The 144179-nt window shown below is 39.1% G+C and overlaps 7 protein-coding genes across 12 annotated transcripts in view; 3 read left to right on the top strand and 4 right to left on the bottom strand.

Annotated features, from left to right (window-relative positions):
• Window positions 1–3264, top strand: part of s1pr1 (sphingosine-1-phosphate receptor 1) — a 3447-nt gene extending 183 nt beyond the window's left edge. Inside the window, exons 1-2 of the mRNA XM_058401184.1 lie at window positions 1–593; window positions 1242–3264. The exon at window positions 1–593 is cut by the window's left edge and continues 183 nt beyond it. Coding sequence (XP_058257167.1) covers window positions 1444–2541 — 1098 coding nt within the window. The 5' untranslated portion in view covers window positions 1–593; window positions 1242–1443 and the 3' untranslated portion in view covers window positions 2542–3264. The remainder of the gene's footprint in view (window positions 594–1241) is intronic.
• A 3927-nt stretch (window positions 3265–7191) lies between these two features.
• zbtb37 (zinc finger and BTB domain containing 37) lies at window positions 7192–19421 on the top strand. Of its 2 annotated transcripts, none has more exons than XM_058400841.1 (4): window positions 7192–7646; window positions 8460–9407; window positions 9753–9852; window positions 13783–19421. In XM_058400841.1, exons 2-4 carry the CDS (start codon window positions 8470–8472, stop codon window positions 14332–14334), a joined length of 1590 nt encoding a protein of 529 aa, XP_058256824.1. In that variant the 5' UTR covers window positions 7192–7646; window positions 8460–8469; the 3' UTR covers window positions 14335–19421. The 2 variants fall into 2 exon arrangements, with proteins under 2 accessions (XP_058256824.1, XP_058256825.1); XM_058400842.1 differs by having other exon boundaries at window positions 8465–9407.
• A 1390-nt stretch (window positions 19422–20811) lies between these two features.
• Window positions 20812–28592, bottom strand: serpinc1 (serpin peptidase inhibitor, clade C (antithrombin), member 1). The gene is made up of 8 exons (XM_058400843.1): window positions 28435–28592; window positions 26711–27082; window positions 23983–24198; window positions 23757–23894; window positions 22397–22615; window positions 22131–22305; window positions 21950–22014; window positions 20812–21089 (listed from the first exon to the last, which is right to left on the bottom strand). The coding sequence occupies exons 2-8, from the start codon at window positions 27080–27082 to the stop codon at window positions 20913–20915; spliced, it is 1362 nt and encodes a 453-aa protein (XP_058256826.1). The 5' UTR covers window positions 28435–28592; the 3' UTR covers window positions 20812–20912.
• A 7598-nt stretch (window positions 28593–36190) lies between these two features.
• rc3h1a (ring finger and CCCH-type domains 1a) lies at window positions 36191–54903 on the bottom strand. 3 transcript variants are annotated; one of them, XM_058400746.1, is made up of 20 exons: window positions 54829–54900; window positions 54299–54746; window positions 51887–52007; window positions 50910–51149; window positions 50277–50452; window positions 49448–49648; window positions 46608–46740; window positions 45887–46005; window positions 45614–45726; window positions 45236–45529; window positions 44701–44903; window positions 43866–44233; window positions 43342–43515; window positions 42555–42707; window positions 42076–42271; window positions 41768–41858; window positions 41571–41661; window positions 41282–41416; window positions 40794–40888; window positions 36191–40606 (listed from the first exon to the last, which is right to left on the bottom strand). In XM_058400746.1, exons 2-20 carry the CDS (start codon window positions 54527–54529, stop codon window positions 40444–40446), a joined length of 3297 nt encoding a protein of 1098 aa, XP_058256729.1. In that variant the 5' UTR covers window positions 54530–54746; window positions 54829–54900; the 3' UTR covers window positions 36191–40443. The 3 variants fall into 3 exon arrangements, with proteins under 3 accessions (XP_058256729.1, XP_058256730.1, XP_058256731.1); XM_058400747.1 differs by having other exon boundaries at window positions 42076–42268; window positions 54829–54899; XM_058400748.1 differs by lacking the exons at window positions 36191–40606; window positions 40794–40888 and having other exon boundaries at window positions 41324–41446; window positions 54829–54903.
• A 6424-nt stretch (window positions 54904–61327) lies between these two features.
• Window positions 61328–73501, bottom strand: stil (STIL centriolar assembly protein). The gene is made up of 17 exons (XM_058400165.1): window positions 73180–73501; window positions 72858–72950; window positions 72664–72771; window positions 71940–72055; window positions 70081–70262; window positions 68951–69210; window positions 68105–68188; window positions 67508–67594; window positions 66653–66797; window positions 65926–66035; window positions 65436–65553; window positions 63941–64891; window positions 63535–63676; window positions 63268–63448; window positions 62875–63010; window positions 62537–62793; window positions 61328–62316 (listed from the first exon to the last, which is right to left on the bottom strand). Exons 2-17 carry the CDS (start codon window positions 72941–72943, stop codon window positions 61599–61601), a joined length of 3681 nt encoding a protein of 1226 aa, XP_058256148.1. The 5' UTR covers window positions 72944–72950; window positions 73180–73501; the 3' UTR covers window positions 61328–61598.
• A 2118-nt stretch (window positions 73502–75619) lies between these two features.
• Window positions 75620–107265, top strand: eps15l1a (epidermal growth factor receptor pathway substrate 15-like 1a). Of its 3 annotated transcripts, none has more exons than XM_058401169.1 (25): window positions 75620–75718; window positions 79087–79128; window positions 80221–80310; window positions 80414–80461; window positions 80582–80677; window positions 81071–81133; window positions 82117–82242; window positions 82358–82417; window positions 83319–83561; window positions 83984–84141; window positions 84772–84922; window positions 85123–85185; window positions 86285–86370; window positions 88947–89019; window positions 89633–89794; window positions 89905–90102; window positions 90584–90748; window positions 90885–90990; window positions 91335–91385; window positions 92487–92623; window positions 95538–95598; window positions 96290–96372; window positions 96585–96678; window positions 99901–100106; window positions 103741–107265. In XM_058401169.1, exons 1-25 carry the CDS (start codon window positions 75692–75694, stop codon window positions 103885–103887), a joined length of 2736 nt encoding a protein of 911 aa, XP_058257152.1. In that variant the 5' UTR covers window positions 75620–75691; the 3' UTR covers window positions 103888–107265. The 3 variants fall into 3 exon arrangements, with proteins under 3 accessions (XP_058257152.1, XP_058257153.1, XP_058257154.1); XM_058401170.1 differs by having other exon boundaries at window positions 92487–92617; XM_058401171.1 differs by having other exon boundaries at window positions 99901–100059; window positions 103741–103883.
• A 5411-nt stretch (window positions 107266–112676) lies between these two features.
• klf2a (Kruppel like factor 2a) lies at window positions 112677–115318 on the bottom strand. The gene is made up of 3 exons (XM_058401240.1): window positions 115064–115318; window positions 113681–114584; window positions 112677–113566 (listed from the first exon to the last, which is right to left on the bottom strand). Exons 1-3 carry the CDS (start codon window positions 115133–115135, stop codon window positions 113391–113393), a joined length of 1152 nt encoding a protein of 383 aa, XP_058257223.1. The 5' UTR covers window positions 115136–115318; the 3' UTR covers window positions 112677–113390.
• Window positions 115319–144179: the final 28861 nt, after the last annotated feature.

Genomic DNA, 144179 nt, shown 5'->3' on the forward strand with positions numbered 1-144179 from the left:
ACACACACACACACATCAGATTGGCTAGCGTTGCTGTGACTGACAGGGAAGAGACAGTGTTCTCCATCCAATTCAATTTAGTCTCCAACTATTCAAGTTTGTTTCCTAAAACCCCTGACAATGGATAGCTGTGGCATTGCTGGCATTCGAACTAGTGATTTCCCCATAAGGCAAAAGTTATTATGCTGTAATACAATTTTTTTCTGTTAGAAAATGGTGCATATAACCATACTGATCATCACCACCAACAACAACAACAATGATGAAGGGGTTTGTGGTTGTTGTTGTTTTAGTGATGCTGTTGATAATAATTGTATTCTTGTTTATTTTACTGTTACTGTTATTTAGTGTTATGTATGTATGTTATGTATTTATTCCTACAAGAAATTTAAAGCTATTTTTTATTTCTATTTTCCTGATTTTATTCCCAGACCTCAAATTGTTTCAGTCTCAAAAAGTGTGTGTGTGTGAGTGAGTGAATGTGTACTTAAGGGGCGGAGGGGGAAAGGGGCGGAGCTTCTTTCACATCCAGCTCGCGCTCAGTTGAGAGGTTTTCATCGCAAGAGACGGACTTGGTTTCACGCGCAGTGCAGGTACGTGTTCATTTCTTCTGCATTAAAACCAAACGGAAAAGTTTCAGAGATATAATTACACTTTAAATGTTTTAACAAAATGACTGTATTTTATATCACTTTAACTTTCTAAAGTTTCATTTAAAGAGAAAACTTGGCTTTCACTGTAGTTCACCTGCACATGATGAATTTCTGTTCAGGATTTTAATTAAAGAATGAAATCATATTTGTTCAGTCCAATAACTGTTCATCAGTCTGCAGTGCAGATGTTATCTATAGCAATTCTTAGACAGAATGTTTAAAGTTACCCCAAAAAAAGGGAAAATTAATGAATAAAGAAACTAAAAGAAAGGCTTAAATAAATAGTGAAACAGAAAATAGTGTAACAACTTGACAAAAAACATCTAGTAGATATTTCTTTAATCAGGGCTTTCTGTTGGATGAACTGTACTTTTCCCATATCTCCTTTCTTATTGCTGTTTTTTTCCCCACAAGAATTGAATAGCTGTTTTCTTAATTTTATTTATTAAGTTTTTATTTGTACTGTTTTTTCCCCCAAAGCAAAATCTTTTATCACAGTAATCGCAGAACTCGAACCTGCTTTTTTAAATGTAGTAAATCTACTGAGTTGTCATTCACTGTATTTATTTATTTGTTTACTCCTTTCAGCCTTTTCATCATGCCGTTCTTGGATTTGCGTACTCCATTCCCAGTATTCCATGCTAAGGATTTTTACCTGACTTAATGGAAGCTTCATGACATTACATCATAAGAAATTTGGTTACTGATTTACACTGGTACTCCAGAGCCCCTTAGTGGACTAAAGGGTGGATTACACGGGTGGTAAACAGTCCAGCCAGAGACCAGGACCATGGCTGACGTGGGCCTCATAGAAAAGCACTACAACTACACTGGGAAATTCCGTAATTCAGAAAAGGATTCCGGACTCAAGGCCGATTCTGTTGTGTTTATTATTGTGTGCTGCTTCATCATTCTAGAAAATGTGCTGGTTCTTCTCACCATTTGGCGGACCAAAAAGTTCCACAAGCCAATGTACTATTTTATAGGAAATTTGGCTCTTTCGGACTTGCTGGCTGGAGTGGCATACACAGCCAACATCCTGCTCTCAGGAGCTAATACATTTAAACTGAGTCCCACGCAGTGGTTCTTCCGTGAGGGCAGCATGTTTGTAGCACTGGCTGCTTCAGTCTTCAGCCTCTTGGCTATTGCAATTGAGCGGCACCTTACTATGCTCAAAATGAAGCTCCACAACAGTGGAAACACGTGCCGCGTCTTCATGCTGATCAGCACAGTGTGGTTCATTGCTGCTATCCTGGGTGGCTTGCCCGTCATGGGCTGGAACTGCATCTACAGCATGAAGAACTGCTCAACAGTACTGCCACTCTACCACAAGACCTACATCCTTTTCTGCACCACTGTGTTCAGCGTGATCCTCATGGCCATCGTGGTGCTATACGCCCGGATCTACGCACTGGTTCGCACACGCAGCCGCAAACTCGTCTTCCGCAAGGTCTCGAATGGCCGTGGGAGCGGGAACAAGAGCTCGGAGAAGTCCATGGCCCTGCTGAAGACAGTCATCATTGTCCTGAGCTGCTTTATTGTTTGCTGGGCGCCGCTCTTCATCCTGCTACTTCTGGACGTAGCCTGTGAAATCCGCAGCTGTGACATCCTCTACAATGCTGAGTGGTTTCTTGCTCTGGCTGTGCTGAACTCAGCAATGAACCCTCTCATCTACACGCTCACCAGCAACGAGATGCGCAGGGCCTTCCTGAAGATGCTGCTGTGCAATGTGTGCACTCAGCCATCTGGCAAGTTCTCCAGACCCATCATTGGGGCAGAGTTCAGCCGAAGCAAATCGGACAATTCATCACATCCCAATAAGGAAGAGCCTGAGTACTCACCCAGGGAAACGGTCGTGTCCTCAGGAAACATCGCATCATCATCGTAAAAGGGACTGTGGACATTTTCTTGCTCTTTCTTATTTAGTGAATGTATGTGTTTGTGTGGAGATCCTGCTGGACACCTAAGCCAGAGAGTTTGTCCAATCCACACCACTCTCAGTAAGTGAGAATAAAGCTTCGTTTTTATCTAACTAACACCTACATCTACAACAGTGTTAACGGATCATGGAGACAGACAGTTGAAGAGCTAAAGACGGACCAGGACACTGTGGACACTGAACAAACAACACGTTTGGGGTCATTCTCAGCTGGTTCTTCATCCACATGCTGTGCAATCATAAGATTGTGCTAAAGATTTTCATTTTAATTATGTTTCTCAACATGTACAAAGTTTGAGTGTCCATGAGTGGATCTGAGTGGACAGAGTCTTTACGCACGTGTCTGATCCACATGTCTTCTGGAGCTGGTGTGGATTAAATTGGGAAAAAATGGATTCATACAAACCGGATAACTAAAAAAACACGATCTAGAACAGCTTTTATGTGTAAATTGGCCTGGTTTATAGTGTACAGTGTGTTTGAATGGTTTTGTTAACATTACAACATTTACAAGCCAATGTTTCTTAACCGGTATGAAGGGCTTAACTGGGAGAACAGACTGAAACCTTTTTTTTACTCTGAATTGCAAAAATATTAAATAAGTGCAAGACTCTTGAAGGTCACAGCAGCACTGAAACGTCTTCCTCTGATCGCAAAATGCACTTACCAACCTGAGCTCTGTAAAGCTGATTAATCAGTATTACCCACTGTTTTTATTTATCACGTGGAAACGTTCTATTACGAGGAACGTTTAGAATAGCACTTGTTGTAAAAGTGCTCTTTGAGAGCCATCTTAGGCCTTTTACTGACTCATTATAATGTACTAGAATATTGGGCTTGTTTTTGTACCATTTCCTGCCCTTACAGGGAAAAAGTGTGATTTCTACCCATTCTATTTTGCACATATCACATGAACCTATATAAACATGTAAAGAAACATAACATGAAGTGGGAAAATTCACACGTTCCTATCACTTGTTAAAGTTCTAAAGAAAAGAAAATCCAGAACTTTTTTTCTGTAAGGGCAAAAATCTTATTAAAGAAATACAGTAAAAAGAAAGGTACTTGTGTTTCTTTGACTTAACACCATGCTTTTAGTGAGATTTCTACTACCCTGAATGAGAATGTATTTTATTTTCATAAATATAATCTCACCTTTCATCCAACAGCTGTAGAAATTCAGTTAGCGTGTACAGTAGGTCAGCGGTATTAATTTATCTTGAATCTACCCCTAACCTAAATGAGGGTTGAATTATAATGTGGTATTAATGCATCATGAATTGAAAGGTAATTTTTATACCACTTTTATAGATTTTAGGCTTTATTGTGTTGTTGCTAGTTAATGCATGTGCACAAACTGCTTTGCATTTGCAGTCTAGCGTCATTCAAAATGCGTGGAAATCAGAAACGAGGGTCTAGCATTACAAATGGATCATGCATTACAGACAGACGCTGGGAATGTGAATCTGATCGGATCCATAACCATCATCACCTTAGTCATCTTCCTACCTGTTACAACATCTGTACTGAAAAACTGCACAATATAAACATGGTTCAAAATGCATCACTTAGCAATATGGATCAGAGAAAAAGGTTAATAACCAGCTGGTTTTCTTCCTGTGGTTTTTTTTTTGTTGTTGTTTTTGTTGTTGTTGTTGTTTTTTTTGCACTTTGTAACACCTGTGTCTGTGTTTTGTTAGCTTGTCAATAAATATTTGCTGTAAAAAATAAAACAAAAATGGTTTGGGAGTTTATAATTTGAACATTTCCTGGATTAAAGGATTGCATGCACTGCATCAGATTTTTGTTACAAGCTTAAATCCAGTCACTTTCACACTATAGGAAAAGGGTGTGATGACAGAACAATATTTTTATGATTTATCAGAGGCACAATATCAATTATTTTTGATATTTTCTAGTGAGAATGTGAAGTGCACTGAGCACTAGAAGTATGAAGAAGCTGAAGCATGGATAACTGAACGTAGGCTCAGTAGCAATATTTATCACATTTATCACATGCAGTACAGTGTTTCTGTTAATATCACTAGTTATATACTTATAGGTGTGGTCAGCTATAACATCCCAGTTTATTAAGTTTATGAAAGATATAAGTACATTGCTGCTGATTATTTTATCATTAGGCAAAGACGTTGTAGAAGTTGTGCAGCAGATAAAGCATTTTCTTTGCTAAAGCATATACGTAAGCAGGCACAGCATGACAAACAAATACGTCTATTCACATGGCTAGTAGCTGATTTGCTCAGGTCTTTGAGCTTCATCCTTCTGCCAAGACGTTTTTCAGGAAGGAAATCGTTTTTCAAGTAACTTGTGTTCTTTTGTGTTTCGTTAAACAGACTGTTAAATAAACCCTGACTCCAACACTGTCAGCCATTTTGAGCCCTCATGTCAGCTTAGCATTGCCAACAATCAATAAAGCTACATGACAGTGGACTACTCAGTAATCAAACTTCGTTTATTTTGGTTCTTTTTGCCTCCAAAGTAGAGATATAATTCAAAATGGTCTCTTTAGGTGAGGATTGTCAAAACAGGAATATCATGCAGGAAGAAATAAGTTGAGCTAGCTATCTCAGCAGAGAATCTTACCACACTGACCACATCTTCTATATTAATCATATTTGTGATTTGGATGCATTACATTGGAATTTTTTAGTAGGTCATATTATTAGCTAACAATATTGAATTCATAATGCTGTCATACTTTATAAAATATGATGTGGCTTGTTTGTAGCTTGCTCAATGACAAAAAAAAAGTCTTGTGCTTTTTAATTCCAATGTGGATCGTATTCAGGAAGTACAAAGTAGCCACATTATGTTTATTATGCGTAATTACTCTGGATGAGGATTAGTATCTCACTGCACCACAGTTTACCACTGTAACAAATCTGCCGATTACACAGTGATACTGTTAAAACTGACTAAAAAGTGAAGGAAAATGCATTGCACACACACACACACACAAATAAAAACTTCACTGAAAGTATGTCCTTTTAGGTCACAGAAGAATGTAAAATTTACACATGGGTTCACATTTCTGCTGAGAGAACGCCATCTAGAGGATAAAATCTGAAAACACACATCACACACGTCACAGTTATGCTCAGTGGAACATTTGTTCTCATTTAGTGTAAACACAATTCCTTACACACACACACACACACACACACACACACACATTAGGTATGTGTCACACTACGTGCAACACTAAATTGCATATAATATTAATGTAGGATGTTTTACCAATCTTTTTTTTTTTTTATTAAGCGGCTATTGATACAAAATATCAATACATTGTAGTAATATATATTGATTTGATTTTCACACAAATATTGATTATTATTTATTTATATATCTAAATATTGATATTTTTAAATCTATCATGTAATTACTGTACCAATAAGTGACATTAATTACTTCACATTTCCATGGTTTCGGGTAAAATAATGCATTGTTAGTTTAATCATCATTATTTAATCAGCACTGATCTAGCTATGAACAACATTTTAACAATGTAAATTATTTAATTTATTTACATTTTTATGTAGTCTCATTATTTATGTTTTCAGCACTGATTGTGCTATGTGATGGCTTTTAACTGAATATTTACTCTTGTTTTTTTAACTTGTTAAATTGCACACGATGTCTCAAAATACTTGTGTTTAAAACGAAAACATTGATATTGTGATTTTAATTAAGGTTAAGGTACTTTTTTCTTGTTCCAGGGAAATAAGTGTTATTTCCTCATTCTTTGTAACCCAAATAAAGACAAAAAACCCATCTTAGCCATGAAAGTTTGGTTTTCATTTTGGGAATTTTTTTTTTTTTTTTTTCAGTAAAATGGGCTAATTTTGAGGTTTTCGTTCTCTTAAAAGCCCAAACTCAAACTTCAAGGGGCTTAATGGATTTTTTTTTAATCATTTTCCATCAAGAGTAATTGGAAAATGTCATTCACTACCCAGGAACAAAAATCATGTTATAGTGTAAAAACTGTGACATAGCTGTCTGTAATACTTAGTTCACTGTTAATGAAATTTTTTTAAACCTTCATTTTGTAATAGAAATTAAAATAAAACAATCTTAAAGTGAACTTCATGTCAGGCTTTACCAGCTTAATTACAACAAAGCTAGACTAAAGTTATTTAAGAAAGCTTAGCAGATAAAATAATACTTTAAGAATCATTTTGAACTATAAGAATAATGTAAAATTAATGCCATTTTCTTCAGCCCAACTCTCTCAGGAGTACATAATTGTCCAAAGACATATTTTAGTATTTTGATCACTACATTGTTATCACGTTTTCAACCGGTTCAGTATTCAGTATTTTAGTTTATTGTTTTCATAATTTTTTTATTTTCTGTCCAAATATTCTGAAAATTTTAATATAGTGCAGTCATTTTTGGTCATTTCCTTAGTCAGGGGCAAAAAAGGGCTAGTCCTCGAAATGCAACCAAACTACACCTCCCTTCCTTTAACTGTGCCATAACCGCAAAGCGTCATGGGAAACCGAGTCCTCCGTTACTTTTCCGCACTGTACTGAAGCTGGGTATTGAACGCCATTTCCCAGAATTCCGCGTAGTTTCTGCACTCATTTTCATACATGGGGAATATGAGAGCGGCGAAGAGATGGGAAAGAGCAGCAACGTGGGGGGCATTAAATAAAAAAAATAAGCGGTTAGGAGGCAATAGGAGGACGCTAATGTAATCCTGTAAGTGTTATCCGTGTTAGGGACGAGAAAACTTGCTTAGTCGTGTCGGTTTTTTGGTGTTATTTGGCGTTGAGAAAGGCAAGGCGCCTCCCTGTAGCTGTTTTTTTTCGGTTTGGCTTCAGCTGCAGTGACCGAGCTGCACCGAAATGGCCCAAAGCAAAGCAGTAGCCACACACCGCTCATTATTCACACTCATCTATGCAAGCGAAAATGTTTTGTTCACTAATAACAAATAATCTCGGAACCGTGTCTCTGACGGACTGCCGACTGTAGCCATAAAAACGTCCAAGTGCCGAAAAATTAGGATTTGTGCTTGATATTAGAAAAAGGTAAGTGTTTCTAATATTTTGTAGTGTCATTATTTACTTCATATTTTTTATAGATTGTGTCAATAATATCTTGAATGCTGGTGTAGAATGGATTTGACTAGCTTTCGTAATGACGGGTGCATCGATACGACTTTTCCCCCATTTTCATTGCGATACAGAGTTTTGAGTATCGGACGATAACAGATACAACTCTCTAACAGATGTGTAAGCCCACTGGACGCTGTCTTTGACAAGAAATGACAGCAGTCTGGACATGTTTTGCATATCAGTGGTGGTCGAAGCAAAACAGACTTCAAAATGTCATTGTGAAAATATCAAGAGAAGTAACCTGATAAAACTCAGAAGATGAGGTTCCTTATTATCAGGAAACACTAGATACGTGAGGAAAACTAAGAGACAACGCAAACAACCGTTCTGAGTTCAAATGACAGCTTATTATGAAGTGCTGTAAGATCATTCACTATTGTCATTGACGCAAGAGCTTTAGAAAATATACAGTATGACAAAAAGTACTTTACTTGCTGCTGTACTGACGCACATTTCCAAAGTGAAACAAAACTAGCAAAGCTAGCTAAAGCACTTCATTTAAAATCAGGCCAACGTTATAATGCCATAGTGTTAACACGTGGCGGAATTGAAGATGTACTTGTGCTCGTTCTGAAAAAGATGGTGTCGGTGCAACCCTGGTCATTTCCATGATCTGTGTCGTGTTGGTCATGTTGGTATTAGACACATCCACATCAGAAAATCTGTCTGTTCAGATATCTGTACACATCTGCTATATTTTTCCATCTCATTGCCGTTTTTTTTAAGTTCAGGTCACATGGAGCGAGCAGGAAGCATTCAGCTGGACATCCCTGACTTCAGCAACTCTGTCTTGTCCCACCTGAACCAGTTGCGCATGCAGGGCCGGCTATGCGACATCGTCGTGAATGTGCAGGGCCAGAGCTTCCGCGCCCACAAAGTGGTCCTGGCTGCCAGTTCACCATATTTCAGGGACCACATGGCTCTGAGTGAGATGAGCACTGTGTCCCTGTCAGTGATCCGCAACCCGTCTGTGTTTGAGCAGCTTCTCTCCTTCTGCTATACAGGCCGTCTGTGCTTGCAGTTGGCCGATATCATCAGCTACCTGACAGCAGCCAGTTTCCTGCAGATGCAGCACATCATTGACCGCTGCACGCAGATATTGGAGGGCATCCACTTCAAGATCAGCCTGGCTGATGTGGAGGAGGAACTGCGTGGCCGTCGGAGTACCGGACGAACCATTGAGGCTGAGAGAGGTGTCTCACGCTCACTCAGCCCCAGGCATGGTGGTTCAAGAGTTTTGGCTACACATGGAGTTGCTACTGGGGTCATGGAAGTGAGCGAGATCAGGGAGGTCAGTCCACCCGGAGAATCCATGAGCCCACAGATCGTCGAGCATAGCGGGCTCGGGCCTGAAGCCGTGGCTGCCGTGAATGAGCCCATATTGCGCATTAACCGGGCGGGGCAGTGGTATGTTGAGGCGGGGCCTGACATGGAGAGGAGCAGGGATGAAACCATGCATGTTGTGGAAGGCCTGCGTATCAAGACCGAACGCATGGAGGAGTGGATGGGAGCAGAGACGCAAGCCTCAGCGGAGGAAGGAAGTGGGACAGAGGAGGGGCCTACTGTGATGATTGACACCTCGGGACGCAGCACACTGGTGCAGGAGGGATTCATTACTGGTGCATCCAGGGCCAAAAGTTCTCAGCCATCCAGCAGCTTCAGCGAGTCTGAGAGGTGTGTGTAAATGAACATTTTAAAGTTTCGACAACGTCAATTCTGAATCTAGGCAGAAAAAAGCACTCCTGTAAAAGGCATGTGACTTGGTAGTTCTTAAGTATGGAATCTCATTAAGACAGGGGAAAAATCACAGCTATTAAATCATTTAACTGCTAATAGATTTTTCAATAGTATTGGTATTTAGACCTGGGTCCTCATATAAACCATTATAGACCTGTGAAGGGCCAGATTTATCACTTGTATGATTTACTTGAACTGTTGTGCTGAATAGACAGCCTTCTCTTCACCAATTCTCTCTGTTCCAATTAAAAAATATTCACTTCAGCTCTTCTTGTGTATCAGGTTTAGCCCAACAGGCAGCGTGGTGGTGATGGCTGAAAGACCGAGGGCCAAAAGTGAGTCTCCAGGAAGAGTGGACGATCAGAGGCATCCTAGCTCTCAGGTACACTGGAGAATCAGGACACATGGATAGGGTTTAGATCATATTAACAAGCTTAACAAGCTTGTCATATTATTTAAATTATAGTACATGTATTTATATATTTATATATATATATATATATATATATATATATATATATATATATATATATATATATATGCTTAACATCAAACAGTTCTGTGCTGCACATGAAAAAAATAGAACAAAATCGATTGCCGTGTTAAATCAAGGATGGTTGTAAATTAGACTAAGTTATGCATTTAAATTTATTGTTAAATACACATCTGTGCAGTGGGGATGTGAACGGATTTTGGTTGGTGATGTCACTGAGCTGATATGCAGCATCGATGTCACCGAGGCTGATAGAAACGGAAAATTCTGAATCGTTTTTGTAGGGAAAAGGATTTGATCTAATTCTGAAATAAAATCCAGCTTACAAAATCAGAGAATTTTTGTGGTGTAATGTATTGCAACAGGAGTAGGTTATAATAACAACCAGAAGTCACCAAAGTAACTGTAACAGCAGTGAGTAAGCGAGTTATTACACTGGAATTGCAGTTCTTTTTCTTTAAATTGTCTAATTTTGCACATATTTGTTTGACTCTAGTTGAATAAGGAAGGCTGTGGTTTTATGAGTCATGTTGATGGCTAGTGACTTTAAAAATATTAGCCTCAAGGTTTCTGTTTCATTTTGGTATGAAAAAAAAGAATACGTGGTAATTTTGCCGACCACCTCATGAAGTGTGCAGAAACAATTTGTTCATCAGAGTTCTCAGGTTTTCATTTCATTCAACACGGAACACATCTGATTCTACTTCTGTAATCAACTGATCATTTCTGTTAAATGACTGTTAGCTCCTATTTGCCTGGAATGTATACCTGCAGAGACTATTCCTTCTTGAAAAAGACCTCTGGCTTTGTGTGGTCTGACTCTCCTAAAGGCATTCAGTCAAAAACACCTTAAAACCCGGCAAATGTATTCTTTTGCAAGATTAGTAATGTCTATAGGCTTGGAGGCTCCTTTTAATAACACAGGGGAAGCTGAAATCTGCTTACTAAGTGGCCAGCAAAGTGGCATTATAAAGCTGGGAGCCAAAAATGGTTGGATGGAATCGTTTTATTTATGCTTTTTCTAAAAAATTCATGGTTGGAGTCCAAGGCAGGGTTAGAACACATGCAGACATAATAATCATAGGCAATGGCATACTCTGAAGAAAGAGGAGTTTGCAGTTTGGCAAGTTCCTATGCAGTGACTCAGACAGAAGAAGCTTTGTCAGATGAAAAACATCTTTTATACTGTACTATAGGGGTTAGAGAAGTTTCAGATTTCATCTGTATTCAATAGCTTCTGGCAGGAGGGAGTTCTGTTAGTCCTTGGCAAGTAATAGGGTGAAGGGTCTTTGGGTTCAAATTCTAGGACTGCTGGATTCTTGGTTCTGCAGGCACATCCTCTGTCCTTCCCACATGCATAGCGTGGGCCAATAAATTTGGTCATCATGAGTTCATTGCAGGCCTCATTAGATGCTCTTGTCTTTGGTATGTTTGGGTTGGAGAGTTTCCAGTCCGGTTACAATTTCTGGATTTTGTTAGATGTCTTTCCAAATTCTTTTTCACTAGTCAAATAGTCTCTGGTAGTCTCAGACATTTGCTGCTGGTCCCTGAGCTCCTTTGGGGGTCCCATATGGTAACTGGTTGTCCCAGAGGACAGCTGCTGGTACCAGACATCTGCATCTCCATTGCTGGTACAAGCGGCCCCATGCCATGCGCAGTTTCACAGCTTTGGCTTATTATAGCTTTTATATTTGCTGTGCAGTTTCTCAATGTCTTTTTAAATCAGCAGAAGGGATGCATTTTTTTTTTTTGGACTGCATCTACTGCTTGCTCAAACTTGCATGACAGTTCCTGAATGTGGTTATAAATCAGCTTTATTCCAAAGGAAGTGGGGTTGCATCCACCAGGCAATGGGGTATCCCATCTGGTTTCTCAGTCTGCTTGGCCAGGACTGCCCATTGATTGTTTATCCGGCACACTGGTGTTCAGTAATACATTGGGAATACTTAATTCATGTAATTTTATACTGGCCTCTTTGAAGTCCCCCAATAAGATTAAAGAATCTTTGAGAGTCCCCATCATTTACACTGGGTGAAACAATTCCCAGTGCGCTTTAATGCTGGCTATATGACATCTTGAACAAATAAGTAACAGCCCAGTGCTTGTCCACGCATACTTCCATCTGGCCCCCATACCCACATGGAATGACTGCAATGAAGTCATCAGGATCAGGCTGCCAGGACACTGTTGCAACTCCACATCGATGAGAGCGTATCTTATCATTGATAAAACATTCGCTAAAACGTTGTGAAACGTGTCACACCAAGCATTGCTAATTGTTAAATTACATTTAATCCATAACTGGCCCTGGAGTTAATGAAATTTTACTGTCATTGGCCTGGAATCACTCCAGCATTCAGCGATGGAGTTCCTTTTTTGTTAGAGATTTTTCTGCTTTTCATCTGCATTGCAACAAATCATGCAGAGTTATTTCCCTTTGTCAGTAAGGTGCATACAGCAGCTTCTTTTTATCCATACTGTATCATTATTTCAAAACTGTGCACAGGCATCTTGGTCTGAATCAAGTTGCCATGACGTGTGTCTCAGCTGTTTGATTTTGCCAGCATATAAGTATTCTCAGCGTAAGGCTAGGTTGAGCAACAATAATAAGGAAGACTGATATACCAGAGATGAGCTTCTTCAGCTTGGCGCTGGTCCATAGCTGTGGGTGGAGGCACACTTCAGGTGTCTCCTCCGCATTATTCAGACAATTTCTTATTTTTGTACTGGTCTCTCTACTAGAGTTTATATGAATTTTACCTGGATCTTTCTTAGACTAATTATGTGAACTTATAAGTAGGACCAGGAGGTTTTGTTTTCATCCCACTACTAGTGCTGGCCCACTTTTACAATTTGGTTATTGTGAATTAATGTTTCAAAGTCATTTTCTCTTCTAATCAAGATTATATGGAAGTAGTAATATATTGTTCGGAAGTATGTCATTTTCTGCATTTTCAGAACCTCGGCATGTTCAACAGATGGATGTCTACATGTTCGCAGTTTCTTTGCAACAAGCTAGGTAGCTAACTTGGATGACTAATGTGTATTTCCTAGTAAGTGGTAACAGTGGCATCTGTAGTAGATAGTGCAACCAATGTAATTGTACTATATATTATTGGTTCTTTATTTAATACAACAAATTGAGAATTCATAAATTGGGGAGGTATTTATTTATTTATTTTACTTTTGAGCGGTGGTACCTCCCAGCCCTTCCTGTTACTATTCTGTAACCAGTGGCTAGTGTTGATCTTTGGTATCTTATGGGAAAAGGCTCAGATTTCCATTAGGGTTCCACTTTTTCCATTTATCATAGCTCTGAGTATTCACCTTTGCTAGCTCTCTAGCCTCCTAATTAACTTATTTCTTTAACAGATATTCTGTTCTAGCTTCCAGCGCCTCTATCCTCAGTATTAGCTGAACAGTTGTGTCTCTGCTGGTTGTTTAACTTGGACCATTTTGAATAATCTCAGGTTTTCAGTATATGTTTTTCCTGCTGGCTGGTAAATTTCCAGTTGGTGCTCTTCTGCTAATCAGGTAATTGTGCTAAGGGATTGTGTGTTCTGCTGTGTGTTGTGGTAGATGCAGGTGTGCAGAGTTAATTAGATGTACATTCTTTATTTACTCTGTGTTCCTTGAAAGGGTCCTGTCACTATTCTTCCTTTATTTTCCTCCGCCAGTGTTGTGGTTAAAATGTATTTCACTGAATACAGTGCATTAATGGCACCTCTTTTTATGTTATTCAAACACAAAGTGCAGTAAACAAGAAAATATGGGGTGTTAGAATGTGCTTTTCAGCATGTTTGATTTTGTGCTCTGCAGGGAGAGGAAGCAGCTGTGTTTGATGTGGGAGGGTACGAGGAGTATCTGCGTGAGCAGGTGGGTGATCGCTGGTTCCGCTATAACCCACGCCTCACCTGTATCTACTGCTGCAAGTCCTTTAACCAGAAGGGCAGCCTCGATCGTCACATGCGGCTTCACATGGGCATCACACCATTTGTGTGCCGCATGTGTGGAAAGAAGTACACGCGCAAGGACCAGCTGGAGTACCACATCCGCAAGCACACAGGAAACAAGCCCTTCCACTGCCATGTCTGTGGCAAGAGCTTCCCCTTCCAGGCGATCCTCAACCAGCATTTCCGCAAGAACCATCCAGGCTGCACGCCACACGAGGGCTCGCATAGCGCCTCTCCTGAAACCACCACCAACAACAACAATAACGTCAACAACACGAACGCCAACGCTGCCACGCCCCGCCGCACTCAGCATGACGATGACGACGAGTCTGAGGGAACTGGCGCAGGAGCCAGAGGAGGAGCTTCATCTTTTGGAGAGGGGATACAACCATCAGTCTCCACCACCGGGCCCGATTGAAGGGATTGGGCTTGATACACAATGCATGGAGGTTGAGGAGATTAAAAACATTTGGGGCTTTGCAAAAAAGAAGAAAAACAAAGGAAAAAAAACCCCAAGAACTTTCCTACAAGCCAGTCAACCACGAGCATGCAGGAGCTGATGCAGCACGGGATAACCGGCTGCTCGAAAAGCTGCTGTCAGTCTGATGTTAAAAAAAAAAAATATATGAGGAGGATGAGTTGGTGGTATTTTATCTTCGTTTCTCAGACGTTCTTTCAACTGTAAGTAAACAAACAAACATGAGACAACAAAACAAATGCTAAGACAGTTTGCTATAAAACTAAACTATAATAATAGTAATTAGGTATTTATAAATAAAAAATTAAAAAAAAATAACATGCGCTTTAAACCGCATCTACCTTCAGTTGCACAAACTGAACCGTTACTTCAACAAATGAAGACAAGCCACACTCCAACAACCTCACACCACTGGATGCAGTTATTTCTGTTGGGGTTTTTCCTTTTAATTTGCCTTTCCTGTCTTTTATATGTGTTACAGGTGTTGTTGGGGTTTTTTTTTTCTCTTTCAAAAGCTTCAGGATTCAGGACAAAGAGATGATGTGTTATGATTTGGTCAAATTGTGTTCAAATAATTGCCAAACTTCTCTGTGCCAGATGGTGATTATAAAATAGAGGATGTTTCAGTCCTCAGTTACCTTTGCCTTGAGACAATCTTAACATATTGATCTGGGGTTCGACGCTGCTGCTCCCCAGCTATAGCTAGGCTAGAAAAACGGGTTCTGTTTTTCTTCGTTAGGGCCCCTCAGGTCTGATCTAATGCTCTAATGCCAGATTCCTAATTTGTTTAGTTTGTTTCTAAGTGCCAACCTGGCTTTGTTTTAAATTCTTCTGTTTGTCAATAGGCCTAGAAAAAAACAGCTAATGGACTTTTAATTAGTTGTTGCTTTACGCAGCATGTTCTAAAAGCAGTGATAAGACTGATATTGGTATTTGGGGGGAAATAATAGCAATTGATACTGAATTCAGTTCTTTTTTTTTTTTCATTCCCATACTCCAAATCCAGCTGCTGACTATAATTAATACAGTACTATAGAAAACAGGAAAGTGTTCAACCTCAGATAAGCTACAGTACCACTCAGTTACCTCTCCCTCATCACTACGCAATACAGATCTGTTACACACAGATTGGTGGATGCACTCAACTCAGTTTCACCTTAAAAGGTTTCTTTCTCCATGTTTCTATATTTTACTGTTTTGGGTTTTTTTTTTTCTTTCTTTCTTCTTGTTGTAATAAGTGAACAATAAGAGGTTTGTATTTTGTAGATTTTGTTTGGGTATCGCTCTGACAGTGATAGAGCATGTTAGAGTTGGTGGGAAGCGATTTGTAGAACTTTTTCATGGCAAACGTCCAACGAAAAACAGGAGTCAGGAATGGAACCAAATCCAGGACACGTGTACGTCTCTGTTAACGGGAAATTTGTGTTTAATTTTTTTTTTTTTTTGAAATGCCACGGAATGACTGTGAGATTTCAGAGGAGAGCACTTTAAATGTGGAGTCAAATTTTTTGTTTGTTTGTTTGTTTGTTTCTGAGCAGATGGTGCTATGATTCGACTTCAAGTGACAGAAGCTCTCGGGAACCAAAGGAACAGAAACGTATCGTAGATGTTATACCTCTGAAACTCAGTGTGCAAGACCGAGGAATCTATTGTTAAAAACAAACAAGTAAAAGAGAGAGATTACATCCGGCACTTAAAGATAAGATTGTTTAATGGGGGATGGGGGGAGGGGGGGTTCTTCTTTTAAAATATCTGATTATATATCACTTATGCATATAGAGACAACTTTTTGTATGTGTAAAAATGCGCAAGGAAAGAAAAGCTTTGGTGAAAGGCCATTTGTTGGATGGATGGCTGGATGGATGGATGGACAGATGGATGGATGATGGGGATTTTATTTCTTTAAGGCTGTGAATCACACGTGGTTGTGACCATATTTTTTTCCACCTTCCCTGATAACTGGGAAGAACCTAGAAGAGAAACAGCTACTGATTATTTTCAATGGAATGCACCTCTTATCCTCTTAAAAAAAAAAAAAAAAACCATTCAGGACTCCTCAAGACTTTTCTACCGTTTTCTGTGGCTTCCGTGAATGCAGGTCAACACCTCTTTAGAAAGATATCAGGAACTCTGTCCATTTGTTTGGATGTTTACTCTCCTTTCCACACTAAATGCCGTTTATTTTGACTTTCTTGGACCTCACGTTACTTTCAACTTCACAAGTGCAGCAGAAACGCACGTCGCCAACGCCAGTGACGACGTGCAAACATCTCCGTAGTTAAGGCCTCAGAAGCAGTAGCAACACGAAAACGTTATGAAACTGTGTGTACGTGCGGTGCAGTGTGCGTCAGTCAGGTTAATGAAGAACGCGCCGATGTTGCGGGTCTCTTTTTTACTCCAGCGCAACCTCATGAGAACAGCCGATGTAGATTACAACTTTATATGTTCATAACCTCATAACCTAGTGTGACACGATATAAGCATTTTGTTTGTTTGTTTGTTTGTTTGTTTGTTTTTCCCTTCATATTTCAAGATTGTTTGATTATTAGCCAGTCCCGTAATGGCAGGGTGGCGGTTATAGTGACAGTGATGGACATATCTCAGTATCTGATGTGTGATCTTATGTTTGTTTCTCTTCAGTACAATGCAAAGGATTTGTTTGTATGATCGATCATTCCAAGTTGCAGAATGTTTTCAGAAGTGTAAAACGTTAGGGCTAATACTAATGTGCAGTATCTCTTCATATCTATCCATGTCAAAAAACAAACAAACCCTCACTTCAGTCCAGCATCAACTCTTTTTTTGAGAAGCCTTCTTGGTTCAGTTACCTGTTTTTCCTCTGACCTTCTTGTTTTGATTTTTATCGTTTGCTTTCGAAGCTTTAATCACGTAGGAGAAACACATTATCACAATGTAAATACTAGTGCTATTTAAAATTTCTAATAATCAGCACAGCTACTGCAGATGCAGACTGCATTGACTGAACAAGTCTTCTGTATTAAACGCACACTCCAGTGTTACACGTCTTCACGTCGGACTTTACAGGAAAACTGAGCTGTCGCAAAAAATTTCAGTGCTCTATCCAACCAGCGTGTGTGTGTGTGTGTACACCCGGAGTGTATTCTGATAAGGTTTTATCCACGTGTTTGTATGGCAGGCTAGGAAAATCTTTCACTTGGTTGAAATGTTTAGCTTTTTTGCATGTAGGTCAACTCGATTTAATGGTGTAGCAATTTTGAAATCCTTAGAATGCAAAAACAATCAGGTTTCATTCTGCAGGAGCAACGCAGACTTCTTCGACACTCGGCATCTGATCCGAAACTGATTCAGCTTCGCTATGACACAGTGATATCCAGGAACATGCTCACAGTGTAATGTTGACTATGTGACAAAATCACACTTAGACATCTTTAAGTAATTTAAGACCCATTATATAAAAATCTCTAATGGTCAGTCTCATGCAGCAGACGTCTAGCTTTTACTGGTGAGAGCAAGAATACTAAACTTGCACAAGACCAATCACATTTCCATCTCTCTAATGACGGTGTTAATATCTCGCCCTGAAATTTGTCAGTGTTTAAATATTTCCATCAAACCCTTGTGCAGATACACTGAAATGTGAAGGCCTAGTCAGATTCAAGATTGTGATCTTGTGGCCAGAAAAGTGTACTCTGTATGGAGCATCAGAGTCTCAGACTCTACAGAAAAAGTTGTGTTGAGGCTCTGTAATGCACATAATATGGACAAAACGCAACAAAATGGAAGTAAAGCAATCGCGTAATAGCTAGAAATTGATCTGTGGAAATTTTTTTGCGATCCTGTACGTTAGCTCTGTTTATTGTTGCACGCGGCTGTGTTTGGATAATGCACTGAAATGTTTTTTTGCAGCTCTTCATTCAGCAACTCCACTTACCTCAGATTCTCAATTTTCTACCAGTAAGCTTGTGAAGTTTCAGTTGCATGTCTCTACTACGTACTCATTCTATTAAAAAAATAAAAAAATAAACCTGGGAACACTGAACGACAGTGCTGAGCCATATCGGACAGATTTGTTCAGTCTTGTCTCGTCCCTCCGAATATTTTGTACAGGGAACATATTAGACGAGTCGAATGCAAAGTTTTTCTAGCGGAACGACAGCACTGTTGATTTGTGAGGCTGCGACTGAGACGCTTTTTTTCCTTCTCGTTGTTGTTTTTGCAGCCTCACGCTCTGTCTTTGAGAGGGAGGGGGATGAAGAACAGACTCGAAATGTTACTCGTTAATTTGCATGTCTTTGTCATTTGTGATGGCCAAACATTAGTCTGTTTATAAGAATGTTTCCAGTCATCTAAACATATTGCACCAGTATATGCCAAAATAATGACTTTTTTTTTTTCTCTCCTCATTTTGTCTTGCTATATTGTTTATGTCCCGAAAGCAATATAGTCTCTAAAGATATTTCTACATCTGTCTTGATCATGTTACTCTTAATCATATTTTATTTTACATTAACATGAATTAAGCATATTTTTTAAACTAAGGTATTTTACTCTGGATTCTTTTAAGTTAAAATGATTAGTAGTGTATTAGACATCAATTACAACATATATTTAAATTTTAGACATTTATTGTAATAACCAGAATATTGTTAATAATAACTCTGAAAGTAATATAATGTAAGAAAATGAATTATTGCAAATCTGACTCTTGCTCTCCCTTTGGAAAAGGTACAGAGATACATGTGATTATTAGTGATCTATAATGTGAATGCTTCTTTTCACAACCACTGTTTCTTTCTTCCTCACTAGCAGATTTTAAATCCATTCTCCTAAAAGGAAATAAAGCACTTTAAGTGTTTAACTGTGAAGGATTTATTACAATATTCTATAAATGCCTGATTATACGAAGCCCACATTGTGTGATCTGTTAAAGCCAACATTTCTAACATGGAAAAAATAAACTTGTTTTAATCCAAGCTCTAGTGCAGTATGTATGTATGTATTTATTTATTTGTTTGTGCTTTAATTAAACTGTAGTTAATATTATTTATTATTTTGTTTCAATGCATAGTTTTTTCCTTGGAGAATTACATCATAAAATATAAGAGCCAATCATGTTCCAGTATGCAAATGCAGCCCATGTAACAAGGACATATGGGTGGAGTATGTCCAGTTTGTGTAATATAATGAAGTTCTGTTCTGCATCTTTTCCTGTTGTTTATTTATATTTTGTGACAGTGCTTTGTCAAGGTTTTTCAATATAGAAAAAAAGTTTTTTTGTTTGTTCTGTTTTTTTGATTGACAGATACAATACTATATTGGGAAGTTTTCTTATTTTTTATAATTTTATAATTCATCGCTTCCAGTAAAGTGATCTTTTTCTCGTATCTGTGCAAAACGTCACGCATGCTGGTCCAATGAAGCTCTCTAAAATTATATTATCCCCATATTGGTATACACTGACCAGGCATAACATTGACCACCTGCCCAATATTGTGTTGGTCCTACCAAAACAGCCCTGACCCGTCATGCACTGTGTATTCTGACACCTTTCTATCAGAACCAGCATTAACTTCCTCAGCAGTTTGAGCAACAGTAGCTCGTCTGTTGGATCGGATCGCACGGGCCAGCCTTCACTTCCCACGTGCATCAATGAGCGCCCATGACCCTGTCTCCGGTTCACCACTGTTCCTTCCTTGGACCACTGCAGACCGGGAACACCCCACAAGAGCTGCAGTTTTGGAGATGCTCTGATCCAGTAGTCTAGCCATCACAATTTGGCCCTTGTCAAACTCACTCAAATCCTTGCCCATTTTTCCTGCTTCTAACACATCAACTTTGAGGACAAAATGTTCACTTGCTGCCTAATATATCCCACCCACTAACAGGTGCCATGATGAGATAATCAGTGTTATTCACTTCACCTCTCAATGGTCATAATGTTATGACTGATATCCCTCTTCTGGATGTGTCTTGTTCTACAGTAGCAGCTCAGTAGCAGTAAACATGGTTTGTTGGTGTGTTTTGGCTGCATTCACATTGTTTCCTTTTCTAACCAAAAAAGAAAATGGTTGACGTTTATTCATTTGTGTGGAGTTAAACAAGGTTCAGGGCTGGTTCATGTTGCTACGTCAGTCTAATGGAGACTTTGTTTTTATACGCCATGGCTTCTCTAACAGTAAGAGAAAGTGAAACTCAGCAGTGTTCCTCATATTTAGCGAGATCAGTGAAGTGTTCTCAGGGTACTTTCAGTTTGGTGGTGGTGGTGGTGTGGTGTAAGTGACTTCCTGTCTCTTTATATACATATGAACCTCTCAAAAACCGATTCATGGGAAGACTTGATGTCTCAATCATTTAGTAAAACAGTATAACAGTTTGTATTTTTTTTTTGTTTTATTTATAATTAACAATGACCTGGAACACCATCATACCACCTGATGGATGAGAATAATAACACTGTCATCAAACTCTTCATCATCATCATCCTCTCTCTTCTCCTCACTCACACTCCATGAGTAAAGGAGTGCATCTTGATCTCCTTATCTGTCACACGGATTTGCCACACGGCCTGCAAAGATCAGAGTGTTGATGGTGGTTTCTCGGATAAAGAGCAGGAAAGGCCGATTAGCAACAAACACCTCGCGGTTCAGGTTGAGGGAGCGACCAGTGAACTGGACAGTAGTAGCTGCTGCAGCCACGCTGCCCTCTTCATTCACCTGGAAGAAAGGCAGATATTATTATTATTATTATTATTATTATTATTATTATTATTGTTGTTTTGTCATCGACTTATTCTCTTGCAGCTTGAACGTTATGTAGGGATTCAGCCTAGAGGTCTAAGAAATAGTTTATACATATTTTTTTAATGACACTGATTGGTCAATAGTGTGTGTAGTAGAATAATATCATTCCAGAGAAACCTATAAATGTTATTTAATACCAGTCTGCATCCTGTCAAAACATTGAGCAGGGAATTATATTTGTATTTGTATTATATTTATATTTTGCAGCTTTGTGTTTTTTGCTGCACAGCATTAGAAGTTTGAGGTGTATGTACCCACCCACACCTATCACCAAGCGGATTCACGGCACGGCTGATTTACGTTTAGCGACAGCCACAAAATTCCATAAAAACGAAAGCTCGCAGCGAGCTGGTAACCTCAACATTTGGAAGAACACCGAACTGCCTAAAGGTCTGTGTTTATAAAGGTAATAATATAACTAATATCGTGCTTGTCATTTGTAATAGCTGGCTGCTCCATTACTCACTTAATAGTCAAAGCAGAATCGTGAATGTTGGTTTACTTTTTGCGAAAAATGACTACATATTAAAATCTGTGGGGTTTTTATGTTGCTCTTGATGTCAACTGAGGTTTGGTTATAGAAGTGGGTGAGGACCACAAGATTGTTATTTAGACCCTGATGAAGCTGAGCAAGGGTATACTTTCTTTTTCCCCCCGACTGTAAATTTATTCTTATACAGCGTGAGACATGAGACCCACTGACTGAACTGAAACTGTGTAAACAATGCTGGAACAGACTTCATTTTCCTAATTAGTTTGAAAGACATACTTACTTCAAGGAAAGCTTTTTGGAAGGCATCGCTGACGTAAAGGTCATTTTCATTGCTTGCTACCATGCCTGAAAGCAGATTCCAGAGAGAGAAAAATGTTCTTAGACTGGATTATGTTATGCTTTATGTACTCTTTTGTGAAATAGATAACCAGAATAGATTGCAGTAACCAGAGCAGCTTTACCTGGTAGACTGGCATGCTCTGCGCTGAAGATATCGTTGAGGCCCATAGCTTGAAGTTTTTCTTTCAGGCTAAAGCTGTCCTCTATGCGGAAACGTGGGAATTGCACTGCCACTTGTTTATTTTTCATGTTGTTCAACCAGCTATTGAGTTTCTTAAGGGTTAAAGTTTCCTCCACCTTTATTACAGAGGTGTAGAAACAGTGTAGAATGTGAGGCAATGCTAAAATCAGATGCTTGATTGAAAATAAGAGAACTGAAAAATTGTACCTCAGACAGCTTTTTTTTTTCGTCCGGTAATACGATCACCATTGAAATGCCTTCTCCGTTGTAGAACATCTCGAGCACCCTTACATTGTCTTCTGGGAATTTTCCATAGTTATATGTGTGCTCCTGGTACATCATCTGCACCTCACAGCTGTCTGTCTCGCTGACGTAGAATTTAGCCTTCAAGCTATGTTGTCTGTTAAACTTGCTCTTCCATTGGCCCTGGATAATGTGCATCAAATGAAACTTAGCAAGAAAGGTATGTGTGAAGTAAAAGAATTTCAGGCATTCAGGTCCCTGTGAAATAGTAATGTTAAGTAAATATTATGTGCCATGTATGAGTTTCATGACGTCATGATGCCACAAGCTGAGGAAAAATGCCTTAAAGAGATCCAGGTGGTTACCTCTACTGGACATTGTAAGTAAAATGACCTTTCTTTCATTCTCTACACTCTTAGCCTGTGTTCACGCTGGCGGCAATTTGTCAACCTTCAGTAAGTTTGTGTCTAATGGACGTTGGCGAGTTTATGCCAGTTATGGCTGGTGTCACTATTATTGCATGTACACTTCAGTACACATACAATTTGACACAACCCTTTCAGACCACAAACCAGATGCCTTCCGGCTAATTCTGGAGAAAGATTGATGTAATAAGTAAGACTCTCAACAAAAATTCAGCTAGTTCAGCATGCAAGTAAAACCTCCAGTCTGCTGCCCAGTGCCATGTTTTATAAAACATAAATACTGCAAACTAACAATGTAATAACAGGCAACCAGCTATTTAACTCACATTAACAGAGACTAGCTGATTATTTATCCTTGTTGAGAGTTTCCAGTGTAGATAATATCGCTTGTGTCCTTAAAGTCGTTGGTGAACATTACCACAATGAACTGTAGCATTATTTCCTGACATTGTACGTAAAAGATCTTTGAGTCTGGACAGCATCTTTACTTTTTCAGCTTTGTACTTGATTTTATTTTGTTCCGTTCTCTTACTATTTCCACAAACCAGCATTGATGTGCATCACATAATCATGAACGAGCAAGAACGAGCATCTGATATGCAATAATCATGACTGTTCCACAGTAGAGCTGAATAAACCGTCACTCATTCCTGGAAGTCACAACCATTTTTTTTAATAACTATGCTAATCATTTTTCCTTTCTCAAGCCCCGCCCACTTTTATATTACCTCCAGCTCATATTCAGACTGAAAATACAGCTTTATTTGCTTCACCCAAATCTTTCCGTTTCTAGGATCTAGTTTCTTGCAAAGATTCAAAGAAGAACCGTTTAAAAAAAAAAAACCCAGAACCATGAACCGTTCTGAGAAGCGCTGAGGAAAGCATACAGCTCTGCCTACCTTAAAGTAGATGGTATTGACCAGCACCAGAATGGTATTTACGTCTATTGAGCCCTCAGGCAAAGTGTTGTTTATTCTTTGGTTTGTCTTCTCAGAAATCCACTCATTGATCCTCTGCCTCGAAAGTTCAGGTTTCTCCTGCAGGAAGGAACCACAACTGATCAACACTGATAAAGGACAACGTATTTAATGTTTAGTTACTGATGTTTTGTTAAATATTAAAGACCTTAAAATTCAGCGGCAGCAGCTTGGCCCCGTAGACCATCTCACTGATGTTTTGATAGTTCTCATTGAACTTGAATGTTTTCTCTCCAAACAGACGGTTGGCCGAGACCAGTTCCACAGAGTTGTATGTTTTGCGATAGAGGCGGCAGTTCAGCTTGGCAAAGAAAAAGTGAACCTGGTCCGACGTCTTCTCCTTTATTGTGTCAAACTCGAACACCTGCGATTGAGGCATATGGCTGGAAGGTCAGCTTCAACAAACATCATTCAAGCAAAGGTCAGCCTGACAAACATCATCCCTAAACTTTGTCTTATTAAGTAATGAATAAAATCTTTCTGGATATGTTATAGGAGAATAATCAGCAACAAGGTAGTGTGATGAAGCAGAGTTACCACAACAATGAAGAAGGCAAGATCTTATTTTTTATCCATTTAAAGATGTACAGTGAGGGGAAAAAAATATTTGATCCCCTGCTGATTTTGTACGTTTGCCCACTGACAAAGAAATGATCAGTCTGTAATTTTAATGGTAGGTTTATCTGAACAGTGAGAGACAGAATAACAACAAAATAATCCAGAAAAACACATTTCAAAAAAGTTCTACATTGATTTGCATTTTATTGAGTGAAATAAGTATTTGACCCCTTTGCAAAACATGACTTAGTACTTGGTGGCAAACCCTTGTTGGCAATCACAGACGTCAGACATTTCTTGTAGTTGGCCACCAGGTTTGCACACATCTCACATCTCAAGGAATTTGGGCCCACTCCTCTTTGCAGATCCTCTCCAAGTCATTAAGGTTTTGTGGCTGACCCTTCAGCTCCCTCCACAGATTTTCTATGGGATTAAGGTCTGGAGACTGGCTAGGCCACTACAGGACCTTAATGTGCTTCTTTTTGAACCACTCCTTTGTTGCCTTGGCCGTGTGTTTTGGGTCATTGTCAGGCTGGAATATCCATCCACGACCCATTTTCAATGCCCTGGCTGAGGGAAGGAGGTTCTCATCCAAGATTTAACGGTACATGGCCCCGTCCATCATCCCTTTGATGCGGTACAGTTGTCCTCTCACCTGGGGATGGTGTACTTGGGGTCATAGGCAGCATTCCTCCTCCTCTAAACACAGCGAGTTGAGTTGATCCCAAAGAGCTGGATTTTGGTCTCATTTGACCCCAACACTTTCACCCAGTTGTCCTCTGAATCATTCAGATGTTCACTGGCAAACTTCAGATGGGCCTGTACATGTGCTTTCTTGGATTTCAGTCTTTCACGGCGTAGTGTGTTACCAATTGTTTTCTTGGTGACTATGGTCCCAGCTGCCTTGAGATCATTGACAAAATCCTCCAGTGTAATTCTGGGTTGATTCCTCTCCGTTCTCATGATCATTGAAACTCCATGAGGTGAGATCTTGCATGGAGCCCCAGACCGAGGAAGATTGACAGTCCTTTTGTGTTTCTTCCATTTGGGAATAATCGCACCAACTGTTGTCACCTTCTCACCAAGCTGCTTGGCGATGGTCTTGTAGCTCATTCCAGCCTTGTGTAGGTCTACAATCTTGTCCCTGACATCCATGGACAGCTCTTTGGTCTTGGCCATGATGGAGAGTTTGGAATCTGATTGATTGGTTCCTTCTGTGGACAGGTGTCTTTCATACAGTTAACCAGCTGAGATTAAGAGTACTCTCCGAGAGTGCTCCTACTGTAATCTCAGCTCCTTACCTGTATAAAAGACACCTGGGAGCCAGAAATCGTTCTGATTGATAGGGATCAAATACTTATTTCACTCATTAAAATGCAAATCAATGTAGAACTTTTTTGAAATGTGTTTTTCTGGATTTTTTATGTTGTTATTCTGCCTCTCACTGTTCAAATACACCTGCCATTAAAATTACAGACTGATCATTTCTTTGTCAGTGGGCAAACGTACAAAATCAGCAGGGGATCAAATCATTTTTTCCCTTACTGTATTTGACGATTTGACGAATGTCTATGAATCAGGTTCCTGTATTTGCTAATGTCCTATCAGCAATAAACAGTCATTCCCTCACCAGCCTTTCATTAGTTTCTCTCTCATGAAGGTACTCGGAGGAAAAATTCATCATGTTACAAAGAACCTATAAACTATCCTTGCAGCTTTATCTCTGACTGTTGGAGACTCCTTCCATAAATGTTTAATAAATGTCTCCTTACAGAAAACGTCACCATTGTAATAACGTTTTTTTTTTTTATCCCTTTAAGTCCCTTTGAATTAGCTGTAATTATACATGAAGCTGCACTATTGTCAGAGCTGTTGTTACAGAAATTTAATCAACACCTTTTGACCAATCAGAATTGAGAATTTTAATAGTACTTTAACAGTCATGATTTCAGGGCCAGCTTAGGAAATAAACTGATGAGCAATCTTGCCACACTATTGATCTGGCTGTTTTCTGTTTATTTACCTGTGGCCTTAAAATGAGCTCCACCCCCAAGCCTGTGCAGTGCTGCATAGCTCCACCCCTTTTCCTTAAAGGAAATGGACAAACCATATGTAGGGTGGAGAGCAGTTGTCAGTGTTTACACTGTGCTTTTGATTAGTCCCACAGCCAGCAGAGGGTGCTAGAAAAATTATTTTCAATCTGCCACATTGTCACTTCCAGGACATAATGGCCTGCAAATTTATAAAACAGACTTATGTACTGGTAACTCTGACCTGAATGTAAAGGGTATGTGTTACCTATGATCTCACTGCCTTACTTGCATGATCTGCTCCAGCGTACTGTTGCAAGCTCCCAGTTTCGTCATGGCGAAGGCTGTCGAAATGCTGAGCGGGGTCATGAAGATATTTTCATCTTCAGACTTGCCTTTAGAGAGCTGCTTGAAGAGAGCCAGTGCAAAGCGCCCGTTGGCTTTGGACAGCTCCCACACGCGAGGGTTGGTGGACCCAGGGACTGTCTCGGGTATCTCTGGTATCTCGGTTCCTGCTACTTCCTCATCTGGGACGTTCGGGTTGCGGTATATACATACTGGCTCCAGGGGCAAATCTTTGGGCTTCAGGCTGCATATGTCAGCAAGGGAGGTGGAGAAGATCCAGAAAACTCCTACACACACCACCCACTTCATTCTCATCTAGAAAGATACGAGGACGTGTGAAGATGCTTAGACATTCAATACAAATGTGTTAGTGTGGAGGTATTATGGATTAAATTGATTAATTAAATCAATACAAGTGCCTGAAACTGAAAAACTTTATTATTATGTGGTCCATGGTGTTTGTACTGGTAAGTTCATCTGATATTAATTATTTATTATATTTATTTTTCTGTTACAGTTAGAATCCGATAGATTCAACTGGATTTAAGCCATTACTGAATAAAACTTTTTTTTTATTTTTCATTTTGTACAGTTTCCTGCATCTACACAGGTGAATAGGACCATATTTTAGCGAATGAATCCCAGATGCCCATTTTAATAAGAACACCTGTATGCCTGATCATTAATATTCAGTTATCTAATCAGCCAATCATGTGTCAGCAGCACAATGCATAAAATCATGCAGATCCAGGTCTCTGTGACTTGTTTGGCATGTTTGTTGGTGACAAAATGGGCTGCTTTAAATATTTCAGAATAACACTGAATGGGATTTTTTTTTTGCACCATTCTGTGTAAAGGCATGAAAATCTGTGGAAATCAGCAGTTTCAGAAATACTCAAACCCGCCTGCCTTGTATCTCTAATCTCTTTGTATGCACTAATTTATTGTGGTGCTGCTACATGATTGGTTCATTTCACATCCTCTGATTTCACTTCAGTTTGATTATAGGCTTAAAGAGCATACAGACATTTAAAAGGTTGAGTTTAAGACATTCAAGCCTTTAACCTTTCACCCTGCACAAGCTAGGACATAAAGAACAGATGACATGAATCAGATTCAGCAAAGGCAAGCAAATGGAGTGGTCATGTAAAATATCTCTGGGGTCTAGCACCACACCAGGACCCACTTTAGATGCCTCCTAAATCTTTGCCAACATTGTTTGCTTCTGTGAGGAACCTCCGAAACATTATTATGACAATGATTTGTCACTCCATATCAAAATAAGTCTCCCAGAAATAATTAAACAGTGAGACAAATAAACAAATTATAATTAAAAGAATTAAATAATCAGATTGGTGGAGAGAGATGATTCGCTGTGGCGACCCCTGAAGGGAAAAGCCGAAAGAAGAAGAAGAAGAAATAATCAGATTTTTTTCCCAAAGAACCATCATTAAGTGCTATAACACAGGCATTGTATAAAAATGCAATTTTATTTTATTTATGACATAAAATAGTAAAAGGTTTTTATTTGACTCCTGGATATCAGTTACTGAAATGAAAAAATAATAAACCTCCAGGGTATATTTTGTAAGATAGTATTACATGTTACACCATGCTTCCTAAGTATTATTGCGCATTATAATCATTACTGCTGAATTTTGCCTTACCTGTTAGGATCTTTAATCCTTTCTAAGAGAGGGGATTTTCAGTCGACGCTGATCAGCAGTACAGCATAGAATGTAACACAGCCGAGCGGGTCAGTGTCCCACAGAGCACTACAGCACTGACAGTTTACTCAGTGCAACCTTTGAGCTATCGATCAGCTCATCTCTTCTCCTGACGTGAGGATAAACAGCCTTCTGTAGTTTTTTCTTTAAACAATTCAATGCAATGCAATACTGTTGTCTTTGACATTTTACTCAACATTTTACCTCTGTAAAGTTAATGCCTGCAAAAAAGTAAAAACTAAGTGACGTCTCACAAAAACAAAAACACAAGAGTAACCTCATTAGTGTCATTCACTGGAGCTGCTTTATTCTGTGTTTGTGCAGTACAAATCAACCAATATGAAATGAGAGACTAATTTTATTGAGGTGTTTTACTTTACTGTAGCATTTTTAAAGTGACATGACATTAATGCTTTTATAGTGAGTGTTGCTACTATAGTAATAACAGTATTTGCATTGAAATGTCAGTGCTATAGTAATAATGTTGTTAGAATTATAGTATTTAGTATTGAAATTGTGTTACAATATAGTATAGTAATGTAGTAATAGATTTCCTGATAGAGTAATAATGTTACCGGTATAGTAGCAGTGTTGTTGGTGCAGTGATTGATTGGGTCACTAACAATATTGGTCAGAGTGATTGGGTCACTGGTATAGTAATGGTGTTTGTACAGTGATTGGGTCACTGGTATAGTAATGGTGCTGGTACAGTTATTGGGTCACTGGTATAGTAATGGTGTTGCTACAGTGATTGGGTCACTGGCATAGTAATGGTGCTGATAGAGTGATTGGGTCACTGGTATAGTAATGGTGCTGATAGAGTGATTGGGTCACTGGTATAGTAATGGTGTTTGTACAGTGATTGGGTCACTGGTATAGTAATGGTGCTGATAGAGTGATTGGGTCACTGGTATAGTAATGGTGTTTGTACAGTGATTGGGTCACTGGTATAGTAATGGTGCTGGTACAGTGATTGGGTCACTGGTATAGTAATGGTGTTGGTACAGTGATTGGGTCACTGGTATAGTAATGGTGCTGATAGAGTGATTGGGTCACTGGTATAGTAATGGTGTTGGTACAGTGATTGGGTCACTGGTATAGTAATGGTGCTGATAGAGTGATTGGGTCACTGGTATAGTAATGGTGTTGGTACAGTGATTGGGTCACTGGTATAGTAATGGTGTTTGTACAGTGATTGGGTCACTGGTATAGTAATGGTGTTGGTACAGTGATTGGGTCACTGGTATAGTAATGGTGCTGGTAGAGTGATTGGGTCACTGGTATAGTAATGGTGTTTGTACAGTGATTGGGTCACTGGTATAGTAATGGTGCTGATAGAGTGATTGGGTCACTGGTATAGTAATGGTGCTGATAGAGTGATTGGGTCACTGGTATAGTAATGGTGCTGATAGAGTGATTGGGTCACTGGTATAGTAATGGTGTTTGTACAGTGATTGGGTCACTGGTATAGTAATGGTGTTGGTACAGTGATTGGGTCACTGGTATAGTAATGGTGCTGATAGAGTGATTGGGTCACTGGTATAGTAATGGTGCTGGTACAGTGATTGGGTCACTGGTATAGTAATGGTGTTTGTACAGTGATTGGGTCACTGGTATAGTAATGGTGCTGATAGAGTGATTGGGTCACTGGTATAGTAATGGTGTTTGTACAGTGATTGGGTCACTGGTATAGTAATGGTGCTGATAGAGTGATTGGGTCACTGGTATAGTAATGGTGTTTGTACAGTGATTGGGTCACTGGTATAGTAATGGTGCTGGTACAGTGATTGGGTCACTGGTATAGTAATGGTGCTGGTACAGTGATTGGGTCACTGGTATAGTAATGGTGTTTGTACAGTGATTGGGTCACTGGTATAGTAATGGTGCTGGTACAGTGATTGGGTCACTGGTATAGTAATGGTGCTGGTACAGTGATTGGGTCACTGGTATAGTAATGGTGCTGGTACAGTGATTGGGTCACTGGTATAGTAATGGTGTTGGTACAGTGATTGGGTCACTGGTATAGTAATGGTGCTGATAGAGTGATTGGGTCACTGGTATAGTAATGGTGCTGGTACAGTGATTGGGTCACTGGTATAGTAATGGTGCTGATAGAGTGATTGGGTCACTGGTATAGTAATGGTGTTGGTACAGTGATTGGGTCACTGGTATAGTAATGGTGTTTGTACAGTGATTGGGTCACTGGTATAGTAATGGTGCTGATAGAGTGATTGGGTCACTGGTATAGTAATGGTGTTGCTACAGTGATTGGGTCACTGGTATAGTAATGGTGCTGATAGAGTGATTGGGTCACTGGTATAGTAATGGTGTTGGTACAGTGATTGGGTCACTGGTATAGTAATGGTGTTGGTACAGTGATTGGGTCACTGGTATAGTAATGGTGCTGATAGAGTGATTGGGTCACTGGTATAGTAATGGTGCTGGTACAGTGATTGGGTCACTGGTATAGTAATGGTGTTTGTACAGTGATTGGGTCACTGGTATAGTAATGGTGTTTGTACAGTGATTGGGTCACTGGTATAGTAATGGTGTTTGTACAGTGATTGGGTCACTGGTATAGTAATGGTGCTGATAGAGTGATTGGGTCACTGGTATAGTAATGGTGTTGGTACAGTGATTGGGTCACTGGTATAGTAATGGTGTTTGTACAGTGATTGGGTCACTGGTATAGTAATGGTGCTGATAGAGTGATTGGGTCACTGGTATAGTAATGGTGCTGGTACAGTGATTGGGTCACTGGTATAGTAATGGTGTTGGTACAGTGATTGGGTCACTGGTATAGTAATGGTGTTTGTACAGTGATTGGGTCACTGGTATAGTAATGGTGTTTGTACAGTGATTGGGTCACTGGTATAGTAATGGTGTTTGTACAGTGATTGGGTCACTGGTATAGTAATGGTGTTTGTACAGTGATTGGGTCACTGGTATAGTAATGGTGTTGGTACAGTGATTGGGTCACTGGTATAGTAATGGTGTTTGTACAGTGATTGGGTCACTGGTATAGTAATGGTGTTTGTACAGTGATTGGGTCACTGGTATAGTAATGGTGTTTGTACAGTGATTGGGTCACTGGTATAGTAATGGTGCTGATAGAGTGATTGGGTCACTGGTATAGTAATGGTGTTGGTACAGTGATTGGGTCACTGGTATAGTAATGGTGCTGATAGAGTGATTGGGTCACTGGTATAGTAATGGTGCTGGTACAGTGATTGGGTCACTGGTATAGTAATGGTGTTGGTACAGTGATTGGGTCACTGGTATAGTAATGGTGTTGGTACAGTGATTGGGTCACTGGTATAGTAATGGTGCTGATAGAGTGATTGGGTCACTGGTATAGTAATGGTGTTGGTACAGTGATTGGGTCACTGGTATAGTAATGGTGTTGCTACAGTGATTGGGTCACTGGTATAGTAATGGTGCTGATAGAGTGATTGGGTCACTGGTATAGTAATGGTGTTGGTACAGTGATTGGGTCACTGGTATAGTAATGGTGTTGCTACAGTGATTGGGTCACTGGTATAGTAATGGTGCTGATAGAGTGATTGGGTCACTGGTATAGTAATGGTGTTGCTACAGTGATTGGGTCACTGGTATAGTAATGGTGCTGATAGAGTGATTGGGTCACTGGTATAGTAATGGTGTTGGTACAGTGATTGGGTCACTGGTATAGTAATGGTGTTGCTACAGTGATTGGGTCACTGGTATAGTAATGGTGCTGATAGAGTGATTGGGTCACTGGTATAGTAATGGTGTTGCTACAGTGATTGGGTCACTGGTATAGTAATGGTGCTGATAGAGTGATTGGGTCACTGGTATAGTAATGGTGTTGGTACAGTGATTGGGTCACTGGTATAGTAATGGTGTTTGTACAGTGATTGGGTCACTGGTATAGTAATGGTGTTGGTACAGTGATTGTGTCACTGGTATAGTAATGGTGTTGGTACAGTGATTGGGTCACTGGTATAGTAATGGTGTTGGTACAGTGATTGGGTCACTGGTATAGTAATGGTGTTTGTACAGTGATTGGGTCACTGGTATAGTAATGGTGTTTGTACAGTGATTGGGTCACTGGTATAGTAATGGTGCTGGTACAGTGATTGGGTCACTGGTATAGTAATGGTGTTTGTACAGTGATTGGGTCACTGGTATAGTAATGGTGCTGGTAGAGTGATTGGGTCACTGGTATAGTAATGGTGCTGGTACAGTGATTGGGTCACTGGTATAGTAATGGTGCTGGTACAGTGATTGGGTCACTGGTATAGTAATGGTGCTGGTACAGTGATTGGGTCACTGGTATAGTAATGGTGTTTGTACAGTGATTGGGTCACTGGTATAGTAATGGTGCTGGTAGAGTGATTGGGTCACTGGTATAGTAATGGTGTTTGTACAGTGATTGGGTCACTGGTATAGTAATGGTGCTGGTACAGTGATTGGGTCACTGGTATAGTAATGGTGTTGGTACAGTGATTGGGTCACTGGTATAGTAATGGTGTTGCTACAGTGATTGGGTCACTGGTATAGTAATGGTGCTGATAGAGTGATTGGGTCACTGGTATAGTAATGGTGTTGCTACAGTGATTGGGTCACTGGTATAGTAATGGTGCTGGTACAGTGATTGGGTCACTGGTATAGTAATGGTGCTGGTACAGTGATTGGGTCACTGGTATAGTAATGGTGCTGGTACAGTGATTGGGTCACTGGTATAGTAATGGTGTTTGTACAGTGATTGGGTCACTGGTATAGTAATGGTGTTTGTACAGTGATTGGGTCACTGGTATAGTAATGGTGCTGGTACAGTGATTGGGTCACTGGTATAGTAATGGTGTTTGTACAGTGATTGGGTCACTGGTATAGTAATGGTGCTGGTACAGTGATTGGGTCACTGGTATAGTAATGGTGCTGGTACAGTGATTGGGTCACTGGTATAGTAATGGTGCTGGTAGAGTGATTGGGTCACTGGTATAGTAATGGTGTTTGTACAGTGATTGGGTCACTGGTATAGTAATGGTGCTGGTACAGTGATTGGGTCACTGGTATAGTAATGGTGTTGGTACAGTGATTGGGTCACTGGTATAGTAATGGTGTTGCTACAGTGATTGGGTCACTGGTATAGTAATGGTGTTGCTACAGTGATTGGGTCACTGGTATAGTAATGGTGTTTGTACAGTGATTGGGTCACTGGTATAGTAATGGTGTTGCTACAGTGATTGGGTCACTGGTATAGTAATGGTGTTTGTACAGTGATTGGGTCACTGGTATAGTAATGGTGCTGATAGAGTGATTGGGTCACTGGTATAGTAATGGTGTTGGTACAGTGATTGGGTCACTGGTATAGTAATGGTGTTTGTACAGTGATTGGGTCACTGGTATAGTAATGGTGTTGGTACAGTGATTGGGTCACTGGTATAGTAATGGTGTTGGTACAGTGATTGGGTCACTGGTATAGTAATGGTGTTGGTACAGTGATTGGGTCACTGGTATAGTAATGGTGTTTGTACAGTGATTGGGTCACTGGTATAGTAATGGTGCTGATAGAGTGATTGGGTCACTGGTATAGTAATGGTGCTGATAGAGTGATTGGGTCACTGGTATAGTAATGGTGCTGGTACAGTGATTGGGTCACTGGTGTAGTAATTAGTGTAGTATTATTGCTACAGTAATGATATTGCTACTGGAATAATTTACTAGTAATCTTGTTACTGATTTGAGAGTGGACCTGATAGTAATTATGTTCATGTAATAACAGCGTTGTTAGAGCAGTGTTACACTCATGTTCTGTGTGTAGTAACAGTGTGGATGGTGTTGAATCAGTGCTGCTTGTGAGAGGAGTGGAAATGTGGACAGAAATATGTTAAGATTATTAGTATTTTTTTCCTGGAGAGAGATGATCTCTTGTGAATGTCTGAATCATTAGAGAAAAAAGCAGACAAGAAATGCTGTTTACAATATCATTTAATCACAATCCCTGCCAGTACAGAATTATTGTTGCACATTAAGTTACACTTTTAAATAATTTCATGTTTTATCTAATTCAGCCTTCCAGTCAGTTCCCCCTCCCTTCCCCATTCCATGAAGAAAAGCAATTGTATTATACAAAAATGCAATCCAAAATTTCACACAGTGAATTTTTAACAAAGAAAAAAAAAAGGTTAACAGCTAAATCCACATTGGAGAAATAGTTTCTAAACATTCCTTAATGGAGTATAATATATATATATTTATATATATTAAAAAAAACCCTTAAATTCTTACTCATGTTGCAGCTGGTTTATGTACCTTAATTTAAGCAATCTTATGAGCTAACCTGAGAGTAATCATCAAAAGCAATTACATTTTCCCAAGGTTAGGATTTAAAAATTAATAATAATAAAAAAAGAAAAGAAAAACAATAATATGCATAAATGCAAGAACAGCTAGATGTTTTGGAAAAAAACAAACAAAAACAGGTGACTGCAAGCAGTGAGCATGTTCAGCGTGAACAAAAAAAAAGAGAGAAAAAGACAAAACCGACACTCCCATCGGGACTCATACATGATCATAGATTTTGAAACGTCCTATGTCTATGAGCTGAACACTTAACACCTGTGTTAATGTGTGTGTGTGTGTGTGGTGTGTCAGTGAGGAGTCTTTCCTGAGCTTCTCTGAGCATGTGTGCCTGACACTCAACTTCCTGTTTAACACTCACTCATTGGTCCACATGGAAGCCCCTCCCACTCCATCAGTCTGAGACAGAGTGTAAAAAAACCTGTACATCAGCTTGCTTTACTCTACATGAGCATGAAACAAATTACTATCACAAATCTAATAATAAAAAAAAAGTTCTGAATGAAAACTACACAAAAAATGTGATAGACATTTACATTTCTCTACAGAAAACGAGAGACATTTTACTGGTTACTGATTAGATATAAGACATGACACTTTGAGTCAATGGGTAAACATGGTCGCTCTTTTTTTATTTTATTTTTTATTTTTTTTACACTTAAGGTGTTTCTCCCACTGTCTGATGGGAGGCTGTATGTGGATGTTGCTTTGCAACAATAGTTAACCGGCTGAGCAGTTCTTAAAAGACTGATCAATTCCTTCAGCAGGTCAGTAACTGAAGCCCTTCTGAGTGAAAGAGACTAGTTTATCACTGCGTTTCATGTAAGGAAACAAATTTTAACCAGTCTCAAATTTAAATCTTGCACAACAAAGAAAATAGTACACACACACACACACACACACACACACACAATAGTACACACACACAGCAGAATGAATCATAAATGAACCAGAGAGTGATGGCTTATTGTACTGGACTTTTGGAAAAATTGACTTGATCAATGCTGGATATGACACAAAATGTATACACGGTATTTATATAATGATCTAATCATTCATTAAGAACAGACTCCATGTTATCTATGCTTTTGTGATCTTTACATGCTCTAGGTGAAGGTTTGTTTTTTTTTTCCCCCCATCACTGTATATCTGACCAAAGAATAGATTTTAGAAGACATTGTACAGCCCTCTACACACCACACTTTTTCCTTTTTGGTTCATTTAATTCTATGCACTATGAAACAAAAGTCTCTCTCATTTAGATATTATCTAACTTATCGTCATGAAACTGCTTTAAAAACATCTTTCTGAAAAGCAGATTTAATCAGAAGACCAACCAAACTGGCTGATGATGCAACATAAAAAGTGCAAGGCACTGCGGTTTTCCTCTCAAGCTCGGAACAAAAGCGCCTCCTCCCCCCCCCCCAACATGGCAACATGCTGATTTGTTGAAAGCGTGCAAAAGTGGTTCCGCATAATACCTCACAAAACCTGTACAGTATGGTCTAATGCTCACTTCCACTGCATTCATGTACTTAAACAAAAGATGTCATAAGCTCTTGCACAAGCAATAACAGCAATTAAAGAAAATTTGACACCCAATAGGTGTGTAAAATGATGCAGCACAGAATGGCAATTAAACAGCCATTCAGAATGTATAAACACACAAACGCACAAAAAATGTGTTAAATCTATCTAATATTAGACCAATAATGTGAAAGTGGTTGTAATGAAGTAATGTGTGCACACTAACAGTGCGTGGTGGTTGTGAGTGACACTACATGACATCCACAGTCTCAGGAATTCAATGCTCTGGTGATGTTGACTACATAATACCAACTACTAAAAAAAATAAAAAATAAACCACTGAATTATTGCTGGATGATGGAAAATGAGCTAATTGCATACAGGAGTGGACAAATCTGTTTCCAGGGCCTGGAACCAGCATAGTACATACTAGGTTTTTTGCGTAGTTGCCTTGGGACAAGCAGGGTCAACAATCAGAAATATAAAAATTTTCAGTTGGTGTGTATTTCATCTTAAAGCTCAAGGTGTCATCTGCTTGATAGTAGAATGATTTTTATTCATAGAATTAATTTGCAGGCATAGATCTTTTCAAAATCAGTGAGGCTTAAGGAAACACTGACAAAACTGAGCAAAAAAGTCCAGCACAAGGCAGACACGTTTATCACACACAGTCATCTCTAATTAAACATAATTAAGAGAAAATAATAATGTTAATGAGACTGTATAATGGGAGGACTTAACGCTACAATCGCACAAAGAAAGTGTTCACCACCAAACACAATGTGCTACATTAGAGACTTCGTATGAGGATAATGCACTTAACAAGCTAACTGGCTTGCAATATGCTGTTACGTGACATTAGCTACCACTCTTTAGCCTCATGGTACGAGGCAGAACACTGGACATGTGACTTGATAACTGATTTGTCCACCCCTGGAGTAAGGATGCAAACAGTTTCAGGGTTTCAGAATTCAGTAGTTCAGTTTCTGCGCACTTACTTTGTCCAAATGCATTCAGAATCTAGTTCACAGCTGGGTGATATGATGTTACACCAATAATCTTACTACCGCAGGCGTCAATACTTTTAACACTGAACAACTCTTTCCTGCTAATTTCATAGTGACTTTTTAAAATTTACCTCTTTTTTTTTCATAGACTTGATGACCATCACAGCCATGATTTCACTGGCACTTTGTTAAAATAACCATGTATTTTTGCCACATTAAACCTATTTTTTTCTTCTAGTTATTATTACTACATTTACTGTGAATACTGCATGTTGAAAAATGCTATTCATTTTTTTTTCCTTCGGTCATAAAAGGCTCCAAAATCCACTTGAAGTTGTTTGCATCTTAAATAGTATCGGTCACCTTATCATATTAGTTGTTTAATCTATAAACAAGCCACAGCGGTACAAGCTATTATTCATGGTTATCACCTGAGCCTTTTCAGTAAATTCTGGAAATACGAAGTTCATACAGTGAATAAAAGATGAGCTTCACATTTGGCAGTGATTCTCAGTTTGTTTTAGGTTCACATAGGATTGGAACTGAAGATTCAGAGAGAGTGAGAGAGAGCGAGAGAGAGAGAGAGAGAGAGAGAGAGAGAGAGGGAGAGAGAACTAGAGAGAGAGGGTACAAGGTGCATCAGCTCTGAACCCCTCGCCGTGGCCTCCTGGAGAAATCATTAACATGCCAATGACAAAATCAACTTCACAGAAGTTAAAAACAACAAAAAATGGTTCAAATAAACACTGCTTTAGGTCCAATCAGAGGTGATCAGAACAGCATCTCATCTGAAAATGTCTAGAACACGAACGTCCTAAATGGGCCAGTGTGTGTAAAAATACAAACTACAAAAAAACAAAACAAAAACAAAACATTAACACACACCACAGCAGCACCCTGACCATAAGGCTTTAGTCATTTTTTTTTAATTACTTTCCTAGTTATGAAGATCTGTATGCAGATCAAAGTTTTCCCTGAAACATAATATATAGATAAACATTCATAAAACAGAATGTCTCCTTTCAGTTTGTCTCTTAGGCTTTTTTCCATCCGCAGGATGAAACATGTAAATATCCCTGGTTAAAAACACATTAAAGCTGAGAGGTATGTTAGTACGTGATCTATAAGAAAAAAAAAAGAAAAAAAAAAAAGAAGTTGTTATAAAACAAAATATATAAATAAAAAAACAAGTGCAATTGGCTACAATTGAGTGGCTTTCTGGCCCTGTCCACATGCTTTAGCTATTTCTGATCACCTCTGAAGAAGCAAAGCAAATTTTTGGAAGCTCAGCTTCTGGGAAATAAAAGAAATCTATATATAGCCAAATAAAACAGTAAGAATTTGGCCATTTTTCTCCAGGAAGGCAAACAGATTTTGGAGGTCGGTCCAAGAACACAGTCTCAATTTCAGCATTGAAGAATGATGTCACAAACCTCAAACTGAGCTAGCATGGAGTGAATTTGTGAAATAACACATGAAACCTGCACTGTCCATCCAATCAAGTTCAGAAGCGTGCCCAACTATTTGGCAGAAATTACACAGGAAACAAGACCGAGGCTCCGTTCATACGTATACAGATATTTTTGTCTGTTTTAAATATCTCCGTTTGGATCCTGTATTTAAATTCAGTTTAGTTGTAAAATAATAACATGCTGCATACGAAGTAGTAGAGGAGGCAATGTGTGGGGGAAAAATACCGCCATGGCCAAAATTTCAACAATAAAGAAAAACTCAAAACATGAGGGCTCATATGCATGGGCTGACAGAAATGAAAGTACTGCTTATTGTTTCACTAAAACACAAAGCATTTGCCAAAATCTTATGAAAAACCTCACAGGATGTTCACAGTATGGAACTGTAGCCCTGCAGCTGTGTATTCAGAAGCTGTACCGCAGTGATCATATTCTCCTTTGCATGAGGGTGTATTCCCCCATCCTCCCCCCCGTTTTTAAAGCTAAATTAAGTTTTGAAGACAACATTATATAAGAAACTGCAGCACTCAAATGAACAACCTGGTCAGCAGACATTTTAAAAACACTCCTACATTCATTACATGCTAAACTATAACAAGCGTACCCAGGGAAAGTTTTCCCATTCAAACAAGAGTTAAAAATTCCTCTAGCCTGGAGAGCATTTTCAATAAGGTTCATTTTCATGTAGACACATGTACATCTGTATACGTGTGGACGGGCCCCCCCCCCAGAGTTTTACAGTGAAAAGATACTGAGCAAAGCCACATTGCCTGAACACTGATCGATCTGACCAATCTATATGAAGTTGAAGGCCAACAATACTAGCTTCAACTCAAGATAACAGTCTGGTTTTGACTACAAAAAAGTTGGTTTGAACAGGCAATGTTTATCATATCCATCAGATTCTAATATGTAAAATATGCAGCACGAGAAGAGGCTCCTACAGAAACTGTAAGAAGATTCACAAGAGTACTGTGCAGAATGTAAACTTCAAACGCAAATAGTCAGCATCATGAAAGATAACGTAACTACTAAGAATGTAGTCTGAGTCTACTACGTGTGAGTATTACTTTTCGTTATTGAAATAATATTACTGCTTTGACTTGCAAATAAACGTATTCATAAAATGTTTTTTTTGAATGCTCTAGTTTTAAGGCAATGAAAGAATTTATCAGAAAAAAAAGAAAGAAATATTCACAGAAGGGGAAAAGGCAGATACTGCTTATTCCTATTCCTGTAAAATCCTGTAGGTGTTTTCATCATTTCTGGATTATTTGTACAATCAGTGGTAACAAATGCAGCTGAATGCATTGAATATATGGAACGCTCAACATCCCAATACTGCGGTGGCAAAAAAACAGAATAAGTGACCCAATATGAGTGGAGTATGTTAAATAGTTAAAGTAATGAAGGGGTGGTGGAATATTGCAGCCTCTGCAAATTGTAGGTGAACTAGAGATACAACTTTCTTCTCAGAGTGTAGAGACTGTGTGTTTGTGTGTGTATGTGTGTGAGAGATAGAGAAAGAGACAGAGGGAGATAGAGAAAGAGAGAGAGAGAGAGACCAGCTCATAAGGTAGTATCTAGCTGAAGACAAACTATTTGCACGCGTGAGCCACGCCATTCTTGGTCAAATCTGGACTGCTGCCCACCAGTTCAGATGACAGGCTGAGTGAGGATGTCTTGTTGGTCAAGGTGGGCATGCTGGTGCTGCCCAAACCACATTCTTGCACCACAGAACTGGAACCATTTGATCCCTCACTGCAAACACATCAGAAATGAAATACATCTGTGTGAAAATATGGTAGCAGAGTGGCAAGAAGCTACAACATAAAACATTTCATGAGTCTCTTTAAAAGAAAAACCAGTACCTTTCCCACATTCATGCAAATATTCTATGAGTCAATCATGTCACTGCAGCAAATGTTTCAGCACGTCAGTATCTTACCTCAGGGCTAGGTGGTGATCGTCCCGCTGTAAACTGTGCTCACTCTGTCCATTCTCACTACCTGCTACCAGCTTGTACTTCATGCCAGCCGCCTCCTGCAACACAAATACCACAAATATAAAGCTCAGATGTAAAGCTTTATAAGCTCTTTTAGGTTTAAGCACTGATCAGCACTGGTGTATTGGTCACATCTTCCACAAATCTGGGTTCCTAGCTATCTTCAAACACTTAAGACTCTTCACTAAGCACTTACCATGAGCACTAAATGTGATCTTTAGGTTTTGCCCATACTAGGGATAATTATATAGGCAGCAAAGCCTTTCTAAAGTTGCTTTGTGTAACAGTATATGGTTCAATATATTTTGGACAATTTATAGCCATTAAAGCAGTAAAATAAAATCCTTGTGGGCCATCACTCTGCAAATTATCAAAGGCATTAAGAACATTTCTTTGCTGCTTAGAAAAACTTCATGTATAATCTTGTTTACCATAGCCATCTCACGTGTCCTCATGCCGATCTCTCTCTCCACCTGGTGCAACTCTAGGCTCAGCTGCTCGCTGGAAACGCTAGCTGTTGACCACTCCACTGGAGCAGCTTGGCCAGCTGCTGAACCTGGTTCCCTCTACAAAACAACCAAAGCCTTTAAAGAAGCCTTGATTCGACCAAGCAACATTAGCTATATCAATAAATCTAATCTAGTATTGCCTGTGCTTTCTACTGCCTAACAATAAATGTTTTTGTTTAATACAATTGAGGCTAATTTTCAAAGAGTTTACCTCCATATAGCGAGTCTGTTGCGTAATCTGTTGGTTAACCTGCTGGAGCTCCATTTTCAGCTGTTCCCTGTCTTGAGCAGCAGGGGGCAGACTGGACACACAAGAACTGACATTTATGAACAGTAAAAACATAGAAGGTATAGCTTATAAAACTATGACTTTAGTTAAAGTTGCTATGACAACAACAGGGCCCTTACCTCTCATTGAAGTGTCCCTGAGATGGCATGGTTTGGTGCTGGGTGTAAGGGGCTTCACCCCATCCTCTGTGATTCCCATAGCTGTAATCAACTGAGAGACAGAAACATATCATGAAAATCATGAAACAGGCAGCAAACACACTGGGAAATTATTATAGATACATACGAATAAAATGATAGAGTGCATGTGTGTGTGTGATTATTTGCATGTTTGTGTGTTTGGTTAAATGTGCCATGTCACACACCAGCAACAAATAGACAGATTACTCTAGTCTGTCTGTACAGAGAGCAGCTCTGTTACAGGATACCTGCGTTTGCAGAGTGTTTGGCTGGGGGGCCTGGAACAAGGCCAGCAGGCTGATATCCTGACTTGGATGTGCGAGATATGGCTCCAAAACGAGAGACAGTAGGCAGTGAGCCAAATGGGATGATCGGGTCATCATCTTTAACCTCTGCTGCTCGACGCTGTAGCTCCAGTGCTGGATCTCTCTTTTCTATAGTCTGCTTAAGAAGGGAATAAACATTAAAGAAGATATAAGAAAACAAAATTCAGTTTTACTATATTTAGTCAAGAAGGCTACAGATATATCATGGCTCCTGATTTTTTATGGCCTTTGGCCCATCAGTGTGTTCTTAGGCAGCAAACTCAACAGAATAAACAATAATAACCTTTTGCTTCAATACTCCCACATACAGAACCGTGTAAATACGTTCATACCAAGCAGTTCTCATTTTGAGACATTTAAAGCCTCTTTATAACCTCAGCAGGAATGGAGATCCAGCTTACCATCTCCATGTAGCCTGTGGCAGGGCAATCTTTGGACTTCATATCCTTGGTGCCAATGTAGGGGACAAAAGTGTCACATGACCACGGCGAGTATGAAGCTGCATATTCAGGTTCTCGGACATTTTGGAACACTGGAGTGTTCTCTCCCATATACTGTTGACCAAAAACACAGTTTAGCTCATGTAAAATATCCAAAGATCTACAACACAAATATATACATTTGCTTAATGTTTCACCAAAACACAAGACTTTATTAATCCTACATTTTCAGCTGAGTGGACTTTTTACCACCAGCTGATTATAGCAGGTTTTTGTGCAAGTAAAACTTATTATTTTCTATTAAAGTAAACGGAAAAAAGCAAGGAACAGAAAATAGGGATAAAATATATCCTGAAATATATCATGGAGTCTGCTTGTCCTGGGAGCCTACAGGACCCAGTGTTCAACAGCAGACTGTGATGCAGGAAAAAATCATGATTCATGGAGACTTTACTTTAATAAGTGCTGCACTGTCTGAAAAGAGGACAAGTTACTACAAGCTGTTTAAATGAAACTATGGCTTGGCCATGTGTGTGGTTAAAAACCTTTATTTAATACTGTATAACTGTTCAAGTAATAACAAAACTGAAAGTTCTCTACAACCACAAAAACACTGTCAGTTTGGGTCACTCAGTACATGGTTTCCTGTAAACGGTCAACTATTGGCTGATATTACCTGCTCAATGCTTAAATCTCATTGTGATTGGTTTAAATAGGTGACCCTTTAACAAAAGACAAATGAACTTACATGGTTTTGCCCCCTGACATCTTGCGGATAACTGGGGTCATAAGAATGGGGCAGGTTTGGAGAAGAGGCAAAGGGAGGAGGAGAGACAACTTTCCGCTCCTCTAGCTGGGCCATAATTTCCTTCCTCCGACGGTGCAGGTAGTCCAGGCTGGGCTGTGACCGGGCATAGGCATTCTGTGTATAGAAACAAAAAGCCAGAATTTTTTGTTTAGCAATAGAAAGTACACAGGGTGTGTAGGAAGGTTGTGTAAAGATGTATCGTTTTTTTTTTTGTATTGTCATTAGAGGATTGAAAATGTTAGTACATCAAGAGGGAGTGACATTTAGTTAAAATTAATGAGGAAACTGTGCTGCATACTTTATCCGGTTGACATATAAAAAGAAAGATCATTTACAGTGCCATTTGCAATATAATCAATACAGCTTAGAATTAATGCAGAATTTCCTCGAAACCCAGAAGTATACTTTATATCCAGTAATATGATGACATAAATATTATAAGATAACAATAGCTGACGTCTCACCCTGCCACTGTAAGGGCTGTTGTGGCCGGAGTGGTTATAACTGTCAGGGCCGTATCGGTCCCGTGATTCTGATAGGTAGGAGGACGAGGCCCCTGCTGTTGGAGCTTGTGGTGGTGGGGGCATCTCCAAAGGGACAGGGCTCCTGTGGCCCAGCTCATCTCGAGTGTATGATGGGAGTGAAGGGTGGCCTCCATAAGGCGCATGGCGGCGGCTGTCGTGATAGTTGTAGCGAGGGTCAGATGGAGGACCATGGTACTGGCGTTCAGGGGCATAGGAGACAGGATAGGGGTCTGGGTAAGGTGCCAAGCCAGGCTCAACTGGTGGGCGAGTGTAGCGAGGCTGCAAGTGCTGATATGCATAGGAGTTACCTACAGAAAGACAAAGCAAAGTTTTAAAAATCATTCTTGTGACATAAAGGCAAACAATTTTAATTACCTGAATTAGTGAAACATTTTCCCACCCAAAATGTGTTTGGTTTTGTGTATAAAACTATATACTATAGGTATAGTAGGTACATAAATATAACACATTATATTAGTTTTCTCCCATGTATTTATTCTTATGCCGTTAAACTGCGTTTTCTTATTTGCAGATGTCTAGATGTAGTGTTCTCTTTTTTCTTCTGACGAAAATCTGAAAGTTTCTTTCCTCTTCTGTATATAAAATGTCATTTTGTATATTGCTAAAAAAAAGTCCTTAGTGTGCTTCAAAATGTGATACTAGCAGATTTAATTGAAAAATAAAGAAAAGTTTGCCAAAACAGAACCCGTTATATTTTACATCATGTCTAAAAAAAATAATGATGCAGTAAGTTATTAAAATTATAATGGATTACCAGTGGGATACTGAGAGGACTCGTATTGGGAAGTAGGTGGTGGTACTCTGGCTTCTGAGTAATAGGGATCAGACTGATGTGGAGGGTACTGTGACATCTGGGGAACTCTGGAGACTGCAGGAAGTGCGTGTCCAGCAAGACTCTCTCTCTGGACTCTTGCATGAGATGCTGAAGACATCACCACTTTAGGAATGGAGTCCAGACTGCAGAAAACAAAGATGGGATTAAACTTTATCCACTGACATACACTCTGTATGTGTGATATTTGGAGATGTGTTAACTGTAGGTTCTACATATTCCATATGAAAAATTCCTGTGAAATAGTCTAGATTGAGTGTGCACTTAAATAAATTTCTACTTTATATATAAATGATTGTAAATAAAATCACAAAAAACACTCAATGCTGATTTTGATTAAAGTAAAAATGAGCCTATTCTGGAGATATTAATGTATGCTTTGACCCCTCATTTTTTCTGTATCTGTATGCGTCCAAATCTAGAGAGCAAGCTATGCTAATAACCATTTCTAACTTACGAATCTGGCGGTGATTCAGGAGCACTGAGACTGCCTGTGTCTGGTTTTCCAAGCTTTCGAGCAGTGTCATAGGGTGCCGCTGATCCACGGGAGACCAGATGTGTGAGCTCTGATCCAGGTGGCACTGGGAGAATGCCATTAGTGACCAGGGTAGGTTTGTGGGACAGACCCTCCACAACCAATCCTTCATCAGACAGAAGGCCTGGGCTGCAAGCTACGTCCATGTCATTAAGCTGGGTTAGCGACTGGCTGAGGGGCTTCCTCAAAGGCAGACGCTTGTTCATCTTGCGGAACCTGAGGTTAAGATGAATGAATCTGAAACCAAACTGCACTAAAGACTAATGTAATGTAGACACTAAGCAAAAAGGAGACACTCACTTTTCCAGTTCTTCCTGGGAATGGGCAAAGGTGCAGCTGGCTCCTCTGGGACACCCACCCTTCTGCTTCATGTCTCTACACATATATGTCTTGTACTTGCTGTGCTGAGGAGCCTAGGAACACATGAGCCATTGTTAGAGAACTTTCAAAGGTGTTGAGAATGTCAGAGTATAATGTGTGCCAGATTAGCAGACAGACAGACAGACATACATACATACATACATACATACTCAACCAGTAACGTGCGAGCTGTGTGCCAATGGATTTACGCACCTGCTGTGGGTCTCCTGCCTTCTTGCTGTGGTTCTGGATGAAGTCCACAAGCCCATGCACTACTGTTTTTACAGCCACCAGCCCATTGTCCAGCTGCTCCCATGTAGGGGCAGGGGCATCTATTTGAGAAAGATAACAAATTCATTTAATGTGATATAATGGCCTCTAAAACAACCAGAACACAAATTAAGCTTAGAATACAGTATGTACTAGGAAGGTACTCTACAATAGACAGGTTTCTATTAATTAGCTTGTTCTAATACACCATTGTTTCTATAGCATCTCATTCAAAGAGACTATAGGGGACGCACCACATAAATGGATTCAACAAATAAATAAATAAATAAATAAATAAATAAATAAATAAAAAACACCCAGTATCTGCACTGTCTGAGAGAAAGTTGCAATGATACCAGAAAGTCCCTGGCACAGAGTGGTTGACATTTTGTGGTCTTCTCAAGCCTTGTCTTATTAAATAGAGGATGTTGAAGAAACAACCGTTTGTAGTTGCTGTAAGTGAAAAAATGAACATTTGACAGCAGCTTGTTGGACCTGGGACTCAAACCCACAACCTTCAGATCAGTAGTCCAACAGCTTAACAACTGAGCTACCACTTCTCTGCATCATACCAGCATGTTTTGGATTATTTACCTATACTACAACTGCTATACTATTTACCTATATAATAGTAATAGTTCCAGTAAGGTTTGTGAGCACAGACCTGGGCTCGGGTCAATGTCTGCCAGCAGCTCTAAATGTGGTCTGAGGCGGTTGAGGTTGGCCGGGTCTCCTGTTCTCTGCAGGGCAATGGTGAGCTCCTGTACACTCTGAGCAAAAGAGGCTGGAGTCTGCAACTAAAGAGGGGGAAAAAAAAAATCTTCTTTTAGCATCAGTGACACATTATTATCATACAATACTATTACAAATACATCCTGTATAACACACACAAATATGATGTCTTAAAACTCATTTATGTTAATAATCACAATCATGTGACACCACTTCCCTATTGTAATTTAAGGTCTAATCTTATAAATAGATATTAATGAAACAAATAGTTCCAGTTTTAAATTAATTAAATTTGTAAAAGGTTCCAATTGTAGAGCTGCGCGATTAATCGTTATTATCGATTAATTTGAATTTATGGTTTATGTCGATGTTAAAAAATGAAAATCGATTTTACAATTTCACTTTGGTTTGGCAGAGCGAGCTTCCGTAGTTCTGCGATGCAAAGAGCTTGTTTCCAAGAGAGGCGCGGTTTCTTCAGTTGGATTGAAGAACGCGCTGAAAGACGGGGAGGAGCCGAAAGTCTGCCGCCATTTTCATATGAAATTTAAAGGGGACTGAGACATCATGAATTTGTGCAGAGTTTATTGGAGAATCGTAGAATTTTAGGAGGGCTGAGTAGAAATGTTAAAAATGGCCTTGCGACGAAAACGGCGGCAGACTTCGGCTCCTCCCCGTCTTTCAGCGCGTTTTTCAATCCGCAGACCGCGGCGTCGCAGAGCGAGGATCAGAGGACAAGTGTGTGTGTGTGAGAGAGATCAGGAAGACTCGTATTTGGCTTGTTCAGTACTCAAATGTTATAAAACACATCTATGCAATACAGTGGAATGCTGCAATAAGTTTACCATCCTACCCTGTTAGTCAAACCTTTATTTTATTTATTTATTTATTTGTTTGTTTGTTTTACTATTATACCCTCACGAGGGGCGGAGTCCCCCTTAAATGAAAATCCTAGACTCGTCCCTGATTGTGCCCATATACACAGTTGTAAAATGATCTCTGGCTCCTGTTTGATTTTATTGATCGTGTTAGTTGAATGTTGAACTGCTTTACAAAATTGTTTTTTAGGGATTTTTTTTTCAGATGACAACTATTTATTTTATAAAAAGTGATTTAAGTCTGCAGTTTGCACTTTACAAATCCCTCATATTTTGTTATATTACTTTTTTTTGGCTAGAATAATTAGTTATAAACTATAATTTAACTTATAACGACTGGTGAAAGCTTGCACTTTATTAATCCCAAAAAAAGGTTTTTATGTTGATTATTGATTTTCTAAAATAACAAAAAAAAAAAAACTTGTTAGCGAAAGTAAGTAAGCTTGCAGTTCATGTGTGTGGTTATATTGTTTTTGCTCAAATTAAAAAAAAAATCTATCATCATATAGTCTCGTGTTTTATTAATTTTTTTAAAAGAAAAATAAGTTTTAAAATCGAAAATCGAATTTTGTTTAAAAAAAAAAAAAAACGAGATTCAATTCATAGGACATATCGCCCAGCTCTATCCAATTGTAGTGATAATTCTCCATCTAAACATTTATTTCTGTACACATGAAAGTCTGATGAAAAGTCCCATTTCAGTTTAAACTAAACTGTGCATTTTACTTTTTGCTTCACTCTTATTACCTAAAAACCTGCATGCTGCAAAAATGATTTAATCTCTGCATGTGAACATACATATCTTGAATATAATGAAACTTGAACTATATGCCAAAAGAATGTGGACACCTGACTATCAAACGTATGTATGCTTGTTGGATAACGAAGGTCATTAACACAGCAGAACTGTCTCTGTAATTACCTGACCCTTCACTGGAACTGAGGGGTCAACTGTAAAACAGAAAAACAAACTGAAAAACAGCCCCAAATCTCCCACAAGCCTCCATCAAATTTACTTTGTCACTACATATTCCAGTCGGTAGAGTTCCCCTGGCATCTGTCAAACCATGATTTGTCCATCATGCTGCCTGAGTCAAGTGTGATTTATCACTCCAGAGAATGTTTCCACTGCTCCAGTGTCCAGTTCCTGATGTGTAGTTTGAATTGATGTTGCTTCCTAAAGCAATATCGGAGTTCTATAGCAAGTGATGTAACATAGAATTGGTGTTTATTGTCCTCAGTGCTCTGTGAGTTTGTGTGGTCTACCTTTATGTGGACTTTTTTTTTTTTGGGTTTCTTATGTTCTGTAAAGCTGCTTGGAGACAATGTCCATTGTTAAAGCGCTATACAAAGAAAACTGAATTGAATTCTAGATGCTTCCCTTCAACAGTAATAGAACTTGCATTTGACTGGGCCAGAAATTTCACAACCTGACTTCATTACTGGAATTATGACCCATCCTACTACTGTTTAAGAGCCAAATTTAACGCTACAATATGTAAAAACATCTAAAACCATCCGAATTATCATATATGAAGTTTTATAGGAATACTTTCACTTGCTAAACATTTTCCCCTGCAGTTACTTCCTGAATTCTTGCTTAGATACAAGCAAGAAAGACAGTGACAGTCACTCTGAGAAGGAAGAAACATTCAGTTATTTTTCCTTCTCATTATGCAAAACAAAAAAAAAAAAACTCACTGAACCGTGACTAAACAAAAACTGCCTTCTTCCTTCACGTGAATGATGAGCTTCGTTTCCCTCAGCTAATTGTGCACGTGAAACTCATGACATGTGGGTTCAGTCAAAAACAGATCTGGTATCATTTGGATTTCTTTTGATTTGTTCTTAATAAAATGCAGCAGAAATGGCACACTTTAATGCTTACTCCTCCTACCTTATCAATGATGGACTGCATGTGGGACTTGTGGGACTGATCCCCATAGAGAAGGGAGGACCACTGGTCAGGGGCAATACGCAGGCCTCCCTCCATGGCAATCTGGACGATCTGGGAGTCATGTTCTCTCCGCAGAGCCTCATATGTCCTGAACTCTTCCTTTAACTGCATCAGAGAAGAGTCCTCGTCTCGCTTAGTCACCTGGAGAAAAAAAAAACGAACAAGTAATTTTATAGTATGGCGCAGCATGCCATTCCCTTGCATTTGAGTTTACATGAAACACTGGCTATGTTTGAAAGATCGTTGGAAGAGTAAACGAAAGAGTAACAGTTCTCATATTAAAGTTTAGTGCACAATTAAGTGTTTTATTCCTAGTATAGTACACTGATTTTTCAAGAATGACACTCCTTTACTTATTAAAGAATGACAAGTTCTTATTGCCGTCCATTACAGCCACACTTAATGTCATAGAATATCTGTCAAACAAGTTAGTTCCTGTTCTCACTTTTAACAGTTAAGTTCACAAAAAAATAGAAAGATTCACTAGATCTTTAAAAAAGAAAAAAAAGAAAAAAAAAGAAAAAGCAAGCATTTTTTAGGATTTTATTATGTGGCGTGTCTACCATACAAATCCATGAGCTGAACCAAACAATAATGAACAAGAACTAGTGCATTAATAACAAACCTGTAATGTGCAGCTGCCCTACCATCAATGCTCCTGTTATAGATAATTAATCAACATTTTCTGACCAATCAGTAGTGAGAACTGTGGCATACAGTAAGCTATTAATATCCATCACTTTGTACTTTACATGTAAAATGGATTTACCTTAAAACATGAGGCTCTGTACAGAAGCTGTACAACATGCCCAATACTTGTTTTAGAGGCCTGGGGGAAGCGTGGCTCCAGCCTCTGGACCACGAAGAGAACCAAAACCTTGCGGGAAAGAGGAGAGCCGTCCTCCAACGCCAACAACACCAACTTTAAAGCCTCCTCCTGCATAGCTGTAATAATCAGAGAATGCATCATGATGTACAAAAAGGTTCAGAGATATCTATAGGTTATTGTTATTTTAGATGTGTACTACAGGTTACAGAAACTGAAATTAAATAATGAACATGAGCTCAAATAGCAGAATTTGTGATATCAGTAAATTTACACCCAAATCAGGTTAACAATAAAGAAAACAAAAGAAACTAATCTCTCTGACAGAGGGGTTGATGTTGGTGCCTGGTGGGCTGGTATGATTATTTCTCAAACTAATGATCTCCTATGAATTTTCTCACACACACACACACACAGAATGAAGTAAAAAATAAAAACATGTAGAGGTCTGCATCTTGTTGAGGAGAGAGATCAGAGTGGAATGACCAGACCAGACCAAGTAAATAATACTCATTCACTCAAGTAAACAATTACTCTATACAACAGTGGTGAGCAGTAAAGTATCTCAGACGTTACCAGGGCCGAGGAATTGGCAGCCTCGTGCTCGAACAGCGGCCCAGAGGTTGGAAGAGAGCTGCTGTGGGTTCTGGTGTTGCAGGATAAGCTCGGTGACTGTGCGTTCACCCAGAGAGCGGGCTGCACGCATGGCCCGGATACGACCCTCCTCCTCCACCAGCTGGCAGTGCACCAGGGTCACCAGCTTCCTCTGCATGGGTCTGCTGAGGAGACTCTGACTCGCAGTGCCCAGCCCTACACCTGCAAACATACACAGTGTGAGTAAAGCCATTAACCTTTCATTAAATCCTGAAAGCTTTGAATAACTTTACTTGTGCTGAGGACAGTTGTAAGCCTTTCCTGGATATTATCTTAACTGCATGTGTTCTTTGCATGGTGTTTGAGAGCATATACACTGCATCACCTGCATTTATTTAACCCACATTATAATCCATACAGCATGACACAGTTTACGTAAGCGGGCTGAGTTTAAGATTTTTTCCTTACGACTGTACAAAGAGAGTTAAAGTAGGACTTCATATCACATACCAGTGAATTTCCCCAAAATTACACATGGTTTATTTTTTACCTACACTGCAACACTGGAATATTGGTGATGAAATATTTTTTTGTCATAAATCTCCTCCTAAGCTCATAAATATAATGCAGTCAGCAGAGGTTTTCAGTGACCACTTCCTTTTCTAAATGTGCTCTTGTGGTTAAAATAAATTTTCCTGTATACTTCCATGTTGGAGAATTCTAATGTATGTTAATGAAATTAAACTAAATACAAACAGTATTTAACAAACTGTAAGATATAGGCAGTTTATAATTTCAGAGGATGTTTTTTTGATGGTGTAAAAGAGGACATGCTGTTGCTTTTAAATCCGGTAGTGACTTTTTTTTTAATTATTCTATTATTATTCTATGAATAAACTCATTTGTGTGCACATAAAAGCTCATGGGACACTGGAATGGTATAAAAAGGTTGGCGAGACCTCGGGTGTTGCTGAGGGGTTTGAGGTAGAGAGCCAGCTCCTCCACACATGTGCGTGCCTCATCATAATGCTTGATATCCTCTGCTCCTTTCACTAAGGTGACCGGCTGAGACTTGGGTACCTGCAGAGAGGGAGAAGGACAATATTTTAATAATTATTTAATTATAATAATCTTCTCTTATATTACTACTGCAACAAAACATTCTTGTGTATTCAAACACAATATGTAGTCCGTGCTTGGCATGTGAAACTAAGTGAAAAGATGTGTAGGCCAGCGTTAAGCAATCCCAAAGTTGAACTGTTGCACTATTCCTGTTACTGGCATAGTGAAAAGTTCAAATGCTGTGCAAATATCTGAAGTATGTATTTTGAGCAGTGTTTGAAACCTGCTTGTCTATTTCTATTGTACATATGAAATTTACTAGTTTTTATATTCTTAAGTAAAACAGCCAAGTGACAACTCCTACACAAAATGGTAAAGGTTGGCAGGTCTGCATGTTTTCCTGTTTTGCATCAAACCTGATCCAAACCTTATACAGTATTTCTGACACTCAAAATATTTTCAGTAAAATTAATAACAGATTATTCAGTAAAACTAACAGGAGAACTATGTAGTTATGCAGGTCTGGACTCAGTGATGTGTCCTGTTAGTTTAAAAGGAGACTATTGTTTCACAATAATACTGTCTCAGCTCTTTTAAAAGCCATATTCCCATTTCCAAGGAAGGGACTCAACCTGAAAAGGAAGTGGAATATGGGCTGTATAAACCAGTATGACCCTGGTGACTAAGCAGGTTACGATGCACGCAAGCACACACACACACACACACCTTACAGTCCAACCAGACCAGAACAACCACAACTAATTCTTGTGAAATGTGACGCACCGGTAAGCAGATGAATAACAAACCCACGTTCACTTGCTATCATCACAATTTCTTATTCATTACCTGCACTTCAGCATTACACGCATCCTTCTTAAAATAGGTTCAAACTAAATCCAGCAAGCTATCTGGGTGCAGCCAAAACAAACACTCATGGTTAATAACTTTCCTTGTTTTAGTCCATGTAAGGAAGTGGCAGCAGCAACATAATGAAGACTTAAAACCAGGAAACGACAGACAAAAACAAGTTAGGTTAAATAATCCTCCTTGCTGAACATTAATTCTGCATTTCACTTCTGGTTAGGAATTACTATAAATATCAGTATTTACTTTTCTACATCCTGGAAGGCACAAAAACAAAAGGGAATTACAAAAAAATGGCAATATTATGGTGTGGTGTTATGTAAGGAATAAAATATTTGTTTTTTTGTTTTTTTTTGTTACAGAAAAATAACGATAACTTACTGTCCCCACTCCAAAGCTAACTGTTTTGCAGCATGTTGTTCCACAAAAATAAAAATTTTAATAAATACATTTTTAATTAATCTACAGTGACATTTATAAATGTTCATCATTTATGGCTACATTTATTGCCTTGGAACGACTGTGAGACAGGTTAGTTCCTGTTATGATCTGATATGAGCGCCAGTACAAACCAGCTCATCTGGTACCATCAACAACAAGAGTTCTTCATCTCTATCCTCATTATTTTAGGCACTGTCTCACTGCCACATGATTTACTGCATAAATGAGCAGTTGTACAGGCAATAGAATAGATGGTAAGTATCTATTACTAAGCATGCCTGTGTTCTGTGTTGAACAGTAGCAGAGATGCTTTGTGAACTCTTGATAAATAACAACTCATTTTCTATATTCAAGACCCCCACTCATGTTTCAAGAGTAGAAACATTCACATCTCTATCGGTTGAACAGCATGGACACAGGAAGCTATTAAGTATCAGAGAAAGATGTTCTATTGTTCTGCTCTGAAACCAGAAGACAGAAAATGAAACTCATTATGAGACAAAACAGAACTTTGTTTTCCGACAGACATTTAAAACATCCAGCCTGATAGCCATCACAACTGATAAAATCTATCGCTAAATCCCGACACATCCCGAGCCCACACACTCTCGACTGTGTCTCACGCGGTCTTGATGAACAGAAAAAATGAGTGATGCTGAGAGGAAGCAGTGTAATGAGGCAAAAAGGGATCTAACTAGCACAACAGTCTGCAGCACTGCATGGCAAAAAAAAAAAAAACACACAGAAAGTTGTTTGGTTTCCTTCTTAACTGTAGAAAGCCAATTTGTCAAATATATAGAAAAATGACACGCATTACTGCTGCATAAAAACTAAACAAAAACTATAAATGCCTTTAAATATTTACAAATGCAAGGACAATGTAAATAATTAATTTGTAATGATAAAATCAAAACTAGCATTAACATTTGGTAATTTCTCATGATTCTATAGGTTTTAACTTGGTTTGTAAACACTGTCAAAGCAATGAGCAGCAAGTGACTGACCTGAGGGCAAACGAGCTGCAGCAGGGCCGTGTTGACGGGCAGCAGCTCGATGTCCGTGCTGATGGTGGTCTGGTCAAAAGGGCAGGCTTTGCGGTGCAGCTTGTTCAGGCACATCTTGCAGACGGTGTGACCGCAGCCCAGGCTGATGGGCTTGCGCACACTCTCCTCGAACGTCTGCGTGCAGATGGGACACAACAGAAACTCGGTCCATTGCGGGGCTTGTACGGGCATTGTTGACGGAAAAAGGCGTCTCCGACACAACCCTCAGATATCCAGACTCACGGACGTTGGTAGGTTTTGTTAAAAACAAAACGAAACGAACAAAAAAAAAAAAACGAGAGGCCAAATGATGTATAGATTCCACAGGAATCAAAAACACTCTTTGAACAGTGGTTTTAAAGATCTTCAGGCATCGTGGACTTGTAGCACACAGTGCTGAATACATAACCTGCAAGAAAAAAGAAATTTGAGTACACTCACTCAAACAGCTGAAGAAAAGCAGTTAAACAGTCAATGTAAATCTAGAGTACTTTTCAGACATGACAGTGAGAAGAGCTCTTTCAGACACAGCCATAACATCTCAATGATCCCTTCAAGCTACAAGTCTTATAATGATCAATACAGAGACTGGCTTTCCAATTGAAAGAGTGTAAAAGTTACCCGTGTTTAAATGGAAATAAAAAGCAGGGGATTTTAGGTGACTAATCAAAGTGCTGCCTGCTCTGGCCTGTTACACAAGGAAATACTAAGCAGAAGAGGTTAAATGAGAAAACATTAAAGGCTTCACGTTCTGATTCATCCGTCAATCATCGACAGGAACTGTAGTGCCGTAATTAGCAACTCGTGAGACAAAAACAAGAGTTATACAAGACAGAATGTTTTCAGAAAGTGACGCAAGATTAAAAACACTACCTCAGAACAGAAAATGACGAATCGGCTCAAAAAACAAAAAGTTCACCTTCAGAGAAACGCTTTCAGCTCATTGTGCTGTACATACTTCGTCTCAGCCAGCACACTGCAGGCACTTTTTTTTTTTTTTTTTTAATAACAACACCTCTTCAAGGAAATGCCATTTGCTAAAAGCATACATCTGCAGTCTAAATGGCTGCATGCAGTTTATTCAAATAAGTTCTGGTAATCTCGTCATGCCTCTATGGGCCCCACAGACGCTGACCTGAGAAACTTCCTCTTTCCTTTCTTTTGTTGGCTGCGGCAATGCTCAGACACGCCTTATTCTCACCTGTCCCAGTACAAGTTTCGCTCTGGAGGAGTTCCCTTATGACTAAAATTAGATACTGTGAGAGTAGTGGGAGGCTGTCATACTGTGGGGTTTTTTTTTTTTTTTTTTACAATTTATAACAGTCCGGGACCTTTGGAAAGTACTGATAAGACGTGCATGATGGCAGAAACATCACTACAAAGTTATCCTCATTTTGTGGACAGGCAGGCAGGTCCATGCACACACACACACACACACACACAGAGACAGAAAGTTGAGCTAATGTGTAAACAAGATCAGTTCCCATTGTATGCAGGATAAGTGTGTGTACATACATTAGAGCTGAAAGTGCGTTGTAATGATGAGCGGGAAATAAAGTCCTCATAAGCAAACGCGGTCCACTGGGAATGCCATGACTCACAATCACATCACACAAGCACGTGGCTTTCCACACGTTTCTATTTTTCTGTTTTTAGCATTTCATTTCCCACGCCCGTTTTGAAAACAAGACTGAAAGAGGGGGAAGTACATTTAGTCATTTAAACACACTACAGAATTAAAACTAAACTGGATTTAAAGGCAAGATTTGCTGTGTTATGGTTTAAATGGGTTTTTTTTCTTTGTAATAATCTACTCAAAAGAGATCACAGTATTAATCAATAATTTCAAATCATAACCAAAAACGCACAAATATGCACAAGCCGGATGTGAAAATGAAAAGGAAACAATCCACGTTTACAGCAGGAACAGTGTAAAATACAGTCGATGGCACAGTTATGTCCCGGCACTGACAAACAGAAGTGCTGTTGTGTGATTTAGAGTGAGTCCAGATGGACGGAGGTGAGAACTGTTTGTCCACTCACAGCTCAACACAGAAGTGATGAGGACCACTAGAGAAAGGAAAGTGATCAGGTGGGGGAATAAAATGCACGAGCAGACAGGAACAGACAAACACATTTTAATCTGTACTTTGAAACAGTCGACGGTGATGTAACCGTGTGATCACGCTGTTACAAAACTAATTTAGAAAAATTTAGATCACAGAAAGGGATCCTATCCTCATTCAGGAATTCTCTTGACAACTCTTAAATTATTTTACTGCCTCCACTCTAAATGGTGGGAACTGAACTAAAAGCTGCTCTCACTTCTGATCATGTTCCATAAATATAAAACCTCTCTGTTGTCAAACAGGCTAAAAGAGGAACACTTCACAACAGAGCAGCACTAACCTCCTATAGGCATGACGAGTCAGGAAAATGATAAAAACAGGATTTGTTCTGTAATGCAATACTGGCACTTTAAGTCAGTCGTGAAATTTATGCCTATGATAATCTTGTTAGGCAATCTTGCTAGGGATGGGAATTCCAGATGCTCCAGTGTTAGCTGACTCAAACAATCTGTAACAGATAAGATGACTCGTTTGACTACCTAAAAAAGATTTTTTTTATTTATTTATATAAATCTGTGTGCGATATTATAACATCTGATAATTTTTATTTGCCTAAATCTCACTCTACATTCTAATTAACAAAAATATTTGGTTTTTAGTCACGGCACTACAATGTGCACTAACAAATACAGTAAGCTAGGAGTCATGATAGACTGCTACTGATTGTGTTTTATTAACATTTTTCCTACTACTATATTACATTTACGGCATTTGGCAGATGCCCTTATCCAGAGTGACTTACATTCCTTATTTTTTACACATCTGAGCAATTGAGGATTAAGGGCCTTGCTTAGGGGCCCAACAGAATCAGTTTGGTGAACCTTGGTGTAGTACTACACTATGTTTACTTCTCCGTTTGCTTCTGAATTCATCACAGGTAGGAACTAAAAATAAAAAAATCTGACTGCAGAATTTAGTCTGAGGAAGCATTTAAGCCGTTCGTTTGGATCATTTTACAGCGCTATTCTAAATTTGTACTAAGAAAATCTCAATTCGAATGTAACCGAAATAATGTCTAGTGGATCATCTCGCTGATTCACACATACCTGAGTCTCACTCATACTTCACAATAATGAACATATATATAGATGCATATAAGCTTCCCAACCATGGTCGTAAAAAACTCTACACCATTTAACATGTTTTCTCTGTTCTAACACAGCTGATTCAACTGGTCAGCTGATTCAACTGGTCAGCTAATTAACACGATTAACATTGTGTAAGCAGTAAAGCTATAACATACAGGACAGTTTATTGTCCAGCTGTGATCCATAGAACCCACTCATATAGAGGAGTCGATTCTGAACTTTCGCTGGGGGGAAAAAAAAAAAAAGGAAAAAAAAAAAAAAAAAAAAAAAAAAAAAGAGTCGACTCATTTCCAAACGGCTCATCCCTGAGCTGTATTTTCCAGTCATGCTCCCGAAACTCGCTTTATTGTTTTTGGAAATTTCCCAATTCCAGACTGATTAAAATGTTTGTTAATAGCCAGGTGGGTGGAGTCGGGTGTGTCAGAAACAACAACGTGATCACTAAATCACTCGTGTGTGTAATGTAGGTGGCATCCAGGTCAGAAAAAACACCTAGCTCATGTGGCTAAGCTAACCCACCCTAGACAAAGCCTGGGTTTGGGAGACAGTCTGACTGGAAAAAACACACACACGTTCGTCTCGTGCATTTTACGTACATTAAAAAGTTTGTGCTGTTGATTATTAAGTCAACTAATATGTTTGGGCTCCAAAAACTGAGCGATTAAATAAATCCAAACAGAAGCTTTGTAAAGCAAAGGAACAAAATAAGATAAGCAAGATACTTAAGATAAGATACTTCATTCGCCACATCTGGATAACTCAATCCTGAGTGCCAAAAAGAAAGAAAGAAGCACTTACTTAGATTGCTTTCTATCGACACCAGACGATTATACTCGTTAATTAACGCCCACTATATTAACCAACACCTGGCGCGTCTACTACATAACAAAATAGCTCTTGTTGATCCAACGATTTCTTCAAAAGCTAAATGATTTCCTTATTTACAGTGTACCTGTCCTACCAGTGTGCTGCCTGCTCGTTTTTTTTAATAGACAAACACGGATCTCTTTCATAGTCTGTTGTTTTTTCCCCCTATTTGGCTAGCCAGATGTTTGAGAGTTATTTAAGGTTGTTTGTTAGTAATTTCATTCCACCCCGCTAAAAAAAACAGTACATCGAGCCACCATCATCCTTTCTTCCCCTAACTCACGTGCTAAACATCAATATTTCAGCATAAACGATTGATTTGTGCTCTACTCTTGCAGATGCGCTGAAAAGCCATTTTGAAAAAAGGCTAAGGTGCTTGCGACTTAGCCCACTAGCACTGCAAACAAACTTAATGCTCGCAACCACAAGAGAACCCCGAAAACAGGAAAGCATAGAACCACGTAATCCGATTTAGAAACAAAAAACATAACGCTGAGATCTATTACACTGAGATTAAAAGAAAGTGTAGTATACATATAAAGACATTACGCCTATTGGGCTAACCTAGCTAGCTTATCGAATCTTAGCGTCACATATCTTTCATAGCGTCATCTATCTGTACTGGTTTTCAGAAATAAAATGCGTTTAATAGTGTATCTTGTGGTTATGGTGTAGAATGTTTGTTCATCGAGCACAATATTACCGAAAAGCTATTCTAAACCAATACCAGCAAAGTTAGCTAGTGAGATAACTGTATTACGCGGCTAATAAGCAAGCTAGCTACCTAGCAACATTACGCACCCGCTAGCAAGTAAGTGAACCTGCTAGTTGTTAGCAAGCTTAGCTAGCTTAAGACTTAGAGACTTAAACTTGAAAAGAACAGCACGCAGGCAGGGAAAAAAGAAGTAAGAATGTATATACTCACAACATGTGTTTAAGCCGTGCCATTTTTAGCGGTCTATAGAGAAATAAAACGATTTCATTTCAGTCACCATCTCGACGGGGATGTGTGTGCGCGCGCTACAGCAAAGCAGCATCAGCTCGGCTAAAACTACAGACAAGGAACCGAACTGCGCATGCGCACGGCTAATTTCCATCGTCCATAGAAGCACGCATGTATGCATATATATGCATCAGTATTTGTTGTGACTACCAGCATTGCACACTTGCACAATATCAGGAGTTTTGTAGGATCCGAGTCAGGTGTATGATTAACCAGTTACAGCAAGCAGGTGCTAATGATAGCCAATTTTATATGTAGGTTGAAACACAGTCATTAACTGAAGCAGATACAGTTGTGTAGGAGCTTAAATCTGGGTCACTAGCCAAAGTCTGCTACTAAGGTGAGGTTGCGGAAGACAATTTTATGTCACAGGTCGTACCCATGACATGACTGAGCACAGCAACAAGACACATGGTATTTATACAGCATCAGCAAGGTCTTTCCTGGGCAAAAATGTCAAAGCAGACTGGGGTTTCAGAATGTGCTATTTTGAAGAAGCACAAAGAAACAGGCAATGTTGAGGACCATAGACGCAGGGGTCAGCCAGGGAAACTTAATGCAGCAGATGAACACCACATCATGCTTACTTCCCTTTGGCATTGGAAGGTGTCCAGCAGTGCCATCAGCAAAGAACTGACGGAAACCAGTATGACCCAGGTACACCCATCTATTGTCCAAAGAAGTCTGGCCAGAGTACTCTTAATGGAAGTATTGCAGGCTAAAAGCCATATCTCTGATATGGAAATAAGGCTGAGCTACTCAATGGAAATATAGGAACTGGGGTGCAAAAAATGCCAGCAGGTGCTCTGGACTGATATGACAAGATTAGAAATATTTGACTGTAGAAGGCAAAGGCAAGTTGTTCACTGATGGGCCGGGGAGTGGTACAGTAATAAGTGTCTACAGGTAACAGTGAAGCATGATGGAGGTTCCATGCAAGTTTGGGGCTACATTTTTGCAAAGGTATTTGGTCAGGATTAATGGTGAACTTAATACTGAGAAACACAAGGATACATGATACTTATCCTTCATGCAGTGCCATCAGGGAGGATTCTGGTTGGCCCCAAATTTATTCTGAAAGAATAAGAACTATCTTCAGCATAGACAAGAACAAGCAGTCCTGGAAGTGATGATTTGGCCTCCACAGAGCCCTGATCTCATCATTATCTAGTCGCTCCGAGATTACATGAAGAGACAGAAGGATTTGAGGTAGCCTACACCTACAGATCTCTGGTTAGTTCTCCAAGAAGTTTGGAACAAGCTACCTGCTGAATTCCTTCAAAAACTGTGTGCAAGTGTACCTAGAAGAATTGATGCTGTTTTACAGGCAAAGGGTGGACACCAAATATCAATATGATTTTTCTTCCATTCATTTACTTTCCATTTTGCTAATTGATAAATATAAACTATTAAACAACATACTTGATCTTGTTTTTACAATACAGGCCACATGCTCCCCAACTAACTTTTAGAGAATTAGCCAAATTTACTTCATGCTTTGCTTATGCAACAATGAGATTTTGAAAGAAATTGTTATAGTCATACACACAATAAAGCATGCTTTTTGCCTTTTTGGAAACTCTGGGATGTGTTTTCATGTGGTAAGGTGATACATTGACAACACACACTAGAAAAGATGGCTATTTGAGCTAGTGAGATTTGGATGAAATCTATTCTATTACAATTACCAAACAGGCTAAACACTAATAAATTAGAAATTAACCATGAGATTAAATCGAGTATGAACTTCTACTCTTTTACATCACACTTCAGTAAAACTGTAAATAAATAAATAAACTCTCTTTCTCTGTATGTGTGTGTATATTTATATACATACACAAATACACAGACATAATTTATTATGCATACATTTAAAGACAAAGACCAAAACTTAATAGGGATAAAAGGTTCTTTAATTCATAAAACGACTGGCATCACTTTCTACAAACACAAGACAATACAACCATAAACATAATAAAAGAACAAAAAAAGGTAAAGTATTCCACACTGTACAAGAGGGAACATGTGCAAACACACATTTAAAACAAGAGAGTATCTCCATAATAATAGTATAAAATATACAAGCATAGTGATAAATGTACATTCTTAAGTATATGCACGATTAAAAGATAAAAACAAGTCCCGGTCATGTTTTAATGAAGGAAAAAAAAAAATTAAAAGAGTTTAGGGAGCTGTCGTAACCTGCTGAGGTCTAGAAAATTCCCGACAGAGCCTTGATTTTCCGGCACTGAAGCAAGTCTCTGGTTGTCCGATAAAGAGGATCGGCGCTGAGGTCGAGCTTGACAAATGACGCCTTTTGGGTTGTTCTCCTTCTCTGGGCTTGTTTTTGTGTGAGCAAGAAGCTGCATTTTAGGCCTCAGGTCTCGTATTAACTTGCTTTGAGAGTCTTCAGTGGAAAAAGGGGGCTCAGGCTTCTTGTTACTTACATTTTTTAGAATAAAACCAGTTTCTCTCTCTCGTCCCATGCTTTCTGATGTGTCAAGTTGGACAGAGCAGCCAAGTGCAGAGTCGGTCTGTGCTCTCATGCCGTAGTCCTCCTCTTCCTCTTCACCTTCCATCAGTCCGTACTTCTTCATGTACTTGCAGGTGGCTAGTGACATGTTGCTGGGAGAAAGGATGCTCAGTCCGGTGCTGCTCTTATCCAGCGGAGTTCTTCCAAAAAGCAGTGTGCTGGGGTTGGACTGTGCTCCAGGAGACTGGCCTCCTAGTGACAGGCGGGACAGCTGAGAGTCGCTGAGGTACTTTAGAGCGATGGCATTGGCTTCTAAACTCAGATCCACGCCGCCGCTCAGTCCCCAGATGCTGGTGCCCACTGGCTCAGAAAGTGCCAGCCTCGGGATGACTGCCTCAGGGTTTATGCAAGCCAGTGTGCTAAAAGCATACAGAGTGGATTAATATTCAAGGCTAAGGTTTATAAAGACTTGATACTTTTTAACTCCTAGCAGTATACAAATGCATGGTTTTCACAGGTTTGTTTAGGCATGATGTGCAGCCTGTGACCAGGGCCGAGCGATTTGAGCTACAGTGTGAGCATAGGATAAGAAACTGGACTGGATATAATACAGATCACATCAAAGGATGTTTCAAGTACCTGGCACTCTCCACAGTGTTGCGGATGGACTTTCCTGTATCGATCTCCACGCTGACGCCAAGGCTCTGCAGCTGTTTTAGTGTGGCGCTGAACACCCGGTCTTCCTCTGAACCCTTAGCATGCTGCTCTCTGAGTGCAGGTTTGCTTGGAGGAGAATTCTTAGGTGACAGACTGTGTCTGGGACGAGGGCTATGCAAATTTTGCTCCATTTTTTCTTCTTCAGTTACACAATCTTGGAGACGGCTTTTTACTTGACCCTACAGAAAAACCAAACTTGTCTAAAAACCATGTCACAAGATAAAGTTCCAGACACATTAAGAGAGAGAGAGAGTTCTTACTAGTAATTCTTGATAAAATCTTTGATCAGGTATTTCTCCATTTTGAGAGTCCTCTGTGTTTTGAGACTGGTTATAATACATGCTTGCACTCTCTCCTAGCACAGGACTCTGAAAAGAACCTGCTACATCTGATGTGCTATGGAAAAAAAAAGAGAGAGAAACATTGTTAAAAGCAAGAAATGTAATATAAATACAAATATAAATAAGCCACAAATCTTATTTTCCTTTTGTTCTAACCATTTTCCTTCCCAGATAAATGATTGTCATAGAATTTTTGTTTGTTTGTTATGTGATGATGATGTAAATGGGACTTAATTCATTATGAAAGCTAATCACACATACAGTGTAGTTTGAAGAGAGTTAATGTGTATTAACATGCAGGTGATGTCTTACTTGTGTTGTGGTGATGATGTGGAGTGTCGAGGTGTCACAGGGCTCTGTTCTTCTCTGCTATGGTGGACCTTCTCTGAGCTGAGTGTGGAGGACGCTGTGCTGTTAGCCTCAGGACGACACTCGATAAACTGACCTTCATGTACAGAGCTTTGATCGGGAGCGCTCCAGAACAAACTGGCTCCTGTGTGAACATTTTTAAACATGTTGAGCTGATGGAATTGCCAAGGCTGAAAAAGGCTGTTGGAATCCTGAGGTTTTTCTGTGTACCTGTTCCTACTGCGATGCTCACACTCGTCTTCTTTAGTGGCTCAGAAAGTGCAGAGGTCTGAATGGCCTGTTCCTGCTGCTCTTCTGGAGGTGCTGGCAGTGGCTCTGGTACCTTACTCTGGGCATCAAGAAGTTTCTGGATCTAAGAGATGCAAAACAAAACAAGGGTCATAAACAGGTTGACCACAGTTTGGTGGATTTCACAGGACCTAATCAATTTCACAGCAATTAATCAATTAATGAGTCTATAGCCCTTAAATTATATTCATAACAGAATGGTCATGGTGTTATCAGAAAACAATCAACTGTATGCATACTAATACTATTAGGTCAACTAATTTTGTCGTCACTGAATTTTGTTAACCAGTGTTTTTCTTGACGTTTTATGCTTTCATACACAACAAACCTGAGCCTGCAGTTGCTTTAGTTGCCGGTCCTGCTCCATTAGCATTCTGTAAGCATCAGCAGGAAGAAGGCCCATGCCTACATCTGGCGCAGTGACTGCCGCTGGACCAGGCTGGTGGTGGCAGCACTGGGCCTGGCACACAGGCACTGTCTGGTCCAGAACTCCACCACAAGGGTTGCTGTTGGGAACGTGTGGCCCGTGTGGTGGAGTGTAGTGCAGGGGAATACCAGCATGGCACACAGGGCTCTTAGTAGGCGATATGCGGCACCCGAGAGATAATGCAGGCCTGGTAGGGGAAAGACCGCATTCCTGAGGTGGACTACTATCAGGAGGACAATGCACAGGGTTCTGCACTAGTGGAGTCCCTTGCCAGGTGTTGCCCTGGTAAATGGGCATGTGGGCATGGTGGGTAGGGCAGCAGCTGCAAGTGGGTTTGAAAGCTGGGGTGCTATGGAGCACCATATGCTGAGAAGGGGGCAGAAGTGGTGTCCGATCTGAGATGACAGACACCTTTTTGCTCTTTTGGTTTTGGTGACCAGATCTCGGTGTGTGCTCGTGAAAAGAGCCATTTGGGGATGAACCAGTCTTGGGTGAAGAAGATGAAGAAGAAGACGATGACACAGAGAAGCCGTTGCTCGATCTTCGGCCAACAGACGGAACAGATTTCCTGCATGTGGAGGATTGGTGCCCAGTGGTAGACTGTGTTCTATGGAGCTTTGGCTGGGACAAAACTGGGGTCAGAGGTCTCCTGATGGGTGGAGGACCACTCTGAGCAGGTGGTCGTGGTGCAGGGTGCGAGGGTAGAGCACTGCTGCTACAGCTCCTAAGCTGAGGATTTGATTGGGCAGGATGCGTGAGGGTGTGCTCATGGGATTCCACGACCTTCCCATCAAGAAAACTGCCCTCCAAAACCATGGAGAGTTCCGGGACAGAGGGCTGGACTTGTCTCGTCTGAAAAAAAAAAAAAAAGTATGGACATTGTGTAAGTTAAACTACAAACAAACAAATAATAAATATGCATGCTATATTTATTTACATGAATAAATCTTTCTGTAATACTCTGCATATCTGATGAGATTGGATACAAGCCATAAACTTAAAGCAGGATGAATTAATTTGATTGAGAAGTACTGACAAAATCTCAGTTTTATGTACAACTATTAAAATGATTTTGTAGACTTCAGGAAGACTTCAGGTTAGTCGTATATTTATTACAATTTTATTAGATTTGAAATGGAAATGAACCATTCCTAAAAAGAAAGATTCATCTGGTCGAGATCTTCTGTAGATCTGAAGTTTCGCACAGGAAACTTGGAACAAAAAGTGTGTGGTGCATCTGAGTGAATTTCACTCACATTAACGTCATTTCAACATCATGTGTGACGGAACCTTAATGTATATCCTTGTTGCTGAGTATAAGAAAAGTTATTTTGTTATTTATTTGATCCTATTAAAATTTAACTATGTTTACAATGCAGGTTTCCTGCGTGTATACCTGTTGACTGATGGGGTGAGGGTTAGGAGATGGCCGAGGAGAGAGATCCTCATCTTCCACTCCTGAGTCATGGTCACTGATGGACAGTTTGTTCTGGACTGCAGCTGAAGATGAAGCCCTGATGGCAAGAAAAAGATATATTTATGGTTTGTTTTCCCCTAATAGCATGCCCTGGCATGTTTCATTCCTCTTAAAGTGGAGGATATTTATTACGTGTTGATCCATGAGACAAATTAGTTCCAGTTCTCATTCATGATATAGCAGCTATAAAGAGCTGTCATGCTGCCAAGAAACCACAAAGTGTAATCTCCCAAAATCTTTACCATATCAAGGATTATACCCAGTTTCTATCATTACATGGGATCTTACTATAGAAACATTAACATATTAGAATACACATGGTAATATAAACATGCAGCCACACTACTGTCAGAGCTTACAGAAAATTCAACACCTTCTGACCAATCAGAACACAGAAAGGTCACTGTACCTTGGTAATGCTGAACGAGACAGTGCCTCTTTAAAGAGCTCAGCCTCCTGATTGTGATTCTCGGCGCCGAGTTCAAAGTGCAGCGAACGTCCCTCTGCTGGCTCCACATTCTACACACACACACACAGTATCACACTAAATTAACCTCATGCTCTAGAGTAATTTATGTGTATAAGGATGAAATATTGTACACATTTAATTCTGATTATGTATACACTCAAAATGTAGAACACAGACAATATAAATGAGACATTGACATTACGGGAACACACACCTTTACAGTAACACTGGCCAGAAACTGGTCATTTGTGCTGCTTACAGTTTGTCTCTTGGCCTGTCCAGTATTTTCTTTTTAACTCCACTGAGTAAAAGAAGCAGTCAGAATGTACTTCCTAGACCCCACTGTACAATTTATACATTCGTTCTACTTACATTGCCAGATTAGCAAAGCAAGCCATGTACACTCACCAGAGGCACGAATGATCTCCACTACAACCCTCCAAACATTATTTTTCTTAATAATGTCTTATATACATCTATTAAGAGGTCATATACAGGTTTTCCATTTTTGTTTAAACAGTAAAATGGGAACATACTGAAGGTAGAAAATAAAAGTAGAGGGGGAAATTGAAGAAATTTCGGACAATGCATGCCACAGGACCTAAGTCTAAGAAATCACTAGACACACTAGTTTGGAAGTGAAGTTCTGTACTTTTAGTGAACAGACCTTATAAAGTGTGAGTGACTCTGTGCTGCTGAGAAGCTGAAAGTTCATATCTTTCGGCCCACGCAGCTTGCACTGGTAAAACTCAGGATCCCGGTGAGTGAGCGAGTACAGGACCACCAGGAACGCATCGTCCTCCGACATCACTCTGGAAAAGACATGAAAATGACACCCTAATTATTTTATTCTATATTATTATATAAAAATGTCAATGTAAATAGGAGAAGCTACTTACAAACCATGAAGTTTATAAAAACAGTTTCAATAAAAGACTCAAAGCCTGCCTGTTTCCTTTAGAATAGGTTATCAAGTTATAATGGTATAGCACCTTCACACGAGCCTTCTCCATAGCCCACATAGGAAAAAAAATGAAGCTGCAATTTGCTTTTAGGCACCAAAAAACCTAACAATCAATTGATTTAAAAAAAAATATAAATAAATAAATAAGCTAAAAATGTTTGTTCACTAGGTTTTATTGCTTGCCTTACTTTTACATCACATTTATATTAATCTTATTAGAATTTGATTTTATTTGTATGTTTTAATACTGCTATTACTTTCTTTCATTACCAACATAAATTACATATGACAATAAATTATAATTAAATAATTTGGAAATGAAAAATATAAAATATTATCAGAAAACTTTAAATATAATTACATTAAAAGGTACTGAAAACATGCAAGATATATTTTTTTTAAAAAAAGGGGATTTTTTTTAATTATATTTTTTATAAAATGTCAGCCAGAGCAACACAGCACATTTTGTGGTTATCTGCTAGTAAATAATACATTTATGTGATCCATCTCTAAGAACTAACAGCAGTGTCGAGATGAACAGATGGATGAAGCACTCACCTGTCGTGGAGGGAGGAGCTGTACAGGTACCTCAGACACCACGCCCACACCGCTGGGTTGTGGATGTGGGTAACACCACTTAACCATCTGTCACATGAGACGAGAGGGGGGGGAAAAAACTTCATCTACCTTCACTATGCAACTACACAACAGTTACAAACCTCCCATGAGGCTTTAGGTCAGGCTGTGATTAGTGCAGATTAAATGACCAAAGCTTAAGGATTAAAAGGTGAGAAGACACTACACATATCGAATTATATATAATTGCACACACTGTCACATCCACACTTTATTCAACAGTCATACTCTTCACCCATCTGCATTCATTATTTATTTATTTTTATATATATATATATATATATATATATATATATATATATATATATATATATATATATATATATATATATATATATATATATATATATATATATATATATACACACACACACACACACACACACACACACACACACACACATTATATATATAATTTCTTCCCTTTCCCAACTGCATTATTAATTCTATTTTTACTATAATTTTATATTCTAGTGTGTGAAACTGATACAAAACCTGTAAAAAACTAAGCATACTTACATTCCAACAAGAGGAAGCGTGTAGACCTTCGGATCCGACTCCAGGATGAGGAGCAGTTTGCGGGTTTGGTCCATGGTCAGGAATCTAAAAAGGCGGACAAATAAAATCAGACCTAAATGCAATCATGTAATAAAAATATAAAGGCATGTATTGTAATAAATAATTAGAAAAGCAAAGGTTAATTTTTGATGAAATTATATTAGGTAGTATAATAAAAATATAACATAATAAAACAAAAGATCTGATATTGGAGAGAAGTAAAGGCAGTTGATCTAACTCCGTCAAATAGAAAAGACTAGATTTGGAAAAAAAAATCATTTTGAAAAGCTTAGTAGTTTTTACAGAAAAAAAAAAAATATATATATATATTTTGGCTTCTACTCAATGTTTCAGAGTAGAAAAAAGTGTCTATGCTGTCTCTCCTGGGGGACATGGGGTGATATGTGGACATTCCATGGTGTGGATGGTGAAAATTGGAGGAATTCTGGGACACCATGCACTGGAGGAATGGATTAATGAATTGTCTGTATGTACACTTTGCATGTATTTGCTGCATGTTTGTTAAGAGCTATGCTTTCCATATTATAGAGGCATTTTCATTTGTATGGACTTCCTCAGATGGTTTGGCCTGGGACCTGGGAGAAGGGTTGATGTGTATAATATGTATTTTTTCATAGAAGGCTACAAAGATAGACTGTAACTTGGAGATATAAATAGAAGCAATAAAAAAAGAAAATAAAATAAAAAAAAAGTGGAGCTCTCTACTTTTTGCTTAACTACATTTTATTATTACATATTTTAACACACATTTTTATATACAATGCATGTGTGTGCGAGTTGACTCACCCTCGTTTCCTTGTGTTAGTGGGGGAGTGGAGAGGTTGTGCCATGCTGGCTAGGCTGCTCAGGTTCCTGGCCAGTGCAGTAGGGATGATGGGCAGCACTCGCACTGGGACGGCCTCTAGTGAGCTTGCCAGTGTCACGCCTGCCCAGTGCACACTGAAACTCAGCCGGTCCATGTTCTCCACGCAGCTGAGACGCACACGCAAACTTATCAGCTTACACAGCTCCATCGTCTCTCTGCTGCTGCATGAATGCTCCAACATCTGACCGAGAGGAGAGCAGGACATACAGAGGAAGAGAGGATACATCATCACCATCACATGACAAGAGAAAGCCTGGTGGAGATTCAGCAACATCAAGATCTACAGATCCATCATTCAAGTGATGTAAACGGTGCTGTAACTATCCTAAATCTATTCACTTCAACACAATTCAAGTTTAATGGACATTGTCACAATGCAGCTTTACACAAATAAATAAATTCAGGATAAAAATGATAAATTTTCAATTTAAATAAATATCCTAGCAATCAGCTTATTCATTTTTCATTCATTTTTTCTTTTGCATTTTTTTCAACCGTAAAAAAAAGGCCAGTGATCAGATTATAGAAATAATCAATGGTGCGAAACAGCTTAATTACTGTTAAAATCAGATGCTTGTACTTTTGTGCACAGAGAACAAATTTTCTCAAAATAAAACTGCAAAAAAAACAACAACAAAAAAAAAAAAACATGTACACGGTCCTCTTTGCTTTAATTATAATAATGCACACCCAGGATATAATAAGAATCAGGAATGATAATTGCTTCTAAAAATAAATACTTAATTAGCAAAAGGATTGCTTGTGCAAATGCCATCCGTGTCACATACACACTAAACCAGTTATAGAAAAAAGGTGCCTGCACTCATACACACACACAACCACAGGTAGTAATTGCCTGTCCCTGAGGTGCAGCTGGTACAGACAGGTTGGAGTAACTGCCAGATAAAGCACTCATTACTGCTGTAACACACCATGACATAAGTGTCTGGAGAGCTTCTCCAACAGCTGCTCCATCTTCACCACATGTCACTAACTCATAACCGACAAACAAGGATACACACACACACACAAATCCATTATGATCGGCTACCTTAAAAGTGATGTCCAGGTCATGTGCAGAGTACACAGTGCTGTCGGGAACACGCTGAGTGTCGAACAGGCATGGCACCAGGACGTCGCCGGGGAGGAGGGCAGTTGGAGATTTTGTGGAGCCATCAGGCTGCTCTCTGCCAGGATCGAACCGATCCAATGTGATCCAGACGCCTTCCTCATCTACACGGCAGAAATACACAGGGAACTTAAACGTACACAGGAAAACTTCACCATGAAACACATTCATTAAAATTGTGTGTTTATTGATTCTAGCATTGATGTGGTTAATGCAGGATTTTTTTTAATCCTATTTATTTATAAACATTAGTAGTTGTGTTTCACTCTGTTGTCAAAAAGTCAATGACGTCAAAAAGATTTCATTGTTAGCTCACAAAACCCAAAAGCTTCGTTCCATACTTTCAAGTTTCCAGTGATGATAAATTCAGTGTCATTTGGAATCCAAAGCAGAATTCAGTGGCGATCTCATAACCCCAGAATTCAATCCTGCTATACATTGCAATTCAAACTCTATATATAATCTGCGAGATGAAGAGATGTGTGATGGTGTTTATGTTAAAGCTGGCAGTGTTGAAGCTGATCAGTTTGAGCAGAGTGTACAGATGAGGAGGAGAGAAAGCTGGACAGACTGCAATGTGAAAGCACGGCTCTCTTTAGATTGAAAGGAGATGAAGTGAGGGCAAAAACTGCCACTGTACTACTAGCAGTCAAATGGCATTGCTGGTAATGCATGAATGTAAAAAAAATTAAATAAAATCACCAAATGACCGTGAAAGATGTCTAAACTAAAATGGGCAACTTTTTTTTAAATAAAAGAAATCCTGAAAATTATTAATGCTAATACTCAGCATTGTTATGAGTACAGACAATATCTCAGTAAAGTGGACTGTTCCTTCTGATGCTGTGGATGGTTCCACATGGAAGCAAGTTTATGTGCCATGTCTCATATTTCCTGCTTCTCACCTGGATACTCTAGCTTAGTACACAAGAGCTGCTGCTGTAATCATAAGTACCTTCTTCACAATCTGCTCACATCCGGTGAACACACTATTCTTCTACACCAGTATATCGTAACAATTTCTACTGCCACTCTCCAGCCTCACTTAGAAGACATTTCCTTTTGAATCTGGGTTTCTCAAGGTTTCTTCCTCATGTCCTTTCTTGGAGGTTTCCTCACTGTTGTCACCTCTGTATTTTTCATTAAAAGGTCTAAATTCCTACAAATCATCTTTGTGATAAAGTCTGTTGTTAAATGTGCTCTACAAATAAACAGCTTTGAAATGTTGTGACATAATTTATCACTGTATCAATATACACCGATCAGGCATAACATTATGAGCACTGAGAGGTGACGTGAATAACACTGATTATCTTATCATGGCACCTGTTATTGGGTGGGATATTTTAGGCAGCAAGTGAACATTTTATCCTCAAAGTTGATGTTAGAAGCAGGAAAAATGGGCAAGTGTAAGGATTTGAGCGAGTTTGACAAGGGCCAAATTGTGGTGGCTAGACGACTGGATCAGAGCATCTCCAAATCTCAAAAGTGGTCTAAGGAAGGAACAGTGGTGAACCGGCGACAGGGTCATGGGCGGCCAAGGCTCATTAATGCACGTGGGGAGCGAAGGCTGGCCCGAGTAATCCGATCCAACAGACGAGCTACTGTTGCTCAAATTACTGAAGAAGTTAATGCTGGTTTTGATAGAAAGGTGTAAGAATACACAGTGCATGATGGTTCAGAGCTGTTTTGGCAGCAAAAGGGGGACTGACACAATATTAGGCAGGTGGTTATAATGTTATGCCTGGTCGGTGTATATCTCTGATGAGTAGTGTACTCACCGCTCTCCACAGCTAGCGTCCCAATGAGGAAGCAGAAAAACTGTGGCTTCTTGCTCTGTCGTGCATGACGATGAGCCAAACGCAGCGCTTTCTCCATGAGTAGTAGCCTAGGCTTTCTGAAACAGGCAAATCCAAACAAGTCATGAGGAGGCAACAACAGAAGTGAAAGGAAACAAAAACAACATACGACATTCAATGTCATTGAATCATGTTATATAAAAACAGAAGCTCTGACAGCAGGGCAAGTTTATATTAATGTGTTTGCTGTCATTGTACGTTATTCATATTTTCTCTAGTATAGTATAGGTCCATAATGGGGTCTTATATGGTGAATGCTCCACATAAACAGATATCAAAAAGTATAATCGCTGTCACAGTGAAATCTTCTGTATGGATATATTTATTGTACATCTATGCAAGAAGGCTTTTTAATGCCAGTGCATTATAACAACGGTAAAAACTGTAACTTTTCCAACATCTTCCTTTTTTTTACTGATTTTTTTACTGATTAAATTCAAGAGGAAAAAAATATGTTCAAGAGGATGGTGAAGGAACAATGATTTAAATACAGTATTCATCAACAGAGTGCTGTTGCATACAAAGAATAAAAATTGGGATATGCTGTATAGGAAATTAATCATAATGCTTTATCCAACCATCTGATTGTTGATTATTTTCCAATAACAACATAGCACAATGTTTCATTCCTTTAAATCAGACTCACCTATAGCAGGTAAGATGAAGACTGACAAGATCTCCATTAGGAGTCGGATCCCAAAGGTGCATTTTAGATTTAGGAAATGTCAAAGGGCTGATGATGTTTTCTGGTAACCTTTAACAAAATAATAGAATTATTGAGGTTGGTTTTGATGTTAGATGACTTATATTGAGATAGAAAGTTTAAGAGCGTGCTATTACCTGGTGTTTTGCGCTGTATCTGGTCTGCACACTGCTTCCAAGACATGGGAAGGCAAACCTCGCAGATTCACCTGAATGCGATTCATGTTTCTGCTGTAAATTTAATCGTTATTAGAGATTTTATTTTGGGGGGGGGGGAATAAATAATACTGAAGCTATATGTCTATGAACTGCCTTCGTGGCGCTTTAACAGCATGGTTGGTCGTGAAGCTAGCATATAAAGCTAGTAAGCTATCAGGACGCGGCGTCGAAATTACGCAACCTTTTAACTAACTAGACAATATTATTAATTGTGAAAAGTTTTTGTGATATTTTCTCTTACCTATTCTCAGCTTTGTAAGGGATTTCAGTCAGCGCATTTCCTCAGCTCCCAGTAACGTTAGTCTATCTGCTCCACCCAGGGCGGCTAGCTGGCTAAGCTAACTGCAGCGCCCGTACTATTTCCTCCGCTAAAGGGACAAAAATGTCTCGAATAACAAGAGCCGTTTAACTTCCAACATCCTCCGCGGTATCACACGCGGCAAAAAAGGAAAAATCCGGTTTGACGAATGAGTTAATGGTTTACTTCACTCGGTAGGTTAGCAACAGTGTGTGATGTGCATGTCAGCTAAAAACAAAACAGACGCCTCCATTAAGAACTAGCCGAAGTCAAAAGTAAATTGTGGCGCTGTTTCCAAGCGCCAATGGCGGGACAGGACGATTAGCCAATAGCAGCGCAGCAGAGAAGCGCTCGACCAATCACATCGTGCCTTCTTGTCTCCGCCCATAAAGAAACCTCTATTTGTATAGCAGTTTAATGCTGCACAATACACAGAACAGGCATAACATTATGACCACCTGCCTAATATTGTGTCGGTCCCCCTTTTGCTGCCAAAACAGCCCTGACTTGTCATTCACTGTGCATTCTGACACGTTTCTATCAGAACCAGCATTAACTTCTTCAGCAGTTTGAGCAACAGTAGCTCATCTGTTGGTCTGGGCCAGCCTTCACTCCCCACGTGAATCAATGAGCCTTGGGCACCCATGACCCTGTCGCTAGTTCACCACTGTTCCTTCCTTGGACCACTTTTGATAGATACTGACCACTGCAGACCGGGAACACCCCACAAGAGCTGCAGGTTTGGAGATGCTCTGATCCAGTCGTCTAGCCATCACAAATTGGCCCTTGTCAAACTCGCTCAAATCCTTACGCTTGCCCATTTTTCCTGCTTCTAACACATCAACTTTGAGGACAAAATGTTCACTTGCTGCCTAATATATAACCTGCCAGTGCTCGTAATGTTATGACTGATCGGTGTATATTGATACAGCGATAAATTACGTCGCAACATTTCAAAGCTGGCCAGTCGCCTAGCCATCACAATTTGGCCCTTGTCAAATTCGCTCAAATCCTTACACTTGTCTATTTGTCCTGCTTCTAACACACATCACCTTCGAGGACAGAATGTAATGAAAGAAAACTGAAAAAGTCTACAAGATTGTACTAAAAAAAAACAAATTTAAAAACATGCATAAATGAGCTGAAACAGCGAAATACTAAAAACTTTTCTTCTTCGCTTCCTTTTTACTACTAGCAGTACTACACATACTACTAATGATAATACTTCCATTAGCATTTGCTAAAAGTGTTTTAAAAAATAATAATTTATTCTTAGTCTTATTGTTCGTTACACCTGTGACCTTATTTACTCAATCACTGTTGATGATGTGTGTAAAAACCTTTAGCCCAAATGGAGATCAAGTCTAGAGTGTCAACTGTGCATAATCACTTGGCACCTCTGTGATGGAAAGGCTGCACTGATCTACAGTCTGGGCTAGAAAGAAATCAGCTCCAGCCTTGTGTTTATTGCTTCTTTATATCATTCTGTGAGTTTTTTAAATGACCATTGGCAGTGCTTTTACATTTAGTTCTACAAAAGTCTAAAATAATCCACTTTAAGGCAACTAATCTGATGTGAATGACAAAAATGACACTTTGTTTTTACATTTGATTTATAGGGAGCTTTGCAAACATAACCAGACAATGCAGATGTGGTGTACATATGCAGACATTACCATCTGCTTAGATGAGAGTTACACTGTCTATAATTCAGTGGCTGTCAGTGGGTATGTTGAGCCAATATCAGTCTGCTAACTTCCAGGTCTACTTTAACAGGACTGAGTATATATATTTTTTCTTTTTATTTTAATTACCTAATATTTGAACTGAACTAAATTTGGTTCTGCTTTTTGGGTTGTATTTAGGTTGCATTTTTCCAGAAACTGGTCTTGTACAATCTCAGAAATTATGTTAACTACACAGTATTTAAAGGTACACAATAATCATATGTCCAAGTGAAAGATCTATATTAAAGTAATAAACAATAAGTAACAAACAATGGTACCGTTTCTTCGCGAATGTTTACTTTATTCCTAAACTCATGTTATCTGCAACCCTATTCAAATTAGAAAGACAGGACAAGTAGGACAAATCTCTGATAACCTTGTCCTCATAGTGGAACAACATAATACTGCATTATACTGAAGGTAAAAATGTACATGAAACAGCGCCATGTCCGCCGTGGGGCGCACCAACTAATCTGAACCATATGAGAAAGTAGCTGGAAATCTCATTCGATAATTTGTTCTCCTACCCGTATTCATACAAGTCCCGCCTACCACTTCTGGATTGGTTCATATCCAGACCGCTGAGCGGGCAGCATAGTTTTATTGAATCGTAAGCCAAGAACGCTATACTAACACCCAATCATAGAGCAGAAGGCGGGTCTTGTCGGAATACGGGTGGGGAAGCATAATGCCGCACTCACCCCGCCGTTCCCGGAGCAACAGGGAAAATGGCAGCCCTCACCACCCTCACTCAGGTAAATAGCCGCTAAAAACATATTTTCATTGTGGTGAAATCTGATTTATTCACGTGCATTGAGTAAGAATAGCGATGAGCAGGTTTCTGTGAGATATTTGTCAACGAAATATTGTGTTTGGGCCAATTGCGATGGACCTTATTTATCAGAGCTAACGGTCAATTAGCCAGCTAACATTAGCCGGCTAATCGTTAATCGACTATAGGAAGATGATTTAGTACTTCAGTCATCTAAATTATTCAGCAGCGTCACTGGCTAGCTAACAAGCATTTGTTTGAATTTAGAGGAGTTATATAAAGCTCGTATAAAGCTTATTCTGTTTGTTTTGAATGCTGCAGTAACCTTAAAAGCTTTGTAACCTACCAGAGATTAACGGTAAAGGTTATTTATTAGAAATATACCACCATGAATGTTAGGTAATGTGCTTGTTCAGGCACGCTAGCTTTTCCATTAGCGCATGCTGCGGTTAATTTAACAGCAAATAAAGCTCGTAGTTTATTTAGATCAAGTATATGTTGAGATGCTTATAGCCGGGATTTAAGGTGTCCCTGATATCAAATTTGTCCTATCAGGTTTTTTTTTTGGCTTCTGGCTTTTAATGTCACAGACGGTATATTTACTAAAAACAAAAAAAGTGTAAACTTTTCATACAATTTTATAATTTTTCGGAAAAAGGTAAAAAAAAAAAAAACTCATCCTGTACTAGTTTTGTGTTTGTCCAATTAAATGCCTTCTACAATGTAAATGTCCCGCCCCCAAGGGCGTGTCTTGCTCTACAGTAACTGCTCATTAGCAGTAAACATGTTTTTTCAGTGTGTTTTTGACCATTCATCTTTTTTCCATCACTAATTTCTTTTCCATCCATTGTTTGGTGGAGATTAAATGGTTGGAATTGATTTGTTTGGAAGTGAGTATATAGGTGGTTGGTGTGACTTCCTGTTCAGTCCCAGAATATGGCTGTCTCAGACATATAGAGAACATGGTTTTGTCTATAAACACTGTCACAGCTTCTCCATCAGCATGACTCAGTCATTTTTGTTTTGTTTTTCCACAAAGCATAAGATATAACTAAACCCAACCATTTAGATTTAATCCTATCACTCTGATGCATCATGTGTCTCCTGTTGCTGAGCTTTAGTTTTTTCACTGATGCTCACCCGTAGCTCAGGTTTGTATGGCGTTACTCCAAAAACGCACGGCGTTACTCCAAAAACGCGCAGCATTTTGGCAGCTAGGATATCATCCTGGCGAAAATGGAAAGGCATGCTGAGAAATACACCACGTAAAAAAGCCCCACACACAAAGCTCTCTTTCTTTTGCTTTAACTTACTTCACTGAGCTATTGTCAGGTTTGTTTAAATTAGCACAGGGGTGTGGCATGGCATATCTCTACTGCTATTGTCTGTTGAGTATAACACTCCAGCAACACTCCTTCTCTCTTCCTCCTTGTTTTAAAAGCTAATATTCCAGCATGCAGAATCAAATCATTGGCTCTCAAACTGTTTCATGGAGAACGTTAATGATTTGTGAATGCTCTAACAACTTCAAACACCATCAATTGTTGGGCACTGATAGCAGCCAGGGTTAGACACATAGCTTCAACACCCCTGAACTGAATATTTGGTGTTGTGCCAAGCTTCTTTTTTTTTTTTTTTTTTTTTAAAGTAAAGCAGAATTATTGGATTTACATTTACAGCATCTGGCAGACGGCTTTATCCTGAGCAACTTACATACGTCTTATTTTATACAGCTGAGCAGTTAAGGGCCTTGCTCAAGGACTCAGGGGGTAGCAGTCTGGCAGTTGTGGGATTTGATCATGACCTTCAGAGACGTAGTCCAACATCCTAACCACTGTGCTAGTGCTACCACCCCTTCATTAAATATATGGTATTGCTTTACAACTATTAAGAGTGTAGGGGTGACAATATTTTTGAAAGATATAAATAAACATCAAAACAATTGATTGGTATACATGTTATATGTATAATTTTTAATGTATTTTTAATGAGTCTTTTGGATACAGGTTCTACAATTATTGGCACCCCACAATAATTATGTTTTAATGTTTTTAATTGTTAATTGTCGTTAGGTTTTAGCATCATTTTGAATGTTGTGTATGTGTAAGTGATCTCTAATGTTCAACTCGGACAACATTTGTAAAGGGGTTTGAACATAGAGCAGAAAGACTGAGATGGCCATTGAGAAATAATGCTATTTTGAAACTTAAGAAACAAAACACATATTTGGCACATACACAGAGTGAAGTGTCTTTGCTTCTCAGGGATTTAATAGTGAGTGAGCTGATGGATCAGCTAAGAAAGCAATAAGGTATTATGGAGCTGCCTGTACCTTAAAATGAGCTTAAGTTCATTGATTAAACTGTAAATAGGTGATGAGTGAAAATCGAATACTGCACACGATTATGGATGCAAAATGAAATGCAATCAATATCACTCTAACCCAAGTGAGGAAGCGACAGGTGACTGTTCAATTTCTACATACGTGCAGGCCACAGAGCCGACATTTCAAGCACCATTTGGTCAGGATTTTCTCAGTTCTATGCAAATTAGGTATGAAGCAGTAAAGCTAAAAATCCAATGATTCCTCTGAGCAATACTATGACACCTTTGGTCTGATGTGTCCTCTGTTCCCTGCTCAGAACTTAAGCTGCTACCCACAATTTACTGCTTGATTGGAAAAGAAAAAGCAAGGTTAAATCCATAACTTCATCATTCATATCTAAATGTGTAAAGAGACCTTCCGAAGGGGAAAAAGCAGAGATGTATGGTGACGATGGTGAGTGTGTAATATGTAAATCAACCCATGGATATGCGGTCTTATTTGACTGTATTTAACTAGTTTCAGACCGAGACGTGGTGTGTGACATCATCACAGCAAACACTCTGCCTGAAACCCTGTTCAATTCACACGAGTCAAACATGAGAACAACGATCATAAAAGTAACTACATGTGTCTTTACTGGTAGTATAAGAGAAGAATCCTGTTCTTGCAGTGTCACCAATTCACCAGTTTTCTGACCCCTAAAAAGCACAGAAGCTCCTGTGTCATCAATTTTGAAAGCATTTTTGACTTCACAAAAAAATAAACTCCATGAAACCTCCATGTGAAGCTCCTACTGTTTCTCATGAGAGCTACTAAATCTGGCCATGCACATCAGAGACGAGTGACTTGTTGCCTGAACAGTGAGATGAGAAGTTAATGAGAAGCTTTCAGGAGTTTCACAGAAGAAAGCAAAATATGATCTCATCACTGCTTTCTAATAGGAATAAGATGTCGATGATAATTCTAGCCACACTTCAGTCCAGTAGGTAAATTACACCTAACACCTTTTTCCTCTCCTTTCTCAGCTGTCGAGTGGGAACCCAGTGTATGAAACGTTTTACAGACAGGTAAGTCACCTGCTCCTGGGATGAAGGTAGATTTATTTTTGTTAGTTTATACAGCCTTATCTGGGTGATTTCCCTTCAGTAAAAATGCATCAAAACTGCTTTTTTACGTTTTTCTATTTTCTGTGTAGTTCTGAGTATTAGCCAATCCCTGACATCCCTGTATCACCCACAAAAACTGTATTGAAGCAAAACTCCACTCTGAAAAATGTTCGATATGTCTATATAAATATACAAACTAAATGTGTTTCATGTAATTTACTAAATGTTAAATGTTTTTAATGATCCCAGTGCTTAGGTTATTGCCTATTTGTTGTTATTTCTATGTTTTTTGTGGACACCAGAGGAGAACATTCATTTATTTCTAGTGCTGTTAAAAATTCTAATATTGAATTGAAAAACGAAATGAAAGACAACAACCTCAAAAATAAGGAATAATTAAAAGTTTGATTTGTCAGCTCCCGAAACAAAACTTCTTTTCTCACTTCTTAAGTTTCATCGCGGTTATGACTCAACTAGTTAACTATCTATGAGATGTGAGTATGGTGGTGTTGCTGACGCGATTAGTGTGAAAGTTGAAGCTGTGGAAGCTGATCCATTTGAGCAGATTGTACAGATGAGGAAGTGAGAGGCCCGGACAGGGACTAAAGCACTGCTGCATCATTCTCATCGGGTAGAGATGAAGTGAGAGCTAAATGCCACTGCTAAAACTCTGCTGGGAGTTCAGGCATCATGGGCAATGTAGGAAACTGTTAGCTATTGAGAAACTAGATCAAAATGATGATGAAAGATTGACATCCAGATCGGTCAGGGTGGATTTTACTGTTAAACTCAAACAACTACATAAACATGATCCATTTCTCACTGCAGCTGGATTCAAGAATAGCGACAAGTCATGTAAACTGTTTGACTTGGAGAAAAAACACAGGGCTTAGTGCACCGGCTAGGACAGGGCTTAAAGTATCATCTCCATCACTTCTGGCTTTCTGCTACAATTCTGCCTTTAAACTTTGCCAAGATGAGGCTTAATGGTACAAAACTGTTTCATGTAAATAACCTCCACATTACCGTCTCAATGGTTTTCTGCTCTGAAAGGTCGATCCAGGAAACACGGGGAGGGTCGGACCTACAGAGGCCGCTTTGTTTCTGAAGAAATCAGGCCTGCCGGATATCACTCTGGGAAAGGTGCAGGAGAGAAATGCATCTGTCTGGGAATTCTAAATGTTCCTTAAAATAGAAATTCTGTCTCTTTGCTGGATTCTGCCTGATGTTCCCTGTTCTTCCACAGATCTGGGACCTCGCTGATCCAGATGGAAAAGGTTTCCTGGACAAGCAGGTCAAACACACATTTTCTTCTCTGCTCGGCATTAAATAATCCTCCTTCCCCGATTTCTAAGTGACTGCATACAAGGCAGGTGATCTGATTTGTATATTCTTACTGTGTTTACATGAACAGGGATTTTACGTTGCTTTGCGGCTTGTGGCCTGCGCACAGAGCGGTCAGGATGTCTCTCTGACCAGTTTAAACCTCACTGTCCCTCCTCCTAAATTTGTAAGTCTTTAATATTGCACATGAGCAAGAAGGTCTCTGCGTGTGCTTTCACATTAGTCTGTTTACTTTTGGATCCTTTGCTGTTTTGTTTGGTTTCACATTGGTAAAATAAGGACTGAAAACATCCTTGTGAAACTCTTTTGTTCATCGAGTACAAATCACGCTTCACTTTTTGGAGCCGATTAAGTCAAATCGCTCAAACACGTTGTTTCGGTTCACAGCCGAGTGTGAGTGCTGTGTTCTCACCTGAGAAAACACCAGGGTTCTGGTCAGATGCATTAAACACTCTAGATGTGAAAGCACCCTGAGAAATATAACACAAATATGATGAGTTTCCTACCATGAAACTTGATTTTATAATGATTTTGTTTGTGACCTTATTTTGTATCACAGAAGGACCCTAGTAGCCCGTCATTAAGTGGTGCTTCATCAGCTGACAGCCACTGGGCTGTTAGAGTAAGTCTTTGAATCATTAAACAGTGCAAAATGTTTTAATGACACTTTTAGGATATCTGTCTGTCTGTCTATCTGTCTGTCTGTTTCTGTCTGTCTCTTTCTCATGTACACCTATCAGGCATAACATTATGACTACTGACAGGGGACGTGAACTAGAACTTGAACACATGGCACTAGAAAGCACTCTGGGAAGAAGGCAAGCTGGCAGAGGCAGTGTAATGCTTTGGGCAATGTTCTGCTGGGAAACCTTGGGTCCTGCCATCCATGTAGATGTTACTTTGACATGTACCACCTACCTAAGTATTGCTGCAGACCATGTACACCCTTTCATGGTCCGTATTCCCTGATGGCTGCGGCCTCTTTCATCAGGATAATGCACCGTGCCACAAAGCAAAAATGGTGCAGGAATGGTTTGATGAGCGCAACAATGAGAATGAGGTGTTGACTTGGCCTCCAAATTCCCCAGATCTCAATCCAGTCCAGCATCTGTGGGATGTGTTGGAGAAACAAGTCCGATCCATGGAAGCCCCACCTCGCAATTTCCAGGACTTAAAGGATCTGCTGTTAACCTCTTGGTGCCAGATACCACAGCACACCTTCAGGGATCTAGTGGAGTCCATGCCTCGATGGGCAAGGCTGTTTTGGCAGCAAAAGGAGGACCAACACAATATTAGTCATAATGTTGTGCCTGATCTGTGTATATTTAAATGCAAACTTGACATGATTTGCTCTTACTGTGCTGAGTTAACTGTGATACTTAAAGGATTATTAATAAATCATAAATCATAATTCTACCACTCAGGTGAGATTTATCTGTAGCAATGTTAGCGATAGCAATGAAAACACTGGCAAGGCTTTCCTTGTCCTTGTCAACTGCTTTCATTGTCCTGCAACTACTAAGGTGGTTTTAGGAAGCATTCTTGTTTATGAAACATGTTTCTGAGATCCGCTCAGTCTACATTCATTGTGTTTGTGGTTTTCAGCCTGAAGAGAAAAGCAAGTTTGACGGCATTTTTGACAGTCTTGTACCTGTAAATGGGTTACTGTCCGGAGAAAAGGTGAAGCCAGTTCTTATGAACTCAAAGCTACCAGTGGATGTGTTAGGAAAGGTAAATTTTCTTCTTATTATTATTTTAATAATGATAAATCTGTTGTGATTTTATATTTTATCTTTATAGTGTGATGTAAATTGATGTACTGTGTGTGGGATTTTTCTTTAATCAGGTTTGGGATTTGAGTGATATTGATAAAGATGGACACCTGGACAAGGACGAGTTTGCAGTGGTGAGTTAAATTCCCTCTTGGGATTGCATTTGCAGTTACATTTCTGGCATTTGGCAGATGGTCTTTTATGCAGAGCGACGTACAAAAGTGCTTTGAAGTACATTATCACTGGTTCAATAGGTGACCAGACTCGCATACCATCAGCCTGAAAACTGAAGTTTTTTTTTAAATTATTATTATTATTTTTATATGTACATGCAACAATGCATAAAATAAACAGGGAAAAATAAGAGCTTCAGGAAGAGGTAGGTCTTCATCTGTCATTTGAAGAGTCAGTGACTCGGCTGTTCGGACATCTAGGGGAAGTTCATTCCTCCACCTCTGTGCCAGAACAGAGAAGAGTCTAAGTGTAATACCTACCTCTTACCCTGAGAGATGGTGAGACCAGGTGACCGGTGCTAGTGGATATTTTCAGGATAGAAGAGGTTCTAGTTTGGTCTCTTGATATTATGATAATGTTTTTTGGTAACATGACAAGCTGAATTTCATAGTTTATTATATTCAAGAGAGAAAAAAAAAGATGTGGGTGAATAAATGACTGATTATAGGTGCAATAATGCAAGCGAGAACAGGAACTAATCTCAAGGATGTTCCACATTAAGTTCAACATTAAATATAAATCTAGATGGAGACATTGATCTTTACTAAAAGACTTTCTGACATGACCTAAAGAGGGAAGCAGTCAACACTGGGATTGTAGCCCGCTGGGATTGTTGATTAATTTCCAGCATGACATGGAACCTTTTATTTCTTGTGTAAAAGTAAAAGAAAAAAAAAAATGTAAGTCTGACATCCCATGCAGGTTGTTATAAATCACAGTGGCTTTAAAATGATTGTGACTGTGGTTATCCTAAAACATGTTTAAATATGGTGTTATGAACAGATCTGCTTTCTCCTTCAGGCCATGCACCTGGTGTACCGCGCTCTGGAGAAGGAGCCTGTTCCCTCCGTTCTGCCTTCATCCCTCATCCCTCCATCCAAACGTAAGAAGTCTGTGGGCTCCTTATCCAGCATGGCCCCCGTGCTGCCAGGAAGCCCGCCTCCTCCTAAAGACAGCCTGCGATCCACACCATCACACGGCAGCATGAACTCACTGAACAGTGCTGGGAGTTTGTCACCTAAACACACAATCAAATCCACACAGGTAAAACACACACACACACACGCACACACTCTTAAAGCCTTTGTTTTAGACAAGATTTGTATCCGTGTTTCTCAAACCTAATATCTCTGAAGTCTTCAGGTTGCTGTTGTATTTGAACGTTTTCTTTACTATTTATCTGAAACAGAAAAAAAACCCTGTGTACCTGGCACTCTAACAGAAAATGTAGGAAACACTGTGTAAAGACGAAGCAGATGGCTCCACTAAAATGTGATTCCATTTCACACTCCATTTCTTTTTTATTGATCATTTCTAAAGAAAAGGTGTGAATTATTAATGATGACATCCAGCTCAAGTGCTTTAGTTCAGGTGAAGCTCTGTTACAGTGTGTGGAGTGAACTGCTAAAAGCACTTTACATAATTTATAAGCTTCCTGTGATATTTTTCCATTTATTTGTCATTAGCACTCTGCGAACTGGGTGGTGCCAGCAGCAGACAGAGGACGCTATGATGACATCTTCCTCAAAACAGATGCCGACCTTGACGGCTTTGTCAGCGGCCATGAAGTTAAAGAGATCTTCATGCAGTCTGGCCTTCCGCAGAACATTCTGGCACATATATGGTGAGAACCACTGTACTGCTGCAGAAATGATACACGGCTAGTTCACTATCCAGGAAGTAATATGACATGAATGCAATGCAGAGGGGGTCAGGGCAGGTGGACACTACAGTGAGCTGAAAGGGCATGAATAGGTGAGAGTTTAAGAGAGCTGAAGGGTCGTGGCCAGATGAGGGTTTCTGAGAGCTGAAGGGTCGTGGCCAGATGAGGGTTTCTGAGAGCTGAAGGGTCGTGGCCAGATGAGGGTTTCTGAGAGCTGAAGGGTCGTGGCCAGATGAGGGTTTTTGAGAGCTGAAGGGGCGTGGCCAGATGAGGGTTTTTGAGAGCTGAAGGGGCGTGGCCAGGTGAGGGTTTCTGAGAGCTGAAGGGGCGTGGCCAGGTGAGGGTTTTTGAGAGCTGAAGGGGCGTGGCCAGGTGAGGGTTTTTGAGAGCTGAAGGGGCGTGGCCAGGTGAGGGTTTTTGAGAGCTGAAGGGTCGTGGCCAGGTGAGGGTTTCTGAGAGCTGAAGGGGCGTGGCCAGGTGAGGGTTTCTTAGAGCTGAGGGGGTATGGACAGGCGAGTGTTTTAAAGAGCTGAAGGGGCGTGGCCTTGTGAGTATATTCAGTGTGTAACTTTCGGCCTGTTAACTGTCTAGGGCTTTGTCAGACACACGGCAGATTGGGAAGCTGACCCGAGAGCAGTTTGCTTTGGCCATGCACTTCATTCAGCTGAAAGTGAGCAAAGGATTGGATCCTCCACAGACACTGACCCCAGACATGATCCCTCCATCTGAGAGAGGAACCCCGGTGAGTAACTAAACCTTATTGCTTGTAAAATATTGCTTGTAGACATTTTTGAAGATTTTAACACCTAATGAAGGCTTTAAAAATTGGTTGCTGAGTCAGGAAGTAACTTGCACTATATTTTGCACCCCTGATGTAGACTGCTTAAGTAAAGGAAGTAGAGTTTAGTGTACTGACAATGTGTGTCTTTTCTTTCTCCGCAGAATATGTCAGGGTACATGACGCCCGTGGGTTCTGAGATGGTAGCCCTGACCGAAATGCGCAGAGTGAGTCCATGCTGTTGATTTGATACATGTATATAAATGTGTATGCTACTAAGAAGGTAGGATTAAAAAACCGAAGTTAATTAGAGAATGAAATTTAGACAATGTCTCGCAAATGCACTCAATCAGCTAAGACATGGTATAAATATAAATACATACATAAATCACATGCTTGCTTCAAGCACATTACATCTATTAATTTCCAAATACAGGAATTTGTAAAATGGAATATTTAGACTCAAGTTACTTTGTGATAAAATTATATCTTCTGATAGTATTCTTTGACAGAAATGACAACAGATTTTAGCTGAAATTGCCTTCTCTTATGTTTTAGCTAAACTACCCTAGTTGCTCCAGTGCAAATCAAACCATATTATTGTACAAAAGAACCACAAACGTCTCTGGTCTGAAGTTGTCAAATAGATTAAAGTCACAGTTTTACCTCTAACTGTTTATCTCCATTCAAAAGTGTCAAACAGTTCCTTACTGAAAATGTTGTCAGTTCAACAATTATACATTTTATCCATCTGTATATTATCACTATAGAAACAATGACGTATTAACTGCTGTTATAAATGTATTTATAAATAAATCCCTATCAGAAAACAGAATTCAACAGCATTGTGCTTTAATGTGAGCAGAAAACATTCAGGTAGTGATTAATACTCTGGAGTGACTTTACTGTCCAGAAACTACTATGGTAGTCGTAGAGGTTTTTATAAAAAGCTAAACAGAAGGAGAATGCAGCTCATCAAACATTTTTCTGTTTCATATTTAATGCTGCTGATGTGTCATTCTTATATCAGACAATAATGTACAACTCATGGGTATGTAAAAAATGTACTAAAAAAAAGGAATCGACAAATGCTTTTAGCAGCAGTGTTGTGTTGAAAAGCATTTGTGCTGTGAGTGGTGATGTGTGTTGTAGAAAACATGGAGGTGAACCCCAAGTCTATTCTCTTCTCCTGTCCTGGTGGTTCCATGTGTGGTGTTTTGCCCTCCTGCTTGTTAGGTGCTGTGGTGTTGCCTTCCTTTTGAAGGCTGTAAGACTTAGCAGTGTGTGTGTGTGTGTGTGTGTGTGTGTGTGTGTATCCCTCTGTAGGACAGCTCCAGTTCTGTGGGGTCTGGTGAATTTACTGGAATCAAGGAGCTGGATGATTTGAGTCAGGAGATTGCTCAGCTGCAGAGGTATGTTCCCGTTATGAGACTCATTAATGCTGTAGAATCGCCTGATCTGGCGAAGAGGATTGTTTGTTTATTATTTTCCTTGTAGCATATGTTATTTTTGGCAGAGTTCAAGTATTCAGTTCAAGTCACTCACACTCAGTGTTCGTTCAGAAACTTCTCTACTGCAGGGCTTCCCAGACTAACAGGTTGCTTGAGGGGTTGAGAGAACCATACATTCACCTCCTTTTGTTTCAGTCATTTACTTTATAAATTAGAAATACCTTTGCTCAAGGGCCCAGCAGTGGCAGCTTAGTGGTCCTAGGATTTGAACTCAGTAGTCCAGCATCCCAAACACTTACCACATTCAAACAAGCCACATTTAAAAAATTTTTATTTATTTATTTAGCTTTCAACATGTTACGGAATAGTAAAAGACATATGCTGCCTATAACAGGAAGTATACAAAAGCAAAAACATAAGATGACCAGAACAGAGCACCGTATCACAGATCAGAATGAACAATTGAATCAGTACATACTGGGGAGAATACATGAGCTGTCTATACACCTCCAGGTACACTATATTATACCGAACCGCAGGATGTCACAGGTAGGGCCATTTATACAGTCAAAGTATGGTGTCTATATACGATTAAGAGCATCAATTGTAGAATGAATAATACAGGTCAAGGGTTCCAGAGGAATAATCTCTCTAATAACTGAGTGCCAGACTTTGATGGAGGCAAAGCTTATCTCTGATCCATGACATCAGTACATTCTTTCTGGCAGCAAAAGCTAACAAGCTAAAAAGCCGTCTTTTACAGTGCCTTGCAAAAGAATTCATACTCCTTGAACTTTTCCACATTTCGTCACGTTACATCCTCAAACGTAAATGTATTTTATGAGATAGACCAACACAAAGTGGCACATACTTATGAAGTGGAAGGAAAATGATTAAATGATTTTCATAATTTTTGGTTACAAAGAAATATCTGAAAAGTACATTTACGTTTGTAGTTGTCATGTGACAAAATGCGGAAAAGCTCAAGGGGTAAGAATACCTTTGCAAAGCACTGCAGATTTATTAGAGAGGCAGGGAAAACCCAGAAAAAGTGACAAAGCATCCAGCTCCAAAGCCAGTCAATGATTTTTGTTGAATTGAGCCACATTTAAATGAATGCTGCGTTCACATGCTGCTAGACTTACTGTAACCTGCAACCATTCCACATATGTAGGAATGAACCTGACGTTATCCACGTTTCATTCTTTCTGACAACAAAGCATGTGTACATGACATACTCGTAATTACAACTTCTGAAGTGGGAAGTAGGATAATTCCAATAGCATATGAAGTCAGCGTATGAGTGTACAGGCTATTTTAGTTATTTTTCATTATTCTGACAGTGTCAACAATACAAATTGGATAATTTTTTCCTATCCTTCTACCTCCATTAATCTAATGTTGTATCTCAAATTACATACTTATGTGCTATTCTAGCTTGATATTGAGTTCTAACACTAACAGGGTTTTCCTTTTTCAGTTACTGCGACTGAATATTAAAAACCTCTCAAGTCGTCTTCAAACCAAAGCTCTGTTTTGCGTACAGGTCATATTGATTTTCTAGACACGCTTTTGATTAAATGATGACAGAGTGTTTGATTTGAGACACAGCCCTTGACAGTGACATTGATGGTGGAAAGTTTTAAAGTAAAGAAGAGTTCATCAGTGCGTTTAACCTGGAATCCTGACAGACAGGAACGTTTCCGCTCGGAATCTAGTGCCATCTAGTGGATATCACTTTTTTTTAGTCCTCCACATATACATTAGATACACACACACATGCAGCATGCATCAAATATAAATATGCTATGCACTGAGTCATATCCTATAACCCTGCTGTGGGTTTTTAATTAACACAACACCTCCTTTCTAAACATGATAAATCAATGCAAGGAAATATTTCATAGATTTTTATTCACTTGTGTTACACACACAGTCCTTGGTGTCTGGGATTAAAAAATGTAGGCTGGTCAAGGCTAGGGGTCACAGAAACTTCCTAATTTCCATCTGGAGTTGTTTGCCCAAAAAGTTTGGGAATCCCTGCACTGCGCTTGCAGCTGTTGGGTAATTATGTGTTGGTGGCTGTTCTTTTTTTTTTTTTGTCTGTGAATATTCCTTAATACAAAAGCCTCCTCGTGTCCTCTCCATCTCACTGTGGTGTTTAATGTATCCTCCTCAAGCTCACTGAGTTTCTGATGCACTATAGATAAAATAAAGCTGTCGGTAAAAAGCACATGTTGGAGCTTAAGCATCAGATCAAGTGAACTGCGGATGAGTTGCTGCTCCCATCTGCCACATCTTTACCTTTAATTTATGTTTCATGAAATCTTTTGTTCTCGTCACTCACTCTTCATGCTGCCACAGCACATTTGTTTTCACTCACTGGGACACGCTCAGGTAAATCTCTTTCTCTCTCGCCTCTTTGGCTTTGAGTTTCTGTCACGCTGTGTGTTGATGGAGGAGACAGTTTTTGACCAATTTTTTTTAACCTCATCTTCAATTTAATCTTGTTGGTCTTCATCTCTTTGTGTTATCAGGGAGAAATACACACTGGAGCAAGACATCAGGGAGGCGGAGGAAGCCATCAGACACAAAACTACTGAGGTTCAGGTGAGGTGTCAGGTTGACATGTATGAAGCTGGTATGGCCTCTTAAAGTGTTTTATTAGGCAGCAAGTGAACATTTTGTCCTCAAAGTTGATGTGTTAGAAGCAGGAAAAATGGGCAAGCGTAAGGATTTGAGCGAGTTTGACAAGGGCCAAATTGTGATGGCTAGACGACTGGATCAGAGCATCTCCAACACTGCAGCTCTTGTGGGGTGTTCCCGGTCTGCAGTGGTCAGGATCTATCAAAAGTGGTCCAAGGAAGGATAAGTGGTGAACCAGAGACAGGGTTATGGGCGGTCAAGGTTCATTGGTGCATGTGGGAAGAGAAGGCTGGCCCGTGTGATCCAGTCCAACAGTATATATTTAAAGTATACCACAAGGTTAAGGGATTTTGGTTCTGTTGTATGAAATGTTTATACAACAGTAAATTAACACAGTTGTTTTTAAAATGTAGCAGTTTCATTTATTTATTTTTTTAATAAAATTTGCTTCATTTGTGCCCATTTAAAGTAATACTGAACCACATTTTCAGCTAGCTTGTTACACTATATTAAATTTGGGATTGTTAATCTATTCTGAGGGCACTGCATTTGATTTACTGTGGGTTCTGCTAAACAGGAAATGCAGAATGATCTGGACAGAGAGACATGCAGTCTGCAGGAGTTAGAGGCCCAGAAGCAGGACGCTCAAGATCGACTGGATGAGATGGATCAGCAGAAGGCCAAGCTGGAGGACATGCTCAACGAAGTACGACAGAAGTGCCAGGAGGAGTCCCAAATGGTGAGTGCAACATGAACCTGGCCATTGCCAGACCCCAGACCTGAGGTCATTGACATGAGTGCAAGATTTAAAAGAATAGCTCTTTCTGATTTGTGTGTGTGTGTGTCCAGATCTCGTCGCTCCAGAGTCAGATCCATTCTCAGGAGTCGGACCTGCTGAACCAGGAGGAGGAGCTGAGTCGGGCTAAAGCGGACCTGACCCGTCTACAGCAGGAGGAAAGCCAGCTGGAGCAGAGTCTGCAGGCTGGCAAGATCCAGCTTGAGACCATCATCAAGTCCCTGAAGGCCACGCAGGATGAAATCAATCAGGTAACAGATGTGGAGCTTTTTTACTCCTCTGCATCATATGTTTCATAGTAGTAGTTCAGGGATTTCATCACAAAGATGTTTTACCAGTAAAATGCAAGTAACCGATTTATTACAGATATACGTTGTAGTAAAAAGAAGCTGCCGAAAATTATTTATTTTATTTCCAGTTGTCAAAGAATTAATAAGAATTGACCAGTTTGTTGATTTTAGCTAATCTACGTTTTTACCTTGATTTGATTTATTATTTATGATTTATTACAACCTCTTGTGAGGTTGTTTGCCACAGTTAAAAATGTCAACATGTGAAGGTGTTGCATTGTATTACAGTCCACTAGAGGGCGATGTGTCCACACAGGCATTTTGTGGTGTTCATGCTAGAAAATAATATGTTGTGAAAGTGGAATAAAATTGTTTCAAAGGTCTGTTTGTTGTCTGTATGTTATATGTGCCACTTATTTTTGTATTTTGTTTTTTGCTGTAGGCTCGCAGCAAGCTCTCTCAGATTCAGGACAATCAGCACGAGATTAGCAAAAGCATTGAGCAGTATAGCAGCGCTCTGAATGGCACGCATGGAGGCAGCATGACTAACCTAGCTGACATGAGTGAGGGGTTCCCCGACAAGGAGAACGGGGGCTTTGGGGTCATGGTAAAACCTTCGTATTGTTTCTCATATTGTTTTTATGATGTTTAATATTACCAAAAAGATGTTGAATTAACTGTGTAGCTGTATGAATTTTATTTCTAGTCAATGTGTGTGTGTGTGTGTGTGTGTGTGTGCGCAGGATGACCCGTTTAAAGTGAAGACTAGTGTGTTCAGCACAAACTCTCAGGAGATGCACACAGACCCATTTCAGTCTGAAGACCCTTTCAAATCCGATCCTTTTAAAGGTACTGCTCATATTCTCTTTTCTCTTTTTCTCTCCTCTTTATCTCTCTGTCTCTGTCTCTCTCTCTCACTCTCACTCTCTCTCTCTTTCTCTTTCTGTGTCAACATTTGTTGATATAAACCCTTGTCCTTCACTGAGACACACATACACACAGTCTGTCTCAAATTGAAAGGTTGAAAGGTTTGTTGAAAGTTGAAAGGTTTGTCTCAGAGCTGAAATGATTTTCGTTACTTGGATGCGAGAGATCATGTGGCTAGTGTTTGAGGTCTGGCTTGCACTGGCATATAAATTCTTCTCTTCTATTTTTTCTCTCCTCCTTTCTATCTGTGTTCACTTTCTGTGCAGGTGATCCCTTCCAGAATGATCCTTTTGCCAAGCAGCCTCCCACAGCGACAGGTATCTGCTCTGTCCTAATGCTTGATGGGAAACAGTTCTGGTCTTGCATTGAGATTTGCATGGATTGCAGCATCATGCTGGGTTGCAGTGGCACACTTCTCTCTTTCTCATATTCAGCTTTCAGTTCTCCAACTCTCATACTAAATAGAGGTCATTTGGAAAGTGTACATCAGGCTTGTTTTAAAGGTGTGGCATCATAATGAGGTTGTGTAAGAAATGGATGTGCACACACTGTAGTTTACAGTTAAGCTCTGATGAGTGCCTAGTCTTTAACTGATGCACTTTTAGCGAGTTATACAGCTCGGGCTAACATTTAACTCCTTATTTAAATCTTTGGAGCCGTAGCCAAGGCTTCTATGCGTTGAGAATAAAGACTACATGAGACAGTATGGCGAGATCAGGTCATTTATATTTTAGCCGGTACGCTTGATGCATGTGATTTGCTGTCACATGATCTAGCATCAAGGGTATTCAAGGGCATATTTTTTTTTACGTGCATTCAAAAATGAGAACCCACCTAAACCAAACTTGTGCAAAATTAAATAAAGCCAAAAATGTAATACAGCAAAAGGCGAATTTGCGTTGAATAAAGTATGATCTGTAATTCTGATGAGAAAATGAAGAAAATATTTTTACAAGTAATAATAAAGCTTATTAAATATAGGCACATATAATAAGAACATAAAAATACATCTTATATCATCGGAAATTAAAAAAAAAAAGAAACAAAATATTTGGCCAGCAATCAGAAATCAAATAAAATATTGGACATGCTACAAACAAATACAATATTATCAGAATATAACTATAATATTGGTATAAGTAATCAAAGAAATAACTAGACTGTAGGACCTATAATCAAAATATTTATAAAAGACTAAAATATTAAATAAATTTAGTATATAAATAAAATAAAGTTAATAAATGATTTTTTTTTCACTTTCTGATTGCAACAGTGAACATATTGTCTGATGTAATCAAAAATAGATGTCTGATGTTATCAAAAATAAACATTTTTATAGAATTTACATGGAATTTGTGGTACTGAACTTGTTGATACTGTATCTCTTTATGAAAACTTTCTTCTCGTTCCTCACGCAGATCCATTTGGCGGAGATCCATTTAAAGAGACAGACCCGTTCAAAACCATGTCAGAAGACTTTTTTAAGAGGCCGGCCAAGGCTGACCCCTTCACCAGCACGGACCCTTTCAGTAAAAGTGCTACACTTCCGGTAAAGGTAATGACGCAGCCAGGGAAAGGCGTACAAAGACGGTGGGCGATACAGTCAAAAAATATAATCACAGTATTTTAGGGCCGTAAGATGTGCATCATGATGTATATTTCTGAGGTTTGGACTAGACTTGTGTGATATGTCTAGTTAATCGGCAATACTGGCATTATTTCTAGTACCTTTACTTCAGTTATATTAATAATTGAGCATCTGTTACTATTAACATTGAACGTGTGATTTTTAAAAATGGTATAATGAATGAGATTTTACTTCAAATGTTCTTTTGTCTTGTTAGTTTCGCATTTAGTATTAGCCAGTCTGTTAATATCATTTGTGACAGAAATTGACTGCGATTCAACTCGTCACTCTTCAGTAAACCATGGCTAATCTAGATGCGCATAAAATTTAGAGGCGTGCCTTTTTTTGATGCACTTAGCGGTAGAAGATCTGAATACTGAAAACAAAAAGCAAGAAAAAGGAACTTAGCAGAAAGTAAATGGTGGACCTTGTGCAATTGTACAAACTTGTTATGCTCCAGCCTGGCATTTTTTGAATTCAAGCCAAAATGGTTGAACTCTCAGTCTGAGTAACACCACCACTAAAATAGTTAGCATTATGGATCATTGGAATTGCCTAAACGTCCGACATCCAGATGTGTTTTTTTTTTATTTATTTATATATTTTTTTGTGCTATTGCCTCTGACAAAAAGCAGTTCCCTATCTTTACCACATTCAACCCTTCATCATAGCTTTAGATCTTATTGATTTATTTATCTGTTTGTGGATGATGGTTATTATGTCATTATGCTCGGTTCTAACACTATGCCAGTAAAAGAAAAAAGAAAAAAGCTCTAGGCTATAAACTGGTCCTTTTTTGAAACTAGCAGCTGATTTATGTTGGAGATTCACAGGTTATGTGTAAATTAAGGCAATCTTTCACTCAGGGTGATTTGATCTGAATCAGCATCATAATGTTGCCATCTTTTTAAGTTAAGAATAATTGGCTCTTTATGTCAGGTATCAGTGTTGTAAACTCTCATTAATATGTTTTAAACGTTGACCGACCTTCATCGTACACTCTGGTCTGTGCTTTCCAAACACACCATGCTACAGAATATAAACAAAAATAGCATGTTAAAATTATATTGCTACATTATGTGGTTGCAATATTGTTTTGCTTGGAAAAAAGGCTTGTGATGTGAAACGATTCAATTATTATTTTTAAATCATTCTGGAAAATAAAAATGGAAAAGAACTCCTTTGGCTAAGCAGACTGAAGTAAAGATGATGTAAGATCTATCTATGAGAGCTGTAACTGTTTGTGTCAGTAGCTGATTTAATTTATTCAAAAAATTGGCTTTTATATTTGTCATTCTAAGATATTTATTCGGATTTGAATGCTACTAAAATTTAATATGGAACGAAAGCCTTTTTATAGTTTATTAAAATTCATGCAATATTCTATAATAGCTACAGCACTTGGGTTAGTTTCCCAGGAGTAAGTAAAATCTTTATCATTGCAACCGGTGTGTAAAAATGTAATAATATTTTTTTTAATCAGATACAAATGACCAATACTTGAATAGTGTATTATGATGATTTTTGTGTAACTGTGTTTTAAAATATTCCTTCATTCTTTGTTAATTAACGGTAACGAACCCTTATGAATCAAAATCGAACATGTGGAAGGCTGAGGGTTAGAACCCTGTTAGTCATCATCACTGGATGGTTAAACCAGTAATGACATGAACAGGCTCGTACTCAACCCTGTCCTCCCTCGAAAACTCGTTTTATTTTAGAGCCATGAAACAAACAGAAAATAGTCTTCGAATAGAAAACCGACCCCTCGCACATTTGCTGTAGTGTATTTTGAAATTTTCACTTCAGTGTGTGTCAAAAACACCAGAAACCAGAAGAACATATTTCCTCATGCAATCAATTGCCTCATAAATATGATGACTTTGTCACGGACAGTATTGTCCGTGCAACACTCTCCTCTTTGCAAATTAATATCTTTTTTCACAGTCAGTTGCTCAGTATCCGCTTCTGTTCACAGCTCTGACAGAGTTTACAGTATAGTTTCGAAAGCAAGAATTATGACCGTTCGATGGTGAAAAAACGAAGAATGTACATTCTTTCTTTAGGTCTGGCTCACTGAACTGGCTGAGGAGAAAGAGGACTCGGAAAGCAGGCACGAGAGAGTGTGGATCTGTTTGTTTTTTGTTTAAGCTCAGCATGGAAACTTCTCAACATAAATAAACTATAACTGAAACGAAATTGACACACTCGCCCCCTTCCCAGCTCTGTAAGACCCCCATCTGAAGTGCTTCACAAACCCAGCACATAAAAAGTGCATTGTTCATCACACACAAGTGTACACACTTTTACCCCTCTGCTTCTCCAAGGCTCTTCATGAATAACCGGTGGCACTCGATAAAGCCCCCACTGTCACAACTGTTTTCTTAATGTTGCTTAAAGAATGAAATAGCATGGTGAAAATTATTATTACAGAAAAGAAGACATTGAAGATAAGTGTTGAAACATGTGCCTTCCGCTACAAAAAAAATGTTTTCATGCATTACAATTTAAAGTCTTAAAGTCTTTGTTATTTACGTGATTTTTTTCAGAATCTTTATTACCTCTAATACGAACAGGACTGCGTAACTCCACATGCACTCGTGTTCATTTTAAATACAGAGTATGCTAATACACGCAGATTGTTTTAGCCATTAGCCTAGAGCCACACCACCTGACACATGCTAAGATTTTGTGTTGTAAAATTATGTTAGTTTTATTATTACTCTGTGTTTGGGATTTCTATGCATCTATACACTACATCTTGCAGTGTGTGCAGTATAAAAGTACATGAGTGCTTGGCCAATAATTTTTTTTTTCCCCCTCCTCTGTTTTATCTTTCTAGTCTCACCACTTCTCGAGCAATGACCCTTTCGCCTCCACCAGCCCCAAACACAAAGGCTCAGGTACAGCACATCTGCTGAGTCATCTCACACCCTACCACACTGACAGAACCGTTGTTCAAATGAAAGCTGCCATTAGATAACATGTAACAGTTCTAGCATGTTTAGTACATCCTGGCTCTTCTCGAAAAGTCTTTAAAGTTAAAAAAAATAAAATAAAATAAAAGTGAGTGGTTTCACACATATTGGCCCAGAGTCAAATATGGTCCCCCTGTGACAGGCCTCTGAAAAGCTGTGAAGCAAGAAGATGCTGTGAAATGAGTTCCCATGCGTAGCATCCTGACTGCTTGCTCGCAAGTCTTCTGCCAGTTTTAAAAAGGATGTGACATTCCTCTGCTGTTTCAGTAAACATCTTCTGTTACATGTTTTTTTTACAGCGATGCCAGGAAGTGCTTGGCTGTGTGTTTTATTTGCAGTGGTTAGAAGAAAAAAAATAATAATGCAAAGAGCATGGGTATAAGCAAGAGAAGAATGTGACTTGAATGTTTAAAGGTAGACACAGAAATGTAACAGTGAGATTCTCCATAAAATCTTTTTTCTCTTTTTTTCTAGTGAGAATGTCAGGCTGCAATAGTAGACGTTTTATTAGATCTATAGCTCTTATACACACATGCATGTCTGGGTGTGTGTTTAAAATAAATAAATATATATATATATATATATATATATATATATATATATGTTTCTGTTGCAGACCCCTTTGGGACTCTGGACCCTTTTGGCAGCAGCTCATTTGGCAGCAACAGTGGCTTTGCTGATTTCAGCCAGATGTCAAAGGTATGGTCAAAGATGCAGCTCTGACAGTAGTGCAAGCTCCTAATCACAGGTTTATATTAAAACACCTCTTCTAACAAGTCTCTGATAACTGTTTTCAGTCCCTCTCAAAAGTGACACCTGTGCAAAATGGTTTTTACCTTTGGTTGACGTGTGACTGAACGTCGTCTAGATGTGTCAGCCTGACCTCTTGTGCTTGTCTGTCATTCATACAGCAAAGCTTCACCGATGACCCCTTCAACCAAAACCAGGACACTCCAGCTCTCCCGCCCAAGAAGACCATACCGCCTCGGCCCAAGCCTCCCAGCGGTAGGTTTCTGAGTTGGTGGTGAACACCAGGTCTAATGTCACGTGGTGCTTTCTGTAGGGTACGCTATTTATTCTCAGGTCTTCATGTGTTTCTCTTGTGACTTTCTCAACAGCAAACCTGCCCACATGTTTCACACTCAGTTTCACAGTTTATCAAGATGGAGATTAATCACAGTGATGTGTGCAGCTCTTTTTTCTTTTCTTCCCTGAGGTAAACAGGAACTGAAGGTTTAGAATAGATTCGTATTTGGGTTTTTTTTTTTTTCCCCCCCCTTCTTTCAGTCACATTGCTCAATTTCTTACAAAATATTGAAACAACATTTTCTAGAAATCTAAGAGAAATCATGACAATTTTTTTAAAAATGAAAAACTGCATGTGACTCTCTTAAGGAGGGTGTTTTTTTTTCCCTTCTTCTTAATTTCATCTCTCGGTAATTAATTCGTCTCTTTCGTTTAGGGATGATGTTTGAATGCATAGGAGCGCCTCGTTTTAGCATACATGCACTTATGAGTTGCTCAAAATTACATCAACACTCAAAATTACATTGAAAGATTTGTCCCACCCACCCCCCAAAAAAAAAACAACCCTACTCAACCCCGCCTAGTCTCACAGTAGTTTCACTCAATTCAGTTCGATTTTCTTTTTACTTGGAAGATGCAGCCTCACTTTCTGCCATGGTAAACCTAACATTAAACACATCTGTAGTGAACAGATCAGTGTATTCATCAGAGATGCTACTGAAATATTTCAGCCAAGAAAAATGTGAAATATCAAATCGAACACCTTTTATATGATAAGATGCATTCATGGAGGTCAAACCCAATGGAATATGTGATGTGGGTGTGTTCTTTTTCTTAGAATAAATAATGTAAACGTTTCTCACACACACACACACACACACACACACACACACAAGCATCTTATGCCTTATATCTTTTAAGATGGTAGAGTGTTGGACATAATTTTAAAACTAAACTTTGTCTTTTTAAATGCAGAATCAGTGTAGCTCACTCGAGTAGTGAAACCTCTATTTCCTTATATTGAACTATTTTTATTTCTTCCTACAGAAGTGTTTTTATTTGTTCCTAGATGTTCATTGTTGTGAAGGCGTTTAAGAGGTTAGATTCAGAGGTTTAGTTGGTATATTAAAGGGGGTACGGTTACAAACTTGAGCGCTTCACATCATCTGCGGTTTGCCTGCACTGGCAGCATTATGCTGATCTCCACGCCCTTCCCCACTTCCTCTCTTTCTGTGCGTGTGTGTGTGTGTGTGTGTTTTTTTTCCTTTTCTTTTCTATTTTTTTTTTAAACTTGGTGTGACATCTCTGTCACAAACTTACACAGCTGATGTACCTCACATTTTATAGTAATTTTGCATTACAACCATACCTAAGTTTTGTCTTATTAACGTAGATTCATTGTCATTTTATCTCCTATGTTTTTTGCCCCGCATTATTCTACATTCAGTACTGTTATTTATTTATTTATTTATTTATTTAATATTAAAAAAAAAAATTTTTTTGGATAAATTGCACACAGGTTGTGTTACTAAAAGAAAACTTTCCCATATGTTAAATGGCATTTAATGAGTGTTGGAGCGTTTATATTCACATACTCTTGTATTGTAGGTGTGAATGGAGCAATGATGAGCACTGGTTGTTTTTTTCGCTGGTTTTGAGCTGTCAGGGTGGAGCTCGGCGTTGTGGTTTTGCTATTCCGTTTACAGAAAGAGAGAAACTGATTGCTGGTCTAATATAAATAACAGCCCAGTTCACATTGCGGTTAACACCTTTAAGGGGAACCAAGAACCAGTTTAAAGTTCTCATGAGAGATGCGATGCCAGTTGTACACACCCCCACAAAAAAGTGTTACACGTAAGCATTTTCTGTATGTTTGGCTTTAAGTAATTGTCAAACATCAGTGTTTTACGTTTTATTGTGGGATGCTAAGTACATTTTAATAATAAATGGTTTGATAAGTAATTTATAATAGTAATAATCATTTATATCCTCTATTTTTTTTAGCTAAGTTGTTTTTTTTATGTTGTGCCATCATACCGGTAGTTTAAGTGGCATTGTTGGCACACCACAAGTGTGACTGAAAGAGCTATGGGGTTTTTGGGGCGGGTGCGTAATCTTTCATAGAGGCTTTGTGTTAGTCATACAGGCATGCATGAGTCTGGTAATCATTTTTTTTTTTTTTTTTTTTTTAAATATGTAACCTTATTGTAATAATAACCCTTCCAGTGTTCGAGGAGTAAAAATCTTCCCCTGACTTAAATCAAGCATGAGTCTTGATCAGGGTGTGGCACAGTTCTTATTTACTCACTCAGAAAGGAAATGTGAAAAACATGCAGCTCCTGAACGGTAAAGCAGCGTCATGATTGTATTATAAGCTCACATCCATTAATGACAATATACAACAGAATACAGTCCAACTTTCCAGGAGAAATAGCCACATGTCAAGTTGGTTCCACCTCCTGTCACCAAAAATGCAGTGAGTGAGATCATCTATGAAGCACTTTTAAACCGGTGTGTTTCTCTTGGTAAGAATGGGAGTAGACATAATGCTTTACAATCTCAGGGTTCAGTTGTAACTGCGAAGCAGCCGAAAGCGTCCGAGTTGCAGATCTGGCAGCTGAGCATATGGTTTGAGTGCATCAGAGATGTAAGGAAGTCTATAAAAGGCTTTAAAGCAAATCATAGAATCTGAAATTGGAAATTAAGTGAGATTCATTTTTTAATACTGTTAGTAAACAGTTTACACTGTCAGAGTTCGTCATGCTGTTGCTGTTCTAATCTTAAAGAAAAGCCGAGCCCTCTCAAACCCCACCCGGCAAAAAAAAGTAGCCACCAAAACAAAACTGCTGTTTGGTTTCGTTTTGGTAAGCAGTGCATGTCGTTGTGTGTGTTTTTGAGAGTCATTGTGTATGATAAAGTTAGGTACATGCTAAGTGAGAGTAAAGGTAGCAGTGTTATATATGAAACACAGCTGAAGAGGTACAGAGGTGTTTGTGGAGTCAGCATTGAGGTAACCGTCTGATCACTAGCCATGAAACCATGACACCATAAAACTCATGGTCTGACCAGCAAACATTCCATCCTCACTTACTATCGTCCCACGATACTGTACATGAAGCTGCTGCTGTTGGTGGATGTGACTAACATCGTGTCTAATACTTACAAATGATATAAATATTTTTTATGTTTGAACTCTTCCAGGTAAAAGCACTCCAACTAACCTACCCGGATCTGTGGATTCAACAAAGTCAAGCGATCCCTTCCAGCCCTTTGGCTCGGACGCTAACGACCCGTTTCAGAGTAAAAAGGGCCTCAGCGACCCGTTTAGTGGCAAAGATCCGTTTGCTCCATCTGCTTCAAGTAAAGCCACTAAAGATTCTTCCTTGGGTTTTGCAGACTTCAGCTCTGTAAGTTGAGCTTAGTGATACTACTCTTCTTGTCCAGTCCACCTTTTTTTTTTTCTTTATTGTTTTTTTTTTTTTTTTTTTCTTTGTTCCCTCAAACATTCTCTCTGCTTTCTAGTGAGGTTTCTGGAACAGACCACACCATTTGGCTTCTGTAGCTCTCAGTCTATGCTGTTGCCTCATGCTGGCTTCTCTCCATCTCTACTGCCATTACTCTTTGAGATTAACCAACGTCGTGAAATGATGTAGAACGATGAGAGAGGGGGAAAATCCCCAGCAAACGTAGTTTATTCTGCAGCTGTACCGATTCCAGGGGCACTTTGACAGGAAAGGTTACTACTTCCAACCTTCCTGGGGCAAAAATTAGACTTTCATTGCGTCGAAAAATTGGTATCATGCACATTTCAGATCTTAATCTCTTACCGTATTATTTTCTTCTTAAAGCTGGTCCGAATGTTCAACCTTAACTAGGTACAAGCAGAAGGAATATCATTATCTATTCATATGTTAGGAATTAGCCTTGATGGATTTTACCTTTTTTTTTCTCACAACATGCATAATTTTTTACAAAACCTGACAAAAGGTTTTGACAAAAAAAGAAAATCCAATTATCCTCAGACAAAATTCATTCTTTGAAAATCAAAGATGAGAACGTCCATGAAACAGTCACTCTCTCGATAAAATAAAAATAAAAAAAGATAATAAATAAGACTAAATAAAGCTTTTCATGTTACTGAGAAATTGCAAAGCAAAACTTGCTGACATGTGAGACTGGCACATGATTAAGGCAAGCATAGCATTAAAACATTGTTTTAATGATCTGTTTAAAGTCAGCATCAGGTTTTGGACCCATAGCATGCTGACAGAAAGCCACTGTTGGACCATTAGCATGGCCTTTTTTCCCCCTCACATTTACGTTGCTTTGGATCTTCCAAATGTTTTTCTCCCAACAGAAATGTTTATAAAGTGTAGACGTTTGTCACAATCTCATTATTATACATGTATGTAGTTTAAGATGACTGTTATACAGGAAGTGAGAAGGTTGTATGTATGTTAATCTTGTATATGCTGAGGGTTGTTAATGGTTGGGGTTACTGGCAGTAGGGGGCTTTTGGAGGTGCTTCCATGGTGACTGGTTGACAGGAAGGAGCAGTATCACTACTCAGCTCTCAGCCTGGAGATTTCTCAGCATGGGATTTGTTTGTGCATCCATTATTTTTTTTTAACTCATCTCTAATCATCTCTCTCCGCTGTCATTCCCCTGTCTTTGTGCTGTCTTTGTGCTTTGTGCATGCACAGGGTTTTGCGAAACTGTTTATTTGTCCATCAGTATTACTGCTCAATGTACAATATTTTCAAAAAATCATTCCATCGTTTTTAATCTTAATAATGATGGTCACCTCTGCCAGAAAGTGTCTTTATGTACGGAGTAAAGCACTCCTTTTTATTATTTTGTGCTGTTGTAGAAGGAAAATAATCAACTGTGGTGAAGCAGACTTACTTTTACCATGGAGATGTTGATTATTTTCCTATAGCAGTGTTATTTTTTTAATAAGTTTTTTTTTTTTTTAAATTTAATTGTTCCTTTTTTTTCTAATTCCTTGAGCTTTTTATTTATTAAAAAGACATTGTCTTGCTTTTTATTCATTTATAGTTTCATGTACTATTGAGAGAGAGAGAGCGCTATAGCTGCTCCTTCACTAGCCTCTTGCTTTTCTTTCTCTGTGCACGTTAATAAGACTTGTCCTGTTACTTGCCCGTGTTACTCTGACACTGGAGACTCCTTCTTTATGTAAACATCTCTTTACAGATAATTTCCCAACGTTCATGTACAAATTACTATAGAACCAGTGCAGTATTAGAAGAGCACATTAGTATGAAGCTGTAATGTGGAGCTGCACTGCTGTTAGAGCTGCTGTTATGGAAAATGAATCAGTCAGAACACAGCTCTTCAGCTTGATGATTTTTCTTTCACACTCCTGTGCAGCGGTGACCTTGTTCTCGTCAGTGCCACGCCTCTTTCTTCTGCAGTTAATCTGATGTGCATGTTGTTCTCATGTCCATCCTGTTTGTTCAGTTTCTGTTCTCAAAGGAAATGGAATTTTTGCGTTTCGGACCCTCCTATTTTGAAATCAGTGCATGTTTCATTTTCCTGTTTGAGTTATTGCTTTCAGATAGTTTTATTTAAAAACCAATGTGTTTTATTGGTGTTAGTGGTCTGTTCACTGTCCATCCTGCCCTTTGTCTGTGTGCAAGTCAGTCAGTCCTGTGTAACACCTGTTTTCTCAAAAACAAATTTGTGTGTGATCTAATTTTTACTTACAGGGAGTGGAAAAATGAAGGTAAGATCATCTGAAAATTTGGTAGAAATGTAAAGTGACTTGCATAAATATTCACCCCCCCCAACCCCTCCCTTTACACTCTTCCATAAGTATGGAAGAAAAGTGGGATGATGTCATGAATCTCCATTGAAAATAACCCTTACTATTCAGGTGATAGGAAAATATCAGAATGGTGTACAATAAAATAACATTATATTTATGATTGCAAAAATATTCACCTCCCATTTCTTTACAAACTCCTTAAATTGTCTGTGCTGCAGCCAAAACCCATCTGAAATCCCATAATGCGTTGATTAGAGTTGAGCCGTGTGCAATGAAGGTGTCACAAGACCTCAGTATTCATCCACCTGTTCCTGGATGAACCAAAAGTACCTTTCTTTTTACAAAACATACCAAAACAAGCAGCATAATAAACACAGGAAGCTATCAAAACCGTTTTCTAGAAGAGCATGAGTCAGGGTTTGGATATTGCAATCATCAGTCACACTGCCATTAACTTCATTCTTAAATGGAAAGAATATGATACAACTCCTAAGCTTAGAGGAGACCTTCTACCAAACATCAGTGACTAGGTACAGAGAGGCCAAATGTAACTCACTGTAATGCTACCACCAGCATACTTCACTGTTCTAAGGAAAAAAAGAAAGTTTGGAAATCCCACTTAACAATTTTAGAGCCATTATTATGAAAGAATATTGCGACTCTGTCTAGAGGAAGCTGAAAGAGGAGATTAGTCAAAGAAGTAACCAAATTCATGGGCTATTTTTGTAGATTCATGATATAAAATCCCAGTCAAGTCCATTTCAGTTCCAGGATATAAGAATACAAAATGTGGAGGTGGTCGAATACTTACAAGACCCAATATTTATTAAGAAGGAGGACATTTAGTAGATAAAATCAGGTGTAACGTATTGGGCATTTTCCTGGTCTGGGGTTTGTTCAGAACACCATTTTTTGTCAAAACATCTTTCACCAGTTTCAATTATTTTCTATATTGGCTGGGAAGCTGAGATCACGTGAGAATCATGATGTTTTCTGCATCCACTTTATAGCACCAAGTCAGAGGTGCAGATATTTACAGATCAGCTGTTTTGATGGTCATTGTTGACAGAAGGCCAAACTGGAGAAACACTACTGCATTAATATTTCATCTGTCTGTGTTTGTATTTTAGTTTAGTTTCACACAAATCTGTGCATCAGTGTCTACTGTTATATGTGCTAACTTGTTTTTTGTCAGCACTGATCACGTGCTCCACTTTGTGTTTGTTTTCCTTCTTTCTTTTCTCATCCTCCAGTTTGGGAATGAGGCGCAGCAGATGGAGTGGGCCAAGCGCGAGAGTGAGCGAGCTGAGCGTGAGAGGCTGAAGAGACTCAGGCAGCAGGAGCAGGAGGACCTGGAACTGGCCATTGCGCTCAGCAAAGCTGAGATGAACAACACCTGAACCCCGGCTCCTCCCTCTCCAACACCATCTTTACATCACTGCAGCAGAGGAAAGAGTGTGTGTGTGTGTGTGAGAGAGAGAGAGACTGAGAGAGTGATGGAGAATGAGTGTGTGATGAGAGAAAATGTTTTTAATGTCTTAAACATGTTTTATTTTAATGTAATGATGGGGCAATCCATGTGTTATGTGAATGGGCTCGTTCATTCTACATGCACTGAGTTAACCTGCACTACGCTGACACTGTGTGTGTGTGTGTGTGTTTGTATGCCTGCCTGTGACAGAGAGAGAACCTCTACCAACCATAGTGATTTTACTCAAGACAGATACAGTTCACACACACTTCTTCTTTACCCCTAAGACATGTTTGGTGTCGGTCATTTGCATTTTTAGTTTTTTTTTTTTCTTTTCTTACGCATGGGAAAATGTGCAGTCCAGTGGAGCTGAAACATCAACCAAAACACATGTTGTCTGAGTACTGTTAGAAGAAGCATAAACTGGATGAAGCTCATAGGCTGCTGAACTCCATGGTGGTAGAGTCATGGAGAGTTAACTTTTTGTTGGAAAGAGTTCTCACAGACCTGAAGCATGTGAAGCCAACCAACCATATCTTTGTGTACTGCTGCATCACAGGGCAGTGGAATACACTGGGAAAGTGCTGACTGCCCTCTTCCACATACATGAGTTGTAGGTGGAGCGTCAGGATTCTCCTGATGTAGGCCAAATGATTTTCAGTGTTCCTCTTATCCAACACCGCGACATTTTAACTTCCTGTGTCTGCCACTGTTAAACATCTGCAGAAACAGTGCTCAAATTTCTTATATATAAAAAAAAAAAAGACACCAGACATTTCTGGACTACATGTGGGGTAAAGTAGAAAACTGGATAAATTCGATAAGATACAATTCATTGTAAAGCAAAACGCTAAAATGAGAATGCTAACGATTTCTTACGTTTCTAGACAGTTCTGTTTTTCCTCGTCACAGACTCAGAGCTGAACTGCATGGTACATGACTGAGGCATAGTATCATAGTATAACATTATATATATATATATATATATATATATATTGGGGGAAAAAAGGATTTGTAATAAGCTCTGTTCTTGCGAAGTGTGAAAACCTGATCAGAAATGGTACAGAGTTATTCCTTTTATCTTTTGTACTGTTTCTGTGTGTGATTGATGTGTTTGACTGGTGTGTAGAGAAGAGTCATGCTGGACTTGAAATAATGCTTTCTTCACTTGAGAGCACAGTGCTGTATTGTAGGTCTGACACACACAAACACACACACACAGCTCCAGTCTCTGCACAGGTTCAGATTTTCTTTGCCGAATTCAGCTCTGTAATTTGTTAGTCTTCATGAACTCATGATGTATAAAACTCGACCCTGTGCAGGAGAGACTGTGAAATAATCCATTTACATTTTGTTTTAATTTGCTGTCCGTAACCGAGACGCCTAGCGTTTTTTTTCCCACCCCAAAATTAAAGCTCATTTGTTCTCCATAAGCACAATCCACTAAAGATGGTGAAATGTTGTAACGATATCAGCCCTGATCATGTTCCAGACTGTGATTAGAAACATCTTATGAACAAAATTCTGCTAACTTTGCCAGTTCCCCGCTTTACCCTTTCAGTATTAATCAAGATGTTTCCTGAGTTCTTTTACTAAAACTTTCCTGTATTTTACTTGAACCGTATGCTGCCTGCCATGTTTAAACCTGTGGTTTTAATATTTTGAGTTGTTGAAGTGAATTTGTTCTTGTTCAAACTTTCTCACCATGGACACATGGACTTTATAGACTTCCTCAAGCAGAGAACATTAACTGTTCTCACCCTTCAGCTGCAGTCCTCTGTGTGGGCCGTGGAAATGAACTTGGTTCAGGGACTACCAGAGTCGAAGTAAAGGTGCCGCTGATATTCAGTGTGCTGTTTAGAATCACTTGCTAACTGTAACGTAGCCTACTGAAGGACAAATATTTTTGGTTTGCTCCTGTAATACTCCTTCGCCAATCAGTTGTGTGATTTTGTTTATTATTTGGTTTTTTTTTTTCCTCTTCTTGTTATGAGTAGGCATGTGCAGAAAGTTGAGAATTTAGGCCCAAAATCAACACGGAGATGGTGTGATGTAAAACACCTTTTTTCCTTTTATACCACAGCAGTTCATTTTTATTGAAGAATGGCATGTCGTACTTTTTATCCGTTTATAGTTATTTAATGCTGAAGTACATCCATGAAACAAATTTCTGCGGTCACTTTTTTTTAGTAACCAGAAACATTAGTCCTTCCCTTACATTTTCCACGTTCTCTTAAAGTTACTGAGAAACCTCAGAGTATAAACTTCCCCTATCCTCATGTTGTGTTGGGAAAGTTATAGCTTTGCTGTTACTAAATTGTGACGCCAGAAACGACTCCCAAAACTACATCCTAAAAGTTGAATAGGTTTTAGGAGCATCAACCCTCAAGATCCAGTGGATTCGGTTACTATAATAAAACAGTAACGTATCAGAAGAGCACGTTTTATATTAACTGTGATTTGCAGCTGCTCTACTGTCAGAGCTGCTGTTATCAATGTTTTCTGATCGATCAGAATCCAGAATTTATGGTTAGACAGCTCGAGCATCAGCACATGCCTACTCAGAAGCAGAAACCTGACGTTTTTAGTTCAGCATTAATTTAACAGTGTTACTGTATTTGTCTGGATGACCTGTTTTTCTACGTCCAGACCTCCTCTGAATAGATTTCTATCTGAAAATAACTCTATTGTTACATTGAATTTCTGTACAGAAAGATGTTCGATTCTGTTAATAGCTTACACCATCTTAAACTTTTATTCACGTCCTCTTTTATTTTTTTTTTTTAATTGTTTTTATTTTTTGGGAGCTAAATAACACACAGCCTCACATTTCATTAGATGCCCACTTGTGCTGTACTCGTCTTTGTTACCTCCATTGTGCAATAGTTTGTATATTTTTATTTGTGTACTGAAATATCTGTAATCTCATTTTAACTCTTTTATTTCTGTTTGAAAATGTGAGTGTTTTAAACGCCTGTTGACGTCGAAGCAAACGATCTCGCGCCGGTTGCGCTCTATTTTTCGGGCCTGCTTTATTCCCTCGCCTCTAGACAAACGACAAACAAACCAAATTATTAATCACCATACTGAAATGCATTTAAATAAGTACATAATGTATATCACATGTTATATTTGTCTTATTAAAAAAAAAAACAAACAATAACTCCAAACATGTAACTGGAAGCATTTAAAACGATTTGAGAAATTAAGCGTCACTAGAAAAGCTTGGATTTGTTTGAAGATGCCAATGCTTGCTATGTGGTCCTTTGTTTCACAGAATAAAATATACACCATTTCAGGTACATAATTGTGTCCTCCTTGATTATTTGATGATAAAATACTTATTTAATACTGATGTTCTTTTTGGGTGGGTTGATGATTCTACATTTTATTGCACTCATGTCAGCTAATTGAATTGCGCTTTAGCTTCACGAGAGAGTTATGACTGAGAAAATGAAAACGAAGCACAGCTGCAGTATGAACCTGTGCCGACGCTGGCTAACTCGAGCCATGTGAACTAACAGGAAATTCCAGGCTATGTTTTTTTATTTACTTGACATGTGTTGATGGTGGTGCAATGAAAACGCTGGAATGGGGAGTCAGATAGATTCGATTACCTGCCAAATCCTCTGTCTCGTGTTTACTTGTGCTGCATTCTTTTCTGCTTATTTACCTCCTTTTTCCCTGGAGGTCTTTTTCCCTGATTTCTAGAGAATAAATAATACAAATTAAGCAACATTCAAATGGCTTTTAGGACTGATTCGGCAATTTTATGTAGATTTAAATCTTTATTGTAAACATTCTCAAAGTCCTGGCTTATTATTCATTCAGCTTAACGCATGTTATTCAGTAACTGCTGTGGAAAGTGAAAAGTGGCTCTGAGCCTTTATCAGAATTATCTGATTTGCTACCAGATGCAAAATCACACTTGTGTGTCTGAACATTCTCCATCTTTTAGCTCTGTAGTTTTTTAGTTTGGCTCAGAGGGGTGTGATATATGTATGTGTAATCAAGACATCAAAAATCCACTATATGGTCAAATGTATGTGGACATCTGAGCATCATACCTTGCCATCCACAACCTGCTACCACTAAGTGTGAAGCAATTAATTGTCTTTGTACGCTTCAAGCCCCAAATCTGTTGCTGCATAAAGCAAGGTCCATGAAGACAAAATGCCTCAAGGTTGTTGTGGAAGATCTCCTGTGACCTGCACACAGCCCTGACCTCAACCCCATTGAACACTTTTGGGGTGAACTGAAACGTTGACCACTCCTTCACTAATGCACTAATCCCCACAGCCACACTCGTGTGAAGTATATCCATAAGAATGGAGATTATTATATCAGCAACCAGGGTATTAAATCTGGAATAAGATGTTCAACAAGCACCTATATGTAGGATGGTCAGGCATACACAAACTTTTGGCCAATCACACCTTTAATTAATCCATTTGGCCTTTACCCCAGACATGGGATGCATGTAGAAAATATGACATAAAATGTGACACATGAAGCAGGCTAAACCAACCGTTTGGTAACGCTTATAAGTTGCCGGTTTCAGTGGTCTTATGAGCGTCAAATCAAGACAATCTTGAAAACAGAGATGAGATGCACACTTTCGAGAACATTTCCTGACTCAGATATGCTTGCAGTGTGACACACCCAGTCTCATTTAACAGTGTATTCGTGGATTGTACAAGTATTTATGAAGGAGTAGTCCTCTTTTTTATTTTATTTTATTTTTTTATTTTTTTTACTAATTTTAACTAGTAATTATTAAAGTTGGTTGCCTTAGGAGAAACCCTAATCTAGATGGGTATTTGCAGTTATAGATATGCTTTAAATATATATAAAACATTTCCTTTAAACAAAATATTTATCTTTCAAATAGGTGAATGTTAAATGGCAGAAAATATTTTTGTCTTGTTTTGATAAACCGCTAAAGGCTGATTGATCCTGTTAACAAGTCCAATTTAACATCCAGTCCTCAACACTGTGTGGTTTCCACTCCTGATCCTGGAGTTGCTTTGCTCAATCCACCACTAGGGAACCAGCAGCAAGATTATAAACATAGTGTCAAGTCTCTTCTTAGATCTCTGAGATGACCACAAAATATATTTCAGAATGCACTGTCTCCTGAAAGAGGAGACGTGGTTGAAAGAAAGGAAAAATAGCATCAGGGTAGCAGTGGGGCAAAATTTAAACAAAGCGATCTCGAAACATGGTGAATTAGCGTATAGCAAAAACTACAGTGGCCCTAGAACTGAACCCTGCAGATCTCCCAATGAAAGAAGCAATCATGTGAATGTGATGACAACCAGATCGAAACCAGATGAAAATGGATACCTATAGTCAGAATTAATTAGCCAGAAAATTATTGTCAATGTTAGGGCCAGGGCTAGGAACCACTGCAATAACGAAGTAAATAAACCCTAGCACTCTTAAGGGATTTAATATTATTGTAACATTTCACCTGGAGCTGCTTAGAAAATTTTCTAAATTAACTAATGATTAATCTACTGTTGTTTTACTTTTCACCATCAGCGACACAACATTAATCCTTTTCTCTGTAGGATATGGCGGAAAATAACTATCTGCAGGTGTTCACTGAGCAGAATGATATTATTTTGGGAAAACGTGAATGTTGTGCTTTCGACACGTGTGCATAGTGGTCCGCTGAGAGTTCTGGATGTCAGGGCAGCACATATCATACCGGTAACACAATCCCTCCTGCATGTTCGAAACATGAGTGTCCAAGACATAAACATGGGGTTAGCTGGCTCAGGGAAATTCTGTTTTTAAGATCTGCCCATAATACAGTTAATGTTCCTGATGGCGTGCTGATTTAAGGCTGAGATCTAATCTGAGTTTGGCCTACTCTTGAGTTGTTCCAGATACAGTGAAGCGGAGTGTGTTTAATCGGCTGGTGTTGGGACTGAAAGCTCTCTGTAAGTCATGCTGCCCTGGGGGATATTGTGGTACTGACACAAACAACTGGATTGTCAAGTGAGTTATACTAGTTAATGGGAGCCAGATGGATTATGCTTGTCTCTCAGGCATGGGGACTATCCCCTTGCGCTCGCCACGAAGGTGTGCATGGTAACAATGTGCAGAATAAGCGATACCAGATCCTGATGGTGTCGTCACCATCTCAGCAAGATTTAATAGCTCAATTCTCTCCGGTCCATATTGCACTGGATGATTGATTCTGTAATACAAAGCGTGAAGGATCACTTGTGCCTGGTGCTCTCGGTAGAACAAATTACCCAAAATTTAAAGTCAAGGGGGTAAAGCTGGACCTGATCCAACTCCTTCTACTATCCTAACACACAAGTCACTCTACAACATGGAACCATGTTGATCCATCCCCAGGACTTTGCTCAGGTAGGAAGAGTAGGATCAGTTCAAGATTCCAAGTCCTGGACTTTTGGTTGATTTCCACCCTAGGAGTTGGATCAGTCCAGTCTTCTCTCCCTGGACATGTGATTCGAGTTGGATCAGATCTCACTCTTTCCTCTGGACTTTTGTTTAACTTTTCCCAGGTATGAGGAGTTGGATCAGATCCAGACTCCACCTCTTGGACTTTTGGTTCAGCTTCACCCAGGTATGAGCAGTTGGATAAAGTCCAGGTTCTTGAACGTTTGCATCTGCAGTAAAGGATACTCAACGCTTCCCTAGCTGCTCCTGTTGGGAAATTGCAATGGCATTCCAGCAGGTGGCAAACTCATCCTGTGGCATTCCAGCATTCTCAAGAGTCTTACATCTGTGTATACAGCCAAATGGGTTCAACTCATTCCATCCATTCCAAGGATTCCCATGTAGAAACCCACGCAGAATGATTTCTTGCTTTTCTTAAAGAAAAAGAAACAACTCTCTCATGGTACAGATTAAACCATTTAGGATGAAATTGCTTGGCAAATGGCATCCCACCACTGACAATCTTCCACTGTTTCACTACTGAGATATGCATCGTACCATCCCAGAATGTTTAGAAGCACTTTCCAGATGGCATCAATAACGGTGTTGTTTTACCTCCAGTAGACACCTGCACTTCTTTAAGGTTTGATTGATATGATTCAGAATGGGATATATTTTACAGCTTCTGGTGTTTCGTCCCTTTATTTGGTATCCCTTGGATTTCTACTGAAGTTGATATTCCTTAGACTCTCCTTTCAGACGAACAACTATGATATGCTTAACACATCACTGACCAAAAACATGTCTTTGGAATGTATCACTGTTTCTGAAGCCTGTCTTCAATCTCTCTTTTTTTTTTGGATTGTAGGAACTCAGAGAATGAAACACTCCTCTAACACTGATTTTTTGGGAAGAAACGTGGTGAAGACTAGGTTGTTGCAGATTGCTGACTGACTTGTAACCCAAAAAGATTTCTTATTATGATTCATACTAACAATCAACAAGAAAATCCCTTTAATATCTGACTAATTTGCAATTTCCTGATGAGTGAGAAGACATTATGCTGTAAGGAATAAAACAATTTTTGTGTTGCTCTGATATCGGAAAACAATCAAGTGGTGCGATGAAGTGGAGTTATGTTATCACCCCGGGGTTGAGTATTTTCCTCGATTTTCCTGAAGCGTTTTATTCCTCCTACACCACAGTAGTTTGCTGATATTTACGTGTTTTTTTTATTTATTAAAGAATGACATATCATAATTTTTTAATTACATTTGCTCTTTTAAAGTTAATAGCAAAATATGCAGTTTGCTGTGTTACGGAAAAAGCACTCCCTGTTGCAACGCTCTGACCCTGGAGACGCCTTCAATAAACGTTAAATAAATGTTTCCTCCCAGAAGGCTTCATCATATCAACAAATAATGTTAATTCTTAAACTGACATGCAAGTGATCCCCACTTATCATACACACACTTCACCTCGTTGTGAAATCTTTACAAGTCATACTGTGTCCTGATGATCTGAACAGATGTGTGGAAGCTGATATGCTCAGTATGTTCTGTATAATAATAAATGAAAGCAATCCAAATGAACAGTTTTACTCCCAAGCTGAAAAAAAGTGATTTGAGAAAACCTGAAAGTGATATGAGAGTTTTTCTGTTTTGCCTTTTTGAATATGCCGGTCTCAATTCCTCTTTTATTTCAAAATAACACCTTAATCTCAATTGAATCTGATATCTCACATTATCTTTCATCTTGTCCTGATGTTGCAACTCTACTGAAGATGTGACCTTGTTCTTTCAAACCAAAAACATTGTAGACACAGTGACATTGAGTGAGATGTTTATGTTGGTATGTTGGACAGGATTGTGTTCTCTTTCCCCTTTTTGTAAAAGATATTTTAAATAATCTCATTATTTTTCTTAATCCTCTAGATGCTTGTAGGTCTTATGTTATATATCTTTTCTTTTACATTTTTGCGTTCATATTATCAGGCTTTTTTTTTTTTTTGTAACTGAAAATGTCTGAATCCAGTTGAAGATAAGGCCTGATGTTAAACGTTAAGGGTCATGAACTCTCATTACCTCAAAAACTAACAGCTTTTGAGCCTCTTGAACAGAGTCGAATCTAGCCGAGCCTCAGCTCAGAAAAATGCTCAGAGCTCACTAGGTTTCTTCAAATATCAAAACAATGTCTGCTGAACTCGTGCAATTTGAAACCTTATAAGATGAACACAAAGAAGAGAGATCATTCAAAGAGATGAGCTCTCCCTGATGAAGTCATCACACCCAACACAACGTATAGAATCTCAGTTAAGTTTAATATGTACAGTAAATACACTATTTACATCACATAAATTATGTACAAGTCAAAAGACTTTGTCCCAAAAACACAGTTCAAAATTGTAGCCCTTTTCATGTCATGTTGAACATGGGGACAGTTTGTAATACAATTTAAAATACTTATAAAACATTAAAATAAAAAATAAAAAAAAGACCCTGATTTAAAGGTTAATATACAAATATACTGTCCAAAACATTCAGTTTTCACATGGCTTGAGTGGCAGTTTTAAAAAATAAAAACATTGTCTGAAAGCTTATTTCATTTTTTTTTACATATAAGATCATTTTATGGCGCTTGAGATGTATAGTCTAGATGCAATTTATTTAAAAATATAATAATAAAAGGCACGATCGTGACGTGAGAGGCACATCATGTTGCATGTTTCTACTGATTCCAGTTGCGTCAGAGTTGTGCAGGTCCAGCCTACTCATTCTTACAAGTGGTTCTGTGTCTTTTCTTTTTTTAATCTTTGTCAAATATAAAAAAAAAGTAGTACCAGCTACATCATGAGAGGAAAATGGTTGCATAACATTCAGCACAATGTCCAGTCTATAGATTAGAGTTTCTCAAGAAGCTTGGATTGAGAACCTCTGCTGTCTAAAGCAATAAAAGAAGAACATCTTAATCGTCACAGGATAGCACTGCGCTTTAGTCCATGCTCGGTTCCAGGTTCTACATGTGGCGCTTCATGTGCAGTGCGAGATGGTCAGACCTGGAGAAGGCACGCTCGCAGAGGTGACACTGGAAGGGTCGGTGACCAGTGTGCTTCCGGAAATGACGAGTCAGTTCATCAGAGCGGGCGAACTTCCAACCGCAACCTTCCCAACTGCAGTGATAAGGTTTCTCACCTGCCAAAGCACATCATACAACATTTAGATCTTCTCAGGATATTCCATCTTGCAATAGATTAAACATTTAATCTTGCAACAGTTAATATCTGCTAATTATTTTAGAAATCTTACCTGTGTGTGTCCTTTGGTGCGCCTTCAGATGTGAGCTCTTGGTGTAAGTCTTGCCACATCCGGCGTAAGTGCACGTATGAGTTGCTGTTCTCTTCCTTGGCCACGTGCGTCTCCCCCTCTTTGGTTTGGCGTCTAGCTCTAACGGGGACGAAGGAGGTGTAAGGAGAACCCTCTGCCCGCCGTTTGGCACTGCCATGGTGTCGAAGCGAGGTGGTGCACTTTGATACGGGAGCTGTATGTGTGTGGGGCCGTGGCATGCATAGCTCTGTGAATATGGCACCGAGTGGCACAGCTGGCTCTGAGCGTCTGTGTTAAGTGCGTTGATCTCGGCTGGGCTCAAAGGCGGCGTCATGCTCCCTGATCCCTGAGGCGAATGAGCAAGCAGAGGCTGTTCGTAAGCCCTCATGCAAGAACTGTCGCTCTCTCGCTTAATTTTAGGCACCATGCCCACTACAGGTCCGTAACCATCCATACACGGCTCCACTTTGATGTGCTCTGCGACATCCTGATTGGAGAACGCCGACCGGACCAGGAATCTTCCCTGGACAATGGTGTTGCTGTTGGGAGGAGGATGAGGAGGAGGTGGGCAGTATGTATCCACCTCTGGACGCAGGAGCTCGGCCATCAGGCTGACGCCGTAAGGTGGTGGAGAGGTGTTCAGCTCGGGCACTGAATACACCGAAGAAGGAGCTGATGTGTACACATTTCTGCACTCCTGCATCCTGTAGTCGTTTGCCACACTCATGCCTTGTGCCGAGAGGCTCTCTGACCCTGCCGTGTTGGCCAGAATAAATTCCAGGTCCAGGTATTTGTCAAGGTCTTCATCATCTCCTCTAACAAAGGCGCTCATGCCCTGAGACAGATCAGCTGAGCAGCTGGACAGCAAGGACTCATCCTTCCATCTCTGCAACAATAAAAGTAGGATTTAGCTTGCTTTTGCACTTGATCTGTTTCATCATTTGGAAGACATTTTATTTCCCCAGAAAATATTAGGAATTTATGCTTGATATTTTAACTTAATCTAGTCTTCAAGAGTTCAAAGCTATATATATATATATATATATATATATATATATATATATATATATATATATATATTATATATAAAAGAATAGAATAATGAAAAAATATCTTTAAACTAAGAGACTTTTGCAGGTTTTGTCCGAAGCATAATGTGCTAGAAATGATTTTCTAGATCCCCAAATCCCCTAAAAAAGATTTGCTGTACCTTAACACGTGAATGCCTTTAAACACATCTACCTGAGGCGCGTTCTTAAACATTTACGCACGGTTCTGTGCGTTTAAATTCATTCACGTGTTAGGGTTCGATACATCACAATTTTCCACGGATCTTAACCAACAAATACGAAATTGGATACTCACGTTTTCCCAGCATTTTTCCCTCTGCACGGAGAAAGTTGAAATGGATGGCAAAATGGTCCCGCTTAAGGCCATCTCCAGTCAATTCAGGAAAAGTATTCAAGAAAGAATTTCGTTCTCAAGGCTGCTCGAGCTTCAGGAGTGAGCAGCCGTGATCCGTGCACCAACACTGTGTACGTATATCTGCGTGTGTTAGTAAAGAAAACACTCCAGCTCGTGCTCTGTCTCTCTTTCTCCTTTATGTCTCTCTATGAAGCTGCTTTGCGCATAAATACCGACGCGAGAGCTCAGCGCCGACCAATTGCGCGAGGCGGAGGAAATAACGCAGCGCCCGGCCCTAATTTTAGCTCCAGTATATATACCCTAGGCGAACTTTTTAGTCAGAGCTCGGAGCTGCTCTAGGAGGTCTATCGTGGAAGTTTAACACGGTTTCAAAGTCACATGAATTCACTTCACACGCTTATATATATATATATATATATATATATATATATATATATATATATATATATATATTCTGTATGCGGACATGCAGTGGGTTTCTTTTGGTAATCGATGAATAAATGTGTTGTGAGTAATTAGTGACCACATACTGTGATCTTAGACTGTAAACCATATTATTAACATAACCACATATACTTTTTTTCTCAGGGATGCTTCAATACCATGACTGGTATTGTTTATCAGTTCTATTCCCTGCTCTTTGTGTTTCATTAAGTTTATTCCACACTAAAACATCAGTGCTCTGGATGTAATTCACCATTAGAACCAACTAATTGTAATGTAAACAATGTTCCTATAATACCTAAAAAAAAGGTGATAGAGCATATTTAATGTAAAACCCACCACAATGAGTTCATACGCTAAAAGCGAACAGTAGCTGGACGATGGAAATATCTGCAGTACAAAGCTAGTTGCGAGAACATAGCATAGCCTGCGTGTTCTTGACGATCAGCAACTTTTCACTGACAGCAATGAATTCTGAGAAAAAGAAGACTATGGCATGTAGCTTGTACTTACTTACAGCTGTATAGAAGCATTTGAACAGAATAAAACGAAACCGGTTCTCCTCAGCGGCAACCCTACTTTAGCCAAGCTAATTGACGGCACTTAATTAATGTGTGTTGGATTTAACATGAACTCCCTAGCCAAAGTGCATGAACATACTTGTGAATATTTTAATGGCTACCACTTAAACTGCTGAAACAAACAGCTCAGTAACATCTGTGACGCAGCTGATTTATTAATAGAATGTAGGTTGCTCATTTTGGTTTCAGTACTGAAATAGATAAGTACTAAAAATCCCTACTTCTCCTCGATCTGTCCAAGTCCACACCTTCAACTTTTTGTCATGTTCCTCAAACCATTCTGGATGAGTTGTAGTGTGGCAGGGTGCATTATCCTGCTGGACGAGGTGGATGTCATTATGGAACACTGAAGCCATGAAAAAATATATTTAGTCTGCAACCATGTTTAGGTAGGTGGTACATGGAAAAACACATACACATGAATGCCAGGACTCAAGGTTTATCATCAGAACACTCCCCAGATCATTACATTACATTTCGCCATCTTGTCTTCTACCCAGAGCGCATCCTAGTGCCATTCCGTCCCCAGGTAAGCGACACAAACACACACCACGATGTCCATCTGATGTAAAAGGGGTCAGCATGGGCACTCTGACCAGTCTACAGGTACACAGACCCATCCTTACTTGTTGTTTTGGAGAGGTTCAGACCCAGTCATAGCTGTCAAAGTCTCTCTGATCTGTACACTTCCAACACATCAACTTCAAGAACTGACAGGTGCCAATAAGATAATCAATATTGTTCACGTCACCTGTCAGTGGTTTTAATGCTGTGGCTGATTGTTATATATGTAAGTGTGTGTATATTTATGTACACACACACACACACACACTGTATATAAAGTCTGGATTCTGACTGATCAGACAATGTTTCTTCCTTTTTCCTTTAGGAAGCATTAACAAAAGTGCAGGTGTTTATATAAATGTACTCATTCTTATACAATATCATTTCTGTATTAAAATCTCATTCACATGGACATGTACGGTGGACACAAAATATAATTAACAGATATTTATAGAAAAACATGTATTTCTAATTCAAAAAGAAATGAAAAAAATCTTTATTTCTGACATTTATTCAGTCTTGATGTAAGGAGTCTCCAGTGTTAGAGCTTCATAACTGTAAGAAGTAAAGCTGTAACTTTAAGTAACTTTAAGTTAGGTATAACGAAGTCGTTTACGACATCAATAAGTTGTTGCTCAGTAACATGACAAACTTCAGGAGAGGGGAAAAGTGCTGGTAACTGTTTATAGCTGCTATAACGTGACAGAAAACACTAATAACATTTTTCAAAGACATTAAATGTAACTATAAATGGACAAAAAGTATGACACAGCGTTCATGACAGAAGTTTCAAGTTGTGCATTTTGTTCCATATTCCTTACACACACACACACACACACACACACACACACTTATGTGTTCAAAGAGTTGAAATGCTTACAGAAACCATAAAGGTTTCTTTAAATATTACTTAACAAAGGAACTTTACTAACACTTTCATTTTTCCAGTATTTAAAAATAACCTACTTTTTGAGTGACACACTGACTGTAAACTAATCCAAACTTTAACGTTTTTATATAAATATTCAACCACAAGACTTCATGAATCATAAAAAAAATCCAGCTCACTTTGTCACTTTTTCCCTGCGAATATTACAAAAAGCAACTCTGAGGCCACGCCCCCTTTCTGCACAAACTAGTTAGACAAGCACGGAAAGCAGAAGACTGCCAGTTTATACCTGCTTTAGCACACACAAAATGTAAACGTTAACTGACTACTGAAGAGGTAGCTGTGAAAAATAGTGTGTAAAATAAAATAAATACGCTTAATATCTGCTGTTACGGCGATAATTCCTACCATTCTTTGTCGGAAATCTTTTACCTCAGAGTTCGCAACTGCCGTTGGTCATGCAGTGGCCTGAACCACTTAGTTTACGTTTAAGTGTCTCATAAAAGTCAATCAAATTTTGAAACAGACAATCACAACCGCCAGCCAATAAAATATTATTAGTTTAAAATATTTATGTACTGCCATACTTCCAACATTTGCTTCTCGACACAGTGTAATACTTGTTCTCATGGAAATGGACCAAATATTTTCCTGCACCCCCGTTGTTATCATCAGTTAGTCTCTCCCTCGGATTGCGATTTATATAAAGATCGTAAACAGAGATGATTAGGAAAAGCAATGTCGCCATTAATGTGTTTTAATAGGTCTGTATTTCAATTAGTGTTAAGAGACAATAAAACATGTAGAGTTCTGTACAGTTAATCTAGTTGGTTAACAGACGTTGATTAGTCATCTCGTCACTTTCTCCAGGCTTTTTATTCTCACTAAGAGAGAGAGAGAGAGTTCCTTGTTTTGTTTATTTTGTTTCCACTTCATCAGACTCTGTCGGTTGCCGTTAAGTGATTTTTCTCTCTCTCGTATAGTCTGTCAGCCGCCAGGCGCCAAGTTTATCAGCATCTTATTCACGTCTAGCTCTTTGTAAAGCGAAGTTATTTGAAAGTTACAAGTCTATTCAGGTGCAAAAAGTCCCAGAGCGATGAGGGGGCCAAGCACTCACTAACATCAGGGTCTTCTCTCTACAGATCATCTTATATCTAGCCAACGGAATTCTCAGTGTTAAATCACCTAATTACCACATGTAGTGTTGCTATAGTGTTATAGTTGTTTTTATAGTGCTGAAGTAAGCTGGGTAGCATCTGCTGCACTGGAAAAAAATTTTAGAGCGAGTGATTAACACTTATAGAACTAATCAACTGTCATGGAGTTGAATTAATAGGCACTAGATGATGGAACTGAAACCTGCTGAATGAGTATTATTTAATAGCATCAAAAAACCTGAATTCGTAAAGTGTTAAATAATCATGTGAATTATTAAATGGGATTTAAGCGGAATTTATTCACGGTTGATCCAGATCCTATCTTGGGAACACCGGGAGCTTGGAGCTTGGGATACACCTTTGATGGGATAATAGTCCATTGCAGGGTATTAGTAGACCTCATGTCAGCTTTAACCAGTCTGGTCATTCTCCTCAGATCTCTCTCCTCGACAAGGTGTTTCAGCCTGTTGACTCAGAAGTATCAACATCCATGCCACATTGAAAGTAAATGAGATCACACATTTTTCCCCATTTTGACATTTGATGTGAACATAAATTAGACCTGTACCCGCTTGATTGGCTGATTAGATAACTGCATAAATGAGCAGGTGTTCGGGTGTTTATAATAAAGTGACCAGTAATCTTAGAATTCCTGGTGAAATACGGTAAAATACGACACTCAGTCTGTAAAAATGCCTAACGTGACGTGACTCTGGAAACAATTATATTACGTCATCTCATGTAAAGCTAATTAAGTCTGAATAGGGCTTACATACTGTGACTGTAACATACTGTCCATGTCGAGGTTTATACAGGAGTAGTTAGGTTTGCTATTGCTAGGCTTTGTATGCTAATGCTCAAACTGAGAAAGTGTATGAACTCATAAATGCCTATAAATGCAGTTTCACTTCCTGACTAGACTGAAAATAGGAGCTATTTTGTTCTCCATGTGAAGCACTACATTCAGCACCGAAAAGTTTATTTGGAAAAGGACATTTCTTGTCTTTGGGTTTTCCAGTGTATCACATATTTCATGGGTTAACTCAAACCCCTGGGAAACACCTGCTCTTTCTTCATAGTGGGGTACCTCAGCCTCGCAATCGCTCTCAGTCTGCTTCGAGGTGCACGGGCAAAGAGGAAACCGAGAGTCCTGCCAGAAAGTACGCGAGTGAGAGTTTGAGCCGGAATGGGACCTCGAGCAAGGCTTATATAGCCTCTATTTTTAACCCACTCCCCCTCGCCTATCACAGGCCTTCCTCTCGGAGGCGCTCAGGAAGCAAGCCTGGCTCTGTTTCCTGCTCACATACGGACCCATTGAAACCCAATCAGGCTTGGATACAGTAGAGATGACCAGGCTCTGAGTCAAACCAGAGGAAAGGAATATAAAAATGTGTAGCATATTTGGGCAAATACATTCAAGAGGAACTACTGCTCAGTCAAGATAATGATTAGTGATTAGTAATAAGGGACAATATATGTATGATGTCACCACAAACCACAAACGAGGGCCTTGAAATATCCCTCAAAGCCGTTTATTGTGAAGTAAAATTTCTGTTCACACTACAGGCAAATGTGGCTCAAATCAGATTTTTCCAATTACATTTGGTTCCACTTTGGCTCTTTTCAGGCAAATCTAATTTATTTCTAAAATTATTTGGCATTGTGTCCAGATCACCAGATCTGATTTGTTCATTCAGACTATAGTCTTCTTTCTTTTCATATCCACATCAGGTTTTATAGTGACTACTCCACTGGGTACAGGATCAGAAAAACAGTTCTGTAAAGGTCCTGTGTTATTTAGGTGGGAGATATGAATGAAACACTCAGCACTGTGCTGTTTAGGAAAATAGTAAATGACAGGGTGGTGTGATGTAGTCATGGTTACCACCTCAGAGTTGACTAATTTCCTATAACAAAACGTCCCAAAGTTTTATTTCTCAGATACCACAGTAATTTGGCATTAAAAAGTGACCCGTCATACTTTTATAGTCACATTTAATGTTATTTATCATCCATGTGGAACATCCTGTTCTTACTTACATTATAGCATCATTGCGATAAACAGTCATTTCGTTACTAGCCTCTCCTTTTTCTCGTGTAGTCTCCTGAAGACTCCGAATCTAAAAATACAGCGTATGTTACAAGAAACCACAAAGCTTAAACTGAAGATGCTGAAAAACTTCATCAACATGTTCGGAATAATCAGCAGCAAGAATTGAACAGCATTATCATCTCTTCGCAATGCACAATAAATATCACAATCTGTCAAACGATTGATACAAAAATAGTTTTTAATCATTTTAGCCGATGACGAAGGCCGATAATGGTGATACATGAAAAGCGTATCACAATTTCACCATATCGATATCATATTGTTAATCTGTGAGTTTTACCTATGTTTAAGCGTTCCTTCAGAGGAACAACCAAAGAAGCATTAAGGGTTCTAAGTGCAGAGTGTACAGGCGTAGGTGTAGAGGCGATCCACCAACGTGGAGATTTCACAGTGGATTATGTTTTACATGCCGGTGTTGGTTGTAAATTTCAGACGTGAATAAGTCAAGCACACTGCATGCCGTAAAAAATCCCACTCGAGTGGTCAAACTGATTATTCAATAAAGTCAGATTTCATTTGTTTTTCAGCTCACACCGCATAAAACCAGATTTTTATTTTAGAAAATAATTTTAATCAGAATAAAAAATGGTGTGAGCTGACTGTTTAAACACAGCTGGAGTCTTTATCCAAGTCTCAGTCATCGGTACAAAACTAATTACACTGGCAAGACACCTTTTCTGTTGATTTTCCTGTAGAGTGAGCATATGGAGTTAATTGGCTTAGTGAGACACTGGGGAGATAGATTTATTATCTGTTTACACTTGACACAATGCAGATCTTTTTCTTTTCTTTTTTTTTTTGAGGACACACACCATAATGCTGGCTGCAAGACATATAAGTTCAAAGAAGAATGCAAAGCATAACACTAGAGGATTTATGACTTGAAATGGTCTTGCTATGATATCCTAGTCTAAAAAAATCTCATAGTTTCACATTAACTGTGTTTAAATCAATGTCCACGGCAAAAATGGTTCACACAGTCTTTGTACAAAAACTCTATGTGAATATATAAAACAAATTCAAAAGGAAACAAAAAGATCATAGTTGTTCTTTCTTTTTTTTTTCATAGAAGGTTATTTTTGAGCACAACATTTCCCCATGCCTTGCACTATCAGTATTTATTTAAGATGGCATGCTGAGCCAGAAAAAAAAGTATCATGAAAGTGTTCAGTGCTGCTTAGCCATAATGAGAACATTGTTTGGATTAGTTGTGATCAGCAGTGAAGTGATCTTCTGTGTGTCTGATAGCCATCATGCATAATAAAGTTTGGAACTTTCTTGGACTGACAGCGGAGGTAGCGTGTTTACAACAGTAGCTGATTAAATAGACACAAAGCGTTTCAGGACAGCTGTGTCCCTGAGCTGAGAAACAGAGGTGTTTAAGTGTGATTTAAAGTCTGGGGGGAACAAGGTTGTAGCCACAGCCAGACACAAAAGTGATAAGAACCAGTAGTGTAGGGAACTTGATCAGTAAGTCATTGGTGGGGTAACTGCAACACAGTAACAACCCAACATATGACTGACAGCTAGCATAAGAGAAAGAACCAGTGTCACACCATTTACTAGTCCTCATCTCCTGTAAGTTCAAAGCAGTACAGACTAGTAAGTGGCCACTCTGAAGGCAGTAGATTGGGAAATTGTGCCTGGCTTGAAATGTTTTGGAGTTGAACCTGGCCGGGTTTCTGTAATTTCAACATTTCTCCACTTTCTTCTCTGTTATAGGTCTTAAAAACCGCAGGAATTGCCTGTGGGCTTCTGCCAAGAACCGGTTTCTTATTTATGCAGGAGTGGGAATTACACAGCATATGTGTGTGTGTGTGAGAGAGAAACACAGAAAGACCTGTTACAATGCAGAGTTGAGTCTCTAAAGCCTGTGCAGGCCACAGGAGTTTTTCTAAACCCCGTGTGCCCACTCACTCTCCGTGCTGCCTTAAACTGTGCCAGCTGCATAAATACGTCAGAACACACACACACACACACACACACACACACACTCATAAAGGGCTTCTTTTCTGTTCCCGCTTTGAACTCCCAGGACATGTAAAGTCTTGTACACTCCTAAAAATACACCTCGAATGGATCGACGATTGAGCAAACCACAAATAGAGCGGACGTTCCATTGCTGAAGGGTGAAGGAACGTGAAATGAAGGCACGTTTGATTTGCAATTACAGGATCTTCAGTAGTTAAAAAATTCACTGGGAAAGAATTCAGAACCAGAGCAGTAGAAGAAGTCAGGCAAATGAGATGTTTAAGGTTTAGCAGAGTAAGCCAGAATCTAGATGACTAAAAATATTTGGGGCACCTAAGAGGCACAGCAGAAAATGTACAGCCTATTTTTTTCATATCACAACTTTGAATCGTGACGATACCACAGCCATCCGTTGTCAGGAGCTAAGCCAAAAAAACTGGTGCAATCAGGGTATGAGGAGTATGTTCTGTGTCCTCTGTCGATTAGACACTACCCAGTCATGGAAGTATGTGAGCTCATGACAAATTTCATCATGAAATCTTATGTGCTTCATGTTGATCTTAGGCCCTTCCTTACAAGGAACCTACATCTCTATCAATCATACAATCTTACCAGTCAGAAATGATCAAATGTGGTCAAAAATGATGTACCTGATATGAAAAGCGAGAAAAGCCGTTGCCAGGGAACTACATTATAGAGTCTAAGTGAGGAAACTGATGACTCAACCTAGCAGTTCAGCTAGCTAGAACATTACGAAGAGGTTTGTATGGAGCAGTAAAATATTTCTGAAAGGATGGATTCCTCCATGTTAATGAACACTGATGTCTGATTTTGTGAAATGTAGTTTTCTTGCTTTTATAAATGTTTCCATAAACGTTTTGTAACATTTCAAAGTTATCTTGCTGGAATGTACTCATAAACCATAAGTTCATAAACATAAATGTTCAACTAACCCAAACTGTTCAGGTAAAAATATGTTTATTGTTTACTTGCTGTAATGTGGTTCTATTTAAAAAAAACGGAAACAAAAAAATAATAATTTACAGCCTTCACGTTAGTTTAAATCTTTTTTTTTTTTTTTTTTTGGAAAGCAAGCCGTATAATTAAAGAATGAGTTGCAGCTTTAGCTTGTCTTATGAATTTTGCAGTTTTAACTGAGTGCAAATTCAAAGCAAGCAGGCATTCCTCACAGACCTCATCCTGTGAATGGTTTCAGTGTGTTTTCCGTTTTGCTACAGCAGAAAAAGTGGGGAAACCCATTTTAGCCTCAAGTGTAATCATTTTACTATCAATGAAATTTGTTTGTACTCTTTATGATCATTTATAGTTTCCATGGTTTTTAATATTAAACAGTGAGCTATGATACTATTGCGATGTTCACTGTGGTACTTTATATTGTTCTAGGTGTATACGCTTCATGACATGACTATAGAAGACTACTACTCTACGTTTCTAGTTGGTCGAAAGGCATGGTTTAATAAGGAAGTAGGAACCATAGATTTGTATTTTTTCCACTTGTGCTGGTCAGGATTTGCTAAATAAAATCATACTGACTCAACTGTGTAACTGAGTAGGTCTTGCTCATTTATAATGTAATTTTCGTTCCAGGATCCAAGAAAAAAAAAAAAGGAAGAAACCTCCAGCTCTCTGTGGCATTTGTGTCTTTATACTACACCATTTCTCAATCTGATTCTAGTTAACTCATTTTCTGCAACTGCATAGTAGTCTGGAAGGCAAGATTTCTATTTCTACGCTCAAACAAATGCATTACGGTTTCTATAGTACCAGCTTCTTCACCAGGAATTGTAGGCCAGATGTGCCAAATCATTTAAAAACAGTTTCAAATAAAAAACAACAACAACATCAACTTATTCACATTTTCCTGACAGAAGTTTCCAACCCGGCACTTCTTTGTAACAGGACAAGCTACATTTTTTTTGGCTTATTAACATAGAGAGAGAAAAAATAGTGCTTCTTGAGGGATTGACTTTTTGAAGCTGCTAGAACGTGTAAGAACGGAAGCTATCTAGTTTTATATATCTTCCACAACATTAAATGTAACTAAACCAGATAAAATGTATGAGGTGGAAACAGTAACTCAGCTTCATCCCACCACCCCGGTGTTGATTATTTTCCTCTCCCAGCACATTCACTCAGCTTTGTTTACTGAGATGCTTGTCTCGTGTTAGTAGTAAAACTGATTTTTTTTTTTGTACTAAACATTATTTAATGAATGATATCTTTCACTCTGTGTGTTCAAACATGCTTTACTGATAAATATCACTTCCTATTTGTGGTAGAATTTTGGGCTATGAAACTTTCACTGGTTTAACCTTTATTAACCAATGCTAACTTCGCAGTGCGGAAAAAAAACAGTATATTCTGAAAGGTTCACACTTTTTTCTATCTAAAATGCTTGTATGTAGGCTGATCTGGTTGTAGCATTTTAGAGCAGGTTGAGGTGTGTAGGGTTGTGTGTAGACTGATCAGGGTTGTTGTAGCCGGTTGTAGTGTGATGACATGTAGGGTTGTTTTAGTGTGATCGGGTTGTAGCTGGTTGTAGCATGATGAATTGTAGGGTTGTATTAGTCTGATCAGGTTGTAGCTGGTTGTGTGATGACATGTAGGGTTGTCTTAGTGTGATCAGGTTGTAGCTGGTTGTGTGATGACGTGTAGGGTTGTATTAGTGTGATCAGGTTGTAGCTGGTTGTAGCATGATGAATTGTAGGGTTGTATTAGTCTGATCAGGTTGTAGCTGGTTGTGTGATGACGTGTAGGGTTGTCTTAGTGTGATCAGGTTGTAGCTGGTTGTAGCGTGTTAACATGTAGAGTTGTCTTAGTGTGATCAGGTTGTAGCTGGTTGTAGCCTGTTGACGTGTAGGGTTGTATTAGTCTGATCGGGTTGTAGCTGGTTGTAGCGTGATGACGTGTAGGGTTGTATTAGTGTGATCAGGTTGAAGCTGGTCGTAGCATGATGATGTGTTTGGTTGTCTTAGTCTGATCGGGTTGTAGCCGGTTGAATGTGTGACAGTTGAATGAATTTTGCCAAGGTGGAGCGTAGCTAAGAGCACTCGTTAACTAAAGCTGTGTTTTTCATTTTGAGTGTGCTGCCTGAGATATGAGTTTTGTGGCTTTGTTGCTCAAAGGTTTATCAGATCGCTATATGTGTGTGTGTGTGTGTGTGTGTATGTGTGTAGCATGCATATGTAGACTGTCAGCTACAGGATGGGCTGTTAAACCGCAAGTTTCAGTGCAGCTTTTCTCCTCATGCCTACAGGTTTTGCTCAGCTGATGATAACAATGATCAGCAGAGCAACACAAAGAAGAAAAGTTTGTTTGAAAAGTTTCTTTTAAAAAAAAAAAAAAAAATCTTTAAGCCTGTCAGTACATTGATTGCACTAAATATGTGCAGTTACCGAGCAAATGGAAGGCAGTGATTGAAAAGCGCCACTCGGTCTGGCTTCGATTGAGCCAGGTGACAGAGTAGTGAGTGATGGTGTTGACTCATTGAAGAATTTTAGCACACTGTATAGTCTGCGAGTGGAATAAACACATTTTAAATGGCAAAACTCAACAAACAGTAGTCCTGTGGTTTGGGATTTGGATAGCATGATGTTGTTTTCTGCACTCAACTTTGTCTCTGCTTGTTTAGAACAGATGAAATGTCTCGAAGCTTTTCCAGCGCCACAGATAACCACCAGCATGGCTATCTAAACCAACATCTGCATACCCATTAAAGGTTTCTGCTGGTTTGGTAAAGGATTTTTCCTCCAGTATGGTCGGATACTACAATTTAAATGCTCCTAATACTGATCACTGTCTGATTTTTGTCAGGTTTGGTCGTCATTTAATAGGATTCAGAAGAGTTTAACATAAATTAGGTGATTGCTGATGGCAATACCTCAGAAAAGCACGAAAGCACGAATGATCAGGATGACGGGTTAAAGTTATTATTTTAATTATTAATTGAATTAATCAGTTGAAATGCATTTAATTCAAGCTTCAATATCTCAGAACTCACCCCAAATAAATGTGTAATACTCAAAAACTGTTTTCTCCCTTTAAGTCTCCCCATCCTTGCTCTCTCATAGATGCTATAAACTGTAAACTTTACTGGTTATACTGAACCTCATTGCAACACACCCTTTATTCCTCACAAGGTTTTTTCCTCATGTCATCTCAGGGAATTTTCCCTCTCTGCTGTCGTCTTTGGGATTCTCAATAGAGATCTAAATCTACATCCAGATGTCTGTAAAGCTGCTCTGTGATGACGTCTATAGTACAAATGAAATGGAATTGATTTGAAAATAATGTCAACTTGGACCTCATTTACTCAGTTGCTTGAGATTTGGGAAGATGTTTGAAAAATACATCTGCATTGAGTGCGTGGAAATGTTTTGCAGTATTTAAGAGATGTATGGATCCAAAAAAGAGGCTCCCCCCAGATCTAGATAAGACTGGTCAATAGCCACTATAGTGTAACAGTTCACAATTAATATCCTGGATCTGTAACCTGATTTTCAAGAGAATTTCAAGTGTGTGTTTGAATTAGTTAAAATGGAAGTCATATGAAAAGTTGCAAAAGTTAATATTAACCTTGTTATCTTTTCATAAAAATTTGGCCATGCAGACTGGTGCAGCTTTGCAATACTGAGGCCAAGTCATAACCAAGAGCACATTAGATACTGGTGGGAAAATGTTTAATGGAAACCAGTTCCCATTAGGAAGTGAAATGACATTTTTCATTGTTTTGTTTTTCAGCGAGAGTCTGCTTTGTAATAATCTCTAAATTTGACTCGTCTGGTAATAACATTACTCTCAGGGAGGGAATCTCTCGGTTAAAGAAAGAGAGACTCTCACTGGGTGTTCCACGTGGCTTTAAAACCACAGCTGAAGGCTCCAACCATTTTATTAGTTGAGCAATTATACACACACACAAAAAGATGGAGGGGGGTCGGTAGACATGTCACCAAAACTGAGGGACCTCAATTCCTCTTTGTCACTTATTAGTGTGCGGATCAACAGTTCACTTTAATGGCCTCAAACCACTGCTGTGGCTTCAGCGCTTTGATTGAGGACCTGCTCCATGCCACTAGATCAAGGCTCAGATCTGTGATTAGGGGGTAATTTAGCATCTGGAAGACTGCAGAACAGAAGGCATGTTCTTCGAGTGGCACTGAGTCAAAGACAAAGTAGTCATTTCTCTCATGGCGTTGGGAAATTACTGCTGCGGAAAAGAGACCTGAATGAGCGTGAGGCCAGAGTCTGTATGTGTGCAGTTATATTCCTGAGATGCTGTTATAGGTTGTGATGAAATTCTTGTTTCCACCCCAAGTTCATTCCAACACAACATCAATTTACAGCAGTTTTACAGCAACTTCTATTGTAATCAAATTGCAGAAATGTTTTTTTTTTAGAACCATTACAGAATGTTCAGATAACATTTTCTGTCAGATAGATTGGTTATTTCTTCACATCCCAAGTGTTTTATTCCTATTATACCACAAGACTGCAGGAATGTTTTGCAGGAGCATTCAGATAACTTTCTCTGCTGGTACAGACGTAGCTTTAACATCAGGCCATCCTGCTTGGTGTTACAGAATTACTTATGTATGTACAGTATGTAAATTATTAATAGCAATATTCTTTTTATACAGGACAGGAGAGTTCGGCATGGTTACGAGCGTGGTGTGCTCTGCACATTTCCTCTAACCACAGTGCACTGAGTAAGGACGACAAGATCAACATTATACATCTCAGCTAATGTGACATGCTAAAATCCCCGTTCTTTCTGCCCAAGCTGTTGGCCTCAGAGCTTTGGCTCTAAACGGCGCTGGATTGGTTCCCCACAGCTGGTTCTTCGTTTCTGATCTAACATGTTTAAAATGTTTGGCTCGACAGCACAGTATTTACGAGCGATCCACAGAGGAGCTCTGACATCACCGACAGGCCCGATGGCTTTTATGCCTTTCTTGATGATGTCAGCAACCTAAACGCTGGTGTGTTGCCCCACAAGCATGGTTTTGTTTTTCTCTTAAAAAAATTACCTCCTAGCAACAGCATGCGTAAAAAAAAAAAAAAAAAACCTGGGGCCTGTGAACCCCTGTGTGCACGAAAGCGAGAGTCGTTTTACTCGTTGGAAGGACCCTTTTTAATGGTAAGGATTATTTCTAGATAAATGTGAGCAAATGAATTCACTGCAAAGTCTCTTATCTGACATTAAAATGCAAACAATGTTCATGGCATGCACCCAGAAGGAACAGATCCTATCAACACCAGCTGTGTGTTTCTCAGTTTATACTCCTCTGTAAATTTCTGCTGTTCTGCAGTGTGCATGTGACCCTCGCTCTCATGTAAACCTCATATGAATTCTGGCCAAACGCTACGGGTCTTAAAGGTGTCCTTAAGATAAATTCCACCTGGAGGCTGCTGAAACTATTACGTCTAATATGTCTTACTTTATTAAATTCGGGTGGAGTTCCTCTATAAGCTCGGTCAACGCAAACCGTGAGATTTATGATGTCTATAAGACACCATCATCAGTGACAGAAATCCCTTTTAGAACATGTGGACTAGAGAGATGCTTCACCACAGCTGGCAAATTCACGTCACATTACAAATGTGTGTTAAACGTATAAATAAGCATGAATAAGCATGTATAAGCATGTATAAGCATGAATAAGCATGTATAAGCATGTATAAGCATGAATAAGCATGTATAAGCATGTATAAGCATGAATAAGCATGTATAAGCATGTATAAGCATGAATAAGCATGTATAAGCATGTATAAGCATGAATAAGCATGTATACCCTGTGCATATACAAGTGGGATATCTAATAGTAATGAAGCACTAAGATTTGAGCTCATTTCTGTTAAACTTGAGTTGTAAGCATGATAGAGCGCACTAGTACTGAATTATTCTTCTGTTTTTTTCTTTTTTCTTCTTCTTCTTCTTCTTTTTTTAAACGGCCGGTGGCTGAAGTGTGAAAGTTCTTCTCCACCAATGATAAGCATCAGCGCTGGTTTGTTTTCTTTTAAAATGTGGGGAGTGAAAACAGGTGTGCGTATTTTCCTTTTTGAATCAAAAAACCACTTCCTTTTTCACTCTTGCGATGAGTACTTGTAGTCAGTTTTGTCTTGTATTTGAAGTCAGTCTTCTGCTTCCTTGCCAGAGCACAGTGTTCTGCATGCACCTCCAAAAATGACACTGATCAGCTAGAACTGCACTGTGCTGAATGAATGCAGATTTCACACTTTGTGTGTGTCTGTGTTTCTGTCTGTGTGTGTGTGTGATTTCCATTCTCTCAGCACTGTTGAATTCTTCATTCTGATTAGTCAGATGTTTATGATTAATAACAGCAACTCTACCATGTTTATATTAACGCACTCTTTCCAATACTATATGATCTATAGTTTCTCTAGTAACAGCTCCTCCACAGAGACTTCTGCTCCACATCGACATACTTAAACAAATTTCGATTTATTCATATGGTGAGGTTTCTGTAAGAAGATGCCAGCACTTTGCAACAGTCAGAGGGAAAACTGTAACATTTTTGCAGTTCGCAGACACAGGAAAGACTTTTGTTAAACTCCATTGTAACTGCGCTAGCAATAACAAAGTCAATGGAATGACCTTTACTGTAGTAGCTTGGTGTCTTGGCTTGTCCAGCATTTTTTTTCTCCTGTGGATAAATGTTAGCAGCTACAGCATATATACACTAAATGGCTAAATGTTTGTGTACACCTGATGCACACACCCATATATGGTTCTTCCCCAAACTTTTGCCACAAAGTTGGAAGAACACAACTGTAGAGCCTGTATGTGGGGATGTGGTAGCTCAGTGTCCCAGGTCCACCAAGCCCTTGAGCAAGGCCCTTAACCCTCAACTGCTCAGTTGTATGAAACATGGAAGTTGCACTGGCTAAGGGTGTCTGCCAAATGCTGTATCTTTACAGTTTCCCTTCATTAGAGCGAGGCCCGACACTCTAGTGGAAAGCCTTTCCAGAAGAATGAAGGATATGATATCAGCACAGGGGGAGGGGGATGAGGAAACTAAATGGAGCATTCTTTTTAAAAAGCACATACAGGTGTGATGGTCAGGTGTTCAACTTTTGGTCATATAGTGTAACCTCTAAAGTTAACAAGTTAACAATAAACACTGAACTAAGTTATATAAATAACTATAACTAAACTAGTTATTTGATTGACATGTTACATTCCCGGGTTTTTGTTTGCATTTCTTAGGAGATTGCAAACTGCATCAGCTATATACTCTCTACTGCTTCCTTCTGAGCTTCATTTTTCTTCTTAATGTCTCTATACACATTGAAAGAGAGAGGATAAGATGAAACCTTCATAGGTTTGCCTTCTAGAAATGGGAACTAATTGCAGGTAGGAACTATAGTTGCAAGTGAGAAGCTTAAGAAATCCTGGTCCATTGGATTGGTCCAAAAAATCATTCGAGCCAATCATTTGGATCTGCATATTGCAGTCACTGAGAAATTGCAGCTCTGTGTCACAAATGTAAATGTTGTAAATGTAGGGTTACTTCTTACAGGAATGATCTATCCTCAAGCATCGACATATTAAATGTGTTTCAGGGTGGACATTTCCTGCGTGACCTACAAAACAATGCAGCAGTAAAGCGGTGCGCTTGTTCAGCGTGTGTTTAGAGCAGAGATGGCTCGCTGTGTCAGCGATGCTTGTTATGCAGAGCAGCTGCAGATGTTGTGCAACGAGAGACTTCCACGCCATGGTACTGCCTCTCCCTGCTCTGGCCACAAGCTCACTTTCCTTCCAGCACTCCTCATGCACATGATAATGTCTGCTTTTCTGTTTTTCACTTCTGTAATGACTGAGATAAGGTCAGGTTGGCTTTGTGCCGCATTTTTCTGAGGGAATGGTGTCTCAAGCCAGTGAGGAGAGGGATTTAAGGATATTGCATGCTGCATTTCTTTGGTCACAGCGTCCCCAATAAAATGAGTACAGTGCGACTTGGAGGGAGCCAAACTAGGAACGATTTATGGCTGCTGTCAGGGGTTTGATGTAATGGCTTGTTTTGCACAGCAACAAATCACTCGTGATCATTATTTTTTAAAGCAGATCCTGCGTTTCTCTGAGCCGTTGTTTTTGCTGGGAGACAAGCCTAACTCTCCTGGCTTTCCTTTTCTGGGGAAGACTGAGGAGGTTGAAGGGGTTTGTGTGTTTATGTGTGTGTGTGTGTGTGGGGGGGGGGGGGGTCACTCCATCCTTTACTGTCAGAAGCCTGCCAACTCCTGTTGGCTCCACATCTGCTGTGCATTAGGTCCCAAGTGTTCGAGATGATGAAACCCAATCCCAGCTTGGGGAGAAGTGATTCAGGCCTCTCGATTGAGCGTGCTCGGCTCCGGGGCCTCGGCTCCTCGACAGCTGTGTGGGTTTCCCCCTCTGTTGCCATGGTTTCTCTCCAAACAAGTAAAGCAGGCGACTCGTGAAAACATTCGCCACTCTGACTCCAAGCTTTTTCCATTTGCTTTTTTTCACTGTGTTACGTCAGAGAGCTCTGAAGTCAGCTTTACATTCCTGTTGGGTAATTTCAGTTTTCTTCTGGTCAAGATCTGGAGATTATGTGCCTTTCCAAGGCATTTTGTTTTTTTTTTTGTTCGGATTGAAGATAAACTGCAGATTGTTTAAAATGAGACTTTCTTATTGGAAAATGCACAAGTAAATATTGTTCACTATTAGTCACAGCAGCATCATTCTGTGTGCTGCATGAGAATTACCAGACTAGTTTCCAGACTAGAAGATGCCATTTTGCCTTGTAAACAGTATAGTAAATGTTTTTATAATGCTCAACATAAAGCAACTGATACACATCAGATACAGCTTCAAGAAAAAGCATATCTGAAAGTCTGGATCTTTTATCTGTCGTTAATTAGTTCTTGGATGGTCAGACTAACTTACCCCGCACAGTTGCTGACTATTTTCTGATAACAGCACACCCCCAAGTGTATTATTCCTTACATAATCCGGCAAGATTCAACCAATCGAAGGATACAACCATATTTTCTGGATTATATAATGTTTTTTCCTTCTATCAGCTGCTGTGACTTTTAAAAAACACATGTTACAAAACAATCATGGTGACACTAGACCATCAGTGTTGGAGAAAGCAGAGGAATAGCAGGAGGAAACTGCATCAAATTTTGAAAGTTTTCTGAGTTTTATTTATTTGAGCCTATATGGTTATGAATGTGGTGACATGGATACAGATACAGACATGGATATATATTTATATATATATATATAAAGGTAGTGAAAGAGTGAGTGTTCATAGCTGCTACAATGTAAGTGGACCAAGTTGACTTGTGGATGTTTCATGCCATTGCATATAACTATAAATGCATGAAACATACTGTTAATAATCTTGGCGAAAAAGAGGAAAGCGACACCACACTGTTGTTAGCAAATAATCCACTTTAGGTTGATAAAACAGTAACTATGCTTCATTACTCTGTTCAATTTTTTTATTATTTTTATATAATAGCTTGCTGTCAAGTGTTTCATTCCTTGCACAAACCATCAGAAATCAATCAACAGGCAAATTGAAGATTAGTACTATATATATTCTGTTGTATGTGCTGTTTTTGTAAGCTTTACTGCAAAGCTGTATACTGATGATGATGAGCCATCATTTATTCTGAGATAAAGACTGCAATCACAGCCATGTTGATGAAATGCTGGTGAACTTTAAGGTGTGTGTGTGTGTGTGTGTGTGTGTGTATAGAGTGCACATGCACTACTCCTAAAATCTTCTGACAGCTGTGCATACCGCACTGGTAGGCCGCACCTGCCGCAGCGCAGAGAGAATCAGGTCACTCGGTGCTGCACGCTGTGCTCTGTGGTGGAGGAATCGCAGCTTTCACCCTGATCTCTGGGTGCCATTAGAATCTAGCAGCACAAAACAAACGACAAAGGCTGTTTTTCATTGTGGTCTAACCCTAACCTGAAAGGGTTCTTTATCTTTCTTTGCATAGAACTACACGAGGGTGTGGAGCTAACCAGATGTTATTTTGAGGCTAACCTGTGATTCCTGATGCGCACAGATGCGTGTTTTTCCCCCCAACATACATAGATTTGCTTCCCTCAGCTATCAAGCTGAGTTCAGGGTCATTGAAAACATGTTGTAAAAAAACCCACAGAGGACACAGTGACCTTTTGGTTACACTAATTACTCCAAAATGAACCTTTGAGGGTGTTGATAGCTACATTGCAAATTTTAGTGGTCTAATAGTTAAAAAGGCATCAGCCAGATTATCAGTGATTAATGTTATGATTCAATGATTAATATTAAGTAATTATTTTTTAAACGAAATGATTAAATCAAGCGTTTGCTTCAAGATATATCTGTGAATCAGTAATTGTGTTTGGATTTACCAACAACATGCATCTGCAAACACTGATATCTTGCCAAAAAAATGCTAAATATGGGCAATTACATCTCACTCTGAGATTAGACAAATACAAGATTATTCAGACTGTTATAGATGCTTCATTGCAATTACTTTATCTACTGGCAGATCATTTTTTGTTGGAAAATTATATGCTCATTTCTGCAGCCAATCATGTGTCAGCATCACAATGAATAAAATCATGCCGATACAGCTCCAGAGCTTCAGTATATCTTCACATCAAACATCAGAGTGGGGAAAAGTGTGTTTAAGTCTGGCATCGATGCTGGTGCCAGAAAACTGCTGATCTCCTGGGAATTTCACACACAAGTCTCTAGAGTTTATAGGGAATAATGTGGAAAAACAAAGAAAAAAACACTGATTGAGCGACGGTTCTGTGAGTGGGAACGGCTTGTTGATAAGAGAGGTCAGAGGGAAATGGGCAGACCGCTCGAGCTGCCAAGAAAGATATAGTAATATAATCACTCATAATCATTTACAATCACTTTTTACAACTGTAATGAGAAGAAAAGCATCTCAGCATGAACAACTTGAGGTGGATGGATTTCAGCAGCAGAAGATCACATCAAGTTCCACTCCTTTCAGCCAAGAACAGGAATCTGAGGTGATCATCAGTACAGACTCACTCTGACTGGACAGTTTGGGTGAGTCTGTGTCCATGATCCACACAGAGGCTTGTTCTTGGCTGACAGCTGTGAAAACTGATGGTCTACCTCAAGGTCTCATCTGGGGAGCTTTCTCTGAACTCTCGCATGAACAAGGTGTTTTACCCTGCAAACAGGATGTTTTTTTGGTTTTGGCACCATTCTCTATAAACTCTAGAGAGTGAACTGTGAGTTTCAATTCAGCTGCCCATCACCAGCAGCCACCATGCCACTGTTAATGTCACAGAGATCACACATTTTCCACAGTCACATGTTTGATGTTAACAGTGAAAGTTCTTTTACCTGATTGTGCATGATACTCTGCATTGTGGTGCTGCCACATGATTGATTGTTGAGATAACTGCATTAATAAGGAGGTGTTCTTTATAAACACTGTGTATATGTACTATGCATACCCGTGTGTATGTATTATGTACAACACAGTGAGTAGATCTGAGCATTTAACCTGCACAAGACATTATTGCACAATCAGCTTCTGAACTTTAGCTCCGACTCAAGAATGTCTTTCTGGATATAAAGGTTACATCTCTTTACACTTCATATGCTGCTATGTGATGCTTTATGACTGCATATAGTTTGCTTGGCTTTGTGCATTTTATCCTGCCTCTGCACCTGGTTTACTGTTCACTGTAGCTGATGTGTGATGTATCATTAGCAAATTGTGTACAGCAGGAGTCCAAAAATTGTAGCCACATTCATTTTTAACACAACAATTAAGCAATATGTATATTTTAAATACAATTGTATTCTATGGCTTAATTCTAACTAGCCAGAAAGCTGGTATTTTCTCATTTTAAAATGCTAATATGATATGTACACTAACAACTCTTTCACACAGAAGTAATCAACATAGCTGTATAGAAAATGTGGAATTGTAGTAATTGTAGATTTTCTGTAAGTACTGAACTTTATGTTCACTGTAACTTTGTTCTCTTACACTTTGTGGGTTCTCACAAACATTCAATTTAATTCAATTCAGTTCAATTTATTTGTATAGAGCTTTTAACAATGGACACTGTCGCAAAGCAGCTTTACAGAAGTATAGAAACATAGAAAAAAAAATTATAACATTTAATGTTAAGTTACTATTTATCCCGAATGAGCAAGCCTCCCTGAGATGATAAAAACTCCCTGAGATGATATGAGGAAGAAACCTTAAGATGAACCAGACTCAAAGGGGAACCTCATCCTTATTTGGGTGACACTGGACAGTGAATAGTGTAAATGTAAATAATGTCCTTTCTACAACAGTAACCAAGAGCTCTGGAGGAACTAACAAGTCAGTGTAGTTTCAGAGTTCATTGTAGACTTAGCACTAAATCCTTTCTGCCGAAAGCTGACTGATGCAACAGTATAGTTAAGAGACGGTGTGATAGTCTCTAAGTGGTCCAATCCACAGCAGTCCCCTGGGTCACAGGCTGTCCATGCTGATCTATCCCCAGCAGCAGTGAGCACCACCAAGCGATGAGACTCCAACCAGGGGTAGAGCATCTGGATGGATCAGGCAGGTCTAGAAAGAATAGGTTGTCACACTGGGAACTCAGAACACTGCTCGGGAGTGGGACATATAGCTTGACAGAGAAAGACAGAGAGAGAGAGAGAGAGAGAGAGAAAGAGAAATAACAAAAATAACGGGCTGCATTTTTTGTCCTTAAAATAAGGAAATGAACTTAATGGAATTAGAGAACAACATGTGGGATGTGTTTAATTAATCATACACCGTAATCTGACAAATAGCTGCGGTATAAGAGGAAAAAAACTCGTTGAGATGTGCTGTTATTTCTTATTTCTGTTCATTTCAGACCTTCTCTTTGTTCATTATTTCCCTATAATAGCACACTCCTGCATTTTACTCCATACATATGTAAAGAATAGGCTGAGGAATAAGTTTTTTACGTATATTAGTTTTACATTTATTATATCGTTCAATTCCTGAACTTTCCACTCATAGAACACATTTTTTATTATGGCTCCAAGCACCAAATGGTTCTGAGCAGGCGTTCTCAAACTTTCACCAGTCTTTGGCTGTAAATAAAATTCCACAGATATATTTTTATGAACTAAATCCAGCAATTCGATTATTAGGCTCGTTACTTAAATCTGTGCCATAATATTTTTGGCTTTTTACTCCTGAATGTTCCACTCACAGAAGATATTTATATTAAAACTGTTATTCAAGATGACATTCTGTACAGGCAAACTTGTTTTTGAGTTATTGGGGTTTGGATTTAATCCATTCAATTAATTTTACCAGTCGAACAGGCTGAAAACTATATAAAAAAAACCCAACTCAATAATAAATATAATAACTTTAATAACAGTGGGAGATTTCCATTATTGTAGAAAAAAAAAGCAGAAGCAGACCCCCTGGCTTTGCTTCACAGACCCTTTGGAACCCATTTCGAGGATATAAAGCTATACACAGCCAGGATGACAATATAAAAATTTGCTTGACTTGACTGGAACTGACATCGCACGAAGAGCTTTCCGGAGAGGGGAAACCCTTTGTCCTTCAATTTCACCCTTTTGATGAGTAATCCAACTTCCCATTCTTATGAACTTTGAATCGGAGGGTCTGGGTAAAAAAAAAAAAGAGAAGCAGTGATCAGAGTCACACATTACTGCACATATTTCCATCACGTATGCAGAAGCAAACTTACAGCAGTGGAGAGTAAACCCAACCTGAATTCATGGCCACTGAGTTTGACCTGTGGGGGAAGTGTTTGTGGTGTGTCATGAAATAAATGTCAGCACTGGAGCACATCTAATATAACAAGATCGGCTCAATATGAGTTTAAGAGTTTTTCGTCTTCACATGTAGAAGATCTCGAAGCTAGCAGAACACATTATACTTTTAAGAAGAGAAATGATAAAACAAAACAAAACAAAACAAAACAATATGGCTGCTGGGTTTTAAAATACAGTCACTGTTAACACTTGGAAGTTGATTATTTCTCAATAACATCGTATCCTGGAGTATTGGCCCAATACAATAACAGCATGAAATGTTTTATTCCTCTTACACCACATTGGTGATCTGCTAATAAGTACAGTGGACAATGTATCAATAATTACAGTGTATCTTTAAGGGCATGTTATACTACTCTTTATCCATTCATAGTTACATTTAATGTTGTAGAACATCCATGAAACAAGTTTCTGCTCTCACTCAAAGTATAGCAGCCATAAAGAGACACTCCTTCATGTTCTCATTCTCATTCTCAAGTTAATAAGGAATAAACTCAGCATGTCATGTCACCAAAACCTCTTCTGTCCTGAAGAATTAAAACTACATGCTGGTTTGATGGTGCACCCCAGCCAAGTGGCAGAGAAGCACAGTTTTGTCTCTTCTCTCCCTTCAAACAGTGTAATCAGTACTATCTATACGGGAAAGCAGCCAAACGCACACGTGAGCTTATTTATCGGCGCTCGTCTGTCTACTGACGCTTAGTCACATGATTTTCTGCTTCCTAATTCACAAATGATGATCAAGTCACACAATGTGTAAACGTGCAAATCTAAGGACAAACAGATATTTAAATAGATAAAATATGAGATACCTTTTTAAATGTCTTTCTAAGTAATGTTGTATGTAAATAATTTTTGGCGAGCGTTATATACCATGATGTCTGGAAACAATCTCAAGCTCCTGTATCTGATCTTTATGGTATTCATAACATACATAGCTAATAAAACTGGTTGCTATAGTAAATTCTATTATGGTGTCATTTCTCTAGGCATATGTATAATAAGGAGTTTATTTAACATTTATGGACAAGCGTCTCTAAGCTGTAACTTTTCTAAAATGTGCTAGGGGGTATGTTGGTTTAGTGCTTAGCATGCTGCATTGCAACCTCTGGGGTTGGGTTTTAAGTCCCACCTCCAGCCTTTGTGTGTGGAGATTGTGTGTTCTCCCAGTGCTTTGGGGTTTTCTCTGTGTTTCTCCAGTTTCTCCAGAAATTGTAGTGAGGTTTCTGTTTGAAACACACACACACACACACACACACACACCACTATGGCTGCAGTCTACTATGGTACAGTTGGACCTTTAAAAATGCCTGCTGCAGGTGTGCTCGAATAAAAACACAGAGAGTACGGCCTGCTTCTTACCACTTCTTCTTTTTCAAAGACATGTGCTTTTCTCTCTCTCTCTCTCTCTCTCTCTCTCTCTCTCTCACACACACACACACACACACACACTCCTAACCTGAAGAATGCAGAAGACACTGTGTGGGCCATCAAGACTATTAAATCTGCCAGATATGAAAGATTAAAGCAGTGGGAAATATTATAAAAGAGGAATTTTAATGTAACTGTGAGCTTTCTCTTGTAAATTTTGTACAGAACTGAAAAAAAAACCCCTTGGCCTTCGAAGAACATCATGACAAAATGAACCGTGTGTGTGTGTGGATGTGTAAGTGTATATATAAGTGCGTGTGTGTGTGTGGGGGGGTGTTATGCGCTAGTATGAGTAGTTACAGTTATTCTCCCTGTATTTCAGAGCATGGCGCCTCTGTAGACTTGGGTCGCCTCGGCACTTGGGTCCTGATTACTGGAGTGCTGATGGTTGTCATTACCGGCGCTGCTTCTTGAAGCCGATGCCAGCAGGATGATGGTTGGAGGCTCGCCGTCTCTTGGGTCTGACTGTAGAGGCCTCATGCTCCTCTGCAGTATGTTATTGGTGTTCTTGGCTCTCTTCTAGGTGCTTTTCCAGTTACGATTGAAAAAGCATGGCTGCTTTAAAGCACCGTTGAATTGGCCTCTGGATTTCCCCCTTGTGCTGATAGTGTTATCGTGGGGTCTGGTAGCCTTAGTGGCGCACTAATGATGCTTTCTGTGGTCTGCACACTGTTCTGTAAGACCCTTGTGTATCTGTAGCGTGTATCTGGAGATTTTAGAGCTGCTTTGACAGATGACTATAGTGCTTTTAAACAATGTTACAATAATTATTCATACTGCCACTTTATAGGATAAACAATGCAGTTGTAAGCGTAAGTGAGCTAATGTTAACATTATCCCTAGTGTTATTTTCTCTCATCTTTGTACTTCATCAAAAATTCATAGTTTTCCCAGTCTTATATATTATAACAGCAAAAATATAAGAGCTAAAACTTAACACTAGATGTCAAAACACCATTTTAGTCACATGAATAACTTTTCAGACTTCAGCCTTTGTAACTCGTTGTTTACTATTAAAATGTAATGATAAAAATATGTCTTTGTATAAAAATAAGTCTTTTTATTGTTAAGAGAATATAAAACGGGTATAAAGAAATATAACATAAATTAAGACCATCAAAATGAATGTGCATTTCCAATACAATGGCAACAACAAAATGACAAAAATGAAATGTGATATCTGTTGCTTTAAGGATGACTCTTTTCAGCCGTAGTGTCTTGTCTTCCTCATTTTAGTAGATATAGAAGTCATAGCGTTTGTTTGCGTATGTGCCTGTCAGCGTTTGTGTGTATGTGTGAGCCTCTCAGCTCTTTGCCTGTAAAGAACAAGTGCACCCTGCTTTTATACTTGGTCCTAAAAATAAGCTGAAGCTCATTGGTCACTAGAAAGTTCTCACTGAATCACGTCAAGCCAATTAGAGAGTAACACTTCCTGTTCTGCGAAAGATGTTTCCTGTCGATAGTGTATTGCTGAGGGACAGCACGTTGTGGAGTTGGCAGTGTTTAGGTGACCTTTTGCGAGGCCTACGGAAACAGTGACGGTGATAGCAGGGAGCAGTGTATGTTTTATAATGCGGAGAGAGCACATGGCCTCGGCTCTGGCTCCAGCGTTAGTGTTTTGGTCTGAAAATAAACAGCTGCTATGATGGGTCTCAGCTGCATGCACATGTATATGATTTGATTCGGAACGATCGATACAATATGTTGATTAATTGTTTGAGAGAAGAAACTTTCAGGCTGTTTTTTTGTAAATGAAATCCAACTCGCTTTTTGAGTTGTCACGGGTTTCAGAGTCGCGAGGGGAATCTGACTGCAGAAGGTACTGAGGATATGCTGACCACGAAAAAAAAAAAAACTACATTAGACTCATCCTACATTATAATATCCCAGCAACCGTGCTCTGACAATCACAGGTTTACTGTATATTAATGCGCTTATTCTAATATGCTATTACTAATAATTTTCTAATGTGTTATGTCATTTCCAAGGTAACAGTTCATTCACACACACTGCGGGCGATTCATATAATAATAATCAAATGTAATCAGAAAAACACAGAATCAGCCAGCGATACAGAGAATATATTTATTTGTAAGGAGACGTTTATTTAACATTTCGGGAAAGAGTCTCAGGTGGAGTTTTGGAACAGCTTCATGCTTCAGTTTTCCCACATCTTCAGGACAGGGGGGTTTATGATTTGAGGTTTCTCAGTAACATGACAAGAGAGAAAAAGGAGAGGCTGCTGATGGAACAATGGTGATGTTTACAGTTACTGTTACTATATAAGCCATAACAGTGATAACTAACTTGTTGCTCAGATATTCCACAACGTTATGTGTAGCTATAAAGGGATAAAAAGTGCCATGTGTTGTCCATTAATTCATAGTAAAATTGTAATGTGGACAAATTGTATTCATAATGTATAAAAAAGGCTTTTTTTATTCCTTACCATTATTACATATTGTATGTGTAACAATTTTGATGTATATTCTGAAATACATTTAATAGCAGCATATGTGTATTATTTCAGTAGGAGAAGTGAATGAACTTATGAGTGTGTACTTGTACTTATTTCCCACCAGACGCCCTCATAGGAAATTTGACGCAATCATGCCTAGACTCTGGTGTGAGTTATCCTACAGGAATACTGGTGTGTGTCTTCTGGTTTTGATGACACATGGACGCATACTACAGTGGTGGTTAGTAGAAACCTCACTATGTTCTCATGTTCGACTGCTCAGAATCCTGACATAGTATTTGTTCCTTCACACACTCAGTGTGCTCCCTGCCCCAGAGTCCCGGCCTCAGGGTGAGTCAGGAGAGGGCAGAAAAAAAAGTCACAGCTCAGTGATATTTACACATCACCTTTCTTCTGTAGATGTGCTGTAACTTTTTGACCCCCTTTACACCTGGTTGCTTCACGTGTCGTGATTGTCAGGATTATATCCGGATAGGGATTGTCTACATGAACATGCAGGTGGAAATGCACCCAAGATACGTTTAAAATGGCCGAATCTGATCCCGCAAACCACTGCATGGGGTCTGCCAGATGTTCTCCGAATGTAAATACATCCATCTCTCCATGGCAGCTTTACAACCATCGAACCCTCCCAGTACACCGTAACCCAAGTGTCAAGATTTCATCGAGTGAATGTTTTTAATCTGGATTTTCTACATATACATATATGAGATGTCAAACTCCCAACTCAAAAAAGATGCAGTTTTATGGGTCAGATAATAGCAGACCAAGACTGGCTCAATAACAATGTGGATATTTGAAATTAGGTTGTACTGCAGCAGTGGATGATCATTAAGTGCTTACTGGGTGGAACCAGACTTAAGAGCTTTTCCCATTTGATATAGTTACCTCTGGGTAACTGTAAATCCCGGGTAAACGGGGCTCTGCGTTATCTTGTTTCACTGCTCATACTTTACCCAGGGTTAATAATGAGTCCTGGCTATTAATAATCTGACATTTCACACTGTACATTCCTAAACCCTTTGGTTCGTATTTGCATATTTGCTGTGTCGCTAATGATGATTAACTACTTTAAATAACAACTTGTCTTGCGCTTTCACATCAGTAAGAAAACAATGTACGTAATTCGTCCTCTTCGCGCCATTTTCTTTTATCATTTGACAATAATTTGTTTGTTTTTCCCTCAAACTCTTCAAGTACTGTTTACACAACACGCGGGGTTTCTCTGACTGGACCAATCATGTGATATGAGGCGTACTGTTCACTTTCTGGTTTGGTGTCAGTTGCTAAGCATCGAGCTGTAACATTCTAACACTGCTTCGTTTCACACTGTAAATGTTTAGCACTTCAATGTGCTAAATTGGGCGTTTATCAGCATTTAGAACGACAATGATCTTGGGGTAAGTGCAGTGTGAAAGCCCTTTGGTGGAAGATATTGTGATTGTTCAGGGTAAATGCTAACACAAAAGAGGACCGGCTTGAATTGAATGATTGGTAGCTGTAGTGAGAAGGTTAGGCTAAATTGGTAGAAAGGTTAGGCTAAATTGGTAGAAAATCATTTGGACATCTAGATGTATGTACTGAATATTGAAAAGATCACCGATGTGGTCAAATTTAATATTAACTTGAAAAAAAGAGATATATATTTAATGCTATGTCTAGGAGGACCACACGACTTTTAATAGTCTGGTTAAGGTCAGGCCAAGCGGACATCTCCTTTGAGCTCGTAGAGCAATGATAAGGCTTCAAATGTTAACCAGATGATACCAGGGTTGGCTGTGTTGACCAGCAGTGCTATGTATCGATACAGTTATTACTGTCATTGATGCTCCTGTACTGATACTTAGTGTTCTGGTGTGAGATTATTTATCCCCAGAGTCTCCAGGAGTAAAACTTTGGCACTAAACTGATTGCACTGAACTAGAACTTGCATGACACTTGCATTAGATTAGGTTGCTTCCTGTTTCTCGGTGTACTTTTTCTCACATTGACTGCTAGACCTCTCTGAATCACAGCATCTTTCAAACGACTGGATGTAATATAAATGTCTTCCTTTCCTTCTTTACTGGGCTGCTGTATGTACAGGGAGCTTTTCTTCAAGTTCAAACAATGGATGATTACTTGCAAGGTCTTGGCTCTGCTCCCCTGTATTGTGTGTTTCAACATTTAACTGAAGCAGCAAATGAGGTAATATCCTCTGTGCTCTAATAATATTTATACCACAGTGCTGCTGAGTTCTCGAAGCTGATTTGGTCAGCTTCAGGTTTATAGAGGTGCAACTTAAACATGGACTCGCACGTGAACCGAAGAAAAAGCGTGCAGACTTTACAAAGGTTTTCTGTAATAAAAAAGCATAAGTAGAAGTAGTGTTCATTGTAAGCACTTTATAAGAATGAAAGGTAAGAAATAATAACTTTCAAGTCAAGAGAAGAGAGTCAAGGAGCTTTTATTGTCATTTTAACCATATATAGCTGGTGACGTACACCGTGAATCAGGATGTTGTGCTTTGTGATGTTAAGTCATATTAATGCCAAGAGATAAACATTAAAAGTTATTTAAA

The sequence above is a fragment of the Hemibagrus wyckioides genome, linkage group LG10, assembly GCF_019097595.1.
Source record: "Hemibagrus wyckioides isolate EC202008001 linkage group LG10, SWU_Hwy_1.0, whole genome shotgun sequence".
NCBI lineage: Eukaryota > Metazoa > Chordata > Actinopteri > Siluriformes > Bagridae > Hemibagrus > Hemibagrus wyckioides.

Coding starts and splice junctions, on each gene's coding strand:
- rc3h1a (XM_058400746.1), bottom strand. CDS start 54,529: ATGCCCGTACAAGCCCCGCAATGGACCGAGTTTCTGTTGTGTCCCATC. Junction 46,741..49,447: donor TGCAGTCCATCATTGATAAG/GTAGGAGGAGTA, acceptor CCCCCTCTTTAG/TTGCAGACTCCAGCCTCTTT. Junction 40,607..40,793: donor GATCACCACCTAGCCCTGAG/GTAAGATACTGA, acceptor ATGTGTTTGCAG/TGAGGGATCAAATGGTTCCA.
- eps15l1a (XM_058401169.1), top strand. CDS start 75,692: ATGGCAGCCCTCACCACCCTCACTCAG. Junction 82,243..82,357: donor CAGTGGATGTGTTAGGAAAG/GTAAATTTTCTT, acceptor TTCTTTAATCAG/GTTTGGGATTTGAGTGATAT. Junction 89,795..89,904: donor GCCAGGAGGAGTCCCAAATG/GTGAGTGCAACA, acceptor GTGTGTGTCCAG/ATCTCGTCGCTCCAGAGTCA.
- serpinc1 (XM_058400843.1), bottom strand. CDS start 27,082: ATGAGAATGAAGTGGGTGGTGTGTGTAGGAGTTTTCTGGATCTTCTCC. Junction 22,616..23,756: donor TCAATACCATCTACTTTAAG/GTAGGCAGAGCT, acceptor CACATTATCCAG/GGCCAATGGAAGAGCAAGTT. Junction 22,015..22,130: donor AGAGCATGCCAGTCTACCAG/GTAAAGCTGCTC, acceptor ATCTGCTTTCAG/GCATGGTAGCAAGCAATGAA.
- zbtb37 (XM_058400841.1), top strand. CDS start 8,470: ATGGAGCGAGCAGGAAGCATTCAGCTGGACATCCCTGACTTCAGCAAC. Junction 9,408..9,752: donor AGCTTCAGCGAGTCTGAGAG/GTGTGTGTAAAT, acceptor CTTGTGTATCAG/GTTTAGCCCAACAGGCAGCG. Junction 9,853..13,782: donor AGAGGCATCCTAGCTCTCAG/GTACACTGGAGA, acceptor TGTGCTCTGCAG/GGAGAGGAAGCAGCTGTGTT.
- klf2a (XM_058401240.1), bottom strand. CDS start 115,135: ATGGCCTTAAGCGGGACCATTTTGCCATCCATTTCAACTTTCTCCGTG. Junction 114,585..115,063: donor GGGAAAAATGCTGGGAAAAC/GTGAGTATCCAA, acceptor TTATTGTTGCAG/AGATGGAAGGATGAGTCCTT. Junction 113,567..113,680: donor GCACCAAAGGACACACACAG/GTAAGATTTCTA, acceptor GTGCTTTGGCAG/GTGAGAAACCTTATCACTGC.
- stil (XM_058400165.1), bottom strand. CDS start 72,943: ATGAATCGCATTCAGGTGAATCTGCGAGGTTTGCCTTCCCATGTCTTG. Junction 70,263..71,939: donor GACGCTAGCTGTGGAGAGCG/GTGAGTACACTA, acceptor TCTGCCGTGTAG/ATGAGGAAGGCGTCTGGATC. Junction 66,798..67,507: donor AGCTCCTCCCTCCACGACAG/GTGAGTGCTTCA, acceptor TGTCTTTTCCAG/AGTGATGTCGGAGGACGATG.